This window comes from Nycticebus coucang, chromosome 4 (genome assembly GCF_027406575.1).
Source record: "Nycticebus coucang isolate mNycCou1 chromosome 4, mNycCou1.pri, whole genome shotgun sequence".
Lineage (NCBI taxonomy): Eukaryota > Metazoa > Chordata > Mammalia > Primates > Lorisidae > Nycticebus > Nycticebus coucang.
This window is the reverse complement of record NC_069783.1, coordinates 133,025,583-133,165,668: the sequence shown is the minus strand read 5'-3', so window position 1 is coordinate 133,165,668 and position 140,086 is coordinate 133,025,583. Positions and strand designations below refer to the sequence as shown.

The window sequence follows — 140,086 nt, the reverse complement described above, 5'->3', positions numbered from 1 at the left end:
ACATTAGTTACAGTGCCAGCCACATATACCGAGGATGGCAGGTTTGAATCCAGCCTGAACTAGCTAAACAATTGACAACTGCAACAAAAATAGCCAGACCTCATGGTGGGCGCCTGTAGTCCCAGCTACTTGGGTGGCAGGGGCAAGAGAATCACTTAAGCCCACGAGTTGGAGGTTGTTGTGAGCTGTGATGCCATCGCACTCTACCAAGGGTGACATAGAGAGACTCCATCTCAGCAAAAAAGAAAAGAAAAAGAATGTTCCAACAGTCAGTTGTGAGCCAGGAGAGGTGGCTCATGCCTATAATCCCAGCACTCTGGGAGGCCAAGGCGGGTGGATTGCTTGAGCTCAGGAGTCCAAGACCAACCTGAGCAAGAGCAAGACCCACTCTGTATAAAAAAACAGAGAAACTGAACCAAGAAGATCATTTGAGCCCAAGAGTTTGAGGTTGCTGTGAGCTATGATAACACCATAGCATTGTACTGAGGCCAACAAAGTGAGACTCTGTCTAAATAAGTAAATAAAATTGTAGTGGTGGTTATACAACTATGTATATACAAAATCCACAGAGCTGGACATGTTAAATAGGTGAGTTGTGGCTGAGTGCAGTGGCTAGTGCCTGTAATCCTAGCACTCTGGCAGAGGTGGATCACCTGAGCTCAGGAGTTTGAGACCAGCCTGAGCAACAGCAAGACCCCATTTCTACTAAAAATAGGAAAAATATCTGGGCGTTGTGGCAGGCACCGGTAGTCCTAGCTACTCGAGAGGCTGAGGCAGGAGGATCACTTGAGCCTAAGAGTTTGAGGCTGCTGTGAGCTATGATGATGCCACAGCACTCTACGCAGAGTAAGATGCTTGTCTAAATAAATAAATTGGTGAGTTGTACACACTAAGTTATTTCAATAAAAAAAAAAATTCTTTCTAGGTATTTTGTTCTGAGTTTGCTAGAAAATATATCATAGTTTGCTAGAAAATGTATCATAGTCTACTTTTTCTATCAGATATTTCCAGTTGTTCCTTTAAGGAGGGATATGCTGATGAAGGTCACACTCTCAAATGAGTTATGTCATAAGAAAGTGTGTTTTGTATGTGAGTTATATATGCTTGCATAATTCTTTCCAAAATAAACTATGTCACACTTACTTTAAAAAAAAAAAAAAAATTGTCCAGCCTGGGCGGCGCCTGTGGCTCAAAGGGATAGGGCGCCAGTCCCATATACTGGAGGTGGTGGGTTCAAACCCAGCCTCAGCCAAAAACCACACACACACACAAAAAAAATTGTCCAGCCTGAGAAAAAGCGAGAACCCATCTCTACTTAAAACAGAAAAACTGAGGCAACAGGATCGCCGGAGCCTGAGTTGGAGGTTGCTGGGAGCTATGACACCATGGCATTCTACCCAGGGTGACAGCTTGAGACTCTGTGGCAAAAAACAAAAAAAGAAAGTGGTAGAATTTTCATAGCTAAAATGAGTCTGTTCCTAAAACCCTGACAATATACCATTCCCTTTATCTTGGGCTTTTTGTTGTTCGTTCTAGCAGTCTCAGGTTAACCTCAAACTCTTGGGCTCAAGCGATCCTCCTACTTCAGCCTCCCAAGTAGTTGGGCCTATAGGCATCTGTCACAATGCCCACTTAATTTTTCTATTTTTAGTAGAGATAGGGTCTTGCTCTTGCTCAGAACTCCTGAGCTCAAGCCCCTCCTTAGCCTCCCAGAGTGCTGGATTACTGGCCTGAGCCGTTGTGCCCAGCCTTCACTTTTTTTTTTTTTCTGAGACAGAGTTTATGTTGCCCTTGGTAGAGTTCCGTGATGTCACAGCTCACAGCAACCTCAAACTCTTGGGCTTAAGCGATTCTCTTACCTCAGCCTACCGAGTAGCTGGCTATTTTTTGGTTGCAGCTGTCGTTGTTTAGCAGGCCTGGGCTGGATTCAAACACGCCAGCTTCAGTGTATGTGGCTGATGCCCTACTCACTGAGCTATGGGTGCCGAGCCCCAGTCTTCACTTTTTTTATTATTATTATTTTATATATATATATTTCTTTTTTTTTTGTTTTGTAGAGACAGTTTCACTTTATCACCCTCAGTAGAGTGCCGTGGCGTCACACAGCTCACAGCAACCTCCAACTCCTGGGCTTAGGCGATTCTCCTGCCTCAGCCTCATGAGTAGCTGGGACTATAGGCGCCTGCCACAATGCCCGGCTATTTTTTTGTTGCAGTTTGGCTGGGGCTGGGTTTGAATCCACCACCTTCAGTATATGGGGCCGGTGCCCTGCTCACTGAGCCACAGGCGCCACCCATTATTTTTTTTTTTATTAAATCATAGCTGTGTACATTAATGTGATCATGGGGCACCATACACTGGTTTTATAGACACATCTTCATCACGCTGGTTAACATAGCCTTCCAGGCATTTTCTTAGTTATTGTGTTAAGACATTTACATTCTACATTTACTAAGTTTCACATATACCCTTGTAAGATGCACCGCAGGTGTAATCCCACCACTCACCCTCCCTCTGCCCACCTCCTCCAGCCTTCACTTCTTAAATTAAACACTTTTAATTTGGATGTCCTCTTGGGTAAACTTTCTCTCAACTGGGAATTTCGAATTACCTTTAAAGAACAGTGTGAGTTTCTTACATAAAAAGTCATTTGAACTCATTCATCGCTGGGTGCAAAATGGTGCAGCCACTTTGGAAGACAGCATGGCAGTTCCTTCCAACACTAAACATACTCTCTAATCACATGATCCAGCAAACGTGCTCCTTGGTATTTACCCAAATAAGATGAAAACTTATGTCCACACAAAAACCTGCACATGGATGTTTATAACAGCTTTATTCATAATTCTCAAAACTTGGAAGCAACTAAGGTGCCCTGTCAGTAGTCAGTACATGAACGGATAAACTGTTGTGCAACTAGGATTATTCAAAGCTAAAAATAAATGAGCATAAAGGCATGAAAAGACAAGGAAGACACTTAAATGCATATTACTAAGTAGAAGCAGCCAATCTGAAAAGGCTACATGCTACATAATTCCAGTAACATTTTGGAAAAGGCAAAACTATGGAGACAGTAAAAAGATCAGTATTTCTCAGAGGGAGAACCTCAGTGGTTGAAGGTGGAAGAAGGGATGAACAGCAGAGCACAGAGGACTTTTAGGGCAGTGAAACCACGCTGTGTGATACTACAACGGTAGATTCAGGTGAGTGCACCTCTGTCCACACTCACGGAACGCACAAGACCAAGAGTGAACCCTGAGCCTGTAGCTCAGTGGGTAGGGCGCCCACCATATGCACCAGGGCTGGTGGGTTCAAACCCAGCCCAGGCCTGCTAAAACAAAAGACTAGCTGAGTGTTGTGGTGGGTGCCTGTAGTCCCAGCTACTCGGGAAGCTGAGGCAAGATTATCACTTGAGGCCAGGAGTTTGAGGTGGCTGTGAGATGTGATGCCACAGCACTGAGGGCATCAAAGTGGGCAATAAAGTGAAACTCTGTCTCAATAAAATAAAATAAAATAAAGAGTGAACCCTAACATAAAGTACAGACATGTATATTAATGATGTATCAATGTAGGTTCATTGAATAGAACAGATGTACCCCTCTGGGGTGGCTTTGTTTGTCTTTTCAAAGTCTTGCTCTGTTGCCCAGGCTAGAGTGCCACAGCCTCAACCTAGCCCACAGCAACCTCAGACTCCTGGGTTTAACAATACTCCTGCCTCAGCCTTCCAAGTAATTGACACTATACCCATCACACCTAGCTAATTTTTTTTAGTTTTTACAGCAGAACAGCATGGCTTAAGTGTCTAGAGAGTCTCTTAGGCTGGGCCCAGTGGCTCACAGCTGTAATCCCGGGAGCCGAGGATTACAGGTGTAATTACACTCTGGGAGGCTGAGGCGGGAAGATCACTTGAGCTAAGGATTTCAAGACCACCCTGAGCAAGAATGAGACCCATTTCCATTAAAAATAGAAAAAAACTAGCTGGGCATTGTGGTGGGCACCTGTAGCCTCAGCTATCCAGGAGGCGAAAACAAGAGGATCACTTGAGCTCAGGAGTCTGAGGTTGCTATGAAGCATGATGATGCCATTGTACTCTAGACAGGGCGACAGAGTAAGACTCTGTCTCAAAAAAAAAAAAAAAAGCCTATCAAAAACTCAACCAGGGCAGAACCTGTGGCTCAGTGGGTAGGGTGCCGGCCTCATATACCGAGGGTGGCGGGTTCAAACCCAGCTCCGGCCAAACTGCAATAAAAAATAGCCAGGCATTGTGGTGGGTGCCTATGGTCCCAGCTACTCGGGAGGCTGAGGCAAGAGAATCGCCTAAGCCCAGGAGTTGGAGGTTGCTGTGAGCTATGATGCCATGGCATTCTATGGAGGGCGATAAAGTGAGACTCTGTCTCTAAAAAATAAATAAAACTCGGGCGGCGCCTGTGGCTCAGTGAGCAGGGCGCCGGCCCCATATGCTGAGGGTGGCGGATTCAAACCCAGCTCCGGCCAAACTGCAACAAAAAAATAGCCGGGCGTTGTGGCAGGCGCCTGTAGTCCCAGCTACTCGGGAGGCTGAGGCAGGAGAATCGCCTAAGCCCAGGAGTTGGAGGTTGCTGTGAGCTGTGTGATGCCACGGCACCCTACCGAGGGCAATAAAGTGAAACTCTGTCTCTACAAAATAAATAAATAAATAAATAAATAAAACTCATCCAATGCAATGGAACAGCCAGTCTAAATCACAGGTTGGAATCATTCAATGATGGGGAAATATACTTAATGTTAGTGGGAAAGGCAGGTAATTTATAAAAATATTCCATATTTGCCAAACCTCTGCTTTGTAAAACACACACATAATATATGTCAGTCACAGGCCAGGCCCACAGTTGGTACTATCATTCCCTTTCTGTTGGGCCTTTGGGTGGTCTGTTTCCAATTTCTGTTACAAATGCTAGGAAAGGAGTGACACTTTCTCTGCACCCCTGCCTACACCCTCAGGGTCATTCCAGAAGTGGAAAAGACATTATAATAAAGATTGGTCCAGCCCTATGCATGTGACCATGATGCCTGTCAGAGGCAGGGGTGGGGGTGCAGGGAACCTCGGCAGGGCAGGGCACAGCCAGGATGTCCCCAAGGAGGCACAGAGCCATACTTACCAGAGGAAACCAGGGAGTTTGTGTGCACTGTTTCCAGCCAAGTACGAGAAATGGAAGCCTCCGGGGTTGAGGACCAAGGGGGTTAGGTCAACCATGTATCTGCAAGACAGGGCCAACAGGGGACATCAGCCTTGTGCCCCATCAAAGCTTCATGTGCAGTTCTGTGACAAGGCACAGGGACTCCTCCACACAGAGCAGACCTCTGAGCCCAGACTCCTCCCCTGTCAAATGAGGAGAACCACCACAAAGGGCTGCTCTGAGGATCAACTATGAGGCGGGGAAGACGTGGTGACCCTCCCCCAAATGCTCCTACTCCACTTCCCTCAAGCCCAGAGTAAATTCCTTCCACCTCTTGGGGTTTGATGACAGCCCATTCCAGTTTAATTTCACTTCAGACCCTGAAGTGTCCACATTCTCCATCTGTAGGAAATAAAGGAAATCTCAGGACAAGTCTGGGGACCTCACGAAAAACACCTTCTACAACCATGAGAACTACAGGTCTTTCACTCATCTAGCAGGTACATGAGGCCCATCCTGTGCCCACCTTGAGCTTGGTGTGAGGGGCACAGGAGGCGGGATGGGGGCCTGAGGAAAGGGGAACCCATGTGGGCTATGCAGGAGCAGGAGTCTGAAGGTGCAGGCAGAGGGCAGCAGGGGGAACAGCACCGACCAGAGAGGCACGGTGTAGCTCTCTGAGGCATGTAGGAAAGGCCCACCCCTGGTTTTCCCATAGTTCTTTGGGGGCCACAGCACACCCGGGTGCCTTATTCACTGAGGTCAAGAATATAGGTCCCGTGCCTCTGACTCTCATGAAACCCTTCCAATCATAGCAAACTGTCCACTTCATTATTATTATTATTTTAAGAGACAAGGTCTCATTCTACTTCCCAGCCAGGCTGGAGTGCAAAGGCACAATCACAGTTCACTGCAACCTTGAACTGCTGGGCTTGAACTGCTCCTGCCTCACCCTCCTCAGTAGCTGGGACTACAGGAACCCACCACTGCCCCTACCCCCAACTCCTTTTATCTGTTTATTCATTGCCTTTCTACCCAAGACTGTCTGCAAAGGTTTTACTGTGTAAGCAGGGATCTGAGAGCCACAGCTGTGGGCCCAGGAGAGCCACTGGGATTGTTCTAATCATGACGGCCAAGGCTGCTCCTCTCAGGACTGTTTGGAGCAAGGGGCACTCCCACTGACCGACTTGCTGAGCAGCGGAGGGAAGGGGCCAAAGACCCTGGGCATGGTGTAGACAGGGAGTGATGGGGCCACTAGGGAGGCCTTGGTGGTGGCTGGTGGTGATGGTGGCAGTGATGGAGGTGGCGGCAGGGTTGGTGGCAGGCATGGGGAGATTGACTGGTCCCACCGAAGGATAGGTTCTGGTTTCCTTGGTTTCAGCTTCCTTCTCTTCTTCTTCTTGGCATCTGTGACAAAAGGTGCCAGTGACTGCCTACTCTGCAGGCAGAAAAGGGTAGAGTGGGGACTAAAGAGTGATCCAGGTGTCTTGACACAGTCCCTCCAGCAAGGAAGGGTAGGAGGCACCGGAAACAACACGCAGCACCATTACTGACACGGGCCAACACGCACCATCTCACCAAGCCCATGGAAAGGTTCCTCTGGGGTCTACCTTACAATTAGAACCAGAGCTCTGGCCGTACAAGGCATAGGCAGGATCCTCACCAGGTTGTCTGACTTCCAAGGGCAGAATTTTGTGGGACGTGATGGGATGTTACATCCAAGGAAGGGTGAGCTTAGCCTTGGCAGGTCAGTCTGCACCCACCTTCCCTTAAACACTGTAAACAAATGCCAATTCTGGCAACACAAGCATGGGGTACGCAGGCCCCAGACAGTTAGCCCACTGACTGTATCTGGGGAGTATGGGAAAGGGCACTTCCTCCCTGAGGAAGCCCACATGGAGGTCTTGCAGAGGTGGGCTCAGGCAGGGAATCTTTGAGGGACAGGACCTAGGGGTCAGCCCCCTCACTTCTATTTCAGATCTTCCTCCTGTATTCAACAGATCTGCTTGTTTCTACTGTTCAAAGTAGCGACTACCAGCAAAGTGGGTGTTAAGAGGTTCCTCATACAGCCCACCCATATGGCTCATCTACAATAACCACCATCCACACTGGCTTGGAGGCTGAGACCTTGCTCTTCAGAGCAACCCAGATCTGAGTCCAAGTTCAGGCTAAACTCACTAGGTGACCTTGGGCATATTGGCTAAGCTCCTGGTGCCTCTATTTCCTCTTCTGAAAAACAAAGATAATTAACACTGAAGCTATGAGGGAGGGGGGATGGCTACACGTTCTGTTGTCCAGCAATCAGATGAAATTGATGTGGAAGCCTCCTACTGTGATGCAGAAGGAAGTAGCCCAGCCTACCACAGTTTACATGTCACCAGACACAAATGCACCACAAGAACTGAGCCTGAATCCAACCAAGGCTTTAGATGAAGTGTCCAAGAAATACAGGCAGAGGGGGGATGAAGCAACCACTGCCAACAGACTTTTTTCATGCCAGACAGAGCCTCAAGCTGTCGCCCTGGGTAGAGTGCCATAGCATCACAGCTCACAGCAACCTCCAACTCCTGGGCTCAAGCGATTCTCCTGCCTCTGCCTCCCAAGTAGCTGGGACTATAGGCACCCACCACAATGCCCGGCTATTTTTTGGCTGCAGCTGTCATTGTTTGGTGGGCTGGGCTGGATTTGAACCCGTCAGCTCAGGTGTATGTGGCTGGCGCCTTAGCCGCTTGAGCCACAGGCACCAAGCCAAGACTTTAAGAACAGATATTAATCCGTGAAGCAGGACATACCACAGGGCACAATTCTTCAAATCAATGGCAGGAAAAGTGAGGGAGAGGGCTCATCCCTCCTTAAAGGGGACTTTGACAGAAGCGCCAGGGATCCTCATTTGCCCAGGGCCTCTGATTCACACCTGTGTCCCTTTCTGATCACATATACAACTCTTTTGCATCTTGTTCTCACAACCATCCCAATTTGGAATCAGATTAATATGGTTACCCTGGTCAAGAGGAACCCAGGAGGGCTAACACCTGAACACAGTATGTGGGCCTAACTGGTTTTTGTTTTTGTTTTTAAGAGACAGAGTCTCACTTTGTTACCCTCAACTTCAGTCTCTTGGGCTTAAGCAATTCTCTTGCCTCAGCCTCCTAAGTACTTAGCTGGGACTACAGGTGCCTGCCACAGTGCCCAGCTACTTTTTATTGTTGTTTGGCAGGCCCAGGCCAGGTTGGAAACTACCAGCCCTGGTGCATGTGGCTGGTGCCCTAAGCACTGAGCTATAGGTGCCAAGCCCTAACTGGGTTCTAACATGCCAGACCAAGTATAGACTTTTGTGGATCACTGGGGAGAGGTAACATGGACCAACTATGGCTCAGCTAATATTAAAGAACTGTTCTTTATTATCTCAAGTGTAACAACGACATTGTGATTATGTCAGAAAATCGTGGTTTTTTTTTTTTAATTTAAGGTCCACACTATTAAGAGGTAAATTGATAACTGACATTTCCCTTTAAATACTCCAAAAAAAAGCAAAGGGGGAGGGGAATGGAGGGTGAAACACACCTATGATGGGTATGGTTGCTGAGGCTGTGTTGGGTGTTCACAGTCATCTCTAGTTTTCTGTATGCTTACTTTCACAATAAAAACTTTTTTTTTTTTTTTTTTTTTACAAAAAGAGCCAAGCATAGGGCCACGGACAAGTGGGTCCTGAGCCAGGCACTGCCTGCAGGTCCTCACCCACAACTCCAACCCCCCCCTCCCTGTAAGGGTGGCCACGACGGCTCTCTGGCTCAGAGGTGACCCAAATTGCTCAGGATCCTGCAGCCAAGAAGCAGCGACCCTTAAGTCAATCTTGTAACCAGCTAATCCAGGTAGGAGCAGCCCGCCCAGGCCCCTTCCTCGTCTGGATAACACCTAATCCAAGATGGCCAATCCAACTGGGAGAGCTGGCCACTTGAATGGACCTGAGTCAGTCCCGCGGCCCTTGGCCTGGGTGCCCTGGGCTCAGACCAGCATGAGCAGAGCCTCAGCCTCACCCCGGGAGTAGAGGTGTACGCGCTGGATGCCCCGCTTCAGCTGCTCCAGGCGCTGGTGCATCTCCAGAGCGCCCATGCCATTGCAATGGTTCAGCTCCCCCTGGACAGCAGTGAAGAACTTCGCCTGCAACAACAGTGGGAGAGGCCGGGCAGGAGGAAGCCGGAGAAGTAAGACGCCTGCTCACTCCATTCCCAAGCTCGGCAGCCCCAGGCTCCTGGAAGACCCTGCCTTGCAGCAGGCGCGACGGCGCCCTCCCCCACTCCGCCCCCAAGTCTCCAAACTGCAGTGTCCCGCGGCCGCACCCAGAGAAAGGAGAGGAGTCCGCGCTGTTCGAGTTCCGTCTGCTTGCCCTTGCGCACCACCCTCTCCGCCAGCGCCGGGTTACGATCGAGGCTGCGGAAGAGGCGGCGCAGAGCGCGGTCCGTGTAGGTCGCCGCCTGCCTCTCGAAGTCCTCCTCGGAGATGAGCTGGCAGAAGGTCACACTCTGGGGGAACTCGCCGTCGAACTCGTCTAGGACCTCCATCCGAGAGCGGCTGCTGGCGGGCCCGGGCAGCCTGGGGGAGGGGCGGCCGTCGGGTGGGGCTCCCAGGGTCCGTGCGCACCGACCCCCACCCGCCCGGGAGCCGGCAGGGCGCGCTGCCCCGGAGGGCCAGGGCTGGGGGGTCACCGAGGGTTACGGGGGCCGCAAGGACATACCAGTCTCTCCCCCGCAGCCGCGATGCAAACGCGGGCCGCCTCGCTGACTGCAGCCGACCCCCCCCCACCAACCAATCGGCGCCGAGGCTGGGGGCGGAGCCCGCGACGGCCGCACGTGACAATGCCCCGCCCGCTCCGAGCATGCGCCCTGCGGACTTCGAGGGGGAGGACGCGGCTACGCGTGCGCCTCTGGGGGCCTCCTGGCGGTTGATCCGCTAGGGGCTGCGGAACTCTTTCTTCTAGCTTCTTCGTGTGTTTTGTTTAGTTTCTGAGGGTTTTCTTTTTTTGCGACAAGGACTTGGTCTGTCGCCCTGGCTAGTCTGCAGTGGCGCGATCATAGCTTCCAACTTAATTTATCTTTTTTTCCCCCTTAAGTCTAAAGTCTTTCTTGAGCATACACCTTCTTTTAAGGCTCTCCACCCCTCCGCTGGCCTCCAGTCCCCTCCTGTGGAGCATCCCAGGCTTCAAGCCTTACTTCCTGCTCACCCAGGGCGTCACACAGCCCCTAAGTCCTCTAGTGCCCTCCACCTCTGTCCTCTCTCCTCCCCTAGCTCTCTACTCGCCATAGCCTCTTCACCTCCATCTCTGGCCCCTCCTCAATGTCCTTTTCCTCCCGCCCTCGGATGCATTTCTGTTGTTTTTTTTTTTTTTTTTTTTTTTTTTTTTGGTTTTTGGCCAGGGCTGGGTTTGAACCCGCCACCTCTGGCATATGGGACCGGCGCCCTACTCCTTGAGCCACAGGTGCCACCCTCGGATGCATTTCTGAAGATCCCGTGGTCCTCATACCATCTGGGACCGTCTCACCCATTCTTCAGTCCTGATGACAACCCAGAACTGAGTGGACAAACTCAAACCTGCCTCTCAGATGTTCACTGGGGACGATGTGGGGGAGTCTCATGGTGAACACATGCAGATTCACAAAGCTCCTTCCCCCTGAATGCAGCTTATCTCCCTACTCTTCTAGTTGGTCAGCAGCTGACCCTTCCATCCAGCCCAGCTGCTACCGAGGGATTGCACCCTGCACTGCTTCCTCCCGATCCCCTCAACATCCCCCAGCAGCCCTGAGATCTAGGGAGGTTACATGAGAAGCCCAGATTTTTCACCTCCTACTGCCAAGCACTAGCCCTCTAGACCCAGCTCCCCCTGACATAGGAGGTAGCACCCACTTCCTTCTGCTTGGAGGCCACAGAGCAAGGTAGGGAGAACTTGTCTGTCCTGTGCCTCTTGCCTAGGGGTACAGATAGACACTCAGGTCAGATACCCCTCTGTTTGTTCAAAATCTCCATTCTGCTTCCTGTTCCCTGGGTGACTTACAAAATGAAACTTTAAAATTTGTCCATGTGCCTTTTTTCAAACAGGACAACCACTCAAACATCCCTACTTGCCCTTGTTAATAACTGTGCTTCACACTTGATAGGCTTATTGTGTTTTAAATTTGTTTTTAATTTTTTTTTTTTTGGCCTGGGCTGGGTTTGAACCCGCCACCTCCGGCATATGGGACCGGCGCCCTACTCCTTGAGGCACAGGCGCTGCCCTGTTTTTAATTTTTTTTTTGAGTCGGAGTCTCACTTTGTCACCCTCAGTAGAGTGCCATAGCATCACAGCTTACAGCAACCTCAAACTCTTGGGCTTAAGTGATCCTTGTCGCAGCCTCCCGAGTAACTGGGTCTACAGGTGCCCACCACAATACCTGGCTATTTTTGTTTGTTTCTTTGTCTGTTTTGTTTGTTTGTTTTAGCAGGCCCGGGCTGGGTTCGAAACCACCAGCCCTGGTGCATGTGGCCGGCACCCTAATCACTGAGCTATGGGCTCCCAGCCTATTTCTGTTTTTTAAAAGTGTACTTGCACATATTCCAGCCGGTTCAAAAGCAGGGGGAGTGTACTGGGCCCCTCCTCTGTTCCAGATAGTGATGAGAGAGGAAAAGGAGGAGGAGGGGAAGGGACAGAAAGAAAATGACAGTAGTTTCTGCCCTCAGGGGTTCTCAATCTAATGGGGACTTCAGCCACATTTTGATCATTTTGATCTAATAGGACCTGCTGGAGGAACATTCGATACCGTGGAGCCCAGGGAAGGCTTTCCCCAGGAAGGAACAGTTGAGCAGAGCCAGAATTCACAAGAGCAGGACCCAGCTGCATGGGGGTCTCTGGCCAGTGAATAAAGAATGGCACAGGATTGGCCACCTCCAACCCTAGCCCCTAGAGCCCAAAGGAAGGGACAATGAGCCAGGTGACTCTGGGATCAAGGAACCCTAAGGGGTCAGGTCTAGGAGTCAGAGAAACACAAGTCATTGCCCCTCGGCTCCCCCATCGTTGCCAGGGCTTCTACCTCCAGGGTGGGAGTCAGTAGGTATTCCAATGTGTCCGGCCAGGGGTGAAAGGTACTCCTGAAAGACCATCTGGAAACTTGGACCATCTGTCAAGGTGACAGGTTTGAATGACTGTCACTGGGCACATAGACACATTTGCATTGTGTCAGGCCCTGATGAGTAGAGGTGGCCGTATAAGTCTGGGATCTGGCTCCTTGAAAGTTCAGCTCCAACACCACCCCTCATCCCTTCCCCCCATTCCAGTTAGGGCAGGCACGTCTGACACCTTACAATCCCTCCTGTAGGTACAGGGCATACCTATGTAAGAGACCAGCTGGCATGGTTGGTGGGCATCACCTGCAGTCTTTTTTTTTTTTTCTTTTTATTGAGACAGAGTCTCACTTTGTCACCCTCGGTAGAGTGCCATGATGTCACAGCTCACAGCAACCTCAGACTCCTAGGCTTAAGCAATTCTCTTGCCTCAGCCTCCCTAGTAGCTGGGACTATAGGCGCCCACTATAACACCTACTTTTTTTTAGAGGCGGGGTCTCACTGTAGCTCAGGCTGGTTTTGAACTCCTGAGCTCAGGCGATCTGCCGGCCCCAGCCTCCCAGAGTGCTGGGATTTCAGGCGTGAGCCACTACGCCTGGCCCACTTGCAGTCTTTCTATCCCAAGTCCACCCTTCCATCCCAGATATTGCTGCTCCGGCTGAGCCTGGTGGGAAAGCTGTATCCCAGAAGGCCTGCGCTACCTACCTCCCCAACTCCCACCCAGAGGGGGAACATTCTCTCCAGAGCCTGGTCCTCTTTAAATCTTTAAGGAGGGCTGGGTCCAAGCAAGGCCTGGAAAGACCCTCCATGCGAAGTTGTTGGCCTCAGTTTCCCCATAAGGCCCTGACCAGGTCTGGATTCTTCAGTGTTGCCCCAAGGAGCCAATGTGGAAAGACCTCCAAATCAGAGCTTTTCTGAATTTAGGGACTCTGCCCCTGTCCCTACTCAGCCATGACCAAGATGGAATGCTCGGGATGATCACCCAGCTCTGCACCCCACCAGCCTCTGATAGAGGTCCAGTCCAGCTCTTCTGATAGAGGGTCCAGTTGAGCTCTGCATAGTACCTAACAGTCCAACACTTACCCTCTTGACACTTCAACTTTCTCAGCTGGGAAGTGAAGAAGGGGCAGGAAACCCCCTTCCGGCCAAGTGGACCTGACCGATGCCCTTTCATCATTGCACTGCTTCCCAGTGGCCCACAGTAGTGCAACAGGGAAAGAGTGTCGGGCAGGCCTGCCAGTGCCTCCCTCCTGGTGGTCGGTGGTGATCTGAGACCTGGAATGCAGGCCTCTGCCTGGGGGAAGGGTGCCCTCTGACCCCAGAGGCCCAGGCCTGGCTAGAATCTCAAGTTTCCATGGAGAAGGGAGTGAACTGGACAGGGGGGCGGGGAGGGCCTGCAGGCCCAAGGGGCCTCAGCCTGGGGAGTGGGAGATGAGGATTGTGGGGGAGGGAGGTCCCCAAGGCTGGTCCCAGATGCTTTGACAATATCATTGCACTGCTTCTCAGAGCACAGTAGTGCAACCTCGTCAGAGCACCTGTGACAAGCAGGGGGGGAGCCCACCGACCCCATTACACATGCAACGGAAAGCTCCACCACAGATGGGTGGGTGGGGCCAGACCTTCAATTCAGTCCATGGGAGCAGGAAAAGGGATCCCAGCGGAACTGCCTTTCTCGAAGTCCTCAGAACCTCGTGGCACCCAGGCCTCCCCTAGCATGCTCCGGATTGCTGTACAGGAGAAACCCTAGACTGAAGGGTAGTTCCAACCCCACAACGGGAGCTGAGGGGCAGACGCGGGAGACAGCGCCCACACAAAGAACAGAGCCCGCGCTCACCCTCAGTCCAAAGCCCGCTAGCTCCCGGAGTCAGGTGGGTACAGCCCGACGACCCCGCGCCCTGAGTAAGCCCACGGCTCCCGGAGAAGAAAGGCCGCCCCACCCCGGGACGACGCGCCCCTTCTGGCTCGGGGCCCCATCCCTGGCCCCTGCGCCCCCCACCTAGGCTCCGTGTTCTGTCCTAACAGACTCTTCTGCCCGGCGGCCCAAAGTGGAACAGAAGAATGGGGGGTTCCGCACTCTCCCGGAGTTCCTTGCCCAGAGAGGGCTCCCGGGATCTCGGCAGCGCCGCTCCATACGTCCCGCAGTGTAGGGCCGTCCTGGGCACACACCCCACCCCAGACCCAGCTACTCACGCAGACTGACACCCCTTTCGCCCAGGATCCAGGCAGCCCACCTAAGGTCAATGGGAGGGGAGTCCTCGCCATAGTCCGCGCCGGTGGTCAGCTGCCGGACGACCCTGCACCTCGTGGTGCCCACTCGCCAGCCGGCTCCATCTTTAACCCGCTGACAGTCTGAGGAGCCGGCCCCGGGCTCCTTAGCATAGAGCCACGCTCATTGGCCAGCGCTGGCGCGGGGTGGCGCCTCTCGCACGCCTATTGGCTGAGGCTGGAGCGATTTCAAAATAGCCTCCCGGCGCCGATTGGCCAGGCGCCGGCTGAGGTTCCGGCTCAGTGGTTTTAACAATGAGTTCTACAAACACTTTCTCCCCATTCATAACTTATCAAAAGGAACTTTGCCCGCCTTTTCTCAGCTCCAATCTCTGCGAGTTTCTAGCAGCACCTCCGAGAGCGCTAGGAAGCCCGGGGGGGTGGGCGGGGGCGCCGGGTCGCGGCTGAGCCCACCGCGGAGGGGACTACGAACCTCGGAAAATGCACCAATTCCCACCCAGGCGTGCGGTGAAAAGGAGCCACAGACTGCTTTGTTTTGCGTGCTGACGTTGCTCCCCTGCGCCTCCGGGATAGGCTATTCGCGAGCGGTAGTCGTCGGTGTTGGGTAACCCCCCTGCCCACACAAACCCACCGCATCGCTCGACTGGACCCAAGTAGGGCTGGGCTGCTATGGCCCAGTCCTGGGGCCCAAGGAGTCTTGCGGATTCGTGAGAGGTACGGGGAAGGCGTTGCTCGGGTCTTTGAGTGATTGCAATCTGCTTTGTGGATAGGCATTCATTAAGTGCCTACTCTGGGCTGATGACCAGGGATGATATTCGTAACCTGTGCCTCGCACAGTTCCTTGGGGCGAGGGGAAGGGACCGTAGACAACGGTGCATCTGCTCCCTCTCCTGTTTTATTCTCAGTCCAAAAGCCGAGGGCAAATGTTTTAGAGACAGCAGAGCTGGTTTGGAATCATTTCTGAACCTCTCTTGCCTTCCTTGCAAAACTGAGATGATAATCTAACCGGCTTCATAGGGTTATTGCCAAGAGCAAATGAGATGCTGTGTAAATCATGGGCCCGTCACCTTGCGCTTTGTAAGTGCTCAGTAAAAGAGTTCTGCTGCTGATGCTGCACTTTTAATTTTTGTTCTTGTGCATTCTGCTTAGAGCCATCTGACCTGCTCCGACAGCTAGAGCTTTTGCTTGCCCAGGAATTCCTACATGCTGTACAATGGTTCTGCTCTCAATCAACACTCCTCACCTCACTGCTCACCTGTGTATGTGGTGGTAGGGGAGTAATAGATAAAGGCAGGAGGGAGCTCTTAAAGCCCAGGGGTGCACCTTGAATTCACAAGGTATAGTCCACACTGTTGGTGCCCACCCATACCCCCTTGACACTCGCCTCTACAGCTAGCACCTGCAGCTCTACCTGGGAGCATTATCTGGCTGCTGCAGCCCCCTTGCCCAAAGTACAAGGCAAGTGTGAGGTGCTACAGAGTAATTCCCCTCACCCACCCAGCAGCTCTCAACCTTAAAAGGAAAATACTTGGGAGGTAAGAATCTCCCACCCTGGGTAGCGCCTGTGGCTCAGTGAGTAGGGCACCGGCCCCATATACCGAGGGTGGCGGGTTCAAACCCAGCCCCTGCTGAACTGCAACCAAAAAATAGCCGGGCCTTGTGGCAGGCAATGTAGTCCCAGCTGCTCGGGAGGCTGAGGCAGGAGAATCGCTGAAGCCCAAGAACTAGAGGTTGCTGTGAGTCCTGTGACATCATGGCACTCTACTGAAGGCGGTAAAGTGAGACTCTATCTCTACAAAAAAAAAAAAGAATCTCCCACCCTGCTTTCTTGCCTCTCAGGTGGGATAACTTTAATGTGTGTTCTGTACTGGGCCCCAAAAATCCCCAATGAAACTGAGCTCCAGTAAAGGGTTCTGCCCATATTACTCCAGACCTTTTCCAGCCAGTTGCCAACCCTAACCTCTCCTTAGGCCTTTTGTTCTCCTTTAGGGAAGCAGCAGCACTTACCCCCAGTAGTAGCTCCCTTAAGCTCCCCTGTCCTAGGCAACCCCCCACCTCAGCTGATTTAGGAAGTCCAGAAGGCTGTAATCACTGCCATTACCTCTAGAGGTCACCCACACACCAGCAAAGTTATCTCCAGTTAATAGGGCCTACTACTTGGGTTTCTACCGTTAAGTTCCAATTCTGCCTGCCCAAATTGGGTCCTCTTCCAGGAAGCCTTCTCAGGCCTCTGCAGGTAACAAATCTTCGTGGCTGCCTTCCCTTGTGATACATTTTATTTTATTTTACTTTATTTTTTCAACACAGAGTCTCACTTTGTCGCCCTCATTAGAGTGCCTAGTAGCTGGGACTACAGGTACTCACCACAACACCAGGCTATTTTTAAAGACATGGTCTCGCTCTGACTGAGGCTGTCTTCCAACTCCTGAGCTCAGGCATTCCACCTGCCTCAGCCTCCCAGAGAGCTAGAATTACAGGTATGTGCCACCGCACCCCGCCCTTGTGATAAACCTGAAAGGTCCTGATGGGGGCCTGAGATGCCACATGCAGGCTAGGATGCCACTTGCACCAAGAGTGAGGGAATCCTTGATACTAATTTCCAGCTTATAGGCAGAGTCCTTGCCTGGCCCTTGTTCAAAAACAGGTGTTTATACTGTCATACAGGGGTAGGCAGGGTGGCTCACACCTGTAATCCTAGCACTCTGGGAGGCTAAAGTGGGTGGATTGCCTGAGCTCACAAGTTGGAGACCAGCTTGAGCAAGAGCAAGACCCTGTCTCTAAAAAATAGCTAGGTGTTGGGCGGCGCCTGTGGCTCAGTGAGTAAGGCGCCGGCCCCATATGCCAAGGGTGGTGGGTTCAAGCCCAGCCCTGGCCAAACTGCAACAAAAAAATAGCCGGGCGTTGTGGCGGATGCCTGTAGTCCCAGCTGCTCGGGAGGCTGAGGCAAGAAAATCGCCTAAGCCCAAGAGTTAGAGGTTGCTGTGAGCTGTGTGATGCCACGGCACTCTACCGAGGGTGATAAAGTAAGACTCTGTCTCTACAAAAAAAAATAGCTGGGTGTTGTTGGTGGCACCTGTAGTCCTAGGTACTCAGGAGGCTAAGACAAGAGGACTGCCTGAGCCCAAGAGTTTGAGGTTTCTGTGAGCTATGATGCCATGGCACTCTACTGAGGGCAACAAAGTGAGACTCTGTCTCCAAAAAAAAATTTAAAAGTCTGTCACACAAGTTGGGCATGGTAGTTCATACGTATAATGATAGCACTCCAGGAGGCCAAGGCAGGAGGAGCTCACTTCAGCTCAGGAGTTCTAGATAAGTCTGAGCAAGAGGGAGACCCCATCTCTACTAAATATAGACAAATTAGCCAGGCATGGAAGGTGCCTGTAGTCCCAGCTACTTGAGTGGCTGAAGCAGGAGGACAACTTGAGCCCAGGAGTTGGAGGATTCTGTCTCAAAAAAAATAAAGACTGTCGCATAACTGACAGGAGAGTGGGGTCCTCACATCAAGAGATGAGGGGGCTGGCTCAGCACCTGTAGTTCAGTGGTTAGGGTGCTGGCCACATCCACCAGGGCTGGTATGGGTTCAAACCCACCCAGGGCCTGCTAAACAACAAAAACAAAAAAATAGCTGGGCGTTGTGGTGGGCACCTATAGTCCTAGCTACTTGGGAGGCTGAGGCAAGAGAATCGCTTAAGCCCAAGAGTTTGAGGTGCTGTGAGCTGTGATGCCACTCAGCAAAGCGTCACAGCACTCTACCAAGAGCAACATAGTGAGAATGTCTCAAAGAAAAAGAGAGATGAGGGGGCTGAAAAACTTATGCTTCATCCCGGCTGGCAGCAGGGAGTGGGCCTCCAATCCTGCCTAGGGGCCCAGCCTTGGCCCTAAGTAGGAAAGTTTATGAAACTTGAGGTCTGGGGACCTGGGGTCACTTATTAATAGACCACTCCTGGGTAGACAGGGGCTGTGCTTGCCCAAGTAGCATTTAGAGTCCATGGAAGAGCATCAGAAAGGTGAGGAAAGATTCAGCAGTCAGGCTTGGCTGGAGACAGAGGATTTGCTCTGAGGAAGAGCTAGAGGTCTGCGATGGCTGGCACCTACTGGTCACCCCCCAGCTCAGAGCAAAGCAATTGCAGACCAACATTCTTTTAATTACAAAGGCACTTGAGGACCCTACAAACCCAAAGTCTTTGCCAAGAGGGGCCTTGCGGATACCCCACTCTGCCACCCTCAGTCTACCCATCAATGGACTCAGAGTTCATCGTGACCTGCAGAGGGCTCCACACTGGGCTTGATGAAGATGCCTTCCATGGCCTTCCACGTGTTGTGCGTGTTGGCGCTGGGCATGCCATGCACCTCGTGCTGCCCTCGGATGGGGCTCCCGTACTGTTCACCTGTCACCGACAGGAACACAGAGGTGCCCACGTGCTGGAAGCGCACAGCGGCCTGGCGCTCCCAGTGCTTCCCAGAGCAGCGCACTGTCCACAGGTCCAGGTCATCACCCTCACCATCTTCCCCAAAGGCGCTCACCTCCTGTAGTGCAGGGGACAGGGGAAAATGGTCACCACAGAGGAAGTGACACTGGCACCTAGTGCGCCAGAAGGACCTTCCCTACACTTTTCTTTTCTTTCTTTTTTTTTTCCCCCCAGTTTTTGGCCGGGACTGGGTTTGAACCCACCACCTCTGGCATGTGGGGCCCGTGTCCTACTCTGTTGAGCCACAGGCGCCACCCTCCTTTTTTTTTTATTGTTGAGGATTCATTGAGGGTACAAGAAACCAGGTTACACTGATTGCATTTGTTAGGTAAAGTCCCTCTTACAATTGTGTCTTGTCCCCAACAGGTGTGTGACACACCAAGACCCGCCCCCTCCCTCCCTCTTTCTCTCCCTCTCTGCTCTTCCCTTCCCTCACCCCCCACTGTGTACTAGGTAATTAATTGTCCTCATATCAAAATTGAATACATAAGAAAAAAATAAAATAATTGAATACATAGGGGCTTGGTGCCTGTAGCACAGTGGTTACAGCGTCAGCCAGCTAAACAACAATGACAACTGCAACAAAAAATAGCTAGCTGGCCCAACATGCTTGTAGTCCCAGCTACTTGGGAGGCTGAGGCTACAGAATCGCTTAAGCCCAGGAATTAGAGGCTGCTGTGAGCTGTGACACCACAGCACTCTACTGAGGGTGACACAGTGAGACTGTCTCAAAAAAAAAAAAAAAATTAAATACGTAGGATTCATGCTTCTCCATTCTTGTGGTGCTTTACTAAGAATAATGTGTTCCACTTCCATCCAGGTTAATACAGAGGATGTAAAGTCTTCATCTTTCCCTGCACTTTTTTTTTTGTGTGTGTGAAGACAGAGTCTCACTTTACCACCCTCGGTAGAGTGCCATGACGTCACAGGACTCACAGCAACCTCCAGCTCTTGGGCTTCCGTGATTCTCCTGCCTCAGCCTCCCGAGGAGATGGGACCACAGGCGCCTGCCACAACACCCGGCCATTTTTTTGTTGCAGTTTGGCTGGGGCTGGGTTTGAACCCGCCACCCTCAGTATATGGGGCCGGCACCCTACTCACTGAGCCACAGGCGCCACCCTCCCTGCACTTTTTTGAGCCTCAACTTCCACAGCTACAAAATTCCACACCAAGATGCCCCACCCCCAGAGCCCACTCCCCAATACAGGCTCTTCAGACACAAGCACACCTTGTTTCATCTGTCTGTGCAGTGACCACCAGCCCCCACAAAGGCAAGGGCTCCTCTTCCACATTCTCCCAATCTTAACCGCTCCACGCCCACCTTCAGCCTAAAGTTCAACCTCTCAGGCTGACAGGCAAGATTTCTACCCATATCAAACGTTCTTTCCACCAGCTCCCCAGAAACACCCCCTGTCCCATTCCAAGCCAAGTTCTAATGATCTCTTTGCCTTAGCACAACTCTTCATGGGCCTGGAAAGCCCCCTCTTTTTCCCATCTGTGGCCGGGAGGACTCCTACTCATCCCTCTAGACCCAATCTGAGTTCCTTCTCCTTTGCCGAGTTCCTATTCCCCCGGCATCAAGTCATCTCCTGAGTCCTACTTGCCCCCAAAAGAGAAGCTACCCTCAAGGATATCCTCTCTTCCTGTCTGTCTCCCTGCTGGGCTTGGAGCACCTGGGAGCAAGACCCTAACAGAATAACCTGTGTCCCCAGACGGGGAGCTCAGTAAATATTTCTGACTTGAAATTTCCATTTCACGGAAGGAGTTGAGGTGACATTGGAACCCAAGGAGGTCGTCCCTGCGCCTCACACACTGCCAGGGCCTTTCCTAGGGCTCAGGCAGGGCACTCACCTGATTGTTGGACAAGGGGGACGGGAAGTGGTGCGTGTGCAGGTTCTTCCCGGTGAGCACGTGTGTGAGCCGCACCGCCTGCCCGCAGCGCACCGGGGACCCGCGCGGGCACCCGCTCTCGGCGCCGCCGCGGATCCGCCAATAGCTATTGGCGTCGTCCGACGCCTCCACGCCGGTCACTGACTGTTGGCCGCTACCTGCGGAGTAACATCCACCCCCTGTCAACCGCGGAACTCCCTACCCTCGCTCCAGACACCAGAAATTTCCCCTACGACCCCACCCTAAAATCGCAACGGATCACGCTCGGCCTCCAGGCCTGGCCCCGGCTGACCCCTCAAGTCCTTTGGCTCAGTTTCCCGAAGATTCTTCCCGCCCTCAATGCCCACCAGTTCTTGCCCCCTCGGTCCTCAACCACCCCAGATCCCGCGTCTGGCTCCAGGACGGCCCACAGACCCCCTACGCTCACCCCGTCTCCAAATCTCAAGCCCCAGCCCCCTGCCTATCCCCTCGTCGCCCGCCCCGCGCACCGGATCCGTATTTGATGTCGTGCGAGTGCAGCCGCACCCTGTGTTGCGTATTGAGCAACTTCAGCACAGACCCGCAGGTCACGAACCCTGCGCCTGTCTTGGAGGCACCACCGCCCGGCACCAAAAGCGCCAGCAGCAGTCCCAGCAGCGCCGTTCCGGCAGCTCCGCCGCGGCCGGCGCTCCACATTGCCGCGGCCCGGCTTCTGCCGCTCGGGCCCCACAGCCGCTTCCGTCCTCGCGGTGAGCCAATCCTGTTCTGACAGCGCCGGCTCCCGACAGCCAATCGCCAGCCCGCGCGGCGCTCCGTCCGCACTGCCATTGGGTCGGTGTGGAGGAGTCCCACCCCCATCTTCAGAAAGCGGTAGTTGGGCGGGGACTGGAGACCCAAGAAGGGGTTTGATTGACCCACGCTTTCGAGACCTCACCCAATGAGGGTCAAGGGAAGGGTGGTGAGGCGCCAAGCCCAGGAGAACGCAGAGGGGCATCTATGGGTCAGGATGTCGTGCTCCACCGCTGAGCTCCTGAACACCGGCCCAGGGTCCTAGGGCCCCGCGGGAACGTGTTCATTAAGTTTTTTGATACTGGATCCCTGGGCCCTCGATTATGAGTTCTTTCCCTTGAATTCTGGGCCTGCAGCTACGGGATCTTGAGGTTACTGGATCACTAGATTTTGTGGTCACAAAGTCGACGAATACCAAGGTTACTGAATCATCTGCTCGGTTAGTACCTGGACCTCAGGATTGATTAATCAACCAGTAACTCCCCCTGACACTGAGTCCCCTCAGTCCCAAGATCATGGGGTTTCTGAATTCCCCTGGCCACTCAGACATGTGAGTGCTGCCTGGCTGAATTTAATGGTCACTGGGTCATCCGGCAGCAGAGGGCAACAGAGGGCTGTGGTGCTCAGTTGATGACAAGTTCTCACCAGAAAGCCACAGAGCCAGTCGTAGGAAACCAGAACCCAGGGAGACCATGGGACTGTGGGAACCAAGCGTGGGTGACTGGATGTCTTAGGCCTCCTGGCCATGAGCAGTTTGAGAAAGCTCAGAGTGTTGTCATCTCTGTCTTCAAGGGAGGAAAACTTACACCACTGTTTACTTACTCATTCACCGAACATTCCATTTGTACAGTGACTTCCTCCAGGTCCTGTGCTGGGGGTCACAGAGGAACTAGCTCTGGACTACATTATCCAAGAAGCTTGACTAAACATGTACTTGAAGCACTAGCAAAGCAGGGAGCAAAGTGTATATTTAATGAAATCATCCAGAATTTTGCATTCCAAAAACCCAGAGTGAAGCCATCTTAATTACAGCGACATGTTATTTTGGGATTTCCATGTTTGTATTTTTTTTTGGGGGGGGGTTCTTTTGAGACAGAGTCTCACTATGTCACCCTCAGTAGAGTGCCGTGGCTCAAACTCTTGGGCTCAAGCGATTCTTTTGCCTCAGCCTCCAAAGTAGCTGGGACTACAGGCACCCGCCACAATGGCCGGCTATTTTTTTGTTGTTGGAGTTGTCATTATTGTTTAACTGGCCCAGGCCGGGTTTGAACTCTCCAGCCTTGGTGTATGTGGCCAGAGCCGTAACCACAGGTGCTGAGCTTTGGGTTTTTTTTTTAATTGTTTGTTTGTTTTGAGAGAGAGTCTCAAGCTGTCACCCTGGGTAGAGTGCTGTGGCATCGTAGCTCACAGAAACCTCCAACTCTTGGACTAAAGCAATCCTCTTGCCTCAGTTTTTTTCTATTTTTTTTTTTTTTTTTTGTAGAGACAGAGTCTCACTTTATGGCCTTCGGTAGAGTGCCGTGGCCTCACACAGCTCACAGCAACCTCCAACTCCTGGGCTTAAGCGATTCTCTTGCCTCAGCCTCCTGAGTAGCTGGGATTACAAGCGCCCGCCACAACGCCTGGCTATTTTTTGGTTGCAGTTTGGCCGGGGTCAGGTTTGAACCCACCACCGTCGGTATATGGGGCCGGCGCCTTACCGACTGAGCCACAGGCACCGCCCAGTTTTTTTCTATTTTTAGTAGAGATGGGGGTCTGGCTTTTTCTCAGGCTGGTCTTGAACTTGTGAGCTCAGGCACCTGCCTCAGCCTCCCAAAGTGCTGGGATTTCGGGCGGGAGCCACTGGGCCTGGCCATGTTGATATTTTTCTGATTTTGAATGATATATGAGGATAAGTCACCTTGATCTTTTCAGCACTTATGCGGTGGTTCTCAACCTTCCTGATACCATGACCCTTTAATACAGTTCCTCATGTTATGGTGACCCCCAACCATAAAATTATTTTCATTGCTACTTCATAACTGTAATTCTGCTACTGTTATGAATCGTAATGTAAATGTCTGATATGTAGGATGTATTTTCATTATTACAAAAGGGTTGCGACCCACAGGTTGAGAACCACTCTAAGTCTTAGAGTGTCTAAATAATTAAAAGACCTGTCCTGGATTTGGCAGTGCTGCACCTGCGGGGCCTCCTGTCCAGGGTGAAGGGGATAGAGTAAAGAGAAGCGATAGATATGTCCTCTGGGATGTGTCAGCAGGTGTCTGAAACTTAGTATGTCCAAAGCATAAATGGCACCTGCATTCACTAGTTGTTCAGGCCCCAAATTTGGGATTCTTCTTTAATTCTTCTCTTTACCTCGATCCTCACTTTTTTTTTTTTTTTGAAACAGAGCCTCAAGCTGTCGCCCTGGGTAGAGTGCTGTGGCATCACACCTCACAGCAACCTCCAACTCCTGGGCTCAAGTGATTCTCCTGCTTCCACCTCCCAAGTAGCTGAGACTACAGGGGCCCACCACAACACCTGGCTATTTTTTGGTTGCAGCCATCATTGTTGTTTGGCGGGCCCGGGCTGGATTCGAACCCACCAGTCAAGTGTATGTGGCTGGTGCCTTAGCTGCTTGAGGCACAGGCACCGAGCCAATCCCCACTTTTTAAAATATATTTTATTGATTGATTTTTTTTTTTTTTTTTTAGATAGAGTCTCAAGCTCTAAATACGATTGTGAGTTCAAGCTATCCACCCGCCTCGGCCTCCCAGAGTGCTAGGATTATAGGTGTAAGCCACCGTGCCTGGCCTATTGATTTTTTTTTTTTTTTTGATAAAGAGTCTCACTTTGTTGCCCCTGGTTCAGTGCTGTGGCGTCACAGATCACAGCAATCTCACACTCCTGGGCTCATGTGATCTTCTTGCCTCAGCCTCCCAAGTAGCTAGGACTATAGGAACCTGCCACTATGCCTGGCTATTTTTTAGAGATGGGGTCTCACTCTGCTCAAGCTGGTCTCAAGCCCATGAGCTCAGACAATCCACCTCCTCGACCTCCCACAGTGCTAGGATTACAGGCGTGAGCTACGGTGCCTGGCCTCGATCCTCACTTCTAATTCAAGTTTTGATGGCTCTGACTCCAAAATAGATTTTGAGGCATCTTTCCTGAGTACTCCATCACCATCCTGATCCAGACCCCTTGATCTCCTCTCCAGATTTCTACTAGGTTTTTCTGTTTCTACTACACTGGCCTCTCCAAGGCATTCTCTACACAGGAAGTAGCCAAAGCATAAATCAGATCATTCCAGAACCCAATAGTTTGCCAGTTGCACTTAGGACCAGAATATGGTGAGAACACAAAAATCTCCTTGACAGGCAAAGATTTGAAGTAGGCTGAGACCTTGGAATCAGAGTGGGTATAGCCAATAAGGCTCTCTCTTGAGTCTTGTGGGGCCTCCTGGCCTCCTCTGCCTCCCTCCGCAGGCCACCTTCCTTGGCTTACTCTTTTTTTTTTTTTTTTTTTAATGTAGAGACAGAGTCTCATTTTATGGCCCTCGGTAGAGTGCCGTGGCCTCACACAGCTCACAGCAACCTCCAACTCCTGGGCTTAAGCAATTCTCTTGCCTCAGCCTCCGGAGTAGCTGGGACTACAGGCACCCACCACAACACCCGGCTACCTTGGCTTACTCTTGCGGGCAGCTGCTAGGAGCAGAGTATAGCCTGTCCAGTGTCCTTTACCTTCCAACTACAATTTGCCTTCAGGTTCAGATTCTCAAGGGGGAGTCTGATCAGCTCAACTTATTAGGACAGCACAGTGATGGCTCAAGATAGTAGCCAAAATATCTGAAGAGAACAGAGCAAATAAAGCTTTCAAGAAAGGAAAAGTTTATTTTAATGGCCTGGACAGTGGGGTGGGCCCTGTCCTAAGGACTGTAGGCATCGAGGAGAGTGCAGTGCTGAATTTTATGTACAACCTTTGAGGGTGTCAGCTGATTCTTAGAAGTTTCCAGGATCTTAACTAACTCTATTCCCATAACATGTTCCCATAAAAATTCACAGCTATCTGTCCATGTCAGAAAGTACCTGGGGGCTCAGCGCCCATAGCACAGTGGTTACGGCGCCAGCCACATACAGTGCTAGCCCGGGCCAGCTACACAACAATGACTGCAGCAAAAAATAGCCAGGTGTTGTGGCGGGCGCCTGTAGTCACAGCTACTTGGGAGACTGAGGCAAGAGGATCACTTGAGCCCAAAAGTTTGAGGTTGCTGTGAGCTATGATGCCATGGCACTCTACCCAGGGCGACATAGTGAGACTCTGTCTCTAAAAAAAAGAAAGTCCCTGGGACATCACTTAGTCCCCCAAAACAGCCCACCAGCAAGGTCTTGACCTGCAAAGCCTCAATTAGCTTCATTCCCATAACAGCTCAGGCCAGCCAGTCCAAACTAGCCTAATCTCTACTGCCACCTGCCCACGTCTAACTGCCCCAGAGGCAGTTGCCCTCAAACCTTTTAAACAGGGGGCCAGTTCACTGTCCCTCAGACCATTGGAGGGCCGGACTATAGTTTAAAAAAAGAACTATGAACAAATTCCTATGCACACTGCACATATCTTATTTTGAAGTAAAAAAAAAAAAAAACGGGAACAAAATACAATCACACTGCCTCATGCGGCCCACGGGCCACAGTTTGAGGACCCCTGGCTGACCAACTTGGGTGCAGGGAGTGCTCAAGCTGCAGTCAGCTGAGGAGGGGAGGAAGGGAGTACTAGTCTCTAAACGTGGTCACAAATGATTCCCTCCATCCCTTTAAGCAAAAATAAGTGGAATCTACCTTCTCTATCCTTGAATCTGGGCAGCTACAGTGACTCACTTTGACCAACAGAATATCGAAGAAGTGCTTTGGGGGACTTCTGCATATTGGCCATCAGAACTTGGGGTGGGAGGGTGTCTTGCTTTCTCCTTCTGGGAGGCCTGTGGTTGCACCCTGCAGTGTTGAAGTGAAGGCCAGTCCACCATATGGTGGAAGGCCACATGGAGAGGGACCCTGGAGGGGAAAAGGTCATTAGGAAGATTCCAGCTGCAGCCCATATCCCAGCTAAAAGCAGTCACATGAACAACTCTAGCCTACACCCTTGCCCAGCTGAGATTGTCAAACCCGTGTTGTGATAATCATTTTGTTTGCAGCCACTTAAGTCTTGGGGTGATTTGTCCATAGCAATAGATGCCTCAAATAGTAGCTAAGGACAAAGTTTCTAGCACAATACCACAGTTTCCCATGGGGCTGTTTCTACCCCAGGGTGTGTGCCTGAGGCTGGATGGGGATATAGTCTCATTTCTCTTGATGAATTGGCCAACAGCACCTGGTGGGAATCTTGGCAGGTGCTGCCCCTTGGAGACTAAGGGCTCTCCTTGTGAATTCTTTCTGCCGACAGGATTTCTTGCTTTTCAGGGCAGGGGTAGATGATAGCTACTCACTCAGCATCATCCATACTTGTCTTCAGCAATCAGTGCAAACCACCAGAATCTCCCAGTCCCTCCCAACTGCACAATCCTGGGGAAAAAAACCAACTGGCCTAACTTAGAGCAGGGATGTGCTAATAGGGCCAATCAACTGTGGCCAAGTTGGTATGGTAATAAGTGACAAAAAATGAGATTACTCGGCTCGGCACCCATAGCTCAGTGAGTAGGGCTCCGGCCACATACACCAAGGCTGGCAGTTTTGAGCCTAGCCTGGGCCTGCTAAACAACAATGACAACTGCAATTGAAAAAACAGTCGGGTGTTGTGGCAGGCACCTGTAGTTCCAGCTACCTGCGAGGCTGAGGCAAAAGAATCACTTCAACCCAAGAGTTGGAGGTTGCTGTGAGCTGTGATGCCACAGCACTCTACCCAGGGTGACATAGTGAGTCTCTGTCTCAAAAAAAAAAAAAAAAAAATGACACTACTGTGGCCCCATACTGCAGTGGTGGGTGGCCTCAGGCAATGGGCATTGAGTCAGCGCATGCCCTAAAAGATCTATGGAAAAATGGGTCACTCACATACCAACCTTAGGGCCCTGACCCCTCGGAATGGCAGATGACCAAATGCTGCTCCTCCTCCTTGAATCACAGGGTGTGGTTCTGGCTCCAGAGGATACAGCTGCTGACTCTTCACACACAGGCCGTTGGTCATGGCCACACTTGTCAGGTACTCATAATCAAGCTTAGCTGAGCAAGCCTGACCCCTGTGCACCATGGTAGGCTCTAGGGAGAGATGAAAGAGACCCACCAGGCTCTTCACAGGGCAGCCTGCACCAGGAAGGCAGAGTCAGAGCATCCTCACATGTTCTCTTGTCCTCCACTAATGTCCAGCTACAGGAGCAGGGAAGGAGAGGCTGAGCTGTTCTCTGAGTGAAGGCGCCTAGTAGGGCAATAGACTGGCTGCCCTCAGAAGGCAGAGAGAAGGATAGCCAGAAGGCCCTGGAGAGCCTTGGACAGGAGCCCCACCAATCACAGCACAAGCTATGCCCATAGACCCTTCTAGGGAGAGCTGAGGCCTGCTAGAGAATTAGTCATAGGAACAGTCCCAGGCAGCTGATCCACAGGCTGACCAACCAGTAGCCACCATGTGGCATGGCATGAAGACTCCAGATGTTCAGCTCTTGGAACTGGGAACATAAATTAGGAAAGTAGATAGCTGTGAGTGCGCCAGGAAAGAGCAGACACTCAGCTCCTGGGCCAAAAGAAGGGAGATACCCCTGGCAGAGAAAGAGCCCCCTGAAAGCAGGAACTGGGGCCATGAGTGAGGGGTGACTGGGAGGAGTCCTCAGAGATCGGGAAGATTCACATAGCAAAGGGGGCAAGTGGCAAGGTGGCTGGTCTTCTGAGAGCAGCCATGAGGCAGCACTGGCCCTGCTACCCAGGGGCTCAGCATACGATCAGCTGTCAGGAAGGCTGGCTATGGCCATGGCTGAGCCCACTGATGGCGCTACCTGAGGGCAAGTGCATGGAAAGAGAAGCTGAAATCTCAGGACATGAAAACCGTGCTCTGTCAACACAGGCTTTAATTCTGTTTCTCTGGTTAGCTTGCCTGAGGGTCTCAGAGAGCTCCCCATGGGCATTCAGCTCATGCTGACCCCTGCTTAGGGCAGGGGCTGCTGGGTGGGCAGAACTCTATGAAGGAGCAGGAGAAGCCACAGGGGATCAAGTGGTCAGTGTGGCTTGCAGAGACCTCATGGGGGGTCACTCTGACCCATATCCACAGAGTGCCTGACTAAAGATTCCTCGCTCTGGGACATGCTTTCATCTTTGAAGGAGGCCTCATCCTCGTCCTCATCCTCGAACTCATCCTCAAACTCATCCTCGTCCTTGTCCTCATCCTCGTCCTCAATCTCAATTCTGTCATCGCTGTCTTTGATGTTCACTGTTTCCTGGGACTTGGGGGCACTGGAGCCCACACCAATGCCAGAGGACACGGAAAGCTTGGGCTCCGACAGGCTCATGAGCGTCTGGTCCTCAGCTGTCACCGGCTCCTGAGAGCTGAGTGGCTGGCTGGCCAGCAAGTCAGCGTGGAAGCTGTGGTGGGACTCCACAGCCTGGGGTTGGTCCTTGTCAGTGGCCAGCTCGGGCTGCACAGAGGGGGGCTTGGTGGAGGAGGCCTGCGTGGAGGGGGGCTTTGTGGAGGAGGCCTGCGTGGAGGGGGGCTTGGTGGAGGAGGCCTGCGTGGAGGGGGGCTTGGTGGAGGAGGCCTGCGTAGAGGGGGGCTTGGTGGAGGAGGCCTGCGTGGAGGGGGGCTTCGTGGAGGAGACCTGTGTGGAGGGGGGCTTCGTGGAGGAGAACCTTGTGGAGGAGAAGCGTGCAGAGGGGGACCTCGAGGAAACAGACTCTGTGCTGCGCCTGTCACTGATACGAGAGGCGTTCCGGGCCTTGTCGGCTTCCTCCAGCTTGCGCAAAAGGCAGGTCCAGTCGACCTTTGAGGACAGGCGGATGTGAGAACCTTTCACCTTCTTGAAGCCCAAGGCAAGGTCCATGAGAGTCTCAGCGATGGGGAAGGAGATGAGGCCCAGTTGCTTATTGAGCCTGTTCTCGAACTTGTACTTGCAGATGAGCAGGGAGACCGCTTGCTGCGTCAGGAAGTTCATGAGCTCCTCATACCAGGGGCTGCAGTGGCGGGACGTGGTGGACCGGGGTGAGATGGAGGGCACCGGCTTCTTCTTTGGGAACTTGTTGGTAAGGCTCTGCATGGCAGCCAGGGAGGGAAAAAAAGGACATGTGTCACTCCTTACCAGCCTTGTCCCTCCTGCCACCCTCGGACGCCCCTCACCCCTGCTGCACCCTCCTTGGCAGCCCTGCCAGCCCCGCTTTCACAAACATGGATGGCAGCTTGTCACACAAAATCTCGCCATATGTGCCATGCTGTCACACTCAACAGCCAACCCTCATGCTCACCACATCATCATACCTGCTGCATGTGTCAGGCCGGGGGCAAGGCTGGGGATCTTAGTCACAGGGCCAGCCAAACTTGGGCTCCTGCAGGCTCCCACCCAGGCTTGTGCTCAGAGGAAAGTATGCCTGGGCTTTGCTGGGGGAAGGGAGGGATGAGGGACTGCCAGAGACCCACCAGAGTGAAGCCACTGGCATCTTTTATCCATCTTCCCTGAGCAACTTCCTGGGCAGGGTAAAGACACAAGAGAGTCTTGCCCTAGGCAGCTGGACAGAGGGAAGTGAGCCTAGGATGTAGGGCCCCACACTAGACTAAGGCTGCTGTCCACAAGGGACAGGAAGGACCCTCCTAACATGGGAACACCTCCAAGATTCATACAGAAATGATTTTTGTTTTTTTTTTTGACAGAGTCTCACTTTGTTGCCCTCAGTAGAGTGCTGTAGTGTCAGAGCTCACAGCAACCTCCAGCTCTTAGGCTTAGGTGATTCTCTTGCCTCAGCCTCCCAAGTAGCTGGGACTACAGGCGCCCACCACAACGCCCGGCTATTTTTTGTTGCAGTTTGGCCGGGGCCGGGTTTGAACCCACCGCCCTCAGTTTATGGGGACAGTGCCCTACTCCCAGAGCCACAGGCACCGCCCCATACAGAAATGTTAAAAAAAAAAAATACCCAAGATAAAAAATAGCCTTTATTCATCTTTGACAACACTTGGTAGTAGCTAGGCCAGGACTATCGCCCCTCATTAGCTTGTCCCCTGACCAGGTTTCCACAGTGCAGGGCAAAAGACCTGGACCTTGGGCACCTGCTGGAGACAGTGGCTGCTAGAAGAGGTGGCGGAAGGAGCCCTTCTCCCAGGAATTTATCCCCACAACACCCAGCCCTATTCTCGAAGTTGTTACCTCTGGAGACGATGAGGCAGGGGATGAGAAGTTTCTCATAAGGGAGGTGAGTGGGGAGAGGTTGTAGGGAAAGCGAGGGTGGTAGGAGGAATGTGGAGGTGGTATTGGGCCTCTGAGGCGGCCGTGGCTGGAGGCTACCTCCACCACAACCCCGGGGGCAGGCAGGGTAAGGTGGAGGCCTCGCCAGGGCCTGGCCCTCTGGCTGGAGCTCTGGGACACAGGTGGTTTCTGTAACTTGGGATCTGAGTTACATGCCTTCTGCCTGGGCCGGAAGGAAGAGCCGGGGACATTTGACTCTTCTGTGGGTGTCTCCTTGAGCCTGAATCTGGTGGCCACAGGGGCACTAAGGATAGAGGGGGTGCCCTGTTTGCCCTTGCTTTTTTTGGAAGTCATCTTGGGGCTGGAGCCTGTGGTATGGAGGGAATTGCAGGGTTCCTCCCTGTCAGTGGTGGTTTCAGCCAACTTGGAGTTCGGCGAACTTCGGCGACCTGTCAGTGGCGGCTCAATGAAGTCAGATGGTAGCTCTGAAGTGGCCTGGAAGTTGGCGGGGAAGAGAGGGCAGCCATCACGGCGGTAGGCACCACTGAGCTTGTCCACAGCCTGGCTGACCACGCTCTGCAGGGCTGGGAAGAGCTGGTGCTTGGCCAGGAAGTCCAGGGTGTGATGAGGCTCTCGGAGGGAACAGTAGCCAGGCAGGTTGAAGGATGACAGCTGACTCAGTCGAGACTTGAGCTCCTTGTTGAACTCTCGCTGGAGAAAGATCAGCTCCTGCTCTCCAGGTCCCAGGTCTGACGCTTCAGGTATGTCTGAACTCGAGCCCAGAAGCCCTGAGAACCAGGACAGGGGCTGCTCCCGGTTCCCCAGGCTGCTGGTCTGGCTGTCCAGGGAGTCCCACAGGAGGGAGTCCCTCCGGGAGCAGGACTGACTCAGGCCTTTCTGCAGAGAGAGGACCACTCTGAGAAGTGTCCAGGAGTGGCCAAGCCAGGCCTGACCCTGACCTTGGGCAGGGGGTCCATCCCACCCCGCCCCAGCCATGGCCACAGGACTCACCCCTTTGTTTTCCAGCCTCAGCAGTCGCTTGAGGTTCTTCTCCAGCAGGAGCTTGTCCCTCATAGGTGGCAGTGAGCCTAAGCCATGAGCACCTAGGTCACTGTCTCGGCTGTGGGAGCCCAGGCAGCCAGCCATGAGGCTGCTTTGGGAGTCGGACATGGAGCTGGAGCAGGAGGGGTAGTTGTTGGGGCGGCCCATGCAGAGGCTGGGCTGAGCACGGTGCCGGTGCACGGTCTTGAGGCTGGGCCGGGCATGCACCCGGTGCCTGACACTTGGCATCTCCATTGGGTCCTGCACCTCCACCAGTGGCAGCCCAGCCTCTGTTTTCATGGCAGCCATGCGCTCAGCTGCCTCCTCCACCACCGTCTGCAGGCTCTCCAGCACTTGGCCCTCAGTCAGGAAATCCAGGAAGCTACCAAAGGGCTGAGGGGACGTCCTCTTTTGGCGGTGGCATCGGAGCGCTGGGCTGGCATATGTGGATGGTGGGTGTGGTTCACGGCCCAACTTGGAGGTTGGCCCCATGTCCAGGAACACTGATTTCTTGGGTGGCTGAACCTGAGCAGACAGGCAGTCATAGTGGGCAGGGATGCCCTGCAGATAGAGGGGTCCCTGGGGCTTTCTATGGTGCCACTAGGAGCTGGGTGTGAACGGTGGAAAGAACTGCAGTTTGGAGTCAGGCAGCTCTGGGTTGGATACCGGCTCTGCCTCTGCCACCTCAGGCTGTGTGGACATGTGCACAATAGCCCCCTTTGGGGGTCCGATTTTCTTAGCTGAAAAGTGGGGATCTATTTAGGGTCTGTTTGGAGCTTCCCTGACATCACAGCTGCGAAGTCTAAAAGCCTGTTTCTGCCCTCACAGGCATGGACTGGCAAGGAGGAAAGTCCTCCCAGTCTCTCTCTCCTTCCTCATCTGTCTGTGAAGCAGGTCAGCTCTGCCTCCACTGCTGGGCTACAGAGAATACCTGAGGTCGGGAGACCTGCACTAGTCATGTCCACTTCTCTGACTTGCGCTATAGGCCCTTGTCAGCCAGCTCCATGCTCCCACTCTGGGTTCCCAGGCCACCCAAGCACCTCCTGGGTTGCTGGAAGTCAGGGAGATAAAAGTGAAACTGAAGGTGGCCTGGGAAGTCAGGGCTGACCACAGGAAAGCAGGTGACTACAGGAAAGGTCCAAGCAGTAAGGACTTCCTGAGAGGCCCAGGAAGACTGTGGTCTGGGCATCAGGATTGGTGGGGGTAGGGAACACTAGAGCGGTGAGGAACACGTTGTGGGTATTAGGGTCAGATCCTGTGGGGCACACTTACCCGTGTCACATACGTGGAGTGGCCCGCCTCGTCATCGGCCAAATATCCAGAGTGGTGGCGGCAGTTAGCCATGGTGTGGGAGACCAGGCCCACAGCCCACAACCTCTGTCTTCAATTTCACAGCACAGCTGCAGACGCTTCTCTGTGCAGGGTGGGGAGACAAGTGAGGGTCTGTCCAGGTTTCCAGGGATCCATGTGTCAGCAGCCCTCACTCCCCTCTCCCCACCTCCTCGCCCTGCTGGGAGCCCCCTAGGCTTTTGCAGACCGTCTGATTCTACAATCTTTGGGGTGGGGTCACTGAGGACATCATATGCTTTCCCCGACCGTATCTGGGTCTGGGTGTGTCCGACCCGCCCTCCTCCCATACCCGGGGCGCGGTGGCGTCCGGCCCCAGGCCCAGAGCAGTCCCGGGGCTCACCAGAGGCCCCGCCTAGCTGCGCCCCGGCCCGCGCGGTGTGCGCCCGCACCAGGGCGGCGGCACAGTGAGCTGGAGCGGCCAGGCGATCGCCCCGCTTGCTCATTTGCATACTGCGTCGTCGTTGGTTCGCGGCCGACTGCTCGTCCAGTAGCTTCTCCGACACAATGGTTGGGGGCGTGGCCCACATTGTCTCCTCCCCCGCTTTGGCGGGCTCTGCCTCACCCACATTCGCCCGGGAGCTGGGCGCTGGGGCTGCTGCTAACCAGGCTCAGCCCCGCCAGGAGGAGCCGCAAGGCGGCGGCTGGACTCTGCGATCCGCACCTGCTCTGAGGGGAGCCTGAAAGCCAAAGTCACAGCCTCTGCCAGTGACACAAGCACCTTCCTCGGTTCCTCCCTGGTCTCTGATTGCTCCTAGCCTCTTCTAGAGCGGACAGCCCAAGGTCTGTTTTCAGACCAAACTCTCCCGTTTCCCCGAGGGCAACAGATTGGCTCGAAGTCACAGACTTAGCTTCATTTCCTGGCTCTGCTAGTCCTTGCCACAGGGACTCAACCTCTCTGAGCTTGTCTCCTCATTTGGAAACGGGGTTGAGTGTCCTCCCACGTGGGAGTATGGAGATTAAATCTTCATACAACACAGCAGGTACCTCTATAGGTACTTTACGTCCTTTCCTTCCTTTTTCCCTCCCCGCAGTAAACTATCGTGCAATATCCTAGCATGGTATCACCTTAGAGAAGCCTTCCCAGAAAGCCTCCCAACCTTTAACAGAATTCATAGTAAACTGCCACACCATGCTGTTACAGCCTCAGTTGTCTACCAGATGTCTTTCCTTTGGGGCAGGACCCTTACTCTCCAGTATTGTCAATGCCTGCATCCAGTAGGTGCCCAATAAATGTCAATTTCCTCTTTCCACCTAGCCAGGTGTGGTGACGGGTGCCTGTAGTCCCAGCTACCAGGGAGGTCAGGACAAGAGGATCCCTGAGCCCAAGAATTTGTGGTTGCTGTGAGCTATGATGCCATGGCACTCTACCCAGGCAACAGAGTGAGACGCTCTTCCCCCCCCCAAAAAAAAATTTCTCCTAAATTGAAGACCCTCAAGGCCTCTAGCCATTCCAAGACCAACTTCCCAGTGAATGGTTGAAGTCTGACAATTCAACAATCACTGTGATTGAACGTGACAGTCCTTATACAAAGAGCATGGTTGGAGGATGCTGTGGCCTTACCAAGCCCCAGGAGGTATTGTTATTATTCCCAAGCTCTGCTCTGCCCTCATTGGCCCCTGACCTAAGGTACGGCAGGCTTGGGTTCAGGCCCAGAGCTAAGGTTCAGTCCCAGCTTTGCTGCTCCTGGCAGGAGCACACTTCCTCTTTCTGAGCCCTAGTTTCCTCATCAGTAAAACAGACATGACATTTACCAAGCTGATAGGATGGACACTTTCCATAGGGAAAATCAAGACAGCCACATTCAGTGAAAATTGGCTGTCAACATGGTGACTATTTGTATAGTCATGGATAAGGAAAGCTTTTGTGGACCAAAGAGAAAAAAGTGAAGTTACAAATGTACAAGTTGCAGCCTGGCACAGAGCTTGAAATGGAAATGGGGCTAACGATTTCTCAAATGAGGCCATTGGTGTATATGTTTTCTTCAATTTTCTTATTGTCAAAAAAGGTTAACAAATCAAGAAAAAGTCTCCCCTTAGAAAAAAATCAGTAAAATACCAAAAAATAACTTGGAAAAGAGTAATATTGATTTTGATCATCTTTATCTTCTCAAAACAACACAAAAAAACTTTGGGGTTGGCGAGAAGGGGAATTGGGTCTGTATATTTGCTTAGAGGAAACCCTGGAATGACACAATCCAGAAAGTTAACCAGCGTGATCTCTGGGGTAAGACACTTTTTTTCTTCATCTTCTCGCGCCGCGTGTGGGTGTTTCATCCTAAACCCCACTCTTGCAGTAGTTTGTATAAGCAGTGTAAGGCCACGCTGCACCGCTAGGTGGCGAGGACAAAGGCGAAGTGTAGCCGCCACTGGGCGTGTGCGTCGGAGCAGGGCCTCGGGCTGCGTCCAAGGGCGGGGCCTGAACTGCCCGGCCCACTCCTTTCGGGTCGCACGCGGTGACCCGGGCTGCCATGGCCAGGCCCCGCGTGCAGCTGGTGGTAACCGCGGACGATTTTGGTTACTGCCCGCGGCGCGATGAGGGCATCGTGGAGGCCTTCCTGGCCGGGACCGTGACCAGCGTGTCCTTGCTGGTCAACGGCGCGGCCGCAGAGAGCGCGGCCGAGCTGGCCCGCAGGTGAGAGGCGGCCCCCCCGCGCGTCCTTCGGGGGCCTCTGTTCCACGGCCGTCGTGCTCCTGTTTGCGCTCCGCCCGCAGGTACAGCATCCCCACGGGCCTCCACGCCAATCTGTCCGAGGGCCGCCCGGTGGGCCCGGCCCGCCACGGCGCCTCGACCCTGCTCAGCCCCGAAGGTTTCTTCCTCGGCAAGATGGGTTTCCGGGAGGCGGTGGCGGCCGGAGACGTGGCTTTGCCCCAGGTGCGGAGAAGGCGCGGCTGCAGCAAGATGCTTTCTTGGGCCCCCAGAGGGCGCCGTTGAAGCCCTGGGGGCAGGAGCTGGCGCCGCACGCTCTGCTCCTTCCAACCCTGGAGCAGTCACGCCGCACAGAAGCACTGGAGCTCGTGGGGGTGGGCTCCCGGACTAAAGAGTGTCAATCGTCCTCTCTAGGTTCGGGAGGAGCTGGAGGCCCAGCTAAACTGCTTCCAGGAGTTGCTGGGCAAGGGCCCCACGCACGTGGACGGGCACCAGCACGTGCACGTGCTCCCAGGTGGGTGGACTGGGGCTCCCAGGTCCGGGGAGGCCGATGCCCCCAGGCGAGGGGACGTGCGCCGCCCTGAGCCCGCTCCGCCCGCAGGCGTGTGCCAGGTGTTCGCCGAGGCGCTGCAGGCCTATGGGGTGCGCTTCACACGCCTGCCCTTGGAACGCGGCGTGGGCAGCTGCGCGTGGCTGGAGGCCCCGGCGCGCGTCTTCGCCTGTGCCGTGGAGCGAGACGCCCGGGCCGCCGTGGGACCCTTCTCCCGGCACGGCCTGCGGTGAGGCCCCTCGCCCGCACCCCAAACCTATCACCTGTCCAGCACCGACCCCGGTGCTTCCCTGCCTCCTCCAGGCCACCTGTTTCCGCTTCTCAACCGGGAAGCGCCCCGCCCCCAACCTAGCCCCGCCCACCGCCCAGTCCCGCCGCTGATGCCCCGGCACCCGCAGGTGGACAGACGTCTTCGTGGGCATGAGCACTTGCGGCCGGCACATGTCTGCTCATCGCGTGTCCGGGGCGCTGGCGCGGGCCCTGGAAGGTATCCCTACAGGCCACGCCCTGACAGCTGAGCTGATGGCACACCCGGGCTACCCCAGCGTGCCTCCGGCTGGGGGCTGTGGGGAAGGGCCTGACGCGTTCTCCTGCTCCTGGGAGCGGCTGCACGAGCTGCGTGTCCTGACTGCACCCACGCTGCGGGCCCGGCTTGCCCAGGAGGGCGTGCAGCTCTGTGCCCTTGACGATCTGGACACCAAGAGGCCTGGGGAGGGGGTGCCCTGTGAGGCCCACTCTGGAGCCCTTCCTGGAGCCCTCCCCATCTTGACCCCAACAGACAGCCAAGCAACGATGCCCTTCAATGCCCAGGAAGGGGGCCAGGATTAAGCACTGGCACAACCCAGAACCAGGCTCTTGAGCAGGGTCTGTAACTAGCCTGGGTGAGACACTGCTGCTTCTATGCCAGGACCTCATGACTCAGAGTGGCATCCAGAGCTCGGGCAGCCCCTCTTGGCTGCAGGTGGGCCTAGCCTGTGACATCCTGGCCTAGGACCTGCAGAGCAGAGCCTGTGATGCCCCTTCGCGTTGAAGTGTAAACACTTTCATTGTTAGCAGAAGTGAGGAAGAGATTGCTATATTAATTAAAAACAGTGTTTTTGAAACTTGGGTGGTTTATAAAGTGTAACCAAGAAGCCTTTACAGAATCAAGAATAGACACAGCAACTCCCCCTTGCCTCAACCCAAGTCAGTATTCCAGAAAAGCTATGCAAAAATTCTGGTTGTGTTCATGCTTAGGTTTTTTTTTTTGTAGAGACGGAGTCTCACTTGGTCACCCTAGTAGAGTGCTGTGGCATGACAGCTCACAGCAACCTTCAATTTCTGGGCTTAGGCAATTCTCTTGCCTCAGCCGCCTGAGTAGTGGGGGCTACAGGCACCCACCACAATGCTGGGCTATTTTTTTTTTTGAAGTTTGGCCGGGGCTGGGTTTGAACTCACCACCCTCGGTATATGGGGCCAGTGCCCTACCCACTGAGCCACAAGCACCGCCCATTCTTAGGTTTTATTCCTTTTTTTTAAGAGATGGGAGTCCCACTGTGTCACCCATCGAGAGTACAGTGGCTCAGTCATAGCTCACTGTAACTCTAACTCCCAGTCTCAAGCTATGCTCCTGCCTCAACCTCCTGAATAGTGAGACTATAGGTGCACACCACCACACCCAGCTAATTAAAAAAAATTTTTTTTGCAGAGATGGGGGTCTCATATTAGTTGGACTAATCTTAAACTCCTTGCCTCCCAAAGTGCTGGGATTACAGCTGTGACTACCACACCCGGTCCTTTTTTCATTTTGTGGGTGTAAGGTGAAGGTGGGTGATTTGTCTCGCCAGGCTGCTTTTTTTGAGAGGCATATTGTAATCTCAATTTTTATTTCAAGTCATCTGTTTTAAGTAAGCTTCTAGAAGACAGGCCTGAGGAAGTCCTGCAGGGTCATAGCACATTTAAATTCTTCCAAAGGGGCAGTTTTCTGTAGAAGGAGGATCCTGCAATTCCTCAGTGGACCTGCGGACTGGGACCCCGAGTGGCTTGGATAAAGGCTCCTAAGATGCGGGCAGCAGGTGGGGAAGGCAGTGGGGAGTTCTTGGGAGCACAGAGTTCTGCCCCACTCTGGAGGATAGAAAGGCAGATGGAACACCACGCAGTCCTCCTTTTCTCATTCAATTTCATGTAACAGAACCTGTGAGGCAGGCACCAATGTCTATCTTACAAACACAGGTGAGAGTGGCAGAGAGTTGAACTTGTTCATTTGACACACACTGGCCCCTAGCCTGTGCCAAGCATGGAATCAGGTGCCAAGCGAGCACTCACCCAACCTAGGCAGCCCAGAGGGACATGTGGCTTTCTGGGTGCCTCCACCCACTCATGCCCCATCTGTGGCTTCAGCTCCCTCTTTCTGGCTCCATGCTCACTTCCAACTTAACCTTCCCTTGACTTGACTCTTCCATCCAGAGAACCTTTCCCACTGCTTTACCTTCTTGCTTTAGCCCACTGAGGTCTAGCCACACTCCTGCGAGCTGCTGCCTGGGGCTGGCAGGAGAGCAGCTTCCTCGGGGGTTCTGCTATGGAAATGGCAGCTGGAGGCAGCCTCTCTCCAAGGCTCAGGAGAGAGGTGTGGGTCTGCAGAGACACTACGTGAAGCTGTGTGAGTGGCTACCCAGGGAGGAGAAGAGATCATGAGCAGAGGTGAAGGCTGAGAGCAGCCCTGGACACCAGGAGCACTTGAGAGTGGAGAAAAGAGAGGGATGTGGCCGGACATACCAGGTGACCAAGATGCACCTCAAAGGAAAGTGGTAAAAAGGACCTGTTGTGGGGGTGGTCACTGGCAGGACACAGCACGGGGATTTCTCATGCCAAACCCACTGCAGCTGGTGTCAAGGCAAGCAACACCACACACCTGCTCAGCACCCTGTGCTGGGCCAGGGCTGCTGCCAGGACATAGCTTGGTCTGCAGGGCACTCACAGGCTGGTGTCCACATGGACAGTCAGTATGATCCAGCCCACACAAGGGTGGGGCCAAAGGAGGGTTTCTAACCTGGCCAGCACACTTCTGGGGATGGTCTCCCGAGGGACGTCCTTCCCTGGGCCTCAGTTATGGCCCCTAGGCAGCATTGGGCAGTCCTTTCATCTGTAAGCCTCTGAGGCCTGCAGGGTTCCCCCAGAAGACCAGTCTTGGAACAAGAACACGTGACTGTTACCCCAGAAGCACACATTTATCAGGCACTGTGCTGTGTGGGAACAGTCCTCCCCTCAGCTCCACTCTGCTCTGTCTAGGGCTGGTGCCCTCCCCAGTGCTGCAAAGGGAAGCAGGACAGGGCAGTAAGCAGAGGCCAGCTGTGGCTTCTTCTGGACCTGCCATGCATGCAAGTACTGCCAAAGGGAAGGAAGCAGAAGCAAACTTGAGGATGACAGCCTGTGGGTCTGGCAGTGGGGAACTCCTAGGGCCCTTGGCCAGAGGGGCCACAGGTGGCAGGTGACAGAAGCCAAGATGCAGTGGACACAAGAATGTTGGAGCTGATGTTTATTTCAAGCTGAACAATTAACAGTGCAGTAAGAAAGCCCAGGACAGAGGAGAGACAGGAGGTTGAGAGAGGGTCTTACAGGCCTCTAGCTTTGGGGAGGTGGGAACTGTGGCTGTGTCTGGGCTCAAAGGGACCCTGTGTCTGTGGAAGACTGCGCTGAGCAATACATCAACAGGCTCTGGAGTTGACTGCAGAACAGTTCATGTGCCCGTGGTCACAACTCAGAGCCTTGGCTTTCTCGGGATAAAAGCTGCCCTGAGATGTGGAGAGAAGCACTGGACATGTGAAAGAGCACCCAACTTTTCCTGGCTTCCTGGTGAAACAACACCCCAGGAATCTTCCCTCCTGAGCTCCAGGCCCAGCCTACAGTGCAGGCCTGGCCTCAGCTGGTATCAAGTTCCATCCAGGGCAAACAAATCACAACAAAAAGTGTGCTAGGCCTGGCTGGGCCCTGTGCTGAGCTGGCACTCTTCCCACAGTGCCTGCACGTGTCGATGGCTGTCCAGGGACTGGGGTGGGTTTCTGGCTGGCACAGTTCATAGAAATGGCCTGGGTACACCCTTGTTAATTTTGTGACCTCTCAGGGTTCCAGTTTTCATCTCTGCTTGACATGGAGTGTAACATCACTCTTGGGGCTATGAGATGGCTGAAATGATGTGCCAATGCAAGAAGTGGGTGTCCCCTTGAGAGATCCCGAGTGCTTCTGTAGGCCCCAGTCTGGATTCATGGCTTTTTCTGCATTGATTAAACCTCATCCCTTTCCACTGGGGAGGCAGGAACACCTCTCTGCACCTATTTTGGAGAGGATGGGAATGGGAAGATGAGAGGCCCCAGCCACCCTCCCCAGCCTCCAACAGCACAGGCCCTGGCACTGCCCACCCCAGTAAGGAAGAAACCCACACGACCAAACCAGTGTCTGAGAGCGTTTTTATTAAAGGGCAGCAGAATGGGATCGCAGCATCTTAGAAAGCCTCTTCTCTGCCATGGTAGGAGGTTGCGGAGTGCAGAGGGGAGGACCTGGCACACTTCAAGGAACTAGGAGAGTGTGAATTCCTGAGTGAGATGGGGTCAGCGGTGGGTGGCTGCTCCACAGCTCTCCCCTCCTCCAGAGGACCCAGCTTTTGGTTTGAGAGCAGCTTGGGCTGCCCACCAGCTTGCTCAAAGCCTACCCCAAGGGCATGGCTTGAAGGAGCAAGCCGCCCAGGCCAGAGGAGAGACACCCACTGACTTGAGAGCCAGGCATCTGCTGCCAGGGCAAACCATGGGGTGCCAGTGCCAGGGCTGAGAGTCCCTGAGGGGCTGCTGGCACACAGGTATCCTCCGGTGGTGAGCAGAGAGCAATGAGGGGGCGACAAGCAGGCAGAGATACGTTGGCAGAAATATGAAGCAACGGGACAGTTTCCAAGAATGGCAACATTTCTGGATTCAGAGAAGCAATGAGAACAAATGGTAGCTTGTTTGGATAGATTCTGACAGAATTTGGCATTTTATTACAAATCTTGAGTGTGAATGAAATAAAATCCAGCATCACCTTTCTGCTGATTAAGAGACAGATGTGGAAACACTAGCCCGGCACTCTTGCCATCCCGGGCATACAGGAGTCTCCAAAAACCTGCCCCTGGCGTACCTAGAGAAACTGAGTTCATTTACACACCGCGGGGCCACAAGCCTGGACTACCAATGTCACACTGCCTGACCTGCCCATCGCTTCCCACCTTTGCACAGGTGGGACAAGCTGTTTTAACGCGTCTGTAGGCCCCAGAAAGATCTCAAGTTATAGAACTAAAATTAAAACAGAAAGCAAAGTTTAAGTCATCTTCTCCACAGGATCTAGTCCCCCAAGAGCCAAGAAGAGAAGCCACCAGTGACAGAAGCAGAGTTGGTGACACATGGAGTTTGGATCACCAGCTTCCTCTGGATGTCAAAGCGACATGCGTTCTCTATTCATTCAGGGACAGTCCCATTTGCCTTGAAAAGACATTAATATTCAAATCCTTACAAGTTCATCTGAAGATAAAATTCTAAGGTCAATTTTTATTTCTACAAAAAAGGCAGTCAAAACAATATAAAACACATTAAAGGATATTACTGAGTGCGCTTCAAGTGGACCTTGACTCTGCAAAGGCTGTGAGTCCCAAGGGAAGAGGGAAGGCCATCTTGTTCCTGGCTGGGCCGTTCGCTTGATGTTCCAAAGGAGGGGGCCAGCAGGGGCCCCACTGTTTGCCAATCCCGCAGAAGGTCAAACTGTGCTGTGGGAGGGCTGTGGTGGAGAGTGAGCTCTGTGGCATATTCGGATGGAGCTCAGTGGCAGATGAGCTTGGAACTTCAAATGGATATTCTGGCTTTAGCTTTGCCTGCAGGGACCAGCAGATCTTCTTAAATGGCTGCAGGGAGGAGTACCAATCTTTGGCCTCAGGAGCCTTTCTGAAGAGATTTCATCACACACAGCATGTACAGCATCCTCTGGCTGGCAGACCCTCCCTGGGGTCACTACAGACCTGTTATTGCAGCATTTCCCTGCACAGGTCAGGCCAGGCCGCAGTTCAGTCACACACACTGACGTTGGGGGTTGCCCATTTAATCAACATTACTGCGGTTAATAGTAGCCAGATTTTTAGTAAGAGCTAAGCCTCCCTTTTCACGACTTTCTTTTTTTTGGGGGGGGGGGTAATCGTGAGGGTTATAGCTGTTAGTTTTTAAAAAATTTTAAAGGATGTTATAAACAAAGCAGGAGAATTTAAACCAAATCCCATACTGGGAAGTTCAACAAGGGAGAAGAAAGGCTACCAGAAACACTGGAGCCGTCTCTTCTCCTTCGTAGAGAAGGGGCCTGGGCCCAGGGAAGTGAATAAATGGGAAATAAACTGCAAGAATGTGGGAGCTGCAAGGCAAAAGAAAAGAAGGGGAACCACAACCTTTTTCTTTTGTTTTAACCTTATGGGCTAAATGTAACTTGAAAATTTTGGAAAAATTTGTATAAGAAAAGAAACACCAATCTTTTGAAGTAGACTAAAGCAGTGATTTTTAAAACAAAGAAAGCAGAACTAGAACATCTTAAATTTTTAATCCTTTCTTTACAGGTTACCTAGACCACTTTTGATTAAGAAAACTGTAGAAAGTTAGTAACTGCCACAAGCGAACGCCAGGCAGTGGCACGTGTCAATTTTCCAGAGTCCTGCTTTGCGGGGTGTCTGAATGCACTGCTCGGGGTCTCTGCTCACACTTGCTGGAATCAATCGTGGCAGATTTTAGTCCACAGGTCGCTTTTCCCCATATTTCTTTGTAAACTCTTCAGCATTCTTACAGAATTTTTTACGGTCCTTAGAGTATTCTTCAGCTAGGTCAGCCCGTAGGGGGTGCTCAGGCTGAGGGTCGTTCACCAGTGCTATGAGGGACTGGATTACTGCCAAGAGAAGGACAAGGCACTAGGGGTTAGCATACTCTCAGAAAGGCCCTGCACAAGCAGCAGTTAGTCCCAGGAAGCAAACTGCCTTCACCGTTCATTTACAGCCAATGTGCTTTTCTTTTCTTATTCTTTTTGAGACAGAGTCTCACTGTGGCACTCAGTAAGAGTACCATGTGTCATACACGGCTCACAGCAACCTCAAGCTCTTGGGCTCAGTGATTCTCTTGCCTCAGCCTCCCGAGTAGGTGGGATGACACTGCAGGCACCCACCACAACACCTGGCTATTTTTTTTTTTTTTTAGAGACAAAGTCTTGTTCTGGCTCGAGCTGGTCTCAGACTTGTGGGCTCAGGAAATCTACCCACCTCAGTCTCCCAGAGTGCTAGGATTATAGGCGTGAGTCACCATGCCCAGCTAATGTGCCTTTAAGACAAAGCAGCCTCCTGTTTATCCAAAATTCTGACCAGCAGAATGCAAAACATGTTTGCTTTTTTTCTTTTTTTTTGAGACAGAGTCTTACTTTGTCACCCTTGGTAGAGCTGTGGCATCACAGCTCACAGCAACCTCAAGCTCTTGGGCTCAAGTGATTCTCTTGCCTCAGCCTCCCAAGTAGTTGGATCGACACTACAGGCATCAACCACAATGCCTTGCTAATTTTTTTTTTTTTTTTTAAGTCTTACTCTGGCTCAAGCTGGTCTCAGACTCATGACCTCAGGAAATTTACCCGCCTCAGCCTCCCAGAGTACTAGGATTACAGGCGTGAACCTCCGTGTGCCCAGCCTCAGCATCTTTATAATTTATAAAGCTTTATAATTAGAAGAAACTGATGGTCACCAGCCAATATCATAGCTGACTGTTTGGAGTGATGCTCTCAACTTCAGGACCTGACACCCAGGGATGTCCCAGCCATCTTGCGTGCTCTGGAGACCAAGGCCTAGAACTCAGACCCGCTCACTCTCAGGCAGGACTGGATGGCACGACCCTACACTGGCCCAGTACCCAGTAGCGCACTTTCTCAGAGCAGTTTCAGTCAAAGTGAATGAGGGTGACGAGAAAGACGGGGTGTGTGACAATAGTTGCACCTGTCAGTGTGTGATGACCCCACCCTGAAAACATTCATAGGAACCACTGAACCCTTGATAAAGTGTCCCTGGAGCACCCCGTCCAGCCACTGGGAGGCCGAAAACTGCCAGCAGCACAAGACTGTCAATCCCACAGACAGAAGTCACACTGGTGGTTCAGGTGGGTGCCACAATGCTCCTCTAAGGTGCAGTAAGTCCCAGACATCATGGAAGGCCAGCCTTGAGACAGAAGGATGGCAGGGTGCTACCCACGCCTCCTCACATGCTTTCCCACACATACCCCAAACCCCAGCCGGTCCAGCACTCTCAGAATGCTGTGTTCCTTCCCATGGCCACATTTGCAGCATAAAGGAGCCTCTCTTTTCTGAATTGCTGATGCCACAAATTCCTTTACTAGGAGCCCATACTTTATAGGTGCCTGCCACAACGCCTGGCTATTTTTTTGTTGCAGTTGTTGTTGCTTAGCTGGCCCGGGCCATGTTTGAACCCACCAGCCTTAATGCATGTGGCCATCACCATAACCACTGTGCTATGGGCACCGAGCCTTTAATTAAGTATTTTTGAAAGAAAATGTGACTAGCTCAAATGGCAAGTCACTTCCATTTGCCTTTAAACAGAAGGCAAACATTAATACTGGCACCTAAGACCCCCTCCCTAGTGTCCAGGCAGGGAAGTGACCACACCCTTCCCAAAGGACACTTTGATGGCTTCTCTAAAACCCTGTCTGGGCTTGTTGGCCACAGTGTGCTTCAGTGTGCAAGAGTTCTCCACACTACACACAGCTGTGAGGCTGCTACCTTTGCCTTTGCTGTTCTTGATTTTAGGCCTAGAAACTGAACCACATTTATCTGACAGCACAAATTGGTTACTCCCCATCTTTCCCCAGGATTGGAAATGGCTCTATAAGAGAATTACCATCTCTTAGCATTTTGGGAACCTGCTGGGGTAAGGACAGGTTGACTGCTTTGTAGGGGACACTTTTTTTTTAGTTTTTGGCCAGGCCGGGTTTGAATCTGCCACCTCTGGTATATGGGGCTGGCACCCTACTCCTTGAGCCACAGGCACCACCCTGTAGGAGATACTCTTCATGAGTGTAAGATTTTTCTGCTCACCCTCTGTTATGTATGGTTGGGCCCTCTACTTCTGTGATCACGTTGGTTCCTAATGCATTAATATAAAACAGGATTATCATGTATTATTCTAAAATTATTTTAATTATTTAATAATTATTTTAATTAACTAATTATATATATTTAGTCAAGTGAAATGGTGGGTGGTAATTATTAAGACCTACTTTTTAAGGCTGAGCATGGTGGCTCACTCCTGTAATGCTTGAACTCAGGAATTCAAGACTAGACTGAGCAAGAGGGAGACCTTGTCTCTAGGTGGCAGGTGCCTATAGTCCCAGCTACTTGGGAGACTGAGGGAAGAGGATGACTTGAGCCCAAGAGTTTGAGGTTGCTCTGAGCTATGATGTCATGGTACTCTGCCCAGGACATGACAAAGTGAGACTCTGTTTCATAAATAAAATAAATAGTATACAGTTGTTGTTTTTTTTTAATTTATTTTATTTTTTATTTATTTATTTATTTTTTTTTTTGTAGAGACAGAGTCTCACTTTATTGCCCTCAGTAGAGTGCCGTGGCCTCACACAGCTCACAGCCCGCCACAACGCCCAGCTATTTTTTTTTTTTTTTTGGTTGCAGTTTGGCCAGGGCCGGGCCCGAACCCGCCACCCTCGGTATATGGGGCCGGCGCCCCACCGACTGAGCCACAGGCGCCGCCCTTTTTTTTAATTTATTTTTAATTAATTAATTTATTTTGAGATAAGAGCCTCAAGCTGTAGCGCTGGGTAAAGTGCCGTGGCATCGCAGCTCATAGCAACCTCCACCTCCTGGGCTCAAGCTATTCTTTTGCCTCAGCCTCCCAAGTAGCTGGGACTTGAGGTGCCACCACAACACCTGGCTATTTTTTTGTTGCAGCCATCATTGTTGTTTGGCAGGCCCAGGCTGGATTTGAACCTGCCAGCTCAGGTGTATGTGGCTGGCGCCTTAGCCGCTTGAGTCACAGGCGCTGAGCCATACAGTTGTTTTTAGTATATTCACAAAGTTGTGTGTCATCACCATTATTTAATTCCAGAACACCTTCATCAACCCAAAAAGAAAATCCCCTCTTATTAGAAGTCATTTCCTGTTCTCCCTCTTGTCCCAGATCCTGACAATCACTAATCTTTGCTTCTAGGGATTCACCTATTCTTGTGCTTTGTTTTGTTTTTTTGAGATAGTCTCATTCTGTTGCCCAGGCTAGAGTGCCATGGGGTCAGCCTAGCTCACAGCAACCTCAATCCCTGGATTCATGCAATATTATTGCTTCAGCCTCCTGAGTAGCTGGGACTGTAAGCGCCCACCACTGCACCTGGCTATGTATTTTTTTTTGTAGAGATAGGGTCTTGCTCTTATTCAGGCTGGTCTTGAACTCCTGAGCTCAAGTAATATTTCTGCTTCCACCTCACAGAGCGCTAGGATTCCAGGTATGAGCCATATGCCCAGCCAAGGATTCACCTATTTTGATCATCCCATTGCATCTTGTTATTTGCAATAGTTCTGTTCGTAAACTTGCTGTGACACAATGAATTGATACTGAATCATTGCTCCTAGAGGAAACAGAGGGTTAGGGTCCTATAAGCCTTTGCTCGCACTTTTGTCAACTGATTAATATATAACCTTGTGTTTTAAAAGAAAAGGTTTTTTTAAAAGAGATGGGGACTTGGGCCAGGCACAGTGGCTCACGCCTGTAATCTCAGCACTCGGAAGGCCAAGGCGTCAGCTTCTAAGTTCGAGACCAGCCTGAGCAAGAGCGAGACCCCATCTAAGAGCCTTGCTATCTTACCCAGGCTAGATTTGAACTCCTGAGCTAAAGCAAGCCTTCTGCCTTGGTCTTCTGAGTAACTGGGACTAATGGGTCTGGCATACAACCTTGTTTTTTTTTTAGAGACAGAGTCTCACTTTATCGCCCTCAGTAGAGTGCTATGGCGTTACACAGCTCACAGCAACCTCCAGCTTCTGGGCTTAGGCGATTCTCTTGCCTCAGCCTCCAAAGTAGCTGGGACTACAGGCGCCCGCCATAACGCCCAGCCATTTTATGTTGCAGTTTGGCCGGGGCTGGGTTTGAACCCACCACCCTTGATATATGGGGCCAGCGCCCTACTCACTGAGCCACAGGTGCCGCCCCTACAACCTTGTTTTATATGTGTTTAAAGATACCTTATTTGATATATAACACTGATTCACTAAAATTAAATTTATGGCAAACAGACTGTAATTCATGCTTGCCTGAATGAAGCTTTCCTAACAAATGTATCTTCTCTAGAAAGCACATCTTAGCCTTGTTGTGCTCAGGAACATAAGGTATGACTTCAGCACCATCTTTGGGGAAACAAAATCACCAACAAAAATCCAAGTCCTGGGCGGCACCTGTGGCTCAGTGAGTAGGGCGCCGGCCCCATATGCCGAGGTTGGCGGGTTCGGACCCAGCCCCGGCCAAACTGCAACAGAAAAATAGCCGTGCGTTGTGGCGCACGCCTGTAGTCCCAGCTACTCGGGAGGCTGAGGCAAGAGAATCGCGTAAGCCCAAGAGTTAGAGGTTGCTGTGAGCCATGTGACGCCACGGCACTCTACTCCAGGGCGGTACAGTGAGACTCTGTCTCTACAAAAAAAAAAAAAAAAATCCAAGTCCTGTGGCACTAAAGAGACCCCTTGCTTCAGTATAAGAGATAAAACAAAAAGGCAGAGTAATCCACTGTTAAAACTTCCTGATCTCAGCTGGGAACAAATGCATGGGGCAACTCAAATATCCTGTTGCCTGCACGTGTCTGTGACTGAGCAAGCGCTGGGAGCTTTGATTTTGGGGCTAAAAAAAAATGTTTACTGAGTAGGTGAATTTGCAAATACAGAATGTTTGAACAATGAGGGTCAACTACACATGGAATCACCTTATGTGGCCTTTTGTGCCGGTTTCTGGTATTTAACATAATATTTTCAAGGCTCATGTATGTTGTAGCGTGAATTGGTACTCTATTCTTTATGGCTGAATGATATTTTATCGTATAGACGTAACACATTTTGTCTGCCCATTCACCAGCTGACAAGCATTTGGGCTGTTTCCAATTTTTGCCTATCATGAATAATGCTGCTGTGAACAAGTTTTGGGCAGCCATATTTTCATCTGTCTTGGGTATATATAGCTAAGAGGAAAATTGCTAGGTTCGATGAGCGTCTTTTCATATTACTGTCTCTGCCATTATGTTTAATTTTTTATTTTAAAAGTACATTTTAACTCTCAGGTTAACAACCTTAACATTTGTGATTCTCTGTGCCTACTCATAAAAATACTATTTTGGGATTCTCTAAATAGGGTTACACTGAACTAGAAATGTAGCTGGTCTAAGGACCAATGAAGTTGTGAGTTGAGATCAAAGACCTTCCAGGTTGGTTCTGAGAGCAGTCACCTTCAATAGGAAGGTTCAAATTTCTTTTTTTTTTTTTTTTGTAGAGACAGAGTTTCACTTTATTGCCCTCGGTAGAGTGCCGTGGCGTCACACAGCTCACAGCAACCTCCAACTCCTGGGCTTAGGCGATTCTCCTTCCTCAGCCTCCCGAGTAGCTGGGACTACAGGCGCCTGTCACAACACCTGGCTATTTTTTGGTTGCAGTTTGGCCGGGGCTGGGTTTGAACCCGCTACCCTCGGCATATGGGGCCGGCACCCTGCTCACTGAGCCACAGGCGCCGCCCAGAAGGTTCAAATTTCTAAGGACAAGAGATGGAGACAAAACTCATGAACAGCTGCCCTGAGTACAGAGGAAGAGTGTGGGAGGGAGATTAAAGCAAGAGAGAAGCACAATGCACCTGTATTTCCTGTGTTTAGGGAATGAATGAAGGACTGGCCAAGCATTTAAAAAGGCAGGCTTTGTAGGATCATGATGGTTGAATAGCAGTCAGGATACAGGGCCAGAAAAACAGGAACACCCAACAAAAGAGGAATCTAGCAAGTGGAAGAAGCAGCAGCACGTCCAGGAGAGCTACCACTCGGGACAAGCAGGGACAAGGAGCCAGAGAGGGGCCCAGTGTCTTTGCCCATCTGTTCTACTTCTGTAACCATCGCTCGCCCTGCACACTCCTCTACTGAGTTCCCACTCCTTTTCTCAATATATGAAGTCTATTTCCCTTCCCACTAAATTTGGACTGGCTTGACCAACAGAATCCAGTAGAAGTGATGCTCTACCAGCCTGCACCTGAGCCACAAGTGGCCCTGCAGCTTTTGCTTTCACCCTGGAACCCGGAGACCACCATGCTATAAAGAGGTCAAATCTAGCCTCATGGCAGAATAAAAGGTGACAAAAAGAACCAAGGTGCCTTAGCTAATACCAAGTGTCACACATGTCACTGACACCTACTGGCATATCCCAACCCCAGCTGAGCATCCAGCTCATCATGGCTCCATGAGTGACCTCAGAAACAGCCAGCTGTAGAGCCCACCCAGCTGAGCCCAGCCATCCTAGTAAATAAGAAATAATTAACTGTTGTTACTTTAAGCTACTAAGTTTTGAGGGGGTTATTTGTATGTAGTAATACATAATAGAAACATGAGAATCAAGCATCAAGTGCCAGGGACTTTTTTAAACCAAAAGACAAAAGCAAGGAAAGAACAATATTCTTGATGTATACGAAGATGGGATTAAAGCCATGCCATAGAGAATCTGTGAAATAATTTTCTAGGAAGGAATCTTAAACTCTGAAATTACAAAATAAAAATTCTGATTCTGTCATTGCCCACAGAATAGCACCCGTACCAAAATTTTTGCCTAAAAAAATCTGGCTCTTTAGGCTTGGCACCTATAGTCCCAGCTACTTGGGAGGCTGAGGCAAGAGAATCACTTAAGCCCAAGAGTTGGAGGTTGCTGTGAGCTGTGACGCCACAGCACTCTACTGAGGGTGACATAGTGAGACTCTGTCTCAAAAAAAAAAAAATTTTTTTTTAATAAATAATTAATTAAAAAAAAATAAGAAAGGGGGACATCCAGTTCCCAGGAGTCCCATGCCCACTGAAGCCAACTGGGAACGCCACCCTAGAGTCTGACCCTACCTTCCCCTCCCACACTGTCTACTCTGAGCCATGGGCACTGGCGGGTGTCCTGTTCTCACCGGAAGGCTCTCTCCAACCTCCCTTCTTCCTGCAAGTGAGTTCAGTGCTAACGGTTCCAAGAAGCCATCTCAAATCCCACTCTACCTTCCCCTTCTAGTCAGACCCATAAACCAGGGGCCAGTGTCCACAGGCACCAAACTGCCGAGCTTGTCTGTCCATGTGTCTCCACTGGGCTGTATGCCATCTAGCACCAGGAAGGACCTCAACAATTCCCATATAGGGCACCAGTTCAGCTGAAACCAGCCATGCCCACAAGGACCGGTGGGGCCTCTGTCGTACTTCCGTGTGTATGTGAGCTGGTATAGGAGTTCTCTGGACTCTCTCTGACACGGAATTGGAAGGGACCCATCCTGCATCATCCCCAGAAGAGCCCAGCCCCAGGAATACACAGCAGCAGGCTTTACCTTGGTCGGTTTTGGTTGCTGGCTTCCAGTTTTCAGCACTAATTACTGGCAGACAGACCTGCCCCTTTTCATCGATGTTTGGGTGATAGATCTTTGTTTTAAATGTGATCTTCGGTGGCTTGAATGGGTACTCTGCTGGAAAGTTGATTTCGATTCTGAAGGCCCCCTTATCATATGGAGGGTTGTCCTGGAAAGAAAGAGAAGAGATCAAAAAGAACACATCATAGTTCACAAACCTGTAGCCAAGACAAGAATGTTCCATTGTTTACTTGAAAAACTGGCTTATAGCAATGAGAGAAGTACAGATGTTCCTGTGTGCCCCAGTCCTCCCCATATGTGCAGCCTCCCCGACTGCCAATATCCCTTGCCAGAGGGGTAAAGCTGCTACAGCCAACGAAGGCAGACTGGCCATCACCACTGCTGGTGAGTCCCTCATTCACATCGGGTCCTCCTGGCACTGCTTGATTTTCTGACATGACAGTCGGAATCATACAGCTACTACGGTCTCCAAGTGTCTCCAGAATTCCTATGTTGAAACCCAATCACTAACGTGATGGCAGTAGGAGGTGATTACTGCCCGCAGGAAGAGGCCCCAGAAAAATGCCTTGCCCCTTTCATTACAGTGAAAAGGCACCACCAGGAAGTGGCGAGAGCGGGCCCACACACCCGACACTGAATCTGCAGCACCTTGATCTTGGCCACTTCTACAGCTGTGAGGAACAAATTTCTGTTGTTCATAAGCTCCCCAGTCTTTTCTGTGTATATTATTTTTCTACTAAGTCTGACTGGACAGATACAAGCTACACAGTTCAGCAGCACTCTGCAATAGCAGCCCTAGCAGACCAAGGCAGGCTCGCAGAGAGGATTCCCCTGGTCCGGCTGCTCACTTCTTTTTAGTGCTGAATAACCACGCTAGTCCCTGAGGCCTGTGCACGCTGATGCACAGGAGCCCCTGAGAGAGAACCCAGGAAGGGGCCTTCAGGCTGAGGAAGACCTTCACACCGTCCTGCAATTCCCTGCACTCTGCTTTCCTGGGTGGCCACCCAGACTCTCCATGGCACACCAAACCCAAAGAAAGGCGAGCTTCACAGAAGGCCCAAGAACACCCTCCACACCCTCAAGTCCCAGCCGAAGTGGGCACTCCAGCAGGCAGAGCTCCTCTGCTGGGGAGCACGTTGGCACACAACAGGCCTGCACACTCTCCTACATGGCAGCTTTGCCCAGGGAAGGGAGGCATGAGCAAGGGGCCTTAAGGATGGGTAAAGTAAGGCTGAGAGGTGGGAGAGGACTAAAACCTGCAATGGCAGGGCCCTGGAGGCCCAGCACAGGGCACACTGGAGGCCGTGAGGAGGCAGTATGGCCACAGGGCTGCTAAGGCCAAACTTCAGGGTCTGAACCACCCCCCTCAAGCAGCTGAAAGCATTGTTGGAAGATTAATCTGTGGGGAGGCTTGCCAGGAAGGTGGAGAAGGGGAGCCAGATGCCCACAAACTGTGTGGTTCATGTGTGCCAGTGTATGGAGGGAGAACTCGCACTCACATACGCGCACACACCCCTAGGAAAGGCTAACACAGGATTTTATTTTATTTTATTTTATTTTTGTAGAGACAGAGTTTCACTGTACCGCCCTCGGGTAGAGTGCCGTGGCGTCACACGGCTCACAGCAACCTCTAACTCCTGGGCTTACGCGATTCTCTTGCCTCAGCCTCCCGAGCAGCTGGAACTACAGGCGCCCGCCACAACACCCGGCTATTTTTTGGTTGCAGTTTGGCCGAGGACGGGTTTGAACCCGCTACCCTCGGTATATGGGGCCGGCGCCCTACTCACGGAGCCACAGGCGCCACCCTGTAAATGAATTTCTATATTCCAGAGCTAAACTTGTCCTGTGAGGAGGCAGACCCAAAATAACAAAAAATGCTAATGAAAAAACATGGTTTTCGAGTAGGCGTTGTGGCGGGCACCTGTAGTCCCAGCTACTCGGGAGGTTGAAGCAAGAGAATCACTTAAGCCCAAGAGCTGGAGGTTGCTGTGAGCTGTGTGAGGCCACAGCACTCTACCGAGGGCGATAAAGTAAGACTCTGTCTCTATAAAAAAAAGAAAAAACATGGTTTTCTTGCAGAAAAATATTATACAACTTTTCAGAAATCTGCCTCAAACTTAAGCTGCAACTCTTCAATATCAAGCTAACCAAAGATTTCAGCATTATTCTTACACAACCTATGACCAGTGCTTTTCTGTTATTTAACCACTTTGTACTCCCTTAAGTTCATGTTGCAGTGCCAACAAATCTTAAGATTTCACCTGATAATTTTATGTCCTCTAAATTAGTTCACAAACTATAAATTACGCTATTTCTTTCCTAAAGGTTCTATAGGTGATTAGCCAAACATCCATTTTTAAAAACCTGATTCAGGTCTCGGCACCCGTAGCACAGTGGTTATGGTGCCAGCCACATACACCAAGGCTGGTGGGTTTGAATCTGGCCTGGGCCTGCTAAAACAATGACAATTCCAACAAAAAATTGCTGGCCGGGCCTTGTGGCAGCCACGTGTAGTCCTAGCTACTTGGGAGGCTGAGGCAAGAGAATCGCTTAAACCCAAGAGTTGGAGATTGCTGTGAGCTATTAACACCACAGCACTCTACCATGAGGGTGACATAATGAGACTCTGTCTCAAAAAAAAACACAAAACAGGCTCGGCGCCTGTGGCTTAAGTGGCTAAGGTGCCAGCCACATACACCTGAGCAGGCGGGTTCAAATCCAAACTGGGCCCGCCAAACAATGATGGCTGCAACCAAAAAATAGATGGATGTTGTGGCAGGCGCCTGTAGTCCCAGCTACTTGGGAGGCGAAGGCAGGAGAATTGCTTGAGCCCAAGAGTTGGAGGTTGCTGTGATGCCATGGTACGCTACCCAGGGCAACAGCTTGAAGCTCTGTCTAAAAAACAAACAAACAAACAAAACACACATCTCAGCAGGACCGGGTGAGGTGGTTCACGCCCATAATCCCAGAACCCTGGGATGCTGAGGCAGGTGGATTGCCTGAGTGTGAACCTGCCTCTAAAAATAGATGGGCGTTGTGGCAGCCAATAGTCCCGGGCCTGCTACAACAACAATGACAACTGCAACAGTGACAACAGTGGTAACCACCTGTAGTCCCAGCTGCTTGGGAGGCTAAGGCAAGAGAATTGCTTAAGCCCAAGAGTTAAAGGTTGCTGTGAGCTGTGATGCCATGGCACTCTACCAAGGGCGACAAAGTAAGACCTGTCTCAAAATAAATAAATAAATACATACATACATACATACATTCCAGAAGACTTCTTTATCTGGTTTACATAAGAAAGTGACTGGTTTTAAAGTGGATTTTACTATTTTATAAATTGTATGGATAAGAAACATAAAAAAGAAAGAAAACATTTCTGCAGCACTTTTGCCCTAAAAATCTACATTTTCCTGCCTTTGCTGCTGGTCGTTATGTGTATGCACGTAAAGAAGATCTGCTGCAGGTGCGTACATGTTGGGTGCTTTTCTGTCCCACCTCCAACCCATCCGCCTCTGGCAACAACCCTTGAAGGCAGATGCTGCTGTCATTTGGAAATGTGGCAATTGAGGTGGAGGTTGAGCAATTTGCCTGAGATCCCTAAAATCAGGCTTCCTCTCTGCGGCACAACCACATGCATAGGCATCCATCTGGGTCCATCTCGTCACCACTGCAGGACTTGGGGGCACACACACCAATGCTCATGCTGCTCGCTGCACCATGAGTTACAAACTGTCCTTGGTCTCTGTCCAAGAATGCGGACTCTCCTGCTGGCATCCAATAAACTGGCAGGCTATCTTGCTAGCTTGCAGGCAGGGTAGAAACCTCAGAGCCTTTGCAGTTCTCAACACCTCCCAAGGCACAAAGCCATTCTGTGGCAACTAAAACCAAGAGGAGGCCCTTCACCACATGGCACTGAACTGGCCAGTCTCTCAACCACATGTCCTAGTCCTAACCCTATCATCAAATCTATTTCTTCCTTTTCAAGGCAACCCTTTGAGAAGCTAAGGCCCTATTCCACTTCATGTTTTCCCCTCTCCAAATAAAGACGTCTGAGACCTGAGACCAAGTGCCTCCTACTGCTACAAGCATGTGCCCCTAGTGTGTGCTTGGCCAACTGTCTGACCACATGTGCATGATTGCAGTTGACGTGATTCCTACAGGATCCTGATTTGGCTCTAATAAACATGCTGTCCCCTCTTCACTGCAGGCATCAGCATGGACTGAATGCAGGTGTGACACACTGCTACAAGTTCTGGCCAGCCTGCCAGTGACCCCTCAGCAGCAACCTTTCTCTAAGTCTTTCTCTTCAACTTTTTTTTTTTTTGGTGGTTTTTTTTTTGGCCGGGGCTGGGTTTGAACCTGCCACCTCCGGCATATGGGACCAACGCCCTACTCCTTGAGCCACAGGCGCCGCCCTCTCTAAGTCTTTCTCAACCAGCAAGTTACCAAAGCCTAAGCTTTCCTGCCCCAAGGATGCCTAGCTCAGTCCAGCCCCACTGGTTGCCTGTCCCCTACATTCAGTCACTTCGTTATTGTAGAACAATTGGGGGTCTTAAGACTGTCTTGCTCTGAGTGACCCAGGAGGGTTTCTACACTCTTAAATCTTTGTGATCCACTCTAGAATCTAGTCAAAAGACAAGTTCAGGGCACCAGTACCTGACTGGTTAGAGCACCAGCCCCAGGCACCAGGACCAGCGGGTTTGAACCCAGCCCAGGCCTGCTAAACAAACAAGGGAAAAAAAAGGCGGGGGGCCTGGCACGGTGGTTCATGCCTGTAAATCCCACACTCTGGGAGGCTCAGGTGGGTGGGAGAATTGCCTGAGCTCACAGGTTCGAGACCAGCCTGAGCAAATGCAAGATCCCATTTGTTAAAAAATAACCAGGTGTTGTAATGGATGTCTGTAGACCCAGCTATTCAGGAGGCTGAGACAACAACTGCTTGAGCCCAAGAGTTTGAGGTTGCTGTGAGCTATAATGCCACCGCACTCTACCAAAGGTGACAAAGTGAGACTCTGTCTCAAAAAAAGGAAAAAAAGGTTCAGCACCCAAAGCTCAGTGAGTAGGGCACCAGCCACATACACTGAAGCTCTTGGTTCAAGCCTGGCCTGGGCCTGCTAAACAATGACAACTGCAACCAAAAAATAGCCAGGTGTTGTGGCAGGCGCCTGTAGTCTCAGCTAATTGGGAGGCTGAGGCAAGAGAATCGCTTAAGTTCAAGAGTTTGAGATTGCTGTGAGCTGTGACACCATGGCACTTTACCCAGGGCGACAGCTTGAGGCTCTGTAGGAAAGGAAAGGGGAAAGGAAAAGGAAAGGAAAGGAAGAAAGAGAATGAAAGAAAAAAAAAAAAAAAGGCTCGGCACCCATAGCACAGTGGTTACGGCACCAGCCACATACACCGAAGTTGGCAGGTTCAAACCTGGCCCCGACTAGCTAACCAACAATGACAACTGTAACAAAAAAATAGCCAGGCATTGTGGTGGATGCCTGTAGTCCCAGCTACTTGGGAGACTGAGGCAAGAGAATTGCTTAAGCCCAAGAATTTGAGGTTGCTGTGAGCTGTGATGTCCCAGCACTTTACCAAGAGTGGCATAGTGAGACTCTGTCTCAAAAAAAAAAAAAAAAAAAAAAGACAAGTTCATGAGTGTTTTTTTTAAAAAAATGTTTTGTAGGATGGGGTCTTGCTATGTTGTGCAGGCTGGTTTCAAACTCTTGTCCTTAAGTGATCCTTCCCCCTTAGCTGAGTCACCACACCCGGCCTAGCTCACGGCACTTCTAAACATGGACTATGTCCTTACCTTTGTAAACTGTCTTTAAGTATCTATTCTGAAAACAAGCTTTCTGGTTATTTGAATCACAAAATCTGTTCAGTCACAAGATTCATCTTGCACTAATTTTGGTTTCTGAAGATGACTGTGCTGTTTTCAATGGTTTGTGGGACTTTTCACAGCATACCCTCACTTAATCTTAGCCAAAAAGCTGGTCAAAACATAGCATAGCTCTTTGGCAATGACTACTTCAAAATTAAAGTGTTCAATCACATTCCCTTTGAAGATGAATATTAGTAGCAATAGAGACTGGTTTTCTGGGCAGCGCCTGTGGCTCAAAGGAGTAGGGTGCCGGCCCCATATGCCGGAGGTGGTGGGTTCAAACCCAGCCCTGGCCAAAAACTGCAAAAAAAAAAAAAAAGACTGGTTTTCTAATCTTTCACAACTGAACAACCTTCTGAATTATACCTAAATTTAAAATCAGGCTACATTGGGCAGCACCTGTGGCTCAAAGGGTAGGGCACTGGCCCCGTATGCTGGAGGTGGCGGGTTCAAACCCAGCCCTGGCCAAAAACTGCAAAAAAAAAAATCAGGCTACATGCCTATATTCCCATGCATTTTGCGGGGGTGAAGGCAAAAGGACTGCATGAAGCCAGGATTTCAAGACAGGCTGGGTGACACACTGAGACAAGATCTCTACAAAAAGTTTAAACCCTGACCCAGGCATGATGGCATGCACAGACAGTGTCAGTTACTCAGAAGGCTTAGGCAGGAGGACCACGCGAGCCCAGGAGTTCAAGGCTACAGTGAACGAGAATTACGTCACTGCACTCCAGTATGGATAGCAGAACAAGATACCCTCCCTTTTTTTTTTTTTTTTGTAGAGACAGAGTCTCACTTTATGGCCCTCGGTAGAGTGCCGTGGCCTCACACAGCTCACAGCAACCTCCAACTCCTGGGCTTAAGCGATTCTCTTGCCTCAGCCTCCCGAGTAGCTGGGACCACAGGCGCCCGCCACAACGCCCGGCTATTTTTTGGTTGCAGTTTGGCCGGGGCTGGGTTTGAACCCGCCACCCTCGGTATATGGGGCCGGCGCCCTACCGACTGAGCCACAGGCGCCGCCACCCTCCCTTTTTTTTTTTTTTTTTGAGATAGTCTTGTTCTGTTGCCCTGGGTAGAGTGCAGTGGCATGATCATAGTTCATAGCAACCTTAAACTCCTGAGCTTGAGCAATCTCTATTCTCCTGGCTCAGATTCAGAGTAGTGGGGCTATAGGTACATACTACTACATGCTAATTTTTTCCATTTTTTGTAAAGACAGGGTCTCACTTTTGCTCAGGCAGGCCTCAAACTCCTGACTTCAAGCAATCCTCCCACCTAAACCTCCCAGGGTGGTAGGATTACAGGTGTGAGCCACCATACCCAGTCCCTCTTAAAGATGAATAAGTTAAAATAAATTTCAAATCATAATCTCCATTAAATTTCAACAAGGACAACCAGGTACTATGGCCCAACTGTAATCCTAGCACTCTGAGAGACCATGGTGGGAGTATTGCTTGACCTTAGGCGTTTAAGACCAGCCTGAGCAAGACCCCATCTCTACTAAAAAATAAAAAAAATTAGTCAAGCATAGTGATACACCGCCATAGTCCAAGCTACCTGGGAGGCTGAGGCAGGAGGACTGGTTGAGCCCAGGAGTGAGGTTGCAGTGAGCTATGATGATGCCACTGCACTACAGTCCAGGGGACAGAGTGAAACCCTTTCTCAACAAAAATCGGAAAACAAACAAACAAATAAAACCCAGCAAGGACCTTTGCTTCTTCTAAAATCAAATAGCCAGGCTTGGTGCCTGTAGCTCAGCAGCTAGGCTGCCAACCACATACACGGGAGCTGGCAGGTTCGAATCCAGTCCAGGCCTGCTAAATGACGACTAGAACCAAAAAATAGCCAGGCATTGTGGCAGGCACCTGTAGTCCCAGCTACTTGGGAGGCTGAGGCAAGAGAATCGCTTAAGCCCAGGAGTTGGAGGTTGCTGTGATTTCACGGCACTCTACCCAGGGCAACAGCTTGAGACTCTGTCTCAAAAAAAAAACCACACACACAAACAAACAAATAAATAAATAAAAATAAAATAGCCATATATATCTCTCACAACATAATTCACTTCCTCATTAACCCCCAAGAAGTAAGTGTTTAAAAAAAAAAAGGAGGCGGCACCTGTGGCTCAGTCGGTGGGTTACCGGCCCCATATACCGAGGGTGGCGGGTTCAAACCCGGCCCCGGCCAAACTGCAACAAAAAAATAGCCGGGCGTTGTGACGGGCGCCTGTAGTCCCAGCTACTCGGGAGGCTGAGGCAAGAGAATCGCATAAGCCCAAGAGTTAGAGATTGCTGTGAGCTGTGTGATGCCATGGCACTCTACCGTGGGCCATAAAGTGAGACTCTGTCTCTACAAAAAAAAAAAAAGAATACTACACCTTGGCTTGGCGCCTGTAGCACCATGATTACAGCACCAGCCATATACACAGGTTTGAACCCAGCCCGGACCAGCTGCAACCAAAAAAAATAGCCAAGCGTTGTGGTAGGTGCCTGTAGTCCCAGCTACTTGGGAGGCTGAGGCAAAAGAACTGCTTAAACCCCAGAATTTGAGGCTGCTGTGAGCTGTGATGCCACGCACTTTACCAAGAGTGACATAGTGAGACTCTGCCTCAAAAAAAGAAAAAAAAAAAGAATACCACACCAATAACCAGAGTCCAACAGAAAAGGTGGGGGTGGGGAGCCTAAACCCCTCCAAACTACAACTGTCATAGATCTCCAAATGCCCTACAAATAACTTCAGCAAGTTTTTTTTGAGTTTTATAACAAAGCTGGAGTGCAGTGGCACAATCATAGCTCACTGCAGCCACAAACTTCTGGGGTTTAAGAGGTCCTTTGCAGAGCCTCCCAAGCAGCTGGACCTAAGGGCAAAAAGTACTTTTTAACTGAGGTGCAATTCACATAACATATAATTAACAATTTTAAAGTGGCCAGGCAGGCGGCAGCCCCATATGCAGATGGTGGCGGGTTCAAACCCAGCCCTGGCCAAACTGCAACAAAAAAAAAAAAATAGCCAGGCGTTGTGGCGGGCGCCTGTAGTCCCAGCTGCTCAGGAGGCTGAGGCAAGAGAATCGCGTAAACCCAAGAGTTAGAGGTTGCTGTGAGCTGTGTGACGCCACGGCACTTTACCCGAGGGCGGTACAGTGAGACTCTGTCTCTACAAAAAAAAAAAAAAAAAAAAAAAAAGTGGCCAGGCAGTGACTTATGCCTATAATCCTAGTATTTGGGGAGGTTGAGGTAGAAGTACAGTTTGAGGCCAGGAGTTTGAGACAAGTCTGAGCAAGGTAGTAAGACCATATCTCTACAAAACAAACAAACAAACAAAAAAACACAAATAAAAAAATAGAAAAATCAGCCCAGGGTGATGGTGCACACCTATAGTTCCAGCTACTTGAGGGGCGGCAGGAGGACTGACTACTTGAGCCCAGGTATTTGGTGCTGCTGTCAGCTGGGATGCTCCACTGCACTGCAGCTCAGGCTATGGAGCAACACTCTTTCTCAAAAACAAACAAATATTTTAAAGTGACAATCCTGTGTCATTTAGTATATTCATAATGTTATCCCAGCCCTCCCCAATCTTGACTTTTTCATGACCCTAGAAAACACCCAGCACCCATGATATGTCTGGGATTTGCACACACAGCCTCGTTACCCCTCAGTTTGGTGCTGACTTTTACTCCAAGTTCCTGGGATGCTCCAATCTCCCACATCTTCCCAAAAGGATGAGATGTACCCTTATTTCTTTCTCCCTACCCCAGCATGGGGCATACACTCAGGTTCATTTATAGGTGATATCAATCCTACCATAAGTTATCTATGGCAGCATTAGAGACCCCACACTTCCTTATTAAAAAGGAAGTATAGGTGTTCCCAAGACATCCCTGGCCAGCATCTGCCTCATGCTATAGCAGGAAAGCAGGGCAGAAAAAGGCAGCCCCCACTCTAGAAGCTATAACCAGAAACGTCCTCAGTTGTCTTGCTGGGATTTCACAGTCCTTTGACATCTGCACTGGGGGGGGCGGAGAGGGGGATAGAAACATAGTCTCACTTTATCGCCCTCGGTAGAGTGCCGTGGCCTCACACAGCTCACAGCAACCACCAACTCCTGGGCTTAAGCAATTCTCTTACCTCAGCCTCCCGAGTAGCTGGGACTACAGGTGCCCGCCACAATGCCCGGCTATTTTTTTGGTTGCAGTTTGGCCGGGGCCGGGTTTGAACCCACCACCCTTGGTATATGGGGCCGGCGCCCTGCTCACTGAGCCACAAGCAGCGCGCCCAACCTCTGCATTTTGATTATGTCTTCTCCCCTAGTCCAGAAGACAGGATCCTAAGAGTAGGGTCCCATGACATCCTCCAAAGGTAGTAATGGAGGAACTGAGAGGGAAAATAGCATGCAAGACATCGAGAAAACCAGGAGCTTAAATGCCAGAAATAAATTTTTTTTTTTTTTAGAAAGAGCCTCAAGCTGTTGCCTTGGGTAGAGTGGCATGGCATCACAGCTCACAGCAACATCCAACTCCTGGGCTTAAACAATTCTCTTAAATGATTCTCATACCCTAGCTTTGGTGTATGTGGCTGGTGCCTTAGCCCCTTAAGCTACAGGGGCTGAGCCTCCAGAAATAATTTTTTTTTTTTTTTTTTTTGGTAGAGACAGAGTCTCACTCTATCGCCGTAACACCCAGCCATTTTTCTGTTGTTATTATAGTTCAACCAGGACCGGCCTTGAACCCACCACCCCTGGTATATGGGGCCAGCGCCATACTCACTGAGCCACAGGTACCGCCCCCGCCAGTTATAATTTTTAAAAAATCAGTAATTGTGGGTGGCGCCTGTGGCTCAGTTGGTAAGGCGCCAGCCCCATATACCGAGGGTGGAGGGTTCAAACCCGGCCCCGGCCAAACTGCAACCAAAAAATAGCCGGGCGTTGAGGCGGGCGCCTGTAGTCCCAGCTACTTGGGAGGCTGAGGCAAGAGAATCGCGTAAGCCCAGGAATTGGAGGTTGCTGTGAGCTGTGTGAGGCCATGGCACTCTACCGAGGGCCATAAAGTGAGACTCTGTCTCTACAAAAAAAAAAAAAAAAAAAAAAATCAGTAATTGTTGGGCGCAGTGGCTCATGCCTATAATCCTAGCACTCTGGGAGGTCAAGGTGGGTGGACTGCTTGAGCTCAGGAGTTCAATATCAGCTTGAACAAGAGCGAGACCTCATCTCTACTAAAAATAGAAAAACTAGCTGGGTGTTGTGCCAGGTCCTGTAGTCCCAGCTACTCTGGAGGCTGAGGCAAGAGAATCACTTAAGCCCAAGAGCTTAAGGTTGTTGTAAATTATAAAGCCATGGCAGTTAACCAGGGTGACAGAGTGAACAAACAAAAAAATAACAGTAATTACTTGAAGCTCAGCACCTGTAGCACAGTGGTTATGGTGCCAGCCACTTGCACCGAGGTTGGTGGGTTCGAGCCTGGTCCAGGCCAGCTAAAACAACAATGACAACTGCAAAGAGAAAATAGCTGGGTGTTGTGGTGGGCGCCTATACTCCCACTTACTTGGGAGGCTGAGGCAGGAGAACCGCTTAAGCTCAAGAATTTGAGGTTGCTGTGAGCTGTGACACCATGACACTCTACCCAGGGGGACAGAATGACACTCTGTCTCCAAAAAAAAAACAGAAAAGAGACTGGCAAAAATCATTTCTTTTTTTTTTTTTTGTAGAGACAGAGTCTCACTGTACCGCCCTCAGGTAGAGTGCCGTGGCGTCACACGGTTCACAGCAACCTCTAACTCTTGGGCTTACGCGATTCTCTTGCCTCAGCCTCCCGAGCAGCTGGGACTACAGGCGCCCGCCACAACGCCCGGCTATTTGTTGTTGTTGTTGTTGTTGTTGCTGCAGTTTGGCCGGGGCTGGGTTTGAACCCGCCACCCTCGGCATATGGGGCCGGCGCCCTACTCACTGAGCCACAGGCGCCGCCCTTTTTTTTTTTTTTTTTTTTTAAGACAAGAGTTCCACTCTATTGCCTAGGCTGTTGTGCTATAGCCTTAGCCTAGCTCACAGCAATCAAACTCCATGCCTCAGCCCCCTGAGTAGCTGGGTGCAATCACACCCAGTTAGTTCTTCTATTTTTTGTAGAGACTGGTCTTATTCTTGCTGGTCCAAACTCCTAAGCTCAAGCAATCCTCCTTACCTTGGCTTCCCAGAGTGCCACCTCACCTGGCTTGGAATAAATTTAAAAACATCATCCAAATACATGCTGTCTACAAGAGAGACTCACTTTATATGCAAAGCCACAATGAAGGGCGGCGCCTGTGGCTCAGTCGGTAAGGTGCCGGCCCCATATACCGAGGGTGGCGGGTTCAAACCTGGCCCTGGCCAAACTGCAACCAAAAAATAGCCGGGCGTTGTGGCGGGCGCCTGTGGTCCCAGCTACTCAGGAGGCTGAGGCAAGAGAATCACTTAAGCCCAGGAGTTGGAGGTTGCTGTGAGATGTGTGAGGCCACGGCACTCTACCGAGGGCCATAAAGTGAGACTCTGTCTCTACAAAAAAAAAAAAGCCACAAAGAAGTTAGAAGTAAAAGGATAGTAGAAGGGTATTCCATGCAAGTAGTAACCAAAAGAGAGCTGCAGTAGCTATATTGTTATCTGACAAATAGATTTTAATTCAAAAAAAATTACAAGACACAAAGTACATAACCCATCAAGGAGACATAACTATTATAAACACACCTAACTAACAACAGAGCCCCAAAACAGATGAAGCAAAAATTGACAGAACTGAAGAAGTATGTTCTGAAATAGTTCTAAAACAATAGTTAAATACCTCACTTTCACAACAGCAAAATACACGAGGCCAAACAATTAAGTTCGAGAGCACATCCTAGAAACAGTGCTCCACACCACACTGCTGAGGGTCACTGCAGTCCCCTCTGCAGTGCTCCCCTCCCCTCAGGAAGCTGAGCCTGGAGGCCTTTCAAAGCCATTCTGGATCTTCGCCTTTGGAATGGCCATCAGAGCTGCCGCTGCAGTTCCAGAAGTCATCTGAGATGAAGTGCTACATACATCCTTGGTAAATACCATTATAGCCACCAGATGGCCAAAGGGAGGATTTCAAAGGTGACCACAGTGATATTCAGCAATGAGGTATGTAGCACGTTTTCTAGAATGAGTTTGTGATCTGACTTAATTGTCAGGCCTCATACACTCTTCTCATGTGCACATCATTTCCAGAACCACGTCAGGCCACAAAGTAAGCTTTAATATCCTTCAAAAAATCAAGATCTTATTAAGCATCTTTTCTGACCATAAAGGAATGCAACTAGAAAACTCACAATTATGGGAAAATTAAACATACTCTGGAATAACCAATGGGTCAAAGAAAATACCACAAGGGAAATTAGAAAATACCTTGAGACAAATGAAAATGAAAACATACAGGATTCAGCTCAGGGGGCTTTGTAGCTGTAAATAACTACACTGAAAAAGAAAATCTCAAAACCAAACTGGGCACTTCAGGGAACAAGAAAAGAGAAACTAAACTCAAAGCTAGGATAAAAAAGTAAATAATATGAAGTTCAGGAGAGAGAAATGAAATAATAAAAAAAAGAATGAAAGGAAAAAGAAAAATCAAAAGTTGACTCAGGGCCTATAGCTCAGCGGTTATGGTGCTGGTCACATACACTGGGGCTGGCGGTTTCAAACCTGGCCCAGGCCTGCTAAACAACAATGACAACTACAACAAAAAAATAATAGCCAGGTGTTATGGTGGGCACCTGTAGACCCAACTACTTGGGAGGCTGAGGCAAAAGAATAATTTGAGCCCAAGAGTTTGAGGTTTCTGTGAGCTGTGAAGCCACGGTACTCTGCCAGAAAGTGAGACTCTGTCTAAAAAAGAAATCAAAAGTTGGTTCTTTGAAAAGATCAATAAAGTGACAAAACTTTAGCTAGACTAAAGGAAAAAGAAGACTTACATTACTAAAATCAGAAATGAAAGTAGGGGCCAGGCATGGTGCCTCACACCTGTAATCCTAGCATTTTGAGAGACAAAGGCAAGAGGATCACTTGAGGCCAGGAGTCCCTGATTAAGACCTTATCTATACAAAAACAGAAAACTTAGCAGGGCTTGGTGATGAGTCCCAGCTACTCAGGAGGCTGAAGACGAAGGACCACTTGTGCCAGGAGTTTTAGGCTACGGTGAGCCTGATGATGACACTGCAGTCTAGCCCAGGCAACAGAGTAAGACCCTATATCCGAAGTGGAAAAGAGGCCGGGTTTGGTGGCTCACGCCTGTAATCCTAACACTCTGGGTGGCCCGAGTGGGCAGATCAAGACCAGCCTGAGCTAAAGACCCCACCTCTAAAAATAGCCGGGTATTGTGGTAGGTGCCTATACTCCCAGCTACTTGGGTGGCTAAGGTAAGAGAATTGCTTGAGCCTAGGAGTCTGAGGTTGCTGTGAGCTATGACAACAAAATGAAACTCTTCCTCAAAAAAAAAAAAAAAAAAGCAGAAAAAGAAAAAAAGTGGAAAAGAAAAAGGAAAGCAAGAACACTGCTACTATTTTACAGTAATAAGAAGGATTATAAGAGAACAAGTCCTGGCTCAGCGCCTGCAGCTCAGCAGCTAGGGCACCAGCCATATATACCAGAGCTGATGGGTTCGAACTGAGGGCAGGCCTGCCAACAATAAAGACAACCACAACCAAAAAAGAGCTGGGCAGTGTGGTGGGCGCCTGTAGTCCCAGCTACTTGGGAGGCTGAAGCCAGAGAATCACTTAAGCCCAAGAGTTTGAGGTTGTTGTGAGCTGGGATGCCACAGCACTCTACCCAGGGCAATATGGTGAGACTCGTCTCAAAAAAATAAAAAATAAAAAAAAGAGGGGCGGCACCTGTGGCTCAGTTGGTAAGGCGCCGGCCCCATATACGGAGAGTGGCGGGTTCAAGCCCGGCCCCGGCCAAACTGCAACCAAAAAATAGCCGGGTGTTGTGGCGGGCACCTGTAGTCCCAGCTGCTCAGGAGGCTGAGGCAAGACAATCGCTTAAGCCCAGGAGTTGGAGGTTGCTGTGAGCTGTGTGATGCCATGGCACTCTACCGAGGGCCATAAAGTGAGACTCTGTCTCTACAAAAAAAAAAAAAAGAATAAAAAAAAAACAGAAAGAAACTTCTGCAACATTAAAAAAAAAGCCATGAAATATCCCCAGCTAATATAATACTCAGTAGTGAAAGTCTGTAAGCTTTTTTCCTAGTGCTGGCTTTCACCACGCTATTCAACACAGTACTAGCATCTCTCGTCAGTACAAGTGCAAGAAAAAAAAAGAGAAAGGAAGCAGCAAAACTATCTCTAGTCAGAGATGATTGGACATAGAAATCCCTAAAGATTCCACATCAAAAAAAAAAACTGTTAGTATAAACAAAGATTCCACATTAAAATAAATTTAACAGGTCGCAGGATAAAAATCAACACACAAAGATCAGTTGCACTTCTATCTATGCACACTGACAGTGAACATTCCAAAAAGGAAGGCCAAGCGCAACAGTTCACGCCTGTAATCCCAGGAAGCTGTTAGGGACTGAATGTTTGTGTTTTCCCTAAATCGTGTGTGTATATATATATAAGTAATTAAGATTAAATGAAGCCAGAGAGTGAGGCCCTGATCCAGTATGTTTAATATCCTTATAAAAAGAAACACCAGGGAGCACCCTCTCTGCAGCACCCAGTGGGGGGAAAGGTCATGTGAGGATATAGCAAGAAGGGTGCAAACCAGGAACAGAGCCATCACTAGAAACCACCACTGCTGGACCTTAACCTGGGACTCTGGCCTCCAGAATTAATGTCATTTAATGAATTTAATTAAAAATATATTTCGGTAGAGCCATCTGGTCTATGGTATTTTGTTAGCTTGAACTATCAGAGGCATAAGACTTGCACACTAAAAAATACAAAACATTAGTGAAAAAAATTAACAAAGACTACATAAATGGAAAAACATCCTGAGTTCATGGACTGGAAGACAATATTGTGAAGATGACAATATTACTCAAAGTCATCTAATGATTCAATGCCATCTCTGTTAAAAATCCCAACAGTGGAGGAGAGGGAGGGGGTGGGGTTGCATGGGAACCTTGGTGGTGGTGGTGGAGCTTAGTCGCCCAAGCAGCAATGACAGTATGTTGGAGCGAAGCTGTAGTCCCAACCACTCAAGCGGTGCTCTGCGAAGTCTTCCGCTCCCTGCACGCCCTGGCTGAAAAGGTTTGGCCCTTTGAAGCTCAGCCTCAGAGAGGATGTGGTGAAAATGACAAACAATTGGAACAAGCTCCAGAGCCTCTAGGCATCCCAGCCTGCATCGCTCCTTAGTGCACTTGAGCAAAACGTCAACCTTTGATTAAAGAGGAGAATACAACTGCTATTGAAGACATAGGAAAGACAGAAATGGGGAACAAGAATGAAATAATTGCCAAATTTTCCATCAGTACCTTGCAAGAGGAAGAAAAGCACAAAGATTGTGATTCAGGAGATGTAAAAAAGACACAGATCCATTTTGATCCAGAAGTAGTTCAAATAAAAGCTGGAAAAGCAGAAATTGACAGACGAATATCTGCATTTGTTGAAAGAAAGCAAGCTGAAATCAATGAAAACAACGTCAGGGAATTTTGCAATGTTATGGATTGTAATCAAGAAAATAGTTGTGCAAGAACCGACGCCGTTTTTAGCCCTTATCCTGGATTTAAAAGTCATATTAAGGTCTAAGTGAGAAAGGACAGACACAAACAACTACATGTTGTGGGGTTCTGTTGATATGAAATGTCAAGAATAGTCTAATCTTTAGAGACAGAAAGTAGATTGGGGATTAGCTACAATCAACAGGAGGATAGAAGGATTGATGAATGGATGAATGTTATCTAAGGCATACAGGATCTTAATTTTGGATCATGAAAATATTCCACAATTGATTGTGAAAGATTCATAATCATGAATGTACCAAAAGGCTTGAATTTTATACTTTAAGTGGGTGAACTATAAGTGTTATGAACTACATGTCAATAAATTAGTTAAAATCTCAAAAAAAAAAAAAAAGTCATATTAAGGTTTCTAGAGTTGTGAAAACATATGGACCACAGACTGATCTGAAGGAATTCAAGGATCAGTTCATAAACCTAACAACATGCTTCAAGATTGTGGGAATCAGGCGGTAGAAGAACGGCTGCAGAATATTGAGGCTCACTTGTGATTACAGACAGGTGGTCCCGTGCCAGGAGACATTTATCAGCGAATTTAAAAACTTGAAAATTTTTTAATTGGAAGGCATTTCTCCTGAATATTTTCAAACTGTAAACTTTTCTGGAAAAAGAAGAAAAGTTCAACCACCTCAACAGAACTATTCACTGGCTGAACTTGATGAGAAAATTAGTGTCCTCAAATAAGCCCTCCTCAGAAAATCAAGAGAAGCAGACTGCATGGCAACTCACCACCTTCCATGAAAAACTCTCATCCTTGTCATTTTCCTTTTTTATATAAATGTGTCACTTATACTGTAATTAATTAAATGATATCTATTTGTCAGTGTAGATTTCTCTGTGAAGTCAAGGTTTATTTTCATATGAGTCCGGCTTACCAAAAGTAATCTTCAGATATTCTAGCACAGTGGTTCTCAAAACCCATAGGAACTGTATTAAAGGGCTGCGCATTAGGAAGGTTGAGAACCACTGTTCTAGTGAGTTTTGGAATAACAAATGCATTGAAATGGGTACAGGCGATTGCACTAATGTACACAGCTATGATTTAACAATAAAAAAAATGCATTAAAAATAGCATTGTTGCAATTTATTCCCTTCTGTTTTAAAGAAGGTATTTGGAAATTGAAGAACAGGTTCATCTTGTTCCTTTTGTGGACCACAGAAAGGAAGATTCGTTTTGATAGTGATATTTAAAAGGACTTAAAAATATTGTTGTTAACTAGTTTATTGGTTTAAATCAGTACTTTGCATATAATAGGCATTCAATAAAAACTTATTGACTGAAATGAAAAAAAAAAAACTCAGCAGTGCTTTTTTCCCTTCAAATGGAAAAATCCTGGGAGGGGTGCCCGGAGCTCAGTGGTTAGAGCATTGGCCCCATGTACCAGGGCTAGCAGGTTCTAACCTGGCTTGGGCTTGCTAAACAAAATAAAATTAAAAAACAAAAAAAAAAAATCCATCCTGAAAGTCATATGGAATCTGAATTCCATATAAGAGACCCCATAAAGGCAAACTAATCTTGAAAAAGACCAAAGTTGGAGGACTCAGACATCCTGATTTAAAACTTTCTGACACAATGACAGACATATAGAACCAACAGAACAGAACTGAGAGCTCGGAAATAAAATTCACATGCATTCTCAACTGATTTATGACACTAATGCCAAGACCACCCAGGGGGAAAGAACAGTCAGTGCAACAAATGGTGCTGGGAACTGGACATCCAAATGGAAACAGGGAACTCGGACACTTACCTCCCACAACACAAAAAAAATTAATTCAAAATGGACCAAAGACTCAAATTTAAGAGCTAAAACTATAAAACTTTAAGAAGAAAACAAGAGAAAAATCAATGTAACCTTGGATTTGGCAATGGTTTCTTTAAAATAACACCAAAGCACAGACAATAAAATTAAAAACAGATAAATGTGACTTCGTTAAAAATTAAAAACTTTAGGCTTGGTGCCCGTAGCTCAGTCTGGGCTCAGAGAAGAGAAAAGGACACCATCAAGAGTGAAAAAACAGCTCCTCCCCTAAGTGACCTGAGGTGATTTGTGAAAATGGTTCACTATTCACTTGACCTAGAAAACCCCCAAAAGTCATGCAAGTCAATAGGTTCAAATCTTTGTGTTCACTGTCCAGGCTTTCAAGAGCATACATATACAAAAGCCATCCAGTATCTGAAAGATGGTACTTTATTATTATTATTTTTTTTTGAGATAGAGTTTCATTCTGTCACCTTTAGTAGAGTCCCATGGCAACCTAGATCAGAGCAATCTCAAACTCTTGGGCTTGAGCAATCCCCCGTCTCAGCCTTCCCAGTAGCTAGGAATACACGTGCCTACCACAAAAACTAGTTTTTCTATTTTTAGCAGAAAAGAGGCTGGTCTTTTCGCTCAAGCTGGTCTCAAACTCCCGAGCTCCAGTGATCCATCTGCCTTGGCCTCCCAGAGTGCTAGGGTTATAGATATGAGCCATGCACCCAGTCTTCATAGGCTCTTTGTCACAAACCACCCAACAGTTTTCCAGAGAGGCCCCACAAAAGCCTTAATTACTGCCTTTAATAAGAAGAGCATTATGTCACCAAGGCCGTGCACTGCACATACATGCACTTATTTAACCTGCCACAGCGCCTCCTTTTAAGATGCCCAGCAATCTAAACAACAGCCAAGGACATGTGTGGGCATGTGCAACATCAGTAGAAGTATAAATTGGTGGAATCTTTCTGGAAAATAATTTACCAATATATACATATAGCCCTACAGATAGACAGTCTCTTTATAATTCAGAATCTAAAAGAATAACCAAAGAGTAAAATAAACAAACATGCAAATATTATGAGATATAGCATAGTTATTAAACATTATGTTTGGGACTACAAACTAATACAGCCTCTTTGGAAAGAAGTAAGGAGAATCCTCAAAGAACTCAAAACAGACCTTCCATTTGATCCCGCAATCTCAGTACTAGGTATTTATCCAGGAGAAAAAATAAAACATTTTATCATAAGGACATATGCACTAGATTGTTTATTGCAGTTCAATTTACAATTCCCAAGATGTGGAATCAACCCAAGTGCCCATCAGCCCACAAATGGATTAATAAATGGTGATACATGTATACCATAGACCACTACTCAGCCTTAAAAAAGGAGGCTTTACATCTTTTGTAATAACCTGGATGGAGTTGGAGAACATTCTCTTCAATAAAGTATTACAAGAATGGAAAAGCAAGTATCCAATATACTCAATATTCACATGAAGTCAGTAGATGAACTAATACACAACCATATAAGAGAAAACCCCAATTAAATTCCAGTGGAAGGAAGGAGAGAGGAAGGGGGAGGGAGGTAGGAGGAAGGAGGGGATAAGAGGGAAGGGGACTGATGTGCTCTCGCCTAACAAGCACAAGGTAAGCGCACACGGCACACCTCCTGGCGCTGGGGCACTACTGCCACAGGGACTTTACCTAACAAAGGCAAACAGTGTAACCTAATTGTTTATAAAACCATGATGTTCATAAAGAGTTCCAAGGCAATGACTAAATAATTATGAAAGTATGAAATAATTATGAAATGGCCTATTAAAAAAAAAAAAAACAAAAACACATGAAAGGCGGCGCCTATGGCTCAAGGAGTAGGGCGCTGGCCCCATATACCAGAGGTGGTGGGTGGTGGGTTCAAACCAGCTCCAGCCAAAAAGGCAACCAAAAAAAAAAAAACAACAACAACACATGAAAAGGCCCAGCACAGTGGCTCACACCTGTAATCCTAGCACTCTGGGAGACAGAAGGATTGCTAGAGCTCAGGAGTTTGAGGTTGCTATGAGGTAAGCTGAGGCCATGGCATTCTAGCCTGGGTGACAGAGGGAGACTCTGTCTCCAAAAACAAACAAAAACAAAACAAACCCTGCATAAAAAAAGACTAAGAGGGCAGTGCCCATAGCTCAGTGGATAGGGTGCCTGGGCCAGCTAAAACAACGACAACTGCAACCAAAAAATAGCCCGGCATTGTGGCAGGAGCATGTACTCCCAACTACTCGGGAGACTGAGGCAAGAGAATCGCTTAAGCCAAAGAGTTTGAGGTTGCTGTGAGCTGTGACACTACAGCACTCTACCAAAGGTGACATAGCAAGACTGTCTCAAAAAAAATAAAGGAAAAAGAAAAGAAAAGAAAAAAGACTAAGAGAAACTATGCTGGGCTAGAATTTTCCTGAAGGTTCACCACCATATCCGTGGTTCCCGAAGGGCAGCACACTTACTGAACTGAATTTAAAAAAACTTTTGAGACAGGGTCCCACTTTGTCACCCAAGCAGGAGTACAGTGTGACACCCTCATAGCTCACTACAGCCTCAAACTCCTGGGCTCAAGCAGTCTTGCCTTAGCCTCTGGGGGCGCAGGGACAACAGTACCACATCTGGCTGATGAACTGAATGTCTTTTTTTTTTTTTTGAGACAGAGTCTCACTATGTTGCCCTCGGTAGAATGCTATGGCATCACAGCTCACAGCAGCCTCAAACTCTTGGGTTTAAGCAATTTTTTTGCCTCAGCCTCCCAAGTAGCTGGGATTACAGGTGTCCACCACAACACCCGGCTATTTTTGTTGTTGTTGTAGTTGTCATTGTTGTTTAACAGGCCCAGCTGGGTTCAAACCCACCAGCCCCAGTGCATGTGGCCGATGCCCTAACCACTGTGCTACAGGCGCCAAGCCTGAACTGAATGCCTTAATGAGTGGATTATGGATTAACACCCTATTCCTCAGACTTCACCTCAAGAATTTCAGATGAAAAAAAATGCATAGATAAACCAATGTTTAAAGGGAATAAAGCAGCCGGTGTCATTCCAGCATTCTGGCAGGCCAAGGCAGGTGGATCACTAGAGTTTAGAAGTTTGAGACCAGGCTGAGCAATAGTGTGACCCCATTTCTACTTAAAAAAAAAGAATGAAATAAAAAATAGTAATAGAAAGACTAGCAGGGTGTGCTGGCTGATACCTGGAGTCCCAGCTACTTGGGAGACTTAGGCAAGAGGATTACTTCTGAGGTTGCTGTGAGCTATGATGATGCCAGGGTACTCTACCCGGGGCAACAGAATTAAACTCTGTCTCAAAAATAAATAAATAGGGTGGTGCAAGCCCTATACCGAGGGTAGCAGGTTCGAATCTGGCCCCGGCCAAACTGCAACAACAAAAAAAATAGCCATGCATTGTGGCAGGTGCCTGTAGTCCCAGCTACTTGGGAGGCTGAGGCAAGAGAATCGCCTAAGCCCAGGAGTTGAAGGTTGCTGTGACTCCACAGCACTCTACTGGGGGTGATAAAGTGAGACTCTGTCTCAAACAAACAAAGGGAACAAAGCTGAGCAGCCATGGCAATACCCACAGCCTCTAGGGAGCATTTGCCTCCTGTCTACCTCCCTGGCTGTCCTGCAGCCAGGACACTCACTGCATGTGGGGCTCCCTATGGACTAGCACCCTGCTATACGGGACTAGGGCTAGGCTGCCACACCTTTATCACCCTGGCTCTGCTTTCACCCATCTGGGGGGACCTCAGGAGAGTCTAAGTTGAAGGTTTTCATGTTGGCCCAGCCCCTACAATACAGGAAGACCTGAGGCCCAGGTGTGGGGTACAAGTAGGGACGCTGGGGAGGTCAGTTGTCAAGAATGCCTTAACTGGGGAAGGAAGAAATGCTTCCCAACCCAACAGGCCTAGTATTAGGGGACTGAGGGGACTGAAAGGAAAGCAATGTGCACAGGGATAAGAGCAGCCCTGACAGTGGCTTACCATCTCCAGACCAGCTTTCTCAAACGCAAGGTAAGGCTGTCTCCCGGACACTCCCCAGAGCCTCAGCCCAAGTATACTGTGATGCCAGCAGCCATCCTCCACCTTTGACTTAGTGAAACCGTAGCCTACCGTTCCGTAGGCTATGCCCACATGAAACCAGATGGAGGCCTTGGTGTAGGCTGGGCCTGCCGACAGCAAGCCACCCTTGGGGCCAGCTTATAGGCTTTCAGGCCACTGAGCTCACAGGGCAAGACTGCCCAAACCATACTGCTTAAAACCACCCATTCATTCTTATTTTCCAAAGAGCAACAGATTAACTATTTGATTCCTTTTTTTTTTTAAGAGAGAGTCTCACTTTGTTGCCCTCGGTGGAGCGCTGTGGCATCACAGCTCACAGCAACCTCCAACTCCTGGGCTTAAGCGATTCTCTTGCCTCAGGCTCCCAACTAGCTGGGACCACAGGCACCCGCCAGAATGCCCAACTATTTTTTTGTTACAGCTTGGCAGGGATTGGGTTCAAACCTACCACCCTTGGTATATGGGGCCGGTGCCCTACTCACTGAGCCACAGGTGCCACCCACTATTTGATTCTTTTTTTTGAGACAGAGTTTCACTGTTACCCAAGAGAGAGTAAGGTGCCATCATCATAGTTCACTGCAACCTCAAACTCCTGGGCTCAAGCAATCCTGCTGTCTGAGCTTCCTGAAGAGCTGGGACTACAAGCATACACAACACTCAGCTAATTTTTCTATTTGTAGTAGAGACGGGATCTCACTCTTGCTCAGGATGAACTCCGGAGCTCAAGAGATCCTTCCATCTCTGCCCCTCCGAGTACTAGGATTACAGGCATGAGCCATGGGGCCCAGTGTGTTCTCTTCTTATACCAGGAAGATATAAACTCTCAATTAGAAAAGAGATAGGTGGTCTGATGGTCCTGGCCATCCTCAGGTGCCTACAGCAGGCAGTAGCTTCAGTCACAGGTTCCCTATCACATGCTGTGCCCCGAGCCCTATCACCAGCAAGTCTAAAGAAATCTAAAGGACTCATCTTAAAAAGCGAACTGGAGGGCGGCGCCTGTGGCTCAAGGAGTAGGGCGCCGGTCCCATATGCCAGAGGTGGCGGGTTCAAACCCAGCCCCGGCCAAAAATCACAAAAAAAAAAAAAAAAAAAGCGAACTGGAAACTCTGGGGCTTAAACACTGTGAGCATGTACTTCCCTTCATTATCCAAATGATTATGAAAATAAATTATAAATCCAGTATTTGCTGATTAAGTTCAAAGGATTTTTTCTTTAAAAGGCATGCCCTTATAACCAGCTTCAAGAAGAAAACATGTCCACAAGCATGGTCTACGTTCCACTTTGGCATAGTAGCCAATCTGCCCATAAGAAAAGATGACATACAAATGCAGGACCTGGTCAGGTACAGGGAAGGGCCTGAGGCTCAAATAGGCAAAGCAGGGAAGAAAGGAAGAGAGAAGGTGAATGGTGTAGAAGACCAGGAAAGATGGGGACACTCAGGCAGAAGGTCAAGGTTGTGAGCCAGGGTGGCTGGAAGGCTACACAGTGGCGAAGTGAGGCCACCTGGTGGACAGATGTACAGGTCCAGGAATAGAGACAGGAGGCATAGGAATCCTTCACACATAGCATCACACCTGTGATGCTGGAAGGAGGGGCTCCAGAGACAAGACAGAACAAGAGGAAGGCGGGAGACTAACAAGACCTATGTTTAAAAGTGAGGAATCAGCAGCAGGAAGAAGCAAGTGTCACACTGGTCACCAGCTGGGGGCTGGGATACTGCCCAGGCTCCAAAAGTCTGGGAGGCAAGCAAGAGCCTTGGGGCCAAGGCTGCCAACTCACAGGTTGGGAAGAGAAGCCTGTGGGCTTGGTGTTAAGCAGTTTCAGGAAGGTGGGAGAAATGGGGACTGCAAGCTAGAGTTAAATAAAGGAGACATCTCTCGAGACGTGAAGGGATCAAAGGATGGAGAAAAGAGCAGACACTTTGAAATCAAGAGGGTGCTAAGGCGCAGGGAAGCCACAGTTAGAGGAACCAGAGCCTGTCAGAGGCAGGAATCAGAGATGGGGAGCTGGGCCATGGGGTGAGGGGAACATGAGGGCAATTAGGAAAAGGGATTTGAGACACATGGGAGGCACGTGCTGGAGGGCACCAGAAATAAAAAGCCGGAGCGCAGGTGTCCACAGGATTAGAGAAACAGATGCAAAACCAGGGGGAAAGCAAAAGGGAATCTTTGCCTTCTCCCAAAAGAGGTCAAAGAAGGTCTCCTCCTGACAGATAAGGCCAGGCACACAGAAGCCATGAGACAAGAGGAGCAGAGATACTCTGTTTCCCCGTGTCGATCACCACAGATCGGGACAGCTTGGGACCCCGTAACTTTACAAAATCAGTGCAAAGATGGGATTCTACTCAGGAACCTAAGGCTACACTCCCTACCTTATGACTCTAGAGCGACAGCCCTCTTCTCTGTGCCTCTGCTGGCTGCCTAGACTAAGAGATACCTAGGAACAGAGAGATATGCCCAACAGCACACGCATCACCTTAAAGAATAGTCTGGTAAGAAGTGGAAGTGTTCAATACTCACAGGAACAATAAGCCCTTGCCAAGTCAATAAATTAGCTTCATCAACCTGGATGTTACGGAAGTTTTTCATTCCACATTTGCGGATTTCTTCAAGCTCCTGTTGATTAACAAAGCATAAAGGGGTGTCAAATAGGGAAAAGCACCACGTATTAAGATCCCTCCTGACTCCCTCAAATTAAACCAAGTGACGACATGAGCGATGATACAGTTAGGGAGTGAGGGCTTGACTGTGTCTGGCGTGCTTAAGGAGGCATGGTCCCCTCCACAAGGTAGCTCTACCCATGCCCCAGACTAAGACCCCCATGTCAGCGCACCCCCTGAACACAAGAGGGGGATGTGCTTGCGCAGACGCACCAGCTCCTCTCTGGGCTGCTTGCCTGCCTGTTTAAATACTCTCAGCAACCTGCACTGGCAGAAACACAACAGGGGCTACATTGAGGCCCTACAGACCTGACTTCCTCCAACAAGACTTACTAAGTGGTGACATCAGATTCTGAGAATACAGAGAAGAGCAGCACTGGTACTAGGAGCAGACCAGAGGCAGATGCACGCCCACCAAGTTCCCTACACAGCACTGCAAGCATGATTTCAGAAGGACTCCACCTCAGTGTGGGCATGCAGCAAAAACTATCCTGTCTGGCATGGGGAAGTGGGCAGGAAACCATCATGGAGCCTCGGTTTTCTCAGCTGCAAAACAGGTAATGAGACCCAGAGCTGCAGAAAATGAAGGGGAAGCCATGTTGCAAGAAAAAGGACCCCTCACAAACTGAGTGTTGCTTATTATATAATCAATGCACCAAATACCGCTTCATCCAGAAAACACAACTTCACAAAAATCAGGACCCTGCCCGAGATGTCTTTACAACTGTCTGCCACTTGTTTTTCAACTGTGCACAAGCCAGACATCTCCCGCTGCCTCCCAACACTTCGAGTGACGGTCCAGCAGGTGTTCTAACCTGCTGCTCACTGTGCACCCTCACTAACAATCCTCCATTCTCAGCCGCTGGAATGCCACTGTATCACCTCAGCCCAGCCTCAGCCTCCTCCACATCTCTCAGGCGCCTTCTCCCCTGCAGCCCAAGCAGCACCCAACTGAGCCCTGCCTCCTCTGCCAGGCAGCTCCCTCTGGCACAGCACACAGCCCCCTAGAACTAGGAAGGCCCATCCTTGTGCGGTGTCACCACTCACAATGGCACAGACGCTATTAGCCCCATATCAAGCATTAAAGAGCCTCTGCACCCCACATTCTCATCACACAGCAGCAGTTTATATGGCACACTGGGGCCACGCAGGCAGAGGGAGACTGAGCCAGTATCACGAAGTTGGAGGATGCTTGGGCACCGGGCCCAGAGCAGCCAGAGACAGGGAGTGCATTAAATGAACGAACACAGAAGAGGCAGTTGGGACACAGTGATGCCTCCCAGCAGGCAACAGTCAATGTCTTCCCACAGGAAGCCTGTCAGCCCTATCTGCCCACCACGACCACCTGGACCTGGGCCCAGCCCCAGGAATTCTGACACAGCAAATGTGGGTAGAGCCTGAACATGGGATTTTTAACAAGCTGCACAGTGAGAGGAGATGCCCTGCAGTGCTAAGGGATGGATTCCTTTCTAAGAAAAGCCCAGTAAGTGCTGTGCGCAAGGATCTAGCTGCAGGGACTGAGACCCCTGCACAGGTGGGTAGAGTGTGGTGGCCTCTCTTCCAGAGAAAGGACAGAACTGAGAGATCTCTCCAACCTGCCACCTGGTCCCGTTAGCCCGGTACTCATGAGAAACTCCCCTCTGGAGATCATGCAGCCCTTGCCCACTCTACCACCCATCCACTCCCAAACTGAACATAAGCTCAGCAAGGGAATGGATCAGGAAGCCCCAGTACTGCCAGGTCTAGCTCTACACTTGCTTAATGACCAGCTTAGTGAATGAATGGGAAGCTAGGGTTAGGAAGGACAAAAGGAGCTAGGATGGAAGAAGTCTCTATAGGTGGAAGGTTGGAAATCTTACCCAACCTGCACTAGGGGGAATAAAGCCATTTTAATGGCACACACACAAAAAAAAGTGTCTAAAATAGAGTACCAAAGTTGTATTTTAGCTTTCTGGTCCTTTGCTCAAGATATTTGGCTAGAGACAAAAGGTATCATGTATGTTCCTCAAGGCCTTAATCCTTAGCAAACAAAATGCTTCAAACTAAATACAGCCAGGAAAAAATATTCCAGGTAGAACCTTGAACTTTAAAAAGAAGAAATAAGGTGGGGCGTGATGGCTCACGCCTATAATCCCAGCACTCTGGGGGGCTGAGGTAGGTGGATTGCCTGAGTTCAGGAGTGGAGACCAGACTGAGCTAGAGAGACTCCATCTCTAAAAATAGCTAGGTATGGTGGCGCCTGTAGCTCAGTGGGTAGGGTGCCAGCCACGTACACCGAGGCTGGCGGGTTCAAATCTGACCTGGGCCAGCTAATCAATGACAACGGCAACAAAAAAATAGCCAGAGAGGGCACCACCTGTGTTTCAGTGAGTAGGACACTGGCCTCATATACAGAGGGTGGTGGGTTTGAACCCAGTCCCGGCCAAACTGCAACAAAAAATAGCCAGGCGTTGTGGCAGGCGCCTGTAGTCCCAGCTACTCGGGAAGCTGAGGCAAGAGTATCACCTAAGCCCAAGAGCTAGAGGTTGCTGTGAGCTGTAACACCACGGCACACTACCAAGGGCAACAAAGTGAAACTCTTGTCTCTTAAAAAAAAAAAATAGCCAGCGGCGGTGCCTGTGGTTCAGTGGGCAGGGTGCTAGTCCCATATACGGAGGGTGGTGGGTTCAAACCCAGCCCCGGCCAAAGTGCAACAAAAAAAATAGCCAGGTGTCGTGGCAGGTGCTTGTAATCCCAGCTACTCAGGAGGCTGAGGCAAGAGAATCGCCTAAGCTCAAAGATTTGGAGGTTGCTGTGAGCTGTGACACCACAGCACTCTACCAACGGCGAAAGCTTGAGGCTCTGTCTCAAAATAAATAATAATCTGTAAATCAGCATACTAACAATATGAATTATGGGTAATACGCCAAGAAGGTAAATCTCACAAGAATTGCAAAAATATGGCAAGATGGGGCTCAAGCAAAAACCTGTGTCTGGCTGAGCGATGATGAAGGAGGCAGAGAGCACTGTGAGCAGGGGTGCTCAGACAGGCATCAAGGTAACAACACTCCTGCCCTGGGAGGAGGCCACACACCTCCTGGCCAGAAAGAGGACTGCATTAAATGAACAAACACACGGAAGAGGCAGTTGGGACCCACGCTGATGACACTAATGACAACAGAGTTGGGAAGTTCGGAGAACGCAAAGCAGGGTTACCTCCTAAATCAAGCTCTCCACAGACAGAAGAGGTACCTCCTTTGCATAATTCTAATCAATAAGGAGGACCTGATTATAAGGTAGAAGTGAGAGAAACTGAGATAAACAAACCTGTCATCTTCTAAGAATGCTGAGCACCCTGTCACAGAGGTTTCTCAACAGGGTGTCACCAGCATCCAGGCAGACTGTGCACCTAAGCATCCTGCCCTTCTCATGAGACGGATACCAGGCATTGTGACACTGCCCCACCTCGATTTCCCAATGTCCCCTGGAGCCCCAGCTGAGAACCACCAGCACTATCAGTGACCAGGATGCCACAAGCCCTGCATTGCACAAGACAGCCCTGCAGACAAGAACTGTTTAGCCCAAAATACCAATCATGCCTCCACTGAAAAAAACATCTCTAAAAAGATGGATTCAAATCATACAGAGAAAAAGAGGTTTCATCTGTAAGATCTGAGACTCAAAAGGCAAAATGATTCAAACACTCAAGAACGTAAACCCTCAGGCAAAACACTGCTTCTGTAACTGAGAATGGTCCAGATAAGGAAGAATTTAAAGAAAGTAAGGTAAGTTCAAAAAGTCTGAATTCAAAAGGATATTACAAATGATAGAAGACCCTGACAAAAACTGGCCCAGTTCTTAAAGAAGGGAGCCAGGAAGCCAAAACCAAGAATGACAGGAGCTTACAAAACATGAGGTTTGTTTCACTTCTACTTAGAGAAACAAGTGGCCTGAATCAGCTGCTGAGGGCTGAAGGTGCAACACTGATACCAGAGAGAGACCACACATTCCTTCCCCAGGGGGGACAGCAGGATTCCTTCCCAGGCAGGGCAACACTTCTCAGAATGAGTTCCAGGGCTGAGCCCAGAAGTGGATTTCAGTGGATAGAGAGAACCTGAAAAAGCTTGAGAAAGGAAAAGGCCAACTCCTCAAATGCCAACCCAGAGAGTCTGACTCCCACTCCAGGGCCAAGTGTGGAGTACAGCAGAAAAGAGATCCTATCTGTGAGCTTGGCAAGGCACTCACGTCAGAGATGGGCCCTGGGCACCAGCAGGAGGCACCTGAGAGGAGATAGTAGAGCAGGAAGCTATTGTGCCACCGCCCAGCTCAGCTACAGGCACCTGAGTTCTGGCAAAGGAGTTAACAAAGTCTCTCTTTCATATGGGGGAATCCAAAAAGAGGCCTAAAAACTGTTCAAAATCTCTCCCAGGTAATCCTTACACAAAGGCAAGTTTGAGAACACCTCAGGAGCCACTAATTTGCAGTCATAGACCTATTTAAGAAATCCAAATGCAGGGCAGTGCCTGTGGCTCAAGGAGTAGGGCGCCGGTCCCATATGCCGGAAGTGGCGGGTTCAAATCTAGCCCCAGCCAAAAAAAAAAAGAAGGGCGGCACCTGTGACTCAGTCGGTAAGGCGCCAGCCCCATATACCGAGGGTGGCAGGTTCAAACCCGGCCCCGGCCGAACTGCAATCAAAAAATAGCCAGGCGTTGTGGCGGGCACCTGTAGTCCCAGCTACTCGGGAGGCTGAGGCAAGAGAATCGCTTAAGCCCAGGAGTTGGAGGTTGCTGTGAGCCGTGTGACGCCACGGCACTCTACCCAAGGGCGGTACAGTGAGACTCTGTCTCTACAAAAAAAAAAAAAAAAGAAATCCAAATGCATCAGACAACTCTTTCCCCAAAAAACATTGGAAGGAACCCCTCCCCAACGAGTCCAACTAATATAATACCCCTCAGTGCAGCCCAAATGGGTGGTATGAAGAGCCCCACGTCAGCCTGATGATTTCCTATGTCTCCTGGCAGGACATACACTAATTGACTGGCCTGAGCCTGGCCCCATGTCCCAAACCTGCTCACCTCTTAAAGCGTCTCTCAAATGCCCCTTATTCTAAGAAGCCCCCAGAGCCCTGGTTAAACATGGTGCTCCTCTCTGCCCACAGTACCCCTTGACGGGAACTGAGCAGACAGAGATGCTGTCATATGCCACACACACAAGGAGGAACAAAGGTTCACAGGCCTGAAGACTGAATAACATCCCAAGTCATAGAATAAAAAAAAATTCTTCCAGAGATACAGCAAAGACTTAGATGTGGTTCTGAAGAGTTAACACTTTACCCGGTACAGGACACAGCAGCATGAAAAACTGGCCAGTTTACACCAAAGGTGTGTGCCATGTTTAATGTCCATGCCACTCTGAGCTGTTCAGAGCCAACAGCTGAATCCAGTTCTGGAACCCAAAACTTTAGAAGGCCACATAAGCCGGGCATGGTGGCTCATGCCTGAAATCCCAGCACTCTGAGAGGGCAAGGCTGCAAGGACCCTGTCCCAACAGGAATAATCAAAAGAACCAGGGACTTTTGACCTGGAGAAGAGATTTGAAGATGACAGGACATGTCTTCAAATGTGAATGGGTTCACCTGGAAAGGAGTTTTTCAACTTTCTATTGTGAGTGAAGAAAAGAATCCAGGCCAACAAGTGTTAGCCAGTCCAGGCAGCGTTTGGCTCAGTGCCAGAACTGCAGCATTTAGTGTAACTTCCATGCAGCTCAGGCCCCCTGACCAATGGGCAAGTTGACATATCACTCTAGACACTCAAGGGGTTGGAGGGAACCAGGCAGCCGCGGCTGAGACGGTCAGAAAGAAGCCACCTGCATGGGTCGGGGTTGTGCTAGACGCCCCTCTTGGGTCTCCTCTGAGCCACAGGAGCAGGTGAGGAGTGGTACAGGGGAATAATCAGTGAGGCCAGCTGAGGATGCTTCAGATGTCAAATCAAAGTTACCGACAGTGGATCTCAGTGCAAGGGCACCTGTACAGTGTAAACAAGCATACTCAGTATCATCACGTCATTTTACAGGTGGGCTATATTCCTAAGAAAAGGAAAGTACAGCCTGACGCTTAACTACAGAAGGTAAAGCTGACACCACCTTCTGGGCTGTTGAAGCTGTCTTAAAAGACCTGAGAAACTCTCTCTAACCTTTTTTTTTTTTTTTTTGGAGACAGAGTCTCACTATGTCATCCTCAGCAGAATGCTGTGGCATCACAGCTCACAGCAACCTCAAACTCTTGGGCTTAAGCGATTCTCTTGCCTCAGCCTCCCAAGTAGCTGGGACTACAGGTGCCCACCACAATGCCCGGCTATTTTTTGTTGTTGCAGTCATCATTGTTGTTTAGCTGGCCCGGGTTGGATTCAAAACCCATCAGCTTCAGTGTATGTATGTGGCTGGTGCCATAACCACTGTGCTACATACAGGTGTGGAGCCACTCGCTCTTAACATGTAAGTCAGTATGAGGGAAGCACAGCAGACACCAATGGAGGGGAAGAGCAGAGAGGAAGAAAGGCTCTGAAACGTGTCTTAAAGGAGGGAGAACAGAACTGCTAGAAAGAACAGAACAGATGTCTGTGTGTGGGAATTGTGTGTGCAGACACAGGACAGAAATCAGAGGGGCGTGAGGGAAGCAGCAAGGAAGCGTGTTTGGCTGGAGTGTGTGCTAACGCTAGGGCCCCGGCATCAGGGCCAGGCCTCTCAGTACTCACATGCAGAGAGGCAGGGCTAGGGGAACAGGAGGGAGAGACTAACTGTGCCTAAGCCTCCGCCAGGGACCTACACCATGCATCAATCCCCAGGATGGGATGGTCATTGAGTCCAGAGAAATGCTCCTAGGTGACTGCTATGTGCACTGCTGCTTAAGAATCACACTTGTGGCAGCACCTGTAGCTCACTGGGTAGGGCACCGGCCACGTACACCCAGACTGTCGGGTTCAAGCCCGGCCCTGGGCCAGCTGGACAGCAGTGACAACCGCAACAAAAAAATTGCTGGGCGTTGTGCCAGTCACCTGTAGTCCCAGATACTTGGGAGGCTAAAGCAAGCGAATCATTTAAGTCCAAGACTTTGAGGTTGCTGTGAGCTGTCATGCTACTGAGGGCGACACAGTGAGACTTTGTCTCAAAAAAAATTGCCAAATTGTGGGAACAACCTAAATGCCCACCAATCCAGGAATGGATTAGTAAGTTGTGGTATATGTCTACCATGAAATACTATTCAGCCACTAAGAAGGATGGTGATGTCACATCTTTTATATTAATTTGGATGGAGTTAAAATACATTCTTAGTAAAGCATCACAAGAATGGAGAAGCAAGAATCCAATGTACTCAATTCGTGACAGTCTTACTTTGTCACCCTTGGTAGCATGCCGTGGCGTTGTAGCTCACAGCAACCTCAGACTCCTAGGCTTAAGCAATTCTCTTGCCTCAGCCTCCCAACCAGCTGGGACTACAGGTGCCCACCACAATGCCCAGCTATTTCTTTTTTTTTTTGTTGTTGTTGTACAGTCTCACTTTATGGCCCTGGGTAGAGTGCCGTGGCCTCACACAGCTCACAGCAACCTCCAACTCCTGGGCTTAAGCGGTTCTCTTGCCTCAGCCTCCCGAGTAGCTGGGACTACAGGCGCCCGCCACAACGCCCGGCTATTTTTTGGATGCAGTTTTGGCTGGGGCCAGGTTTGAACCCGCCACCCTCGGTATATGGGGCTGGCGCCTTACCAACTGAGCCACAGGCGCCACCCAATACCCAGCTATTTCTTAAGATAAAGTCTGGCTCTTACTCAGGCTGGTCTTGAACCTGTGAGCTCAAACAATCCACCCACCTCAGCCTCTCAGAGTGTTGGGATTACAGGCGTGAGCCACCACTCCTGGCCTTAATGTACTCAATTCTGATATGAGGACAATTGATGCCAGCACATGGTGGGGTGAGGGGAATGAGGGAGAAGAGAGAGGAAAGGAGGGAGGAGGGTGTGGGTCCATGGTGTATGACATACCTCTTGAGGAGGGACACTCTCATTAGAGGGAGTTTACCCAGCAAATGCATGCAGTATAACCTGGCCTCAATAATTAAAAAAAAAAAAAAAAAGTGAATGTTTAAGCCAGGTCTGGTGGCACATGCCTGTAGTCCCGGCTGCTCAGAAAGCTAAGGTGGGAGGACTGTTCAAGTCAACGTGGGCAACATGCAAAGACTCTATCTCTAAAAAGAATTAATAAAATGAAAAGTGGGGTGGCACCTGTGGCTCAAAGGAGTAGGGCGTCAGCCCCATATGCCGGAGGAGGCAGGTTCAAACACAGCCCCGGCCAAAAACTGCAAAAAAAAAGTAAAAATAAAATAAGTGAATGCTTATTCTGGCTTATATTATTATCTATTCTGAAGATTCCTATAGGCAATAAAATCAGATTACTCCAGTTCCCATTTTCTTCCATTAATTTTATATATGATACACAGAAATTATGGTTTGGTTTAGCAGGTAGCTGCCAAGTCACCAGTGGACCAGAAAGAGCAGAAGCCTATAGAGTCAGACAGGTTCAAAGCCCACCTGCCCCTCATATCACCAGAAGGCCCGAGTCTACTATCTTACCTGAAAAATGAAGAGAAACCCACTTCACAAGGCTCTACTGAGAGTTGTGAGAAAGTTTATACAGTACTTAATATTCAGCATACCTATGTTATGTTCAATTAATGTTTATTTCATTCTCTTCCATAAGTGTATCACATTTGTTAAAATCCAAAACAGTGTCAAGGCACCAACATACATTCTCTATTCTACATAACACAAGTTGGAAATGGTACAGTGTTGACAGCCTATGACCAGAACTCACAGGTCTTTTTTCTTTTTTGAGACAAAGTCTCGCTCTGTGCCCTGGAGTTGAGTGCTATGGCATCATAGCTCAAAGCAACCTCAAATTCTTTGGGCTCAAGTGATACTCTTGCCTCAGCCTCCCGAGTAGCTGAGACTACAGGCACCCGCCACAACATCCGGCTATTTTTTTTTTTTTTTAGAGACAAGGTCTTGCTCTGGCTCAGGCTGGTCTTGAACTCGTAAGCTCAAGCAATCCACCAGCCTTGGCCTCCCAGAGTGCTGGAATTACAGGCAAGAGCCACCACACAGGTCTTCAATGAGAAATAAATTATGTTTATGGTTGTCAGCATGATGTTTTCAGAAATGATTTAAAATGCAAGGCCAGGGTCGTGCTAAAAGCAAGCACAGCACCATCACACTCTTCTCACAGCATCGATTTAGTGTCATTACCTCTGAAATGCAAACATAGAGCAGAAACAGAGAGATGCCAGGGAAGAGGCAGTCCTGGCATGAGAAGTGGCCAATCACAACATTCTGCACTGTTCACAATTTACAGCATGTGGGTATCATCAGAGTCTCACCACAGGCCTCCCAGGGCAAGTCATAGTGGCCCCATATCACAGATGAGAAAGCCAAAGTTCAGAGAGGCCCAAGTCACAGAACCTGTAGAGCGCAGGCCCACAACTAGAACCTAGGCTGGAATCACTCTTACATGAACGTCTGCCACTACCCTGGCAGTGGGCTACAGTGGTTAAACTTCCCTCAGAAACAGGTAGAGCAGGTGAACCCCTAGGGGGGCTTAGCTTGCTCTGGACTCTTTACTCCCCACCATACATATATTACAGTATTTCCCTAGCCCTTCACAGCTAGCTAGTCACTAAGTGTCTACATTGTGCAAGGAATGTTTCTAGGTTCCTCCTGTCCAAGTAAAACAAAACCTGGCAGATGGAGTTGGATGTCCGAGCAAAGTTACACAAACCTACCTTAAATCTGTCAAATACCAGCTATACAACTAGTAGGACATTAATAACTTGAAAGGGCTACCCTCTGTTTTTATGTGACTCTATCATAGTAACTAAATTTTTTTTTTTTTTTTTTTTGTAGAGACAGAGTCTCACTGTACCACCCTCGGGTAGAGTGCCGTGGTGTCACACAGCTCACAGCAACCTCTAACTCTTGGGCTTACGTGATTCTCTTGCCTCAGCCTCCCAAGTAGCTGGGACTGCAGGTGCCCGCCACAACGCCCGGCTATTTTTTTGTTGTTGCAGTTTGGCCGGGGCTGGGTTTGAACCTGCAACCCTCGGCATATGGGGCTGGTGCCCTACTCACTGAGCCACAGGTGCCACCCCACAGTAACTAATTTTTTTTTTTTTTTGTAGAGACAGAGTCTCACTTTATGGCCCTCAGTAGAGTGCCGTGGCCTCACACAGTTCACAGCAACCTCCAACTCCTGGGCTTAGGCGATTCTCTTGCCTCAGCCTCCCAAGTAGCTGGGACTACAGGCACCCGCCACAACGCCCGGTTATTTTTTTGGTTGCAGTTTGGCCGGGGCCGGGTTTGAACCCGCCACCCTCGGTATATGGGGCTGGCGCCTTACTGACTGAGCCACAGGCGCCGCCCCACAGTAACTAATTTTAACAGAAATAGGGGGGCACCTGTGGCTCAGGGGGTAGGGCGCCAGCCCCATATACCAAGGGTGGTGGGTTTGAACCCGGCCCTACCTGGGCATTGTGGCGGGCGCCTGTAGTCCCAGCTACTTGAGAGGCTAAGGCAAGAGAATCACCTAAGCCCAGGAGTTGGAGGTTGCTGTGAGCTGTGACACCACAGCACTCTACCAAGAGTGATAAAGTGAGACTCTGTCTCTTAAAAAAAAAAGAAAGAAAAGAAATGCTAACTTTCCAAGCTTGCACAAGGCAACTGTTGGCAATGACACTAAATCCTGCCTTTAAATGTAATTAAATTCACTACAAATCTAAACATAAGGCTTTAGAGGCCTTGAACGTGATTCTCTCTTTTCAATACTCAGCAAATGGGGTGGGACCCATGCCAACACTCCACCCCTTCCACAGGTCAGCAGTGTTTATCACAATTAATACACTCGGCTATTACCATAACTCTACAAAGTCATTTCATTTACCTCTCTGCAGAATATTGAGGCTCTAAGGGACACCATGAACAGGCTGAAGGCAGAAATCAACATCTGAACTCAGAGCCCTCTGACGCTACTGCAGAACCCACCCCTAGGCAGGAGAGGACATGACTGAAACCAACACACAAAGGCTTCAAGGGACACACTGCCCACAGCCCCCAGGCACCGTGGGGGGAGTGTGACCAGCCACAGCTCCAGCCAAGCAAGCTTTCACCCAGGCAGCTTCTGGTCATTGCGCCTCACTCCTGGAACGTTTCTCCATCTCCATCTGAATGTGGGTGTCCCTGGCACTCCTGACCTACATCACAATCTCCAGAGCCCAGCAGTCCCCTCACCAGACTGTGAGCTCTTCAAGGGCTGGGAACAAACCTCTTTGAGTCTATCCACAACACAAAGCCTGTGAGGGCACAGTGGAAGCTGTCTGTGTAAAACGTGTGGAGAATCCTTCTGGAGATTAGGTTTTTGTATGCTTGGTTTTCTTAACTAAAGGTACACTGGTATGAAGCACATATTTTACAAACCACTTCAGAAAGGGTTCAGAGGTGTGGCACAGTAGCACACACCTATAATCTCACAGCTTTAGGAGACTGAGCTGGGAGGATTGCTTGAGGCTAGCAGACCAGCCTAGGTAACACAGTGAGACCTCATCTCTGCAAAAAAAATTTAAGAACTAGCCGGGTAGGTGGCGCTCATAGCTCAGTGGGTAGGGCGCTGACCACACACACCAAGTGGGTTTGAACTTGGCCCAGCTAAAACAACAATGACAACTCCAACAACAAAATAGCCGGGCATTGTGGCGCACCTATAGTCTCAACTACTTGGGGAGTTGAGAGAATTGCTTAAGCCCAAGAGTTTGAGGTTGCTGTGAGCTGTGACGCCACAGCATTCTACCCAGGGCAACAGCTTGAGACAAAAAAAAAAAAAAAAAGAATTAGCCAGGTGTGGCAGTGCACACCTATAGTCCATCTATTCAGAGGCTGAGACAAGAGGATTGCTCCAGCCCAGGAGTTTGAGGCTACAGTGAGCTATGACTGGCCCACTGCACTTCAGCCTGGGCAACCGGGCAACAGAGCAAGACTCTGTCTCTTAAGGAAAAAAAAAGGCTCAAAGGTTGTTCAACTTCTGAGTAACACCCTCTCCTCCACCTGTGACAGATTGAAGCTACGGTCCCTCCCAGAAACACGTAGAGCACCACCATGAACGCCAACTTTGACATTAGTGACTACTTTGGTTGCATACATGTTGGCTGGGCTAGGGACTATTAGAGTAGAAGTTCACCCGCCTGCGGGCAAGGTGGCTCATACTTAGAATCCCAGCTCTCTGGGAGGCTGAGGTGAGTGGATTGCTTGAGCTCAGGAGTTCGAGACCAGCCTGAGCAAGAGACCCCATCTCTAAAAAATAGCCGGGCATGGTTCGGCACCCGTAGCACAGTGGTTACAGCGCCGGTCACATACACCGAGGCTGGCAGGTTCAAACCCCACCCAAGCCTGCTAAAAAACAATGACAACTGCAACAAAAAATACCTGGGCATTGTGGTGGGTGCCTGTAGTCCCAGCTACTTGGGAGGCTGTGACAAGAGAATTGCTTAAGTCCAGGAGTTTGAAGTTGCTGTGAGCTATGATGCCACAGCACCCTACAGAGGGTGACAAAAAAAAAAAGCTGGGCCTTGTAGCACACGTGTAGTCCCCAGCTACTTGGGAGGCTGAGGCAACAGAATAGCTTAAGCCCAAGAGTTTGAGGTTGCTGTGAGCTGTGACACCACAGCACTCTACCGAGGGTGATATAATGAGTGAGACTGTCTCAAAAAAAAAAAAAAAAAAAAAAAAAAAAAGGTGAGGCCATTGGCATCCACCTGCCAAAGCCCCTAGAAGCTCTGAAATTCTAAAGAGAGGTGTGTGGCAAGGGCCAGGAGGAGAAACTAAACAGCCATCAAAAGCAATTTTCTTAGTTTTCTGCTTCAAGGCTGAAAGAGAAGGTAGGAAGCAGTGGTATTATTTCTGGAACTACAACTACACATTTGAGAGTTGCCTTCAAACCCCCACCCACTGCTCGGCACCTGTCACAGTCTCCCATAGCACCTGCACTCATCTTTGGACACTGTGACTATCACTGCACTGAACATCTACACAGGACAGGAAGATAAAATACACAGGATGAGATTCTGAGACACTTTTTTTTTTTTTGAGACAGCGTCTCACTATGTCACCCTCAGGAGAGTGCCGTGACATTACAGCTCACAGCAACCCCAAACTCTTGGGCTTAAGCAATTCTCTTGCCTCAGCTTCCCATGTAGCTGGGACCACTGGCGCCCACCACAACGCCTGGCTATTATTTTGTTGTCATTGTTGTTTAGCTGGCCCAGGCTGGGTTCAATCCTGCCAGCCCCAGTGCATGTGGCCGGCACCCTAACCGCTGAGTTATGGGTGCGAGCCCTGAGACACATTTTGAGTTCAAGAACTGTTCAATCTTCTTGGAAAAAGTAAATATTTTTAAACAAAGAAAGGTTCACATAGGGCAGTACCTGTGGCTCAGTGAGTAGGGCGCTGACCCATATACTGAGGGTGGCAGGTTCGAACCTAGCCCTGGTCAAACTGCAAACAAAAAATAGCCAGGCATTGTGGAGGGCACGTGTAGTCCCTACTACTCAGGAGACTGAGGCAAAAGAATCGCCTAACCCCAAGACCTGGAGGTTGCTATGAGCTGTGATGCCACAGCACTCTACCAAGGGCAACAAAATGAGACTGTCTGAAAAAAAAAAGAAAGAAATGTCCACATAGTTGTTTAAGTAACTCTTTCACCAACCCTACAGAACAGGAGACCTTGAAGGAAGACAGCATCACAGATAAAAGAATGGACTCAACCTCAGTGGTAAGGCCACGTCCAGGCAGGCCCACCCCCATCTGATCTCAACCCACCTTTGCAGCACCATCTCCTACCACTTCTGCAAACCATCCCCCAGCCAGGCTGGTGGCCTCATTCCCCTCAAAGTGTCTTGCTCACTACCAATAATACATAGTATCTATGAGCAGCACACACTCAGTGTATTCCAACCACTCTCCTAAGCACTTGGTATATATTAACTCTTTTAATCTTCACACACAGATGAAATAACTAAGGCATAGAGAGGTTAAGTAACTTGTCCAGGATCACTCAGCTAAGACATGGCAGGCCCATGGTTCTGACTGCAGAACCTGAGTTCCCTTTCAATAGCTTTACTCTATGTGAAAGCTCCTCTCCTGTACCTTTTTTCCACCGGTAGGGGAGGAGAAAAGACAGGATGAAGCCAGACACACACAGGCAAAATCTCCAACACCTGGAGTGCCACTTCTCCTAGATGCTGTGAGGAGGGATGTGTGTGCACACGAGTGTCTGACTCCTCCTCCTGAAAGGCTAACACACCTCTGTGCCACCTGTCCTTAAGTCCATCAGCATCACCATTAATAGCATCCCTTCACAGAGAAGTAGCTTTCCAGCAGCTGGCCGGAGAACCTGCCCTGCCAAGGCTGGCCTTACAGAGGAAGGGCACCTAGTTCTGCAGGAACCACATGCACCTGACATGCCAAATAGGCCAGTCTCCCATGCTTCTGGAAAGCACCTCAAGTGCTAGTTTAACTAAAACCCACCCAAAGAGGAGTAAGCCAAGGTCAGAAGCAGGCAGCGGGTATTGAAGGACAGGTAGACTATCTCTGGGGCTCTTCAAGGCATCTCTCAAAGCCACTGCCCACAGCAATTCTAAAGGATGAAAGAGACTCAACGTTACTGTCCACCAGGTCCCTTTCTTCTCACTGCTAAAACCCCACTTTTTTATTTTTATTTTTTTGAGACAGAGTCTTACTTTGTCGCCCTCAGTAGAGTGCGGTAACATCATAGCTCACAGCAACCTCAAACTCTTTGAGCTCAAGCAATTCTCTTGCCTCAGTCTCCCAAGGAGCTGGGACTACAGGCACCGGCCTATTTTTAGAGACGGGGTCTCGCTCTTGTTCAGGCTGCTCATGAGCTCAGGCAATCCTCTGGCCTCTGCCACCCAGAGAGTTAGGAGTACAGGCGTTAGCCATGGCGCCTGGCCCGCCCCACTCTTTCTAAAGGCCCAGGTTGAGTTCCACTTCCTTCTCAATGTAAAGGGGTCTTTCCCTCCCCTGCACATCATTATTCAGTCGGCGCACATCCAGCACACAGTGGAGGCCCCAGGATTTCTTTGTTCCAGGTAAATGCTGTTATTACCCCTCTATGAGCTCAAGGGCAGAGCACCCAGATGATTTGAGTCTCAATGGATAAGAAGTTACCCTGGTGGAGAGAAGAGAGAACGGCAGGGACCCGGATGAAGAAATCGAGCGTGTGCAAAGCATGCTGTTTAGGGGATTCCACAGGCAAGAGGGGGAAGACCAGGCTGGCAAGATCAGACCTTGAGGGAACATGCTAAGCAATGTGGACTATTTTAATCCAGAGCCCTAGCCTCATTCTCGCCCTACTAAATTCAATTCCAATCTCTGAGAGCAGGGCCTGGGCCTGTGGAATTTCTCTAAGGTTCCACATACCCACCATCATGCTGGTGAGGAATCACATGAGATGCAGGGCCGACTGACTGGTAAAGAGCAAAAACAAACCCCTGAGGAAGCTGAGGCAGGTGTCCACTACAGATGGCAATGGCCTGAACTAAGGCAGAAGCAGTGGGGATGGAGAGAAGACAGAAACCAAAGATTGAACCTGACAAGTGGCTAGACATAAGAGGAAGGGTTGAGATGGGCTCCCGGGGGTTTTCCTTGCAACAGGCAGTAGAAAAGCGGACCATTAACTAAGTAAGACAAGACAGGAGGAGAAGCAGGAGGCCAAAGAGTCACAGGACCAGACCAGACTTAGATGCCTACAGGTAGAGTGCAGGCTCAGGAGAGATTTCTCTGTGGTGGTCTATGCTAATTCTTAACTTACTTGTTGTAACAAAGAAAATGGAAATGTCTGTTAAACATTTAATAATAAATGTCCTAGTAGAATGAGAAAGAATACTTTCAAGTGACCCCCCCCATAATAAAATGCTAAATCAACAACTTCCTGATTTAGAGTTTTAACAAGATTAAAAAGGCCCCAACACCCTGAGATAAGTGTTTTTGTTCTTGAATGTATCTTAAAAGGCCCCAAATGTTGCAATAATTTAGTATACACTTTCCCTGAGCCTGGCTCAATTCTCTTTTAATAAATGTTTACAAAGGACATCATTAAGGGAGGCTGGAACAATCCCAACCTACTGGAATGCATGAATTCAGGATAAAAAATACAATGCTGGGCGGCACCTATGGCTCAGTGGGTAGGGTGCTGGGGGCACCTATGGCTCAGTGGGTAGGGTGCTGGCCCCACATATGGAGGGTGGCAAGTTTGAACCCGGCCCCAGTCAAACTGCAACAAAAAAATAGGCGTTGTGGCAGGCGCCTATAGTCCCAGCTACTCGAGAGGCTGAGGCAAGAGAATCGCCTAAGCCCAGGAGTTAGAGGTTGCTGCCAGCTGTGACGCCACAGCACTTTACTGAGGGTGATAAAGTGAGACTATGTCTCAAAAAAAAAAGCAATGCTATTTCTCAATTTGTAAAGCCCTGGTGGGGTCAGAACATTTACACTGACATGACATTATGTATAAAACGTTCCTTACCTCCTGACACACTAACTTGCTCTACCACATTAATTACCCAACCTCGGAGAATCTAAACCTGTACTCCAGAGTGAACAAGTTCATTGCTTAATAAGATGAATTCCAAGGAATGAATTGTTATTTTGTGACTTCTCCTCCTCACTCAGATGTCATTATGGACTGAGAGAAGTACATCATTATGGAGTTTACATCATGGAGTTCTGAGAGAACATTTAAACAGCATTAAAAGGAAACTACAAATCTCAATTCCTTATCTCAGCTGTTGTGCCACAATAATAAAATGTCCACATGCACACCCTTTAAATCCACAAACTTCTCCTTTGAGAAAAACTCTTCTGGGAAAATATTCAACAGAAGGGCTCCTGAGGGAGATGTGTGCTGTGTGAGGCTGCAGAGAAATGATCAGAAGGCAGTTTCCCAAAGCCACACTTACAGATTTCCCTTTTGGCTTTTGTAGCAAATTCCCCATTGTAATTGAACCAATGGTTACAATCTAGTTGTTGCCCTCAGTGCTGAATTAGCTGCTTACAAATCAAAATGTGCATAATGTTTTATTAACATTGTAATTCCTAAACACATTTCTGAAAAAGGTTTATCAGTTTGGCAAATTTTTTGAAATCAAAGACTTTATAATGCTCATTTTGCCCAAAATAACTTCTCAGCCTGGAGAAGTTACATGCAAATCATTCTACTTTTAATAATGCATTTTACACTATCTGCAGACAGTCTATTGTACCAAGAATCTTTGCTGCCAAGCGCCCTAGAAAAATATTTTTAAAGGAAATCTAAAGTTATTTAAAATGTAATTAATTTGATCTTCAACATCTGCTTGCTTGCTCTGCCTAACACACTGTTCCAGGCACGAAATTCCAATCTTTCACCACTGAAAATCATTCTTCTTATTTCCTCCCCATGTTTTTTTTGAAGACAGAGTCTCTCTGTCGCCCTTGGTAGAGTGCCATAGCGTCATAGCTCACAGCAACCTCAAACTCTTGGGCTCAAATGATTCTCTTGCCTCAGCCTCCCCAGTAGCTTGGGACTACAGGTGCCAGCTACAATGCCCGGCTATTTTTAGAGATGAGGTCTCGCTCTGGCTCAGGTTGGTCTTGAACCTGTGAGCTCAGGCAGTCCACCTGCCTCAGCCTCCCAAGTGCTGGGATTACAGGAGTGAGCCACCATCTATTAAAAGACACAGCCAGCTCAGCGCCTGTAGCTCAGCAGCTAGGGCGCTAGCCACATACACCTATGTGGCGCTACCCACATAGTGGGTCCTGAATCCAGCCCGGCCCTGCCAAACAACAATGACAACTACAACCAAAAAATAGCCAGGCGTTGTGGTAGGCGCCTGTAGTCCAAGCTACTTGGGAGGCTGAAGCAAGAGAATCACTTAAGCCCAAGAGTTGGAGGTTGCTGTGAGCTGCGACACCATAGCACTCCACCCAGGGCAACAGCTTGAGACTCTGTCTCAAAAAAAAAAAGACTCAGCCAACCAACTTGCATCAATAATATTCTTCCTATTTATTTACTTTATTTTTTGAGACAGAGTCTCACTCTGGCACCTTGAGTAGAGTACCATGGCGTCATAGCTCACAGCAACCTCAAACTCTTGCCTCAGTTTTTCTATTTTTAGTAGAGACGTGGTCTCACTCTTGCTCAGGCTGGTCTTGAACTCCTGACTCAAGTGATCCACTCACTTCAGCCTCCCAGAGTGCTGGAATTACAGGTGTGGGCCATGCACCCAGCCTATTTTTACTTTTTTAAACTAAGGGGGCTTAAACACTGACTCTCAGAACCCTCTCAGAGCCAATGATAAGCATCATATAACTGGCATTCCCCTACTGAATTGAAAGAAAGAAACTGAACATATTCCTCCACATAGCCTTGGAGTAAAAAATGAAGGCAGCGTGACAAGGGACATGGACTTTGAGACTTGGAGCCAAAAAGATTTACCTTTGGGGTGGCACCTGTGGCTCAGTAGGGCACCAGCCCCATATACCGAGGGTGGTGGGCTCAAACCTGGCCCTAGCCAAACTGCAACAAAAAATAGCCAGGCATCGTGGCAGGTGCTGTAGTCCCAGCTACTGGGGAGGCTGAGGCAAGAGAATCACCTAAGCCCAAGAGCTGGAGGTTGCTGTGAGCTATGACGCCACAGCACTCTACTGAGGGTGACAAAGTAAGACTCTGTCCCTGAAAAAAAAAAAAGAAAAAGAAAAAAGATTTACCTTCTTCTCTCTCTCCATCACGGTCTACTATTCCACCTTAAAAACTCTCTTAACAGGCTGCGCCTGTGGCTCAGTCGGTAGGGCACCGGCCCCATATGCTGAGGGTGGCGGGTTCAAACCCAGCCCTGGCTGAACTGCAATCAAAAAAATAGCTGGGCGTTGTGGCGGGCGCCTGTAGTCCCAGCTACTCCGGAGGCTGAGGCAAGAGAATCGCTTAAGCCCAGGAGTTGGAGGTTGCTGTGAGCCGTGTGACGCCACGGCACTCTACCAAGGGCCATAAAGTGAAACTCTGTCTCTACAAAAAAAAAAAAAAAAACTCTCTTAACTAGGCTCAGCATCCATAATACAGTGGTTACATCACCGGCCACATACACCCAGACTTGTGAGTTCGAACCTGGCCTGGACCAGCTAAACAACAATGACAATTACAAAAAAAAAAGCTTGGTATTGTGGCAGGTGCCTATAGCCCCAGCCACTTGGGAGGCTGAGGCAAGAGAATCATTTAAGTCCAAGAGTTAGAGGTTGTTGTGAGCTGTGATGCCACAGCTACCAAGGGCGACAAAATAAGACGGTCTCAAATAAAAAAAGAAAAAGAAAAGAAGCTAATATTTTATAAATACTTATAAATACTTAATGTTACATATATTTTCTGAGCTCCAATTTTTCAAAGAGACAAAAATAATTTTTTAACAGCTCACAGCAACCTCAAACTCTTGGGCTCAAGCAATTCTCTTGCCTCAGCCTCCCAAGTAGCTGGGACTACAGGTGCCTGCCACAACACCCACCTACACAAAAATAATTTTTTAAAAACCACAATAAATCCTTTCTCAGACTCCTGAGAGCCTGAGTATTACAAATTGGGTCAACTTGGTTAGGCTAGGTGGATGAATTTAGGTCAAGATCCCTGCCCTTCAGGATCTCAGTACCCGGTGTAGGAAAGACAAGTCTGTAACACAAATTATTATTACAGTAATACTGTGATAAAGTATTATCTGTGAAAAGTGCTCAAAGAGAAACATATGAAAAATCCCACAGTCACATAAAGGAGGACAGCAATTCATTCTGAAGGGCGACTGGGGCGGTGCAGCACGCCAGTGTTCACAAAGTAACTGGCATTGGAATTGAACCCAGGACTTCCCTGGCATGGAGAAGTGAGGAAAAGGCAACCTTTCTCAGACAGAATTAAAAAATGGGGACAGGGCCTTGGGACCCTCTAGCTTCATCAGGCTCAGTCCCCTCCCTAAGGGAAAAAACATTACAAACAGGAAAAAAAGAAAAAACATCAGCAAAGAGACATCACATAGCAGGTAACAGCAGGAGGCTTTGCTCTGGACCAGTAGTTCTCAACCTTCCTAATGCCACAATGTACTTTCATTGTTAAAAAGGGGTCATGAATCACAGGTTGAGAACCGCTGCTCTGGAGGAAAGAGAACTAAGTTAGATCACAGCTCTCTCTCCCTAGTTAGGTAACCCAGGGCAGCCAACAATCTCTGCATTCCCTTTTCTAATCTACGAAACTGTAATAATAATGCCTACTCAACAGGGATGAAACATGATCATAAATATGAAGTACAGAGTTGCACAGAGTAAAAGCTGGAAAAATGGTAGCTTCTGTGATTCGGTGCAAGAATTGTGGGAAACTGGGCAGCCCCTGTGGCTCAAGGAGTAGCGCGCCAGCCCCATATACTGAGGGTGGCAGGTTCAAACCCAGCCAGGGCAAAAAAAAAAAGAATAGTGGGAAACCAAAGGGTAGGGGATAAGGCTGAACAGACTGCTTTTAGCCAGTCTAAGAAAGGTCCTGAATGCCAATTAAGAGGTTACAATTAACTGTTGAGGACAATAAGAGCACAGAGGTTTTTAACAGAAGCAAAAGAGTTCAATATTTGCTTTAGAACCACTCTGGTGTTCATAAAGGGGAAAGAAAAGCACTAAGATATACGGGTATGGATTCAAGTAACTTCAGTAAGATTAGAAAGCAAGGCAGGTGCTTAAGAAATCTTTCTAAAATTCAATCCACAAGGCTTACTAATGGACAACTGCCCTGGGGAAGTAGAGTAAGAAAAGAAGCAATTAACAGTCTTCTCATCTGAGTGACTGGATGAATCGGTGGTATCACTGGCAGAAGAGATGAGAAGGGGTCTGGCATCTGCTGACTGTTCTTTTGTGCCCCACTTCCACTCCAGTTTCATAAAGTTTAAATGTCCTCTCTAGGCCTTAAGTGAACAAAAGAAAGGAAACCCTCTCAGGGAGGGAAGGCTCAGAGGCTGTAACTCTAAGTTCAACGTCTAATTCGATTAACCACTGCTCTGCCCAGGACGAATCCCGGTTCTTTAGCACCGCTCAGGAAACTAGTCCCTGGGCCTTTTTTTTATTTCCGGCCCGGTGCAGCCCGGTAGCACTAACTGGCAGCCAGCTCACAAACGTTGCGGGTCGACCCCGGAGGACGTTGGCAAATCCACCGGCCAAAGAACTACACCATTTTAGCATCTGTATTCCTCGCCGAAGGAGCCAATTAGCCAGAAAGTACCCTGCTGCATTCAAGATGCAACGTCCCAAGTTATTTTTGTAAACTTTGGCCCGTTTTGACTCGAGCAACTGAAGCCAACTCCCGCCCCCCACCCCCCAAAAAATGGCACTTTGCTTCATCACGGAAAGGAGATCTGGGCGAGTAAGCGGTGGAGAGGGAAGAACCGCGACCGGGGCCGCCCCCACGTCTTCCTGGAGTTGGAACTTGCCCGCTGTGTGACTCTGCAGTCACAAGGCGACAGTTTGCTGGGACCCAGCAAAATTTCAAACAACCCACCAACAAGCGGATCCCAGTTTGGCCGCCCGGTCTCCTCTTTCCTCTCCCCGCCCGAGTCTCCCAGCCTCCCGAGCTGCGGGCTGGGAGAACCGAGCTCCAAGCCCGGAGCGCCGCGGCCCAGGGCGGGGCGGCTGCACGGCGCGGGCTCCCGGCCGGGGCTCCGGCGCTCGGGCCTTCCCCGCAGACGCCCAGTTTGGGGCCTCCGGGCCCGACCCCACATCCCCAGCGCCCTCGGTCCGCGCCGCGGCGGCCGCGAGGGAAGGATGCGGCCGGGCTCCGGGCCGAGGGGCCGCCGGCGGCTCCCAGCGCGGCCTGGCCCTCCCGCCCAGGCTGAGGCCTAGGCGGACCCCGTTAGTTCCCTCAACCCGCTCGTGGCCCGAGGGGGCGGCGAGGCCACGCAGGGCGGAGGCTAGGTGGCGTAGCCCCGAGGAGTCCAGGCACGCCACCGTGGCCCCGGACCCAGGACGCCGCCCCCCGCCCGGCCGGCCGGTGCCGGAGAATGGATTTTACCTTCATCAGCCTCCTGCTGGCCGCCATCTTGGCTCTGGTGCTGCTGCTTTCCCAGAATGCGTCGCGGCCGGCCGGGCGGCTGGAGCCCCCGCACTTCCTGCAGCGGGGGAGGGGCGGCACGAGCGGGGCGAGGCGCGCCAGCTCTGCGAAGCGCCTACTGTGTGCCCGCCGCAGTGTTGGGGAGGCGTGCGTGAAGGGAGAACTGGGCCGGCAGACACCCAGCCTTTATGGAGAGTCCAATCGGATGGCAGTTACCAGCAGTGCTCGGCACACAGTAGGTGCACAACAAATAGTGGTTTCATGAAATAAGTAGTTGAATAACCAAGATTATTTTGGGCATTGCCAACCAGCTATGAAGAAAAGAAAATTGGGTGATGAGAAAGTGACTGTAGGGACCTACTTGCTTTTCCTTTATTTTTTTTCAGTCGCTCTGTGCCCTGGGTAAAGTGTGGTGGTGTCATAGCTCACAGCAACCTCAAACTCTTGGGCTGAAGTGATTCTCTTGCCTCAGCCTCCCAAGTAGCTGGGACTACAGACTACCGCCACAACGCCTGGCTATTTCTTTTTTATTTTTTTTATTACTTTTTTTTTTTTTGAGACAGAGTCTCTCTATGTTGCTCTTGGTAGAGCGCTGTGGTGTCACAGCTCACAGCAACCTCAAACTCTTGGGCTTAAGCGATTCTCTTGCCTCAGCCTCCCAAGTAGCTGAGACTACAAGTGCCCACCACAACACCCATCTATTTTTTGGCTGTAGTTATCATTGTTGTTTGGGAGGCCTGGGCTAGGTTCCAACCCGCCAGCTCGGGTGTATGTGGTGGGCGCCCCAGCCGCCGAGCTACAGGCGCAGAGCCTGGCTATTTTTTTTTTTTTTTAAGATGGGGTCTAGCTCTTGCTGAGGCTGGGCTCCAACTCCTGAGCTCAAGCAATGCACCGGCCTTGGGACCTACTTCAGGTAGGAATAATTGAGGAATAATATAAATAAGAATTGAATTGGGGCGGCGCCTGTGGCTCAGTGAGTAGGGCGCTGACCCCATATGCCGAGGGTGGCAGGTTCAAACCCAGCCCAGGCCAAACTGCAACAAAAAAAAAAAAAATAGCCAGGCGTTGTGGCGGGCGCCTGTAGTCCCAGCTGCTCGGGAGGCTGAGGCAAGAGAATCGGGTAAGCCCAAGAGTTAGAGGTTGCTGTGAGCCGTGTGACGCCACGGCACTCTACCCGAGGGCGGTACAGTGAGACTCTGTCTCTACAAAAAAAAAAAAAAAGAATTGAACACTGGAATCTACTAAGTACATGGCCCTCCCTCATGCTTTCTTTTCTTTCATCCTTGAAACTACCCTATAAAATGGTTACCATTAACATCCTCATTTTGCAGGAAACAGAAGTGACTTGGTCAAGGTCACACAGCCAGCCAGACTATATTTCCAGGCTAGGCTGCTGGCTCTAGGGCCAGTACTGGGAGCTGCAGGATGGGATCAAACAACCGTGAAGACTGGAGGAGAATATTTTAAACAGAGCAATAGCACTGGCAAAGACCATGAGGCTGCCTGGGTGGGCCAGAACGGGGAATGGAAGAGGGTAGGGGGATAAGAAGCCCACTACAGGAGGCTGAGGCAGGAGAATTGCCTGAGCTCAAAGAGGCTTGTCTGAGCGAGAGTGAGACCAAAAAAAAAAAATTTTTTTTTTTCAAAAAAATTAAAAACCCAGCCGGGTGTGGCAACAAGCACCTTGTAATCCCAGCAGCTTCAGAGGCTGAGGCAGCAGGATGCCAACAGCCTGAGTCTGAGGTTGCAGTGAGCTACAACATCATTGCACTCTTCTCAGGGCATAGGGTAGAACTCTGTCTCAATGACAAAAAAAAAAGAAGCTTGCTGCAATTATTTAGGCAAAGAGATGGTGGTGGTTTGGAACTCAGGAGGTAGTGCAGGCCGAGAGAAGGGCACAGGTACATGGTGTAGTTAGGCCTTGTTAAGATTTTCTACATTTCCCTGAACCCTGGGTTTCAGTTGAAAGAGGGAAAAAGCGTGGCAGAGGCTGGAATAAGGCTGGCCTTTCACACAGCATCTTGGGGCGCAGGCTGGACACAAGGAAGCCCCATGCAATCAGTGACCTGCCTTATTTTCACCTTTCCCAGGGGCAGTACTGAGGGTGTTCAGCAAACATTTAGCATATGTGTGAGGAACTCCACCAGGTTCCTAGAGTCTGGGAACACGTGGAAGCCTGAGGATTGACTCCATGGTCCTGCTGTGATCACAGGGCCTGCCCTTAGTGGATCAGCTCAAAGAAAGAACATAACTTTATTGGGAACTGCTTGCGTTTGTGGACGGCTACTGAGGGAAAGGGACCCTTTCCCAGAGAAATTCCAAGCCTGTCTAAGAAGCACAATTCATTCCTGCGACCTTAATGTGCTAAGCTGGGAATAAAGGGTGAAATCAAGAGAGGCTGAATGCTGAGGACTCACCTTTGCCAAGGCATCCTCCTGCACCCTCACCGCCACCCTACAAGATGGCACCCTTGCACCCACTTTGCAGGTATGGAGCCAAAGCTCTGAGCTCCTGCTACACAAGCACACAGGAAGTGTGCCCACTCCCCGCAGAAAACCTGCCTGGCCCTTGAGGCATCCCTCCTGCTCCAAACCTTCAATGCTCCCTGTAGCAGGCCTGGCCAAAGATCACAACAGCTCCCCTCCACTCAGCCAAACCCTATTCGTTCAAACCTGGCCTTGCTGTGATACTTCCTCAACCTCCCTGATCAGAAGTGGCCTAGGGCGGCGCCTGTGGCTCAAAGGGGTAGGGTGCCAGCCCCATATGCCAGAGGTGGTGGGTTTAAACCCAGCCCCGGCCAAAATCAGCAAAAAAAAAGAAGTGGCCTCTTCTTTCTCTTTAACCCCAGATCCCTCTTCTCGCGTGCTGCTCCTTCCTGTAGTCAGCATGGGGACCAGGGTGCTCACCTGCTAAGCACAGAGGTAAATGCACAGGTTGCACCTGCTCCCAAGGAACTCACAGCATGCTGGGGAGGCATAAAAAAAAATGCCAGAGGGTGGAGAGGGTTTGGTGAGGTGTAGGGGCTCCAAGGAGGGACCTGGCAGGGTCAGGGGAAGGGGCCAGGGATGGCAGGTACCCCAGTAGGCAAGAGGACAGGGGGAAAGAAAGTGGCCTCTGCTGAGGCGGGAAACAAGTAATGGGCCTTCACCCCCCAACAGGGTCAACTGGGTGCTGGACATTTACACCCACCACAGAGCAATGCTCAGGTGTTCTATTTGACAAGAGTAGAAACTGAAGCCCTGAGAGAAGTGGCTTGGCTGCAAAATTCAGCTAGGAGGCTGGGCATCAGGAGTTAGACCCCATGTAGCACATGTGGGTGAAGCTCTGCCTGGACCTTCCTCTGCCCACCCAAAGCCTTATTTCCCACACACACCCTACCCCCAACCAGTGCTCTAGCCACACCATGTCCCCTGCCTTTGTCCAGGCTGCTCGCTTTGCCTGCGATGCCTCCCTCATTTTCCCCCCTCAACACCTACCATGTCCACCTGGCAAGGGCTGTTCATCCTCAAGGGCTCAATTTACCACAGTCACTTGGGTACCCGGAGAGCCTGCTGTGTGCCAGATAGGCAACATCTCATTTGAGGTCAGAACTGTTATAAGCCCCATTGATCATGACAAAAACTGAGGCTCAAGCTGTTAATCAACTTGTCAGCCGTCTGGCTGGTCAGAGAGGCTCAAGCCCAAGTCTGCTCTTGAACTTTGAGGGCCAAACTGAGGTCCTAGGCGGGGCCTCAGATGACTTAAAGGATTCCTTCTTTCTCTCCCTCTTTCCTCTCGCCTTCCAGCTTCCTTTTATTTATTTACTTATTTATTTTCATTGTTTTGGATTCATTGAGGGTACAAAGAATCAGTTTACATTGATTGCATTTGTTAGATAAAGTCCCTCTTACAATTGTGATCTGCCTCCAGTAGGTGTGACATGCACCGGTGACCCTCCTATCCCCCTCCCTCCTCTCTTCTCCCTCATTTTCCTTATTTATTTATTAGAGACAGAGTCTCACTTTATCACCCTCAGTAGAGTGCTGTGGCATCACAACTCACAGCAACCTCCAACTCCTGGGCTTAGGCGATTCTCTTGCCTCAGCCTCCCAAGTAGCCTGGACTATAGGTACCCACCACAATGCCCAGCTATTTTTTGTTGCAGTTTGTCTGGGGCGGGGTTTGAACCCACCACCCTCGGTATATGGGTCCAGCACCGTACTCACTAAGCCACAGGCACCGCCCTTATCAATTTATTTTTATTTTATTTTATTTATTTATTTATTTATTTTTGTAGAGACAGAGTTTCACTTTATTGCCCTTGGTAGAGTGCTGTGGCGTCACACAGCTCACAGCAACCTCCAACTCCTGGGCTTAAGCGATTCTCTTGCCTCAGCCTCCCGAGTAGCTGGGACTACAGGCGCCCACCACAATGCCCGGCTATTTTTTGGTTGCAGTTTAGCTGGGGCCGGGCTTGAACCTACCACCTTCGTATATGGGGCCAGCGCCTTACCGACTGAGCCACAGGCACCGCCCTTAATTTTTTATTTTGAGACGGAGTCTTACTTTGTTGCTCTTGGTAGAGTACTGTGACATCACCGCTCACAGCAACCTCAAATTCTTGGGCTCAAGCAATTCTTTTGCCTCAGCCTCCCAAGTAGCTAGGACTACAGGTGCCTGCCATAATACCTGGCTATTTTTTTTAGAGACAGGATCTCGGTGTCTCGCTCTTGCTCAGGCTGGTCTTGAACCTGTGAGCTCAGGCAATCCACATGCCTCAGCCTCCCCAAGTGCTGGGATACAGGCGTGAGCCACTGCACCCGGCTATTTATTTTTTAGTGACAGGCTGCAAAGCAGTGGCGTGGTCATAGCTCACTGTAGCCTTGAACTCCCAGTCTCAAATGATCCTCCCACCTCAGCCTCCCAAGTCACTGGGATGACAGGCACATACCACCACACCTGGCTCCCCCATCCTCCTTCCTATCTTCTTTCCTCCTCACTTCCTCCGTTCTTCCCCTCCGCTCTTCCCTCCACTCCATTCTTCATGCTCAATAAGACATTAATGACACATTGCCTGGGGCCTGCCATGCCCTGAACAGATTGGACCCTCTAGAAACATCTGATGGGGGGCAGCACCTGTGGCTCAGTCGGTAAGGCGCCGGCCCCATATACCGAGGGTGGCGGGTTCAAACCCGGCCCCAGCGAACTGCAACAAAAAAAATAGCCGGGCGTTGTGGTGAGCACCTGTAGTCCCAGCTACTTGGGAGGCTGAGGCAAGAGAATCGCTTAAGCCCAGGAGTTGGAGGTTGCTGTGAGCTGTGTGATGCCACGGCACTCTACCTAGGGCCATAAAGTGAAACTCTGTCTCTACAAAAAATAAATAAATAAATAAAAAGAAACATCTGATGGGGACATGTGCAGTGCCTCATGCCTATAATCCCAGCACTTGGGAGGCCAAGGTGGGTGGATTGCCTACGCTCACAGGTTCAAGACTAGCCTGAGCCAGAGCGAGATCCCCGTCTCTAAAAAATAGCTGGGTGTTGTAATGAGCGCCTATGGTCCCAGCTACTTGGGAGGCTGAGGCAAGAGAATCACTTAAGCCCAGGAGTTGGAGGTTGCTGTGAGCTATGATGCCACAGCAGTCTGCCAAGAGTGACCAAAAAGAAAGAAAGAAAGAAAGAAACTTCTGATGAAGGACTGTCCTCCAACCTAGAGCTCTGATCAAATGATAGTAGATATGATCACTGCCACCGGTGTCAGCGGGCAGGTGGGCAAAGCTTTGTGTTTCAGGCTGTCAAAGAGGAGGGTGACGGAAATACAGCCAGAGGGGGGAGAAATAGAGGTGCCAGAAGGTGGAAAATACGGCTCGGCGCCTGTAGCTCAAGCAGCGAGGGCACCGGCCACATACACCAGAGCTGGCGGTTCAAGTCCAGCCCAGGCTTGCTAAACAGCAATGACAACTACAACCAAAAAATGGCTGGACGTTGTGGTGGGCACCTGTAGTCCCAGCTGCTTGGGAGGCTGAGGCAAGAGAATCACTTAAGCCCAGGAGTTGGAGGTTGCTATGAGCTGTGATTCCAGGGCACTCTACCCAGGGTGACAGCTTGAGGCTCTGTCTCAAAAAAAAAGGAAAAAGAAGGTGGAAAATAGTCTGTCCTGGTGACAGTGAGGATCTGGGGAACAATGATGTGCTAACAGCATCAGGGTCCTTGGAAAGCAGTAGTCTTATTTATTTGAGACAGTCTCACTTTGTCACCACAACGCCCAACTGTTTTTTTTTTTGGTTGCAGTTTGGCTGGGGCCAGGTTTGAACCCACCACCCTCAGTATATGAGGCCGGCGCCCTACTCACTGAGCCACAGGCACCGCCAGTAGTAGCCACTTTTCTGAGGGGTTGGGGAGTACAGGAACACCCAGGCTGCCAGAGCTGGCAGGTGAGGCTTTGCAAGTACTAGTTCAAAGCCCAAACTTGGATCACACAGGACACAAATCCCTGCATGGAGCAGCACCTATGGCTTAAGGTGCTGGGGGTGGCAGGTTCGAACCCAGCCCCGGCCAAAACTGCAAAAAAAAAAAAAAATCCCTGCATGACACTGGGCAGTTTCTCCATCTGGAGAGGCTAGTGCCAGCCTCCCTGGCTGTGGTGAGGATTCAGGGACTAGGTATGTAAAGTGAAGTTCTGGAAGGGCCTGACCACTTACAGAGGTACATGTGCCAGGGAGCTGGAGGGACCAGCCCAGCAGGCCCCAGGCAGAGGGCTGGAATCTGGTATACATGCTGCCACTCCCTGCCCAGGCTTCAGGGTTAAAGAAGTGGGGGCAGAAGGCCAGGCGCTGTGGCTCACACTTGTAATCCCAGCACTTGGGAGGGCGAGATGAGTGGATTGCCTGAGCTCACAGATTCAAGACTAGCCTGAGCCACAGCAAGACCTCATCTCTAAAAATAGCTGCGCATTGTGGAGGGCACCTGTAGTCCCAGCTACTTGGGAGGCTGAAGCAAGAGAATTAATTACTTGAGCCCAAGAGTTTGAGGTGGTTGTGAACTATGATGCCACAGCACTCTACCAAGGGTGACAAAGTGAGACTCCATCTCAAAAAAAGAAAAAAAAAGAAGTGGAGGCAGAGAGCAGCATAGTCCTTCTCCAGGGATCCAGCCCCGTCCAGGAAGGGTCAGTGCTAAAGGGGTGGAAAGGACTTGGTTGGGGTCCAACTGGCTGACCTCCCACTCTCCCTTCTGGTGCCCCCAGATGAGGACGTTCTGGATGGCAGGTATCAGTGCAGAGGGATGTGGGCCTGCACTGGGGGGGGGGGGGTATGGGTGAGAGCTGGTGCAGACACCCAAACTGCAGGGGACTGGGGGCTTTGCTGCTCCCCATCCCTCTGCCTAAAATCCCTTCTCAGCTCCTCAAGGTAGCCTTCGCTCTCTCCCCTCCAGCTCTCAGTTCATTTCCTTGTTTCCTTCTCTAGGAAACCTGCTCTGATGGGCTCTTCTCCCCTACTTGCCCAGGCTCCAATTTTGCTATGTTCCTTTGTAATTTTGTTTTTTTTTTGTGTGTGTGTGTGGTTTTTGGCCGGGGCTGGGTTTGAACCCGCCACCTCCGGCATATGGGACTGGCGCCCTACTCCTTGAGCCACAGGCGCCGCCCTCCTTTGTAATTTTGTATTTAGCCTCTGCGTTCTTTCCTTAGTCTGTCAACCCCGTGAGGATAGAGGCCACATCTGGACTGTCTCCTTCTGTCTTCTGCAGTCACGTACTTATTGGGCACCTACCACCTATCACGTACTGCTCTAGACATGGAGATAGCACAGGACAAACAGCAAACACCTTGACACAAAAATAAGGGACCTGGAATGAAAAGCAGGAGCTACTGTGGCCACAAGGGATGGGACGTTTAAAGCTAGCCTGTGGGCCCGTAGGATGGAGCTAGTGCCCTCCTCTGAGGCCAGGCAAGTTCTGCAAAGTTTGAGGTTTCAGTGGCAGAATACGAAAGGAGCCAGGCCAGGGGAGGGATGTGACCCAGATCACCTAGGATCCCAAACCTGTGATCCAAAGGTCTTAAACAGGGGCCATGGGGACAGGCAATGTGGAATATAGGGCTAGTAACATGGGGCCAACTGAGATTCGGCGTGGGGACGTCGCCTTCTCTCAGGATCAGCAGAGTTGTGAAGTGTTGGGGGGTATAGATGTACACAGTAGACAGAAGCACCTCCTTCAAATGTGATAAACAGGCCAAGCACCGTGGTTCACACCTGTAATCCCAGCACTCTGGGAGGCTGAGGGAGGTGGATCACTTGAGCTCAGGAGTTTTAGACCAGCCTGAGCAAGAGTAGGCCCCTGTCTCTACTAAAAATAGAAAAATTAGCCAGGTGTTGTGGCAGGTGCTTGCAGTTCCAGCTACAGGTAAGGCTGAGGTAAGTGAAGCTCTTCTTTTGTTGTTTTGTTTGTTTTTGAGACAAAGTTTCACTTTGTCACCCTTGGTAGAGTGCTGTGGCATCATAGCTCACAGCAACCTCAAACTCTTGCCTCAGCTTTCCAAGTAGCTGGGACTACAGGTGCCTGCCACAACACCCGGCTATTTTTTTGAGATGGGGGATCTTGCTCTTGCTCAGGTTGGTCTCGAACCCATGAGCTCAGGGCAAATTCACCTGCCTTGGCCTCCCAAGTGCTGGGATTATAGCTGTGAGCCACTGTGCTCGGCAGTAAGTGGAACTCTTGAGCCCAAGCTTTTGAGATTGCTATGAACTATGACCCCCAAGACAAAAGAGTGAGACTCTGTCTCAAAAACAAAAAAACAAATATGATAGGCTAGGTCAGTGGTTCACAACTGTAATCCTAGCAGTCTAGGAGGCTGAGGCAGGTGGATAACTTGAGCTCATGAGTTTGCTCATGAGACCAGCTTAAGCAAAAGCAAGACCCTGTCTCTATTAAAAAATAGAAAAACTGGGCGGCGCCTGTGGCTCAGTGAGTAGGGCGCCGGCCCCATATGCCGAGGGTGGCGGGTTCGGACCCAGCCCCAGCCAAACTGCAACAGAAAAATAGCCGGGCGTTGTGGCGGGCGCCTGTAGTCCCAGCTGCTCGGGAGGCTGAGGCAAGAGAATCACGTAAGCCCAAGAGTTAGAGGTTGCTGTGAGCTGTGACGCCACAGCACTCTACCGAGGGCGGTACAGTGAGACTCTGTCTCTACAAAAAAAAAAAAAAAAATAGAAAAACTGAGGCAGGAGGATAGCTTGAGCCCAGGAGTTGGAGGTTGTTGTGAGCTATGATGCCATGGCACTCTACCCAGGGCAACAGCTTGAGATTGTCTCAAAAAAAGAAAAAAAACACCAAATATGATAAATGATGCTAATGAGTATATCTGTCCACTGAAGCCAGTAGGGGCAGTGTCTGTTCTTTACCTCTGAGCATAGCTGACCCCCAGCCCTATAGGATTTTTTTTTTTTTTTATTTTTGGCCAGGGCTAGGTTTGAACCCACCACCTCTGGCATATGGGACCGGCGCCCTACTCCTTGAGCCACAGGCACCGCCCGCCCTATAGGATTTTTAAGGAACTCGGAAGCCCAGAGGATTCCAGTTTGAAAACCACCCAGGTGGGGCTTCACCTGTGGCTCAAGGAGTAGGGTGCCGGTCCCATATGCTGGAGGTGGTGGGTTCAAACCCAGCCCTGGCCAAAAATCACAAAAAAAAAAAAAAAAGAAAACCACCCATGTAATTTGTTTCATTTTGTAGATGAGAAAGCTAGACCTGGGGGAGACAGCAACATGATGAGCTAATTCTGGGACTCTTGCCCCCTCGCCTGCAACTTTTTCTCATGTCTTGGGCACCAGCAATGTGCCAGCTCTCATCTCTCATACAGGGACACAGTGGGAACAAGGAAGGTACAGCTCCTTCTATCTCTGAATTCAGAGTCACTAGGGGTGATAGGCAGGTCACTGAACAATCACTACACAGCACAGTGAGAACGGGGATGGCAGAAGCCCAGCCCAGCAAAGCCCTGTATTGCTCACTTAACCGTATTCTAGAATGCCTTCCGCATGCTATGGGGGTGCCAGCACAGGCAGCTACTGGATGGTGACTATGGGGTTCCCAGAGACTCATGATACTAGTGTCCTCCTTCTTGGTGACACTTGACCTTACAGTTTAGTGCCCACTTGAAGCTACAGCAAGGCATCCAGGCTGTAGAGTCTCACACACCATCCTGAAGGGACAACCCAGCTCTGCCACAGTTACCCATGTGCTCTGGCAGGCCACCTGTTCAAGACTCTGTAAGACAGGGCCATGATGGGAGTCCATGAAGACAGCCCTCCCCACAGTTACCATATCCAGGAGCACCAGTTCAAGGCTTAAGTGGCACCTATCTGCCCACTGCCATACCACATCCACCTCACCTCTCAAAAAGATCATCTGAGCCAGGCCCAATGGCACGTACCTACAGTCCCAGACACTCAGGGGGCCAAGGCAGGAAACTGCTTTAGCCCAGGAGTGCAAATCCAACCTGGGCAAAAAAACAAGACTTCTCTCTAAAATAAATAAGAACATGTGGAGCCATGATTTCCAGTGTTTTTGCTGCACATTCCTGCCCAAAGGCATTTCCTATGAGTTGAGGGAAGCCTGGTTTAAAACACTTCAGTATAGGGCAGCGCCTGTGGTTCAGTGAGTAGAATGCCAGCCCCATATACTGAGGGTGGCAGGTTCAAACCCGGCCCCAGCCAAACTGCAATAAAAAAATAGCTGGGCATTGTGGAGGCACCTGTAGTCCCAGCTAACTTGGGAGGCTGAGGCAAGAGAATCTCTAGAGCCCAAGAGCTGGAGGTTGCTGTAAGCTGTGATGCCATGGCACTCTACCCAGGGAAAGAAGGTGAGACTCTGTCTCTAAAAAAACAAAAAAAACCACTTGAGTATAAGCTTGGCGGCCATAGCTCAGTGGTTAGGGCACTGGCCACATGCACCAGGGCTGACGCATTCAATTCCGGCCTGGGCCTGCTGAACAACAAAAAAAAATGGCCAGGTGTTGTGGCAGGCGCCTATAGTCCCAGCTACTAGGGAGGCTGAAACAAGAGAATCGCTTGAGGTTCGGCGCCTGCAGCTCAGCAGCTAGGGTGCCTGCCACATACACCAGGGTTGGCAGGTTCGAATCCGGCCCGGGTCTGCCAAACAACAATGACAACTACAACAAAAAAATAGCCAGGTGTTGTGGTGGGTGCATGTAGCCCCAGCTACTAGGGAGGCTGAGGCAAGAGAATCGCTTAAGCTGGAGTTTGAGGTTGCTGTGAGCTGTGACACTATGGCACTCTACCAAGGGCAACATAGTGAGACTCTGCCTCAAAAAAGAGAGAGAGAATCACCTGAGCCCAAGAGTTTGACAAAGGTTGCTGTGAGCTATGACACCACAGAACTCTATCAAGGGCAACATAGTGAGGCTCTGTCTCAAAAAAACCCCCAAACAGGTGAATATAGTGCAAAGGGTGGAACCAGAGGCCGTATGCGGAGTGAATAGCAACTGTGGGAGGTCTTTAGCAGACACCACTGACTGAGAAGCAAAGGGGCCTCTAATGTGACCTAAATATCAAGGTCTGGATGCAGATGGTCAGGTACCATGTCCATCCATCCCCCATGACCCACTTTGTGCCGGGGGCAGGAAGGGCAGGGAGGGGCTGGTTTGAAACAGGGCTCCTGAGCTCCAAAGCCACACGGGTATTTAGTCAGAGACAAGTCGTGTGCTTGTGTGTGTGCATGTGCATGTGTCTGTGTGTTCTGCAGCTGGAAACCCAGCTGACATTTCTGCTGTCCTCTGACCCTCACTCTGGGCTCAGTCTGAGGTCTCTGCCCGGGGCCCCAATGAGCAGCCCAGACCCGGAGGCTCCAGCTTCTGCTGCCGGGTGGGTAAGCAGGCCAGGTTGGGATTCCCCCTTGCGTTTTTCCTGCCTGTCTGGCCCTGAGTCCCTCTGCCACCTTGCTGGGGAGGGACTTTTCACTTACACCTCCTCTGAACCCACTCTACATCAATGTGTATCAGACACATCCTTTCCCCAAAAGGATTGGAAGACAAGTGGGGTGATTAGAGCTGTTTTAAGGTCTGTAGGATCCCAGGGAGCCCAAGTCTAGCAAAGTTTACACATATTCTTTTCTATTTCTCAGCCACCGAAGCCAAACACACCACCTGAACCCATGGCAGAGCCTGGCCAGGTGTGCCCACACCCCAGCATGGCCTGAACCACAAACCCAGCATTTTTTCCTGGACCTAATGCAGCAGCCTGGGCTTTCCTGGGGCACCTTGGCCTGGAAGGGATTGCACCGAGCCTGGGAGGGTGTCTGAAGTGGGTCACATGGGAGCCTGTCAGGAGCAGGAAAAATTTGGGTTAGAAAGAGCTCCGGGCGGGTGGCGCCTGTGGCTCAGTCGGTAAGGCGCCGGCCCCATATACCAAGGGTGGCGGGTTCAAACCCGGCCCCGGCTGAACTGCAACCAAAAAATAGCTGGGCGTTGTGGCGGGCGCCTGTAGTTCCAGCTACTTGGGAAGCTGAGGCAAGAGAATCGCTTAAGCCCAGGCGTTGGAGGTTGCTGTGAGCTGTGTGATGCCACTCTACCGAGGGCCATAAAGTGAGACTCTGTCTCTACAAAAAAAAAACAAAAAAGAAAGAGCTCCGGGCATTCCAGGAAAGATATGCGCCAGACAGAGAGGCGCGTGGTGCAGACACCCGTGCCAGGAGGTGGAGGAACATGCCCAGAGGCGGAAGGGGCGCGCGGAGACCCCCCCACACCTGGGGGGCGCCGGAAGGGGCGCGCGGGGCCGTTGGCCGCGGCCGGGGGCGGCGGCCGTTGGCAAACTGCGGCCTGCCAAGCGAGGTCAGGTGTCTGGCTGGGCTGCGGCCACAATGACCAAGGACTCCCCCAATCCGTCGGGCGGTGGCCGTGCGTCGCTCAAGAAACCGAGCAGCCCAGGTCAGACAGCGGCGATGCTGGAGGAGCAAAGGCGGGAGCTGGAGAAGCTGCGGGCGGAGCTGGAGGCGGAGCGGGCGCGCGGGCGGGCCGAACGGCGGCGCTTCGCGGCCCAGGCGCGCCAGCTGCGGGAGGGGGCCGAGCGAGAGCGGCAGCAGCTGGCTGACCATCTGCGCTCCAAGTGGGAGGCACAGCGCAGTCGGGAGCTGCGGCAGCTGCAGGAGGAGGTGCAGCGGGAGCGTGAGGCTGAGATCCGTCAGCTGCTGCGCTGGAAGGAGGCCGAGATGCGGCAGCTGCAGCAGTTGCTGCACCGCGAGCGCGACGGCGTGGTACGCCAGGCCCGGGAGCTGCAGCGCCAGCTGGCAGAGGAGCTAGTGAACCGCGGCTACTGCTGCCGCACGGGGGCGCCCGAAATCTCCGCGGCGCGGTGTCGCTGTCGCCTGCAGGAGGTGCTGGCGCAGCTGCGCTGGGAAACCGACGGCGAGCAGGCCGCGCGCATCCGCCACCTGCAGGCGGCGCTGGACGTGGAGCGCCAGCTCTTCCTCAAGTACATTCTAGAGCACTTCCGCTGGCACCCCGCTTTGTCCGGACCCGCCGACGCCCCGCCCTCCGGAGAGCGGCTCCTCAAGATCTCGAGTGGCACTCCTCACGCCCCGAAGCCCGCCTGTCACCTCGAATCTCTCGACAGCCTGAGTGCCGGCGTCCGTGTCCGTTCCCGCTCCCTCGACTTGATGTCTTCCGTGTGCTGCAGCTCCCCAAACGGCCTGCTCTCCACGCGTGCCAGCTCCCTTGACTCCTTGGCACCAGAGCGTTCCCACTCTGTCGACAGCACCCTAAGTCGCCCCAAGGCTTCCGTACACAATGAAGTGTCATCCAAAACCTCCATTCTTGGCTCCCCTGTTCCCACCTCGCGGCCGCCACCGCCCCAGCCACCACCATCATCTCCACCCGGGAAACCTAGTGACCCGCGGGGAGGAGAAGGCCCTAACAGTCAGCCCTGCGAAGCCCTGAGCCTCTCGTCCTCTGGCCTGGACTACCACGAGCTGGTGAAACAGAACTCAGAGCTGGCCGAGGCATTGCGGGTGCTGGTGCGTCGCTGCTCTAACCTGCACGAAGAGAACCTGCAGCTGCGGCGTGCAGGCTTCCGCGACCACGCAGACGAGAAGGTAAAGCGGCTCAAGGTGAAGCACGCAGAACTGGCAGGCCTCGCGCGGCGCCTGGAGGACCGGGCCCGCATGCTTCAGGAGACAAACCTCCGGGCGGTGAGCGCACCTGTGCCCTGCGAGAGTCGCTCTATCCTGGAGCTTTGCCAGGCCTTTGCCCACCAGCGGGCCCAGGACTTGTCTGAGCAGGCGAGCGCGCTGCTCACCAAGGACAAGCAGATCGAAGAGCTGAGGCAGGAGTGCCACCTGCTGCAGGCGCGCGTCGCCTCTGGCATCGGCAGAAACCTTCACTCTGAAGAGGGCTCCCCCTCCGCCCAGTGGCTCAAAGTCAGCGACTTAGACCGGTTGCAGCGCGAGTCCCAGCGGGAAGTGCTGCGCCTGCAGAGGCAATTGACCCTTCGGCAGGGCTGCGCCCGGGCAGAGGAAGGAGGCCAGAGCGCTCCCTGCGAGGAGGCGCGTCGCCAAGTGCAGGCTCTGGAGCGCGAGCTGGGAGCGCGGCAGCGCGAGTGCCAGGAGCTGGGCGCGCAGGCGGCGGCGGCGCAGCGGCGCGGCGATGAGGCAGAGGCGCAGCTGCAAGTGGCGTTGCGCAAGGGCGCCTGGCTGGCGGAGGAGACTGGGCGGCTCCAAGCCCAGGCCAACTGGGTGCAGAAGGTGGAAGCTGAGAACAGCGACGTGCGGGGGCAGTTGGGCCGTGCGTGTCAGGAGCGCGACGCCGCCGGCCTGTTGGCTGAGCAACTGCTCCAGCAGGCAGCCAGTGGACAGGACAGGCAGCAGCAGCTGGAGCACGACCTCCAGAAAGCTCTGTGTGACCTCCAAGCTGCCCGGAAGGAGATACAGGCACTTCAGTGTCAGCCCAGCCACCCTGCAGAACAGCCGGGGGAAGCCACCCAAGCCCTGGAGACCCAAACCAGGAATAGCAGAAGGCCCAAGTTCCAGCCAGGACCTGAAGATCATACACTGTCACAGCCCAGCAGAGACCAACATGAGAAAAGGGAAGCCTCCCCAGATGTGAACCCCGCTGCCCTTGGGGAGCCAACAAGTGCCCCTCATGTGCCAGACAGAGTCATTGCAAGCCCACCTCTGGAATCCAGGCCTCAGGCCAAGAAAACCAGCTCCCAGTCAAACTCCTCCTCTGAGGTGGAGTCCGCGTGGGCCACTGTGCCATCCTGCACTACTCTGGACGTGGACACAGCCAGTGAAGTGGATGATCTAGAGCCTGACAGCATGTCCCTGCCCTCAGAAGTGGGAGGCTCAGATGCTCCTGCTGCCCCCAAGCTCAAGATTTTCCTGGCTCAATATAACTACAACCCATTTGAGGGGCCCAATGAGCACCCTGAGGGTGAGCTACCCCTCACAGCTGGGGACTATGTATATATCTTTGGGGACATGGATGAGGATGGCTTCTACGAGGGGGAACTTGAGGATGGCCGGCGGGGTCTGGTGCCCTCCAACTTGGTGGAGCAGGTTCCAGACAACATCATCCCAGGCTACCTGCCTCCCAAGTCCCCTGACCTTGGTCACCCTCCACTCCCAACTGGGCAGGGCAAAGCTGCAAAGGAAGACAGCTTATTACCTGGGGAAGCCCAGGGAGTGGTGGGCAGAGGGACAAGCCAGATGGAAAGGATGGGCTCCATAGCAGAGGTAGCCACAGACATCTTGCATACAAAGACAGAAGCCTACCAGCTGGGCTTGCCACACAGCACCCAGGAACAGGGCTTCTCCAGACCCTTCCTAGGGGCCAATGGGTTGCTCTGTGTGGCCCCCATGCGACTACAGCTGCACAGCGTCACAGCCACATCAGCCAAGATCAACTGGGTCTACAGCAGTAGCAGCCACCCCCACGTGGTGTACCTCGATGACCAAGAGCATGCCCTGACCCCCGCGGGTGTGAGCTGCTACACCTTCCATGGCCTACGTCCTGGCACGCAGTACCATACCCGGGTGGAAGTGCAGCTGCCCTGGGACCTGCTGCAAGTGCACTGGGAAACAGTGTCCTCCACCATCACTTTTGACACACCTTTGGCAGGACCTCCCGACCCTCCTCTGGACGTCCTGGTGGAGCGACACACCTTGCCAGGCTTCCTGGTGGTCAGCTGGCTCCCCGTGACAATTGACTCAGCTGGGTCCTCCAATGGAGTCCAGGTCACTGGCTACGCTGTGTACGCTGATGGGTTAAAGGTGTCGGAGGTGGCTGATGCCACCGCTGGGAGCACCCTGTTGGCATTTTCTCAGCTGCAGGTGCCCCTGATGTGCCAGAATGTCTCAGTGAGAACCATGTCACTCTGTGGTGAGTCCCTGGATTCAGTGCCAGCTCAGATCCCTGAGGACTGCTTCCCCTGTCACCAATCACTGGAGACCCCTCCCTTTAGCTACACTTGTGGCAACCCAGCCAGCTGCAGAGTCACTTTCCCCATCTGCCCTCAGAAGCTGGCACTGGCTCCTCTGAGTGCCAAGGCCAGCCCCTACACCCCTGGAAGCTATGGGGAGTCCCAGGCCAAGTTCCTAGAAGCATTCCGTGAAGAATCCCTGAGGAGGCAGTCTCTAATGTCCAACCTTAGCTCAGAAGGACAATGTCCCAGTTCAGGGGCTGGCATCCAAGCCCAGGGGCTCATAGAGGCCCGAGAGAGCTGCAAAAAAGATCTGCTCTTTCAAAAAGGTCACCAGAATCACAGGCCACCGTTGCTCAATGCCCAGCCTCGAGGGAGAGAAAACTGCTATAGGCACATGGGCACCAGAAAAAGCCTTGCTCCGGGATTCATCCATCTGTCTTCTGAGTGTGGGCCCTGGAAAGAACCATGTCAGGAAAAGCCTGCCCTGGAGAAGGCCTTTAGGCAAAAGCAGGATACCCAGGTGTTCACACCTCCCCAGCTGGGCACCAGCCAGCGATATGCATCTGACTTCTGTAACATTTTGGAGGAAGAGGCAGTGTGTTTGGATCTGTGGCCTCCAGAGGAGCAAGAGCAGAGGAAGGAGCTCAGGCCCCAGAGCAGGCGAGGACAGGCGGTGGGGAGCAAGCGAGAGTGCCAACTCTACGAACTCAGCTTGGCGCCGTGTCCAGCTCCCTCCAGCCAAGTCATTATGATGTCCAGGGCTGGCCCCCTCCAGTCGGGGGTGGGGGCTGAGCCTCCAGCCAGGGTCTTCATGGCCCTTTTTGATTATAACCCCCTGATGATGTCTGCCGACACCGAGGGTGTGCAGGAAGAGCTGGCCTTCCAGAAAGGGCAGTTGCTGAGAGTGTGGGGCTCTCGGGACCCCCGTGGTTTCTACCATGGCGAGTGCAATGGGCAAGTGGGCACCATCCCTGGACACCTCGTGGCCGAGGTGGAGGAGGGCATGGAGTGGACTGAAGAGAGGTGGCATTTGTGGGCACAAGGGCACCAGCCCTCTGTGGCCCACCTCGAGGACTCGGGGGGGCTCATCAGCCCCCAGGGCTCCTCCCCCATTCCCCAAGGAAACACCAGGAGGCCCCCACTGTGGACTCCAAAGACCATGATGGCGGCTCTGGACTATGATCCCAGGGCTGGGGGAGCAGGGGCCCGAGCAAAGGGCAAGCTGGCGGTGAAGGCGGGGGATGTGGTCACGGTCTACGGGCCTGTGGATGACAAGGGATTCTATTATGGAGAGTCAGGTGGCCACAGGGGCCTGGTTCCAGCCTATTTGCTGGATCACATGTCCCTCCATGGAGAGTGAACAAGGCTCCCTGAAGATGTAGTGGCCTCTGGCTGCCCACACCCTGCCAGAGAAGCAAGTATGTGGACCCTCACACCAACACCCCTCCTATCCCTTGTAAGCAGCATTTGTTCCGAGTGCTTTGTCAGACCGATGCCAGTCCCCAAGCATCCCCTAGCCTCTGAAAGCAGCAGGGTTTACATGTGAGTTGAATTGATCCCAAACAAAACAAAGTAAGCCAATCCCTGAGAGTTTGACAAGGCTGTTTAGGAGTTGTCAATGACTGTGATAGGTATTTGGAGATGTGCCTTTTTCTGCGGCCAATGTGTGTTTCTTTAGGAGTTAAATGTTATTCATTCATTGCCTTGTGTGAAAGTCTCAAGAAAAGTCTGCATCTTAAAAAAAGCAATCAGAATGTTATTTTTCTATCTTATGTTCAGACCCTCATTAAATGTTCATAGAAAAAAGAAAGAATATTTTAGAAGTTAAAAACATAACCAAGGGAAACACGAGCATGCCTCTTCCTCTCTTTTCTGTCCGTTGGGTCTGCAAGGGCTATAGAAATGCCTTCCTGGCCAGGGAGGGAGGGCACGCCCTTACTCTTTGGGTTGGGCCTAGCTCAGCATCTGCTATCTGGCTGCAGAGGGTCCCGCCAAGAGCCAGGACCAAGAAGAAGGGGCGCAAGGGCTAGGGTGGCCAGACCTTCCCTGAGGACATCCCTGCACAGAGGCTATGTTGCTGTTGGTGGGTAGAGTCAGTGTCTCCCAGCTGGGAGTCCCACTCCAGATGGCTTTAGTAGCTGACCCTTTTGCTGAAGCACCCTTGGAGGGCTTTTCCTTGTTTGCCCTGTTTTGCAAAATCCCTTGAGGCTCAGAGCCACCCCTTCCGTGGCCTTTCCAGGCTCCCTCTCCAGGGTGGAGGTGAGGGGTATTCTTTACCCTTCTCTGTTTCTGTCCGATGCCTCTTTGTTTCCCCGTGTCCTACAATGTTGTCGGAAGAAGGATACTGCCTCCCCAGGTGTAGCCAGAAATGACCAGAGCACGCCAGGGCAGAAAGGTTGAAGCCAACAGCTGGTTTTGTGGCAAGTTGGCGAAATGGGGCCAAAAGTTTCCACCACGCTGTCCCTGGGAAGCTAAAGGTGGGGACGGGGAAGGGCTGTCTCAACCTGAACTTATTGCTGCCTTATCCTGAAAGAACACATGAGCCCCGGGGGGAGTGGCAACATGCACACGCAACTTACTGCTTGTGAGCTGCACGCTGCAGGCCCCAGCAAGGGAAGAAAGTCCACTGTGTTCCTCACTGATCAAGGGCCACTGGCATCCCCCCTCAGGTTCAAGATGACCCATTTATACAATGGGAAAGGCTCAGACAGGTTCTGCAGCTTGACTGGAGAGAGAAGCCAGGCCAGCTCACCATCGCGCTTCGTCTCCAGCCCTTGCTGGCGGCCACTACCTCTCTTCCTCTCAGGCCTAGTGTTGATCAAGCTGAGAACATCAGCTTGCAAAGGTGTTCTAAAAACATTGCAGCAGAACAGGCCAGGCATGGTGGCTTTCACACTAGGAATCCCAGCACTTTGGGAGGCTGAGGTAGGAGGATTGCTTGAGGCCAGGAGTTTGAGATCAATCTGGGCAACATAGAGAGACCCTGTCTCCACAAAAAATTTCAGAATGTAGCCAAGTATGGTGGTGCACAGCTGGGTGTCCCAGCTACTGCATAGGCCAAGACAGGGGGATTGCTTGAGCCCAGGAGTTCAAAGTTATAGTGAGCTGTGATCACTCCACTGCACTCCAGACTGGGTGACAGAGTGACGCCCTATCTCAAGAAGAAAAAAAAATTGTGATATTGTGGTAAATTGCCGTTTAAATAAAATTTGCCGTTGAAACCATAAGCACTTTTTTAAAATTTCAGATTACTATGAGGGTACAAACGATTAGATTACAATGTTTGCATTTGTTAGGTAAGGTCCCTGTTGTGTCCCCCAGAATATGTGCCACATCCCCTTACCTTGTGCCCATTAGGTGTGAGCACAGCCATCACCCTCCCTCTCCTTCCTCCCCTATACCCCTCCCCCTAACTTGAATTAAATTCAGTTTTTCTCTTCTGTGGGCCTATATTAGTTTGTCTGGCTTCATATTAGTATTGAGTACATTGGATACATGCTTTTCTATTTTTGTGATATTAAACTAAAGAGAATGTTCTCCAATGTTAAGAATGTTAACTTCTATCCAGGGTGATGTTTTGTTTTTTTTTCTGAGACAGAGTCTCACTCTGTCACCCTGGGCAGAAGGCAGTGGTGTGATCATAGCTCACAACAACCTCAAACTCCTGGGCTCAAATGATCCTTCTGCCTCAGCCTCCTGAGTAGCTGGGACTACGGGTGCCCACCACCACGATGGCCAGGTTTTTCTATATTTAATGAAGGAGGGATCTCACTCTTGCTCAGGCTAATCTAGAAATTCTGAGCTCAATCAGTTCTTCTGCCTTGGCTTACCAAAGTGCTAGGGTTATAGGCCTGACCCGTGTGCCTGGCCCATAACCATTTTTATTTGGACAGTTCTGTAGTGTTAAGTATATTCACATCGTTGTGCAACAAAACATCTTTCACTTTGTAAAACTGGAACTCTGTATCCCAGATTAAACACTAATCCTCCCTTCTGCTATCTCCTGACCTCCAAACACCAATCTACCTTTTGGCTGTATGAATTTGATCACTTTGGTTACCTCATATGCATGGAATCACACTAGTGATTTTGCCCCTAGTTAGCAGTTTATTTTAAAAGTCACCACCAGGCTCAGCACCTGTAGCTCAGCGGCTAGGGTGCCAGCCACATACACTGAGGCTGGTGGGTTCAAATCCAGCCTGGGCCTGCCAAACAACCATAACAACTACAACAAAAAAATATCTGGGCATTGTGGCGGGCACCTGTAGTCCAGCTACTTGGGAGGCTGAGGCAAGAGAATTGCTTAAGGCCAAGAGTTTGAGGTTGCTGTGAGCTGTGACACCGTGGCACTCTTCCAAGGGTGACAAAGTAAGACTCTGTCTCAAAAAAAATAAAATAAAATAAAATAAAATAAAAATCACACACACACACCCCCTTTGGCCAGGCCCAGCGGCTCAGGCCTGTAATCCTAGCAGTCTGGGAGGCTAAGGCAGGTGGATTGCCTGAGCTCAGGAGTTCAAACCTGAGCAAGCACTCTACTGAGGGCGACAAAGTAAGACTCTGTCTCAAAAATAAATAAATAAATAAAAATCACCACCCCAGTTTATCAGTTTCTTCTTTGTTCATCATTTTCCTTAACAGAAGAAATTACAAAAAGAAAAAAAATAGGGGGGCATAGGCTGGGCACAGTGGCTCATGCATGTAATCCTAGCATTCTGGGAGGTCAAGGCCAGTGGATTGCTTGAACTCAGGAGTTGAATACCAGCCTGAGGAAGAGTGAGACCCTGTCCCTACTAAACATAGAAAAACTAGTGGGAGTTGTGGTGGGCACCTATAGGCCCAGCTACTAGGGAGACTGAGACAAGAGGATCTCTTGAGGGGCTCCTGTAGCTCAGTGGTTAGGGCACTGGCCACACGGGGCTAATGGGTTCGAACCCGGTCCAGGCCTGCTAAACAAAGAAACAAACAAAAATAGCCGGGCATTGTGGCAAGTGCCTGTAGTCCCAGCTACTAGGGAGGCTGAGGCAAGAGAATCTCTTGAGCCCAAGAGTTTGAGGTTGCTATGAGCTAGGATCATGCCATGACACTCTACCCAGGGCAACAGAGTAAGACTCTGTCTAAAAAAAAAAATCCACAAAATATTGGGGGCATACGTTATCTTTGCAGGCTGACACATTTGCAGAGGAGTGATGAATAATGATTCAAAACCTCCTAGTTTAACTTCTGAATCAGGCAAAGAATAAATGGCAATTGAAGAACAATTTTTTACAGCAATATTATAATTAAAAAATTTAACTATTAAAGTGCAGTGGTGGTAATTAAGTTCACAATAGAACAGCCTGGCCTGAAACCAGGCAAACTAAAATCACTGACTGCTTAAAAACTGGAAAACTCAGGTGGGCACAGTGGCTCACACTTGCAACGCTAACACTCTGGGAGGCCAAGGTGGGTGGGTTATGAGCTGAGGAGTTCAAGACCAGCCTGAGCATGACCAAGATCCCATCTCTACTAAAAATAGAAAAACTCCCCGGGAATTGTGGTAGGCTCCTATAGTCCAAGCTACTTGGGAGGCTAAGGCAAGAGGATTGCCTGAACCCAGGAGTTTGAGGTTGCTGTGAGCTATGATGACACCGCAGCACTCTAGCCTAGTTGACAGTGACACTGTTTCAATAAATTAAAAAAAAAAGTGGGGGAGGGGCCTGAAATCCCAGCACTCTGGAAGGTGGACAGATTGCCAGGGCTCACTAGTTCCAGATAAGCCTGAGCCAGAGCGAGACCTTCCCTCTAAAAATAGCCAGGCATTGTGGTGGGCACCTGTAGTCCCAGCTACTTGGGGGCTGAGGCAAGAGAATTGCTTGAGCCCAGAAGTCTGAGGATGCTGTGAGCTGTGACTCCACATCACTCTACTGGGGTGACCAAGTGAGACTCTATCTCAAAATAAATAAATAAATAAAATAATGATAGGCTCAACTCCCGTAGCACAGTGGTTACAGCACCAGCCACATACACCAAGGGTGGTGGGTTCGAACCCAGCCCAGGCCACCTAAACAACAATGACAAGTGCAGTTCAAACCCAGCCCCAGCTAAACTGCAACCAAAAAATAACTGGGCATTGTGGCGGGTGCCTGTAGTCCCAGCTGCTCGGGAGGCTGAGGCAAGAGAATCGCGGAAGCCCAAGAGCTGGAGGTTGCTGTGAGGCCTGTGACATCATGGCACTCTACCGAAGGTGGTAAAGTGAGACTCTGTCTCTACAAAAAAAAAATAGCCGGGCATTGTAGCAGGCGCCTATAGTCCTGTACTTAGGAGGCTGAGGTAAGAGAATCACTTGAGACCAAGAGTTTGAGGTTGCTGTGAGCTGTGACACCATGGCACTCTACCCAGGGCAACACAGTGAGACTCTGTCTTAAAAAACAAAAACAAAAACAAAAACAAACAAACAAAAAAAAAACCTCACCTGCACCCAATGTCTTGCTGACGTTATACTGAGGAGGCTGTAGGGTCCCCTTCAGGAAGACTACACCTTGCCTTTAACTAGGGCTTCCAGCTAGTGAAGGAGGAGCCTAGAGCCTGCAGGCCTCAGCCCCTGCACAGCACCCAGTAAACCGCTGCTCTGCCAGGGTTCCTGTTGTCCTTGCGCAATCACTGGAGCCCTGCTTGGCCTGGGACTTTGGAGTATCTCTAATATTTACCTTTTTTTATTTTTGGAGACAGAGTCTTGCTCTGTACCCAGGCTGGAGTGTAGTGCCATTATCATAGCTCACTGCAGTCTTGAACTCCCAGGCTCAAGCGATCTTTCCGCCTCAGCTGAATGAATAGCTGGAACTACAGGTGCACACCAGAAGGCCTAATTTTTAAGTTTTTTGGTAGGGATGGGGTCTCGCTATATTGCCCAGGCTGTTTTTTTTTTGTTGTTGCTTTATGTTTGTCGCCCAGGCTAGAGTGCCATGGCCTGACCATAGCTCATAGCAACCTCAAACTCCTGGGTTCAAGTGACCCTTCTGCCTCAGCCTCCCGAGTAGCTGGGACCACAGGCACCCACCACAATGCCTGGCTATTTTTTGTTGCAGTTTGGCCAGGGTGGGTTTGAACCTGCCACCCTCGGTATATGGGGCTAGCACCCTACCCACTGAGCCATAAGCCCTAATTTTATTTTTTTATTTATTTTTTTTTTTTGTGGTTTTTGGCCAAGGCTGGGTTTGAACCCACCACCTCCAGCATATGGGACTGGCGCCCTATCCCTTTGAGCCACAGGCGCCGCCCTAATTTTTTTTTTTTAAATAGACTCTCACTATGTCACCCTCAGTAAAGTACTGTGGTATCACAGCTCACAGCAACCTCAAACTATTGGGCTTAAGCAATTATCTTACCTCAGCCTCCCAAGTAGCTGGGACTACAGGCACCCACCACAACACCCAGCTACTAATTTTTTTTCTTCCTTTTTTGAGACAGAGCCTCAAACTGTCACCCTGGGTACAGTGCAGTGGCATCAGAGCTCACAGCAACCTCGAACTCCTGGGCTCAAGTGATTCTCCTGCCTCAGCCTCCCAAGTAGCTGGGATTACAGGCACCCGCCACAACGCCCGGCTGTTTTTTGGTTGTAGTTGTCATTGTTGTTAGGCAGGCCTGGGCTGGATTTCAACCCGCCACAGCTCAGGTGTATGTGACTGGTGCCTTAGCCGCTTGAGCCACAGGAGCTGAGCCTTTATTTTTAATAGAGACAAGTTCTCACTCTTGCTCAGGCTGGGCTTTTTTTTTTTTTGTAGAGAGAGAGTCTCACCTTATGGCCCTCGGTAGAGTGCCGTGGCCTCACACAGCTCACAGCAACCTCCAACTCCTGGGCTTAAGCGATTCTCTTGCCTCAGCCTCCCGAGTAGCTGGGACTACAGGCGCCCACCACAACACCCGGCTATTTTTTGGTTGCAGTTCAGCCGGGGCCGGGTTTGAACCCACCACCCTCGGTATATGGGGCCGGCGCCTTACCAACTGAGCCACAGGCGCTGCCCTCAGGCTGGTCTTGAACTCCTGAGCTCGAGGGATCCTCCCTCCTCAGCCTCCCAGAGTGCTAGGATTCCAGGTGTGAGCTATCAGCCACCACATCCTGCCACACAGGCTGTTCTTTTTATTTATTTATTTTTTTTTAGAGACAGAGTCTCACCCTGTTGCCCTCAGTAGAGTGCTGTGGCATCACAGCTCACAGCAACCTCCAACTCCTGGGCTTAAGTGATTCTCTTGCCTCAGCCTCCCAAGTAACTGGGACTACAGGCGCCTGCCAGAACATCCGGCTATTTTTTTGTTGCAGTTTGGCTGGGGCTGGGTTTGAACCCACCACCCTTGGTATATGGGGCTGGCGCCCTACCCACTGAGCCACAGTCGCTGCCCAGGCTGTTCTTTTTTTTATTATTTATTTATTGTTTTTGAAATAGTGTCTCACTCTGTTGCCCTGGGTGGAGTTTCATTGCATCATAACTCACAACAACCTCAAACTCCTGGGTTCAAGCAATCCTCTTGCCTCAACCTCCCTAGTAACTGGGAATACAGGAGCCCACCACTACACCAGGGTAGTTTTTCTACTTTTAATAGAGATGGGGTCTTGTTCTTGCTCAGGCTGGTCTTAAACTCTTGAGCTGAAGCCATCCACCTGCCTCAGCCTCCCAGAATAGTAGGATTACAGGTGTGAGCCACTGTGCTTGGCCATATTCAGACTGTTCTTGAACTCCTGGCTTCAAGCAATCCTCCTGTCTCAGCCTCCTGAGTTGCTTTGGCTACAGGCATAAGCAACTGCACTCAGCTCAGTATTTGTCTTTTACGACTGGCTTATTCCCCTGAGCATAATGTCCTCAAGATTCATCCATGTGTAAGATGTGACAGAATTCCCTTCTTTTTGAAGGGTGAATAATATTCCATTGTGCGAACCTACCTTGTTTTGTTTAGCTGATTATCTCTCAACAGACACTTGAGTTGATGCTGCCTGAGATACTGTGAACAATGCTTCTATGAACATGGACATATAAATATCTCTTCTTTGTGCTTTTTCGGACCAGCAGATCCCTGGTGAGCCCACAACTCAGAATGGAGTCTAAGTACAGTAAGCCATGGGAGACCACTTCCACAGGAGAGGACAGCTGGGCTCTCCAGCTTATGTGTACCAAGGTGGCAGGGTTGTCAGGATGCTCCCCAACTGAGGAGTGGGGACAAGTATGGTCCCCACACACTGGAAGAGCAACAGTAGTCTAATAAGAGAATAGAAACTTTAATTCAGGTTTGGCGCCTGTAGCTCAAGGGGCTAAGGTGCCAGCCACATACACCAGCTAGTGGGTTTGAACCCAGCTTGGACCTGACAAACAACAATGACAACTATAGCCAAAAAATGGCCAGACATTGTGGCGGGTGCCTGTAATCCCAGCTACTTGGGAAGCTGAGGCAAGAGAATTGCTTAAGCCCAGGAGCTGGAGGTTGCTGTGAGCTGTGATGCCTTGGCACTCTACCGAGGGGCGACAGCTTGAGGCTCTGTCTCAAAAAAAAAAAAGAAGAAGAAGACAAGAAATTTTAATTCACATACTTCAGGATTAATAACAAGAACTCTCATTCCCTAAGAGCCACAAACCCAACCCAATAAAGGGTCACACTAGGGGTGGTGCCTGTGGCTCAAAGGGGTAGGGCTCTGGCCCCATGTGCCGGAGTTGGTGGGTTCGAACCCAGCCCTGGCCAAAAAACGCAAAAAAAAAAAAAAAAAGTGAGACCCCATTTTGGGCAGCACCTGTGGCTCAAAGGAGTAGGGCGCTGGCCCCATATGCCGGAGGTGGCAGATTCAAACCCAGCCTCAGCCAAAACTGCAAAAAAAAAAAAAAAAGGGTCACGCTATCCAAGTTGTCCCATCAATTCCAATCAATGTCACAACTTTCCCTCACCATTGCTCCCAAATCACTCAGTTTTGTTCAAGAGCTGTAGAGTAGTCATGCCAGAGCTATGAAGGGGCGCCCCCACCCCTCACTCCGGCCTCCCCAACCATTTTGTTTTCCTCCAGAACCTCATTGCTCCCCCTCCCCGCATGTTACCTGGGTTTTTCTACTGTCTGTGATCCCAGCCCTCTCCCCACCAGTACGTCAGCTCTGTAAAGGAGGGCCCTTTTCGACTGACTCCTTCATTGCCCAGCACATAGTAACTTCTCAAAAAAATGTGTGGTGAGCAAAGGAGCACACAGTTTTATCTCACTATCTCTAGGTGGCTCCCGTGCAGGGCTCAGATATCACATATGCCCAAAACAATCACAGCACACACAGGGCTGCTCTCCCCAGTGCAGTCCCGGACAGCAGAGGAAAGATTTGCTATCACCTCTTGGGGCTGGAGAAGGTACCATTAAGGAGGAAGACATTCCCAAGTAGGATGAGGATGTGGCCAGCTGAATCAGGAGAGGGAGGACATCCAGGCAGCAGGAACAGCAGAAGCAAAGGCCTGGAGGCATGAGGAAAAAAACGAGCAACTATGGCTTTGGGGAAACTCTGGGAGCAGTGTGAGAAAGGAGAAGGGGATTAGGGACAGATGTAGACCTCTCCTGGAGGGACACAGGTCCCAGGTGCTTCCTCACACTGCCGCCAGGGGGCAACCTGGGTGCACCCAAGGGTCACTCCCCGGGGGCTGCGTACCTAGCACGCTGCCGCACCACACCCACCCACTTAGGTCTAGTGTCAGAGTTAGCAGGAAATACTGTTCTTTTTCACTTTGCAGGCCTGGACTCCAGGCCCTACCTGGCTCCATGCTGTCCCTCCCCTTGCCCCAGAACACCCTAGGGAGCCCCCCATATACCCACAGGGGTCATTCTTCCAGGGGACCAGGCACCAGTGTCAAGCCCAGCCAGTCTGACACCCAGTCACAGGAAAGCCTCCCTCCTCACCCTTCTCATAGTCCTCCTCCCCTAAATCCTAAATCTCAGAGGCCACGGGAAGTTTTAAAGAAGCACAGGCTGAGGGCCAGGCATGGTGGCTCATGCCTGTAATTCTAGCACTCTGGGAGGCCAAGGCGTGTGGATTGCCTGAGCTCACAGGTTTGAGACCAGACTGAGCCAGAGCAAGACCTTGTCTCTAAACATAGCCAGGTGTTGTGGTGGGTGCCTGTAGTCCCAGCTACTGGGGAGGCTCAGGCAACAGAATCGTTTAAGCCCAAAAGTTTGAGGTTGCTGTTATCTGTGACGCCACAGAACTCTACCGATGACAACAAAATGTCTCAAAAAAGAAAAAAGAAAAGGCAACACAGGCTGGGAGAAGCAGGGCCTATAGACGCACGAAGCAGCTGGCCTCAGGAACCCAATCACTTGGACCTGAATGCTAGCCTGCCAGAGGACAGCCCGGGGTGGGGGTGGATGAGGCTCTCTGAGCCTCAGTTTCCTCATCTGAGATAGGGCTGGGTTTGTTCTGAGACGGTACTGTGTGCAAAGCGCTTGGCCCAGGGTCAGGACCCAAAGAAAGACCAAGAATGCTGATGATGGCACAAGTGGTGGTTGGGGGAAGGGGAACGTGGTTCTGGGCCCAGCAAGACAAAGCCACATAAGTCTAGTGGGTGGGCAAGTTGCCAAGGGACTGGGGCAGGCTGGGAAGGAGGTGGATGCCTGGGTGTCTGACTGACCACAGGACCTGGAGGCCCAAAGCCTGTCTAGTCCAGACCTGCCCAGGAGGAAACCAAGGGGGATGTGCAGCCCAGCCAGCCAGAGGGCAGAGGAGCATATCGAGTGGGCAGAGCTCTGGTGCAAGGGTCACTGAGCCTGTCCTGGCCCTGTCCATCCCTGCCCAGGTGCCTCTGGCCCATCTGCCCCTTCTCCCTCCCTGTGACCTGCCCCCTCCCTCCCTCTGCTGTTGTATATTTTCAAAGTATAAAGGCCTAACTGATCAATTTCAGATCACTGTATGAAATTTGGAAGAAATTTCACAAGAATACAATGTGAAGGACACAATTTTCAAAGCCCATTTTCAGCACATTCCACCTTTGGGTCACACCCCGCTCTCCCGGTCTCACTCACAAGGCGGTCAGATTTGGAGACTGGGTGGGGCACGCAGGAGGTCAGGTGTTCCATGGAAGATAGAACACGCTGGGCCAACTCTGGTCTTGTGAAACCAAGCACACTGCCGGGGGGGTGGGGTTGGGGGGGGACGTGGGGGAGGTGGCTCCAGGAGCCTGGGCACAGAGGGTTCCTGGGGCCGTTGTGACACTGTTGACACCCCAGCTGGCCCCACAGTTCCTGCTAGCCTCTGGGCTCAGCTCCACCTGCCCCTGTCCCAGGTGGTGGGTGGGGTCTCCGATGGGTCTGCTTCCCCAGGGCTGAAATACTCTATGTTTAGAGGACCCCCGAAATGTTCCCTGCCCACAGAGCCCATCTACCTTCCTTGTAAAGCCCTGTCCCCTGATATCTGACTTATGTTCCCCATTTGCCCTCTCAAGGGGTCTCTGGAACCCTAGGTAAGTCCTTCTGTAACTGACCACCTGGCTGGTTGTGCCTGCTTTAGTGGGCCTCCAGGATAAGAATACAATGTGAAGGACACAATCCTCCAGGATACAGGCTTCAGTCTCAGGGTAACCCCTAACCACACCCCCTTGGTCAGGGTGCCTTGGTGCCCTTCTGGGGGCTAGGCACCTTCAGCTCAGCCTGAGAATAGGGTAGGGTCTGAATCCTGGCTCGCTTCTCAGTTGAGAATTTTGCTTTTTTGATTTCGACACTCGGAATCAATTTCCTCTTCCCTAAGAGTAACCTTCCAGCTGCCATGGACCTTCAGCCAGCTCACTCACAGGTGTCCATCAAAAGTGCCCCCCCCACTTCTGGTGGACAGTCTTCTCCATCCTATCCACATGTTTGGACAGGCCACAGGCATAACCCCCACATTACTCATTTACCCGGAGCCTCTCCTCTCACACTGCCTCTCACTCCATGCTGCAGTCTCAGCCCAGGCATCTGGACTTAGCATGGAGAAAACATTGGGGTTTGTGAACCCACCCATTCCTAACTTAGGAACGGCACCAACCAGCTGGTGAATGAGACTGTTCAAGAAAGCGATGGCCTGGGGCCCTCGGTGGCCCTGCTTGCCACTGACAATTGACCCTTGCTAAGCTCTCACTGCGTGCTTTAACTCACGTACTGCTCAGAACAACCCAACCCAGATAGTTTAATTATTTCCCCCTTTTGCAGATGGAGAAACTCAGGTTCAGAGAGGGGAGGTCATTTGTCAAGGTCATTTAGCAAGTTGGTGGCAGAGCTAGTGTCTGGTCTGAACCCAGGTGCGGCCCTTTGCCCCATGCCCTTATCTGGAGGATTCCTTCCCCCACCCTGGGGGTAGGGCCTGGGTCTAGGGTGGAGGCCAGAGGGAGAGATAGTTAGGAATTCAAATTGGTGCTGCTGGTGGGGGGGAGGGCGAGGTGCTGGGGCGTGGACAGCACTTAGGGCTTGGGCAATAGGGTGCTCGGCCGAGCTACGTGGGGTGGGGGGGGTTGCTACAGCTGGGGCAGGCTCCGACCTGCTGAGTCAGAGATGCCGGAGGGACTCAAGGGGGTGGCGTCCAGCAGATGGCTGTAGGCTGGGGCCAGCAGAAGCACCTCAGGGTGGTGGGCCAAGGGGTAGAAATGGATGTTGAGGCCCCACCTCAGGACCATGGGAGGTAAGGAGGAAGAGGCCTTGGAGAGGGCAGGGGGCACATTTTCCAGAAGGAAGGAGTGGTCAGCCTCCACAAGGTCACACAAGATAAGGACTGCTGCACCCAACCACCTCCCACCTCCTGACTGTGACCAGAGCCTGCCGTCCCAGCCCAGGGGCTTCGTGGCATTCTGGCCATGACAGAGATGGCCCCTCCCGTCACCACATGTAGCCACACTGGGTGGTGGGAAAAACTGCCAGGCTAGAACTCAGACATAACAGGCCTCCTGTGTGGGTGTGGTCCACTGACACCCCTCCAACTGTGGGAGCACAGCCAGAGTTCCCAAGAGGTTATGGGTACCCCAGAACCCTGTTGCCCAGCTCAGATTGAAGAGGGGTCTGTATCTTCCACTCCTGCCCTGCCCCGCCCCACTCAGAGAGGAAATGGGGCATTCCTCACGTTGTCCTCACCTTCCACTCAGGGTGCCCTGTCTGCCCATTTCTCCCCCTCTCTATCTACTGAGGTTTTCCCATCCAGTAATTACTCGTACTCATGCAAACCAGTGAAACAGACATAGCTAGGAGTCCTATAGAGGTCAGTTCCAGGCAGCTGCCTGGACAGTGGCACAGCCAGGTCTAGTGGTATCTCCCCGAGTCACATCCCCAGAAACCCTTCCCATCCCAGAGGAACACTGGGTCCCCTCCAGCCAGCCATTCACCCAGGCCAGGTGCTGGACAGGCACAGGAGCCAGAGCATCCCACAAACAGATCCCAAAACAGGCTCTGCCAGTCTAATGGTAGAGATGTCCCTGAGATCAAATGGCAACTGGGAGGTTGACCAGGAGCAGGAGCTCCTGGGTCTGGGGAAGCCAGAACACAGAGTTTGTAACCAAGCAGGGGGCAAGCAAAGCTCCCCAAGAATGTCAGGCCTCCGTGCGATTTTTATTTTTCTCGATTTTATCCTTTCCTTCCCTTCCCCTTCCCCTTCCCCTTCCCCTTCCCCTTCCCCTTCCCCTTTCCCCTTCCCTTCCCTTCCCTTCCCTTCCCTTCCTTCTTTCGCAGAGTCTTTCTCTGTCACCCTGGGTAGAGTGCTGTGGCATCATAGCTTAACAGCAACCTCAAACTCCTGGGCTCAAGAGATCTTCTGGGACTACAGGCGCCTGTCATGATGCTCAGCTAGTTTTTCTGTTTAGTAGAGATAGATCTTGCTCTTGCTCGGGCTGATCTCAAACTCCTGAGTTCAAGCAATCCACACTGCCTTGGACTCCCACAGTGCTAGGATTACAGGCGTGAGACACCATGCCCCGACTTACAATTATTTTTCTAAAAAATAGCAAAGTAGGCTTGGCACCTGTGGCTTGAGTGGCTAAGGTGCCAGCCACATACACCTGAGCTGGTGGGTTCAAATCCAGCCCATGCCCCTCTAAGAACAATGATGGCTGCAAGCAAAAAATAGCCCTGTGTTGTGTCCAGCACCTGTAGTCCCAGCTACTTGGGAGGCAGAGGCAGGAGACTGGCTTGAGCCCAGGAGTTGGAGGTTGCTGTGAGTGGTGATAACACAGCACTCTACCCAGGGTGACAGCTTGAGGCTCTGTTTCAAAAAAAAAAAAAATAGCAAAGTAATAGGCGGCACCTGTGGCTCAAGGAGTAGGGCACCGGTCCCATATGCCAGAGGTGGCGGGTTCAAACCCAGCCCCAGCCAAAAAAAAAAAAAATAGCAAAGTAATATACAGATGTAACGATTTTCACAATACATTGAGTTAACCATGAAAAGTCTTTCCTTATCAATCCAACATTACCTGCTCTATCCTCTCTTCTCCAGGGAGTGTCCTGCCTCTGCTTTCTTTAGGAATTTATGCATAAATAGAAGCATATGGACCAAGCATGGTGGCTCACATCTGTAATCCTAGCAATTTGGGAGGCCAGAGTGGGAGGATTGCTTGAGGCCAGGATTTTAAGACCAAACAGTGGGACCCTATCTCTACAAATATTTTTTTAAATAGCCAGGACCAGCTTGGTGCCTGTGGCTCAAGCGGCTAAGGCACTAACCACATACACCTGAGCTAGCGGGTTTGCATCCAGCCTGGGCCCACCAAATAACAATGACGGCTGCAACCAAAAAAATAGCCGGGCGTTGTGGTGGGTGCCCGTAGTCCCAGCTGCTTGGGAGGTGGAGGCAGGAGAATCGCTTGAGCCCAGAAGTTGGAGGTTGCTCTGAGCTGTGATGCTACGGCACTCCCCCCAGGGTGACAGCTTGAGGCTCTGTCTCAAAAAAAAAAAAAAAAAATAGCCAGGACCTGGCTCGGTGCCCATAGCACAGTGGTTCCAGCGCCAACCACATACACCGAGGCTGGCAGGTTCGAACCCAGGCCAGGCCAGCTAAACAACAATGACAACTGCAACAAAAAATAGGCAGGCGTGTGGCGGGTGCCTGTAGTCCCAAGTCAGCTACTTGGGAGGCTGAGGCAAGAGAACTGCTTAAGCCCAGGAGTTGGAGGTTGCTGTGAGCTATGACGCCATGTACTCTACGGAGGGTGACAAAGTAAGACTCTATCTCAAGAAAAAAAAACAAAAAAAAATGTCAGGACCTGCAGTCCTAGCTACTTAGATGGCTGAGGCACGAGGATCACATGAGTCTGGGAGTTGGAGGTTGCAGTGTGCTGTGATCACACCACTGCACTCCAGTCTGGGTGAAAGAGCAAGACCCTATGAGAGAGAGAGAAGCATATTTATAAACAGACACACTTATATAATTTCTATAACCATAAAAGTGATTACAGCATAAATATAGTTCTGCATCTTGCTTCTGTCTTATAGAATGTCTTGGGCAACTTTAACAACAAAGCCTTGGCCAGGCGTGTTGGTTCATGCCTATAATCCTAGCACTCTGGGAGGCTGAGGTGGGTGGATTGCTTGAGCTCACAAGTTCAAGACCAGCCTGAGGAAAAGCAAGACCCCATCTCTACTAATAATAGAAAAAACTGAGGCAAAGCTCCATACCTTTAGCTCACTGGCTAGGGCACCAGCCACTTACACCGGAGCTGGCGGGTTTGAATCAAGACCAGGCCTGCCAAACAACAATGACAACTACAACCAAAAAAATAGCCGGGTGTTGTGGCAGGCACCTGTAGTCCCAGCTACTTGGGAGGCAGAGGCAGGAGAATCGCTTGAGCCCAGGAGTTGGAGGTTGCTGGGAGCTGTGATGCCACAGCACTCTACCCAAGGGTGATAGATTGAGACTTGGGGAAAGAAAAGGAAAAAGAGAGAGAGAGAAAAGAAAGAGACAGAGAGAGAGAAAGAAAGAGAGAAAGAAAGAGTGAGAGGATCACTTGAGCCCAAGTTGGAGGTTGCTGTGAGTTATGATGGCACAGCACTCAACCCAGGACAACAGCTTGAGACTCTGTCTCAAAAAACAAAAACAAAGGCTCGGCACCTGTGGCTCAAGTGGTTAAGGCGCCAGCCACATACACCTGAGCTCGCGGGTTTGAATCCAGCCTGGGGCCCTCCAAACAACAATGACGGCTGCAACCAAAAAATAGGCGGGCGGGCGGCGCCTGTGGCTCAGTCGGTAAGGCGCCGGCCCCATATACCGAGGGTGGCAGGTTCAAACCTGGCCCCGGCTGAACTGCAACTAAAAAAAAAAAAAATAGCTGGGCGTTGTGGCGGGCGCCTGTGGTCCCAGCTACTCGGGAGGCTGAGGCAGGAGAATCGCTTAAGCCCAGGAGTTGGAGGTTGCTGTGAGCTGTGTGAGGCCACGGCCCTCTACCGAGGGCCATAAAGTGAGACTCTGTCTCTACAAAAAAAAAAAAAAAAAAAAAATAGGCAGGCGTTATGGCAGGTGCCTGTCGTCCCAGCTACTTGGGAGGCTGAGGCAAGAGAATTGCTTAAGCCCAGGAGTTGGAGGTTGCTGTGAGCTAAGATACCACAGCACTCTACCAAGGGTGACAGCTTGAGGCTCTGTCTCCAAAAAAAAAAAACAAAAAACAAAGCCTTTCACCCCTCTTGGCTTGTCTACCTGGGATAGTGACCCCACAGGCGGCTGGGATTTCAGGGCTGTCTTATCTTCCCTGTGTCCCTCCACACACTTTCAGGGAAAATTGCTCCTGCCCTTCCTTCTTAGACCCCTTCAGTGGACAAAGACCCAGAGCTTCGCCTGGGTTGACGATGCTGCCCACCTCTGGGCTCCCATCACACCCTAGAGAGCCCACATGCTTGGCAGCACTAGACAGGATCCTCTGAATATGCCTCCTAAAGCCCTCCCTCCCGTCAGGGCTCTTAGCAAGCTGCTCCCCTACTTGCTACCCACCCAACTTCTAATTCACACACGCACCAAATCCTTGTTGCCCTTGTCACAGGTGCCGGACACCGTTCTAGACTCCCGGCTATAGTTGTGAATGAACAGTGAACAACGCTGACTTGCACAGGGCTCATGTTGTAGTGAACACGACTGAAAGGGTGAGCAAGGAAACACATATACCAGTAAGGTCATGGCCAATAGTGCCAGGGCTAGGGACCCAGGATATAGAGCGAAGGGCAGTTGCTTCAGAAAGAGCAGTAGAGGCTTGGCGCCCATAGCACAGTGGTTACAGTGCCAGCCACATACACTGAGGGTGGCGGGTTCGAACCCAGCCCGCACCAGCTAAACAACAATGACAACTCAACCTAGCCACTTGAGCTACGGCACCAAGCCTGAGATATTTTATATCCCAAATATAAATCATCTCAACTGTTCCCACTTGATCCTTCCTACATGACATAACAATCATAGCCATTATACCCGGGACTTGCCAGGGCCTGAATTCTGGAGGATTTCAGAATTCTACCTGCCCAGCCTCATGTCATTCAAGCCTCCCAAGAGTCCCACAGGTAGGTGCCCTGATTCCCAAATGACTAATGAAGAAAGCCGATCAGAAAGGTTAGATTTTGGGTGGCGCCTGTGGCTCAGTCAGTAAGGTGCCGGCCCCATATACCGAGGGTGGCGGGTTCAAACCCAGCCCCGGCTGAACTGCAACCAAAAAATAGCCGGGCGTTGTGGCGGGCGCCTGTAGTCCCAGCTACTCGGGAGGCTGAGGCAGGAGAATCGCTTAAGCCCAGGAGTTGGAGGTTGCTGTGAGCTGTGTGAGGCCACGGCACTCTACTGAGGGCCATAAAGTGAGACTCTGTCTCTACAAAAAAAAAAAAAAGAAAGGTTAGATTTTAAGCTAGACAGAGAATCTGGAGGGAGTTGGGACACAAAATGAATCCAGTTCTGGTGGGTCCCCCATCCCTTTCCCTCTCTCGTTCTCACTATAACATGAGCTCCGTGGAAGACAGTGTTGTTCACTGTTCAGTCACAGCTGCAGTTTGGAGCCTAGGACAGTGTCTGGCACCTGTGACAAGGGCAACAAGGATTTGGTGCATGTGTGAATTAGTAGGTGAGATCCGAAGAACAAACATGCCTGGAAGGCAGTGGGGTACCAGGCAGGGGAGCAGCTTCCACCCAGATGCAGTCTTAGGGGTAACTGTCAGACAGAACACATTTAGAGTCTCACTTTGTCACTCTGTAGAGTGTGTGGTGTCATAGCTCATAGCAACCTCCAACTCTTGGGCACAGTGATTCACTTGCCTCAGCCTCTTGAGTAGCTGGGACTACAGGCACCCACCACAATACCTGGCTATTTTTGGAGGCGGGGTCTCAAACCTGTGAGCTCAGGGCAATCCACCTGCCTTGGCCTCCGAGAGTGCTAGGATTACAGGCATGAGCCACTGCACCCGGCCTAATTTTTATACTTTTAGTAGAGACAGGGTCTCACTTTGTTCAGCCTGGACTCCAACTGCAAACTGCAAGGGATCCTCCTGCCACAGCTTCTTGGAATGTGAGGATTATAGTCAGGAGCCACCACCGTACCTGGCCAAAATTGGCTATTTTCACTTACTATTATATCAAACACTTTTCCCCAAGTTCTTGAGTTTAAGTGCTTATGTAATATTATACTAGAAACAGGCGTACCCATGATTGGATTTTATGAAGCACTTGGTAGGAAATGGGCTGGGGGATGGGAACTTCTTTCAGGGAAATCCAGAAAGGTTCCCCAATAACCAGGACAGAGATATTGAGAGTCTAGCTCATTATTATTTAGAAAAATTTTTTCTTTCTCTTGGTCTTTTTCTCACTGATTTTAAAAAGAATATGTACTGGGCGGCGCCTGTGGCTCAGTGAGTAGGGCGCCGGCCCCATATGCCAAGGGTGGCGGGTTCAAACCCAGCCCCGGCCAAACTGCAACAAAAAAAAAATAGCCAGGCCTTGTGGCAGGCGCCTGTAGTCCCAGCTGCTCGGGAGGCTGAGGCAAGAGAATCGCATAAGCCCAAGAGTTAGAGGTTGCTGGGAGCCGTGTGACGACGCCACGGCACCCTACCCAAGGGCAGTACAGTGAGACTCTGTCTCTACAAAAAGAAAAAAAAAAAAAGAATATGTACTAAGGGCGGAGCCTGTAGCTCAGTGGGTAGGGTGCCGGCCACATACACCGAAGCTGGGGAGTTTGAATCCAGCCCAGGCCAGCTAAAACAACAATGGCGACAACAACAACAACAAAGCCGGGCGTTGCGGCGGGTGCCTGTAGTCCTAGGTACTTGGGAGGCTGAGGCAAGAGAATCGCTTAAGCCCAAGAGTTTGAGGTTGCTGTGAGCTGTGACGCCACAGCACTCTACCCAGGGCAACAGGTTGAGACTCTGCCTCAAAAAAAAAAAAAAAAAAAGAATATGTACTAAATATGAAAAACTTCTTAAAAAGTTAAAGAAGCATAGGGAAAAACCCGTGTCACCCATAGAATATGAATTGCTATATTATTTTGGAAAAGTAATCTGGTAGGACCTATTAAAATTGAAAATGCCCACACATCATTTAACCCATAGATTCTACTTCTAGAAAACTATTCTAGGTAACAAAAAGGTAGGAGCATGTACGATACATTGATATGGATTATTTTAAAAATAATTTTTATTGGCTCGGTACCTGTAACTCAAGTGACTAAGGTGCCAGCCACATACACCAGAGCTGGCAGGTTCAAATCCAGCCCGGGCCTGCCAAACAACAACAGCTACAACCGAAAAATGGCCGAGCATTGCGGCGGGTGTCTGTAGTCCCAGCTACTTGGGAGGCGGAGGCAAGAGAATTGCTTGAGCCCAGGAGTTCAAGGTTGCTGTGAGCTGTGATGCCACGGCATTTTACTCAGGACCTATGGATGAGATCCATCTTAAAAAGAATTTTTATTTATTTATTTATTTTTAAGAGACAGAGTCTCACTTTGTCACCCTGGGTAGAGTGCTGTGGCATCACAGCTCACAGCAATCTCCAGCTCTTAGGCTCAGGCAATTCTCTTGCCTCAGCCCTCCTGAGTCACTGGGACTATAGGCGCCTGCCACAACGCCCCAGCTATTTTTTGTTGCAGTTTGGCTGGGGCTGGGTTCGAACCTGCCACCCTCGGTATATGGGGTCAGCACCCTACTCCCTGAGCCACAGGCGCTGCCCCACCCCCCAATTTTTTTTTATTGAGTACGCATAGGTGGCTCACAAACATAATCCTAGTGCTCTGGGAGGCAAAGGTGGGTGAATTGCCTGAGTTCAGGAGTTTGAGACCAACCTGAGCAAGAGTGCGATCCCATCTCTAAAAAATAGCCAGGTCTTCTATAATTTATTCATCTCTTCCCTTAATAATGACTGTGCAGATTATTTACAGTTTGGTGCTATTAAAAATTGTTTTTAAGCTGGACCTCGTCCCCAGGACCTGTAGTCCCAGCTACTTGGGGGTCTAAGGCAAGAGAATCGCTGAACCCAAGAGTTTGAGGTTGCTGTGAGCTGTGATTCCACAGCACTCTACCCAGGGCGACAAAGTGAGACTCTACCTCAAAAATAATTATTTTATTTTATTTTATTTCATTTTTGAGACACAGTCTCACTCTGCTGCCCAGGCTAGAGTGCCATGGCATGAGCCTAGCTCACAGCAACCTCAAAATTCTGAGAGCAAGTGATCCTCCTGCCTCAGCCTCCCAAGTAGCTGGGACTACAGGTGCTATGGATGAGGGCCGGCTTAAAAAGAATTTTTATTTTTTTAGTGCTTTTCTTTTGCCTCAGCCTCCTGAGCAGCTGGGACTACAGGCGCCCGCCACAACGCCCGGCTATTTTTTTGTTGCAGTTTGGCCAGGGCTGGGTTTGAACCTGGCACCCTCGGCATATGGGGCCGGTGCCCTACTCACTGAGCCACAGGCGCCGCCCTTTAGTGCTTTTCTTTATAGACAATTTTTACAAATAGACTTTTTTGGGGTTTTATATACAAATTGAAATATTTTCATCAAACTGGTTAACATAGCCTTCGCGGCATTTTCTTTTTTTTTTTTGCGTTTTTGACCTGGGCTGGGTTTGAACCCGCCACCTCCGGCATATGGGGCCGGTTTCTTACTCCATTGAGCCACAGGCGCCGCCCCCTTCTTTTTTTTTTTTTGAGACACAGCCTCAAGCTGTCGCCCTGGGTAGAGTACCGTAGCATCACAGCTCACAGCAATGATGAGGGCTTAAGCGATTCTCTTGACTCAGCCTCCAAAGTAGCTGGGACTACAGACCTGGCTATTTTTTGATTGCAGCTGTCATTGTTGTTTGGCAGTCTCGGGTTGGATTCGAACCCACCAGCTCAGGTGTATGTGGCTGGCACCTTAGCTGCTTGAGCCACAGGTGCCGAGCCCATGGCATTTTCTTTTCTTTTTTGTTTAATATATTTTTTAATTTTTTTTTTTGTAGAGACAGAGTCTCACTTTACGGCCCTCGGTAGAGTGCTGTGGCCTCACGCAGCTCACAGCAACCTCCAACTCCTGGGCTTAAGCAATTCTCTTGCCTCAGCCTCCCGAGTAGCTGGGACTACAGGCGCCCGCCACAACGCCTGGCTATTTTTTGGTTGCAGTTTGGCCGGGGCTGGGTTTGAACCTGCCACCCTCGGTATACGGGGCTGGTGCCTTACCGACTGAGCCACAGGCGCCGCCCATATTTTTTAATTTTTTTAGAGACAGAGTCTCACTTTGTCACCGTCAGTAGAGTACCATGCATCACAGCTCACAGCAACATCAAGCTCTTGGGCTTAGGTGATTCTCTTGCCTCAGCCTCCCAAATAGCTGGGACTACTGGTGCCCGCCACAACACCCAGCTTTTTTTGTTGTTGCAGTTTGGCCGGGGCCAGGTTTGAACCTGCCACCATTGGTATATGGGGCTGGCGCCCTATTCATTGAGCCGCAGGCACCGCCTCACGGCATTTTCTTAAAAACAATTTTTAATAGCACCAAACTGTAAATAACCTGCACAGCCATGATTAAGGGAAGAGGTGAATAAATTATAGAAGACTCCATACTTTGTAATACTTGTCAGTGATTAAAGAAGGAATTATGGTAATGAATTAGAAAGATGTCTGTGATAAATAAGGGACAAAAATCAAGTGTAGTATAAGTAAATTCTAGATTAATTTCTAGTTTATATAGTTTATTATTTTACAGTTTCAAAACAGTAGGGTCTTTTTTTGTAACATGTAAATAGACACATGTTGATATCAGAAAAGAGAATCAAGATACAGGCCAAAATGTTAATGTTACTTCTGAGAGGACAGATGGGGGTGGAGGATAGAAGACAATTAGTAACTTTTAAAAAATGTAAAGTACGGCTCAGCGCCTGTGGCTCAAGCAGCTAAGGCGCCAGCCACATACACCTGAGCTGGCAGGTTTGAATCCAGCCTGGGGCCTGCCACACAACAATGACAGCTACAACCAAAAAGTAGCCGGGTTCTGTGGCGGCTGCCTGTAGTCCCAGCTTCTTGGGAGGCTGGGGCAAGAGAATCACTTGAGCCCAGGAGTTGGAGGTTGCTGTGAACTAAGATGCCGTGGCACCCTACCCAGGGTGACAGCTTGAGGCTCTGTCTCAAAAAAAAAAAGTATATAAAGTACTTCAGTACTTCTAATTGTTCCAATTAGAAATGTTAATTTTTGGGCGGTGCTTGTGGCTCAGTGAGTAGGGCGCTGGCCCCATGTACCGAGGGTGGCAGGTTTGAACCCAGCCCTGGCCAAACTACAACAAAAAAATAGCCGGGCGTTGTGGCAGGCACCTGTAGTCCCAGCTACTCAGGAGGCTGAGGCAAGAGACTCACCTAAGCCCAAAAGCTGTAGGTTGCTGTGAGCTGTGACGCCACAGCACTCAACTAAGGGCGACAGAGTGAGACTCTGTCTCTAAAAAAATAAAAACTGTTCATTTTGTAAAAAAAAAAAAAAGCACACTAAATATACATATACTTTAAAATAATCCCAACCTCCAGAAAGAACCGCTGTAAATATTTTAATGCATTTTCTCTCTCTTTTTTTTGAGATAGTGTCTCAAGCTGTTGCCCTGGGTAGAGTGCTATGACATCACAGCTCACAGCAACCTCCAACTCCTGGGTTTAGGCGATTCTCTTGCCTCAGCCTTCCGAGTAGCTGGGACTACAGGTGCCCGCCACAACGCCTGGCTATTTTTTTGTTGCAGTTTGGCCGGGGCTGGGTTCTAACCCATCACTCTCGGTATATGGGGCCGCTGCCCTACCTATTGAACCACAGGTGCCATCCAGCTTTTTGCTGAGGCTGCTCTCGAACTCATGAGCTCAAGCAATCCACCGATGTCGGCCTCCCAAAGTGCTAGGATTATAGGCGTGAGCCACTGCACCTGGCCTATTTTTCTTTTTTTTTTTTTATGAGACAGTGTCTCACTTTGTCACCCTCATTAGGGCACTATGGTGTCACAGCTCACAGCAACCTCCAGCTCTTGGGCTCAGGCGATCCTCTTGCCTCAGTCTCCCGAGTAGCTGGGACTACAGGCACCTACCACAATGCCCGGCTATTTTTTGTTGCAGTTTTGCCAGGGCTGGGTTCAAACCCATCACTCTTGGTATATGGGGCTGGCACACTACTCACTGAACCACAGGTGCTGCTCAGCCTGGCCTATTTTGATCTATTTTCTTCAGTTGCTTTTCCTTGTATCAGTATTTCGTACGCATTTTGAAAATATGATTTTGTATTTTGTTTTTTTTGCTTAATATCATTTGCACACTTCTTAATCGTAAAAGTCCTTGTAAAGACCATTTTTAGTGGCTGCTAAATGATCACAATCCATATTCCATCATGTGGACTATTTAACTTCCTTGTCAGACACTTACTTTGGAAATACATTCTTCCATTATTATGAACAGCACTTGAAAAATATTGTCATACATTAATTGTCTAACACAAATGAAACAAGATGACTATTGAGTGCCTATTAAGTCTCAGGTGTGCTCTTGGGTTCTGGGGTTTCAAGTTTACAGTCTGCTCAGAGCAACAGATAGTTAAGGAAGAACAGAATTCTAGAATACTCGTCAAAGGGGTTACAATCATTTAAAAAAAATTTTGGCTCATACTACCAAATTCGTGTCCAGGAATTTTTTTTTTTTTTTTGAGACAGAGTTTCACTTTGTTGCCCTCAGTAGAGCGTCTTGGCATCACAGCTCACAGCAACCTCCAGCTCTTGGGCTTAGGCAATTCTCTTGCCTCAGCCTCCTGAGTAGCTGGGACTACAGGTGCCTGTCACAATGCCTAGCTATTTTT

At 50.3% G+C, this 140,086-nt stretch overlaps 6 protein-coding genes and 1 pseudogene across 9 annotated transcripts in view; 3 read left to right on the top strand and 4 right to left on the bottom strand.

Annotated features, from left to right (window-relative positions):
* LOC128584427 (uncharacterized) overlaps positions 1–10,031 on the bottom strand; it is a 15,849-nt gene extending 5,818 nt beyond the window's left edge. The window contains exons 1-6 of the mRNA XM_053589392.1: positions 9,889–10,031; positions 9,494–9,746; positions 9,191–9,314; positions 6,337–6,560; positions 5,488–5,558; positions 5,139–5,237 (exon numbers count right to left, since the gene is read on the bottom strand). Coding sequence (XP_053445367.1) covers positions 5,139–5,237; positions 5,488–5,558; positions 6,337–6,560; positions 9,191–9,314; positions 9,494–9,746; positions 9,889–10,031 — 914 coding nt within the window. The remainder of the gene's footprint in view (positions 1–5,138; positions 5,238–5,487; positions 5,559–6,336; positions 6,561–9,190; positions 9,315–9,493; positions 9,747–9,888) is intronic.
* Positions 10,032–18,599: 8,568 nt separating this feature from the next.
* Positions 18,600–21,575, bottom strand: SDF2L1 (stromal cell derived factor 2 like 1). The gene is made up of 3 exons (XM_053589515.1): positions 21,319–21,575; positions 20,792–20,988; positions 18,600–18,998 (listed from the first exon to the last, which is right to left on the bottom strand). The coding sequence occupies exons 1-3, from the start codon at positions 21,503–21,505 to the stop codon at positions 18,717–18,719; spliced, it is 666 nt and encodes a 221-aa protein (XP_053445490.1). The 5' UTR covers positions 21,506–21,575; the 3' UTR covers positions 18,600–18,716.
* Positions 21,576–28,221: 6,646 nt separating this feature from the next.
* On the bottom strand, positions 28,222–33,784 carry CCDC116 (coiled-coil domain containing 116). Its single transcript, XM_053589520.1, has 5 exons — positions 33,670–33,784; positions 33,252–33,393; positions 31,950–32,504; positions 31,188–31,835; positions 28,222–29,780 (listed from the first exon to the last, which is right to left on the bottom strand). The coding sequence occupies exons 2-5, from the start codon at positions 33,321–33,323 to the stop codon at positions 28,791–28,793; spliced, it is 2,265 nt and encodes a 754-aa protein (XP_053445495.1). The 5' UTR covers positions 33,324–33,393; positions 33,670–33,784; the 3' UTR covers positions 28,222–28,790.
* A 1,745-nt stretch (positions 33,785–35,529) lies between these two features.
* Positions 35,530–37,955, top strand: YDJC (YdjC chitooligosaccharide deacetylase homolog). Of its 2 annotated transcripts, XM_053589512.1 has the most exons (5): positions 35,532–35,961; positions 36,042–36,201; positions 36,391–36,490; positions 36,578–36,755; positions 36,925–37,954. In XM_053589512.1, the coding sequence occupies exons 1-5, from the start codon at positions 35,798–35,800 to the stop codon at positions 37,352–37,354; spliced, it is 1,032 nt and encodes a 343-aa protein (XP_053445487.1). In that variant the 5' UTR covers positions 35,532–35,797; the 3' UTR covers positions 37,355–37,954. The 2 variants fall into 2 exon arrangements, with proteins under 2 accessions (XP_053445486.1, XP_053445487.1); XM_053589511.1 differs by having other exon boundaries at positions 35,530–35,961; positions 36,391–36,755; positions 36,925–37,955.
* Positions 37,956–40,951: 2,996 nt separating this feature from the next.
* Positions 40,952–98,501, bottom strand: UBE2L3 (ubiquitin conjugating enzyme E2 L3). Of its 3 annotated transcripts, none has more exons than XM_053589517.1 (4): positions 98,409–98,501; positions 76,125–76,220; positions 51,135–51,321; positions 40,952–43,444 (listed from the first exon to the last, which is right to left on the bottom strand). In XM_053589517.1, the coding sequence occupies exons 1-4, from the start codon at positions 98,433–98,435 to the stop codon at positions 43,290–43,292; spliced, it is 465 nt and encodes a 154-aa protein (XP_053445492.1). In that variant the 5' UTR covers positions 98,436–98,501; the 3' UTR covers positions 40,952–43,289. The 3 variants fall into 3 exon arrangements, with proteins under 3 accessions (XP_053445492.1, XP_053445491.1, XP_053445493.1); XM_053589516.1 differs by lacking the exon at positions 98,409–98,501 and adding an exon at positions 84,518–84,593; XM_053589518.1 differs by lacking the exon at positions 76,125–76,220 and having other exon boundaries at positions 98,409–98,452.
* On the top strand, positions 67,130–68,750 carry LOC128583430 (MAP3K12-binding inhibitory protein 1-like; annotated as a pseudogene).
* Positions 98,502–111,295: 12,794 nt separating the features above from the next.
* Positions 111,296–116,611, top strand: RIMBP3B (RIMS binding protein 3B). The gene has a single exon (XM_053589509.1). It carries the CDS (start codon positions 111,296–111,298, stop codon positions 116,210–116,212), a length of 4,917 nt encoding a protein of 1,638 aa, XP_053445484.1. The 3' UTR covers positions 116,213–116,611.
* The last annotated feature ends 23,475 nt before the right edge of the window (positions 116,612–140,086 follow it).

Excerpts from the sequence above, each read along its gene's own strand:
- CCDC116 (XM_053589520.1), bottom strand. The coding sequence starts at position 33,323 with ATGGCTAACTGCCGCCACCACTCTGGATATTTGGCCGATGACGAGGCG. Across the intron at positions 32,505-33,251 it reads ACTCCACGTATGTGACACGG|GTTCAGCCACCCAAGAAATC; the intron begins GTAAGTGTGCCC and ends CTGTCTGCTCAG. Across the intron at positions 31,836-31,949 it reads TGAGGCTGGAAAACAAAGGG|AAAGGCCTGAGTCAGTCCTG; the intron begins GTGAGTCCTGTG and ends CTCTCTCTGCAG.
- SDF2L1 (XM_053589515.1), bottom strand. The coding sequence starts at position 21,505 with ATGTGGAGCGCCGGCCGCGGCGGAGCTGCCGGAACGGCGCTGCTGGGA. Across the intron at positions 20,989-21,318 it reads CGACATCAAATACGGATCCG|GTAGCGGCCAACAGTCAGTG; the intron begins GTGCGCGGGGCG and ends GTTACTCCGCAG. Across the intron at positions 18,999-20,791 it reads CCCCCTTGTCCAACAATCAG|GAGGTGAGCGCCTTTGGGGA; the intron begins GTGAGTGCCCTG and ends CCTGCACTACAG.
- UBE2L3 (XM_053589516.1), bottom strand. The coding sequence starts at position 84,550 with ATGGGGCTGACGCCCTACTCCTTTGAGCCACAG. Across the intron at positions 76,221-84,517 it reads CCTACTCCTTTGAGCCACAG|GAGCTTGAAGAAATCCGCAA; the intron begins GTGCCACCCCAC and ends GTTAATCAACAG. Across the intron at positions 43,445-51,134 it reads AGCAACCAAAACCGACCAAG|TAATCCAGTCCCTCATAGCA; the intron begins GTAAAGCCTGCT and ends TTCTCTTGGCAG.
- RIMBP3B (XM_053589509.1), top strand. The coding sequence starts at position 111,296 with ATGACCAAGGACTCCCCCAATCCGTCGGGCGGTGGCCGTGCGTCGCTC.
- YDJC (XM_053589511.1), top strand. The coding sequence starts at position 35,798 with ATGGCCAGGCCCCGCGTGCAGCTGGTGGTAACCGCGGACGATTTTGGT. Across the intron at positions 35,962-36,041 it reads GCGGCCGAGCTGGCCCGCAG|GTACAGCATCCCCACGGGCC; the intron begins GTGAGAGGCGGC and ends CTCCGCCCGCAG. Across the intron at positions 36,756-36,924 it reads TTCTCCCGGCACGGCCTGCG|GTGGACAGACGTCTTCGTGG; the intron begins GTGAGGCCCCTC and ends CGGCACCCGCAG.